At 38.9% G+C, this 111,787-nt stretch overlaps 7 protein-coding genes across 9 annotated transcripts; 3 read left to right on the plus strand and 4 right to left on the minus strand.

The window, feature by feature from the left end:
* Positions 1-23,460: 23,460 nt before the first annotated feature.
* On the minus strand, positions 23,461-34,023 carry LOC109038324 (uncharacterized). The gene is made up of 4 exons (XM_019053352.2): positions 33,823-34,023; positions 30,613-30,850; positions 28,831-29,099; positions 23,461-25,490 (listed from the first exon to the last, which is right to left on the minus strand). The coding sequence occupies exons 1-4, from the start codon at positions 33,877-33,879 to the stop codon at positions 24,771-24,773; spliced, it is 1,284 nt and encodes a 427-aa protein (XP_018908897.2). The 5' UTR covers positions 33,880-34,023; the 3' UTR covers positions 23,461-24,770.
* Positions 34,024-43,096: 9,073 nt separating this feature from the next.
* Positions 43,097-49,084, minus strand: LOC109038295 (uncharacterized). The gene is made up of 2 exons (XM_019053317.2): positions 48,597-49,084; positions 43,097-45,204 (listed from the first exon to the last, which is right to left on the minus strand). Exons 1-2 carry the CDS (start codon positions 48,738-48,740, stop codon positions 44,740-44,742), a joined length of 609 nt encoding a protein of 202 aa, XP_018908862.2. The 5' UTR covers positions 48,741-49,084; the 3' UTR covers positions 43,097-44,739.
* An 18,277-nt stretch (positions 49,085-67,361) lies between these two features.
* LOC109038315 (uncharacterized) lies at positions 67,362-73,499 on the minus strand. 2 transcript variants are annotated; one of them, XM_019053341.2, is made up of 4 exons: positions 73,095-73,499; positions 70,612-70,864; positions 69,771-70,036; positions 67,362-67,811 (listed from the first exon to the last, which is right to left on the minus strand). In XM_019053341.2, the coding sequence occupies exons 1-4, from the start codon at positions 73,149-73,151 to the stop codon at positions 67,464-67,466; spliced, it is 924 nt and encodes a 307-aa protein (XP_018908886.1). In that variant the 5' UTR covers positions 73,152-73,499; the 3' UTR covers positions 67,362-67,463. The 2 variants fall into 2 exon arrangements, with proteins under 2 accessions (XP_018908886.1, XP_018908884.1); XM_019053339.2 differs by having other exon boundaries at positions 70,612-70,867; positions 73,095-73,237.
* A 1,449-nt stretch (positions 73,500-74,948) lies between these two features.
* On the minus strand, positions 74,949-78,324 carry LOC140225639 (zinc finger MYM-type protein 1-like). Its single transcript, XM_072305207.1, has one exon. The coding sequence runs from the start codon at positions 77,883-77,885 to the stop codon at positions 75,228-75,230; it is 2,658 nt and encodes an 885-aa protein (XP_072161308.1). The 5' UTR covers positions 77,886-78,324; the 3' UTR covers positions 74,949-75,227.
* A 4,183-nt stretch (positions 78,325-82,507) lies between these two features.
* LOC109038319 (uncharacterized) lies at positions 82,508-88,953 on the plus strand. 2 transcript variants are annotated; one of them, XM_019053346.2, is made up of 3 exons: positions 82,508-83,148; positions 85,739-85,986; positions 88,637-88,953. In XM_019053346.2, the coding sequence occupies exons 1-3, from the start codon at positions 83,037-83,039 to the stop codon at positions 88,898-88,900; spliced, it is 624 nt and encodes a 207-aa protein (XP_018908891.2). In that variant the 5' UTR covers positions 82,508-83,036; the 3' UTR covers positions 88,901-88,953. The 2 variants fall into 2 exon arrangements, with proteins under 2 accessions (XP_018908891.2, XP_018908892.2); XM_019053347.2 differs by having other exon boundaries at positions 82,518-83,148; positions 85,753-85,986.
* Positions 88,954-91,478: 2,525 nt separating this feature from the next.
* Positions 91,479-98,370, plus strand: LOC109038318 (uncharacterized). The gene is made up of 4 exons (XM_019053345.2): positions 91,479-91,637; positions 93,258-93,515; positions 94,235-94,468; positions 97,374-98,370. Exons 1-4 carry the CDS (start codon positions 91,581-91,583, stop codon positions 97,647-97,649), a joined length of 825 nt encoding a protein of 274 aa, XP_018908890.2. The 5' UTR covers positions 91,479-91,580; the 3' UTR covers positions 97,650-98,370.
* A 3,730-nt stretch (positions 98,371-102,100) lies between these two features.
* On the plus strand, positions 102,101-105,048 carry LOC109038316 (uncharacterized). The gene is made up of 2 exons (XM_072305263.1): positions 102,101-102,427; positions 104,626-105,048. The coding sequence occupies exons 1-2, from the start codon at positions 102,116-102,118 to the stop codon at positions 104,923-104,925; spliced, it is 612 nt and encodes a 203-aa protein (XP_072161364.1). The 5' UTR covers positions 102,101-102,115; the 3' UTR covers positions 104,926-105,048.
* The last annotated feature ends 6,739 nt before the right edge of the window (positions 105,049-111,787 follow it).

Raw genomic sequence — 111,787 nt, forward strand, 5'->3', positions numbered from 1 at the left:
GATTTTTTTTTTTGTCTGTAAGTCTTATTTCAAAAAAGAGACCCTAAATTCTCGGTTCAGATTGTGGTTTTTAAGTCTTTTAGCTTTAATTGATCATGGTATCATGATGAATAAGTGAGAGAGTCGCCGTTTCCAAGATCGCAACTTACTCCAAAGCGGTTGTGAGATCAATAAGTTTCGCACGGATAAAATGAGTTTTCGTCGATGATCTATGAATATTCAAAATTAAAGAAAAGGCACTTTATCCGCTAGCTGGTCCATTTGAAAGGCGTAGAGCGTGGATGTCCTCCCGGTTTCCACGGGCACCATACCGTATATATGTCGAAAGCAAACAGTCAAATCAGGCATTTGCTCAAATACCTAGGCAAATGGTCAAATATTCTTACTTATATATTGAATTTTTGACTCTTATCCTAATTTTACACAAAATAATTCGTTGCTCCTGACAGAAAGAATTTTCTGTAAAAATATGCAGCATACAATAGTATATGTACTTCAAACGATTCTAAGATCCTGAATGCACACTTTATTCATGGAATGTTCAGCATGTCATTAAAAATTGAATTTTTAAAATATGAACATATAAATGTACTAAAGGCATGTAAGGAATTTTTCATGCGAGGTTGGCGAATTTAAAGAATTGTTTTTCCCAAAATATTGAAAACCCGTGAACTCCTTGCCATAAATTTACAGAATTCCGTAAGCTGTCAAAATTTAACTACCGGCCTAGGCATTTGATAAAATGCCTGATTTAACTATTTGCCGTCGACATATAGATGTCTGTAGGTTTCTAACGGTATATACTGCCGTGCAACGAAAAAACGCCGTAAACGCCATTATAAAGTTTTTGGAAACAATGTATCATAGCAAAAAAACATGTGTATTTTGGGAGAATGTTTTTACAGAATGTTTTCTCAAATGCTATCAAGAACTGAACCTGAAAATTTGAGGTGCATAGGTAAAACAGTTTTTATTTTCTTAAGTGTTAAGTTCCAAGAAGTGCGGCAAAATCTTAATGGACTCACGGCGATCTTGCTTAGCACGGCAGTATAATTATGCCAAAGTGTTTTAGAAAGGGCCTATATAATTTTTTGAGAGTCCAAGCAGAGACGATATATTCTAGAGACTCCGCACTGTCTTCTTACCTATGCTGTAAAAGTTACTCAAGAAAGCCAATTCTCTGATTCATTTATTGATGATTCATGCTAGAACGTAATTCGAACGACGCAAATTGAAGATTGCAGCAATCAACCCTTACCAAAATATTGAGTTTCCCGCTCACAAGAAAAATAGAGTCTACGTGAGTCAAATCGCGTACAACATCGCTTTTGGCGCATAGGCTTTCTAACACTTTTGTGAGTCAAGCGTAAGTTGTAGAAAAAACAGCTGAGCCGAGGTTGAGGTTGTCAAATTTTCGTATCACAGAGGCCATTACGGTAACATTTAGCGTGCGATTTAACTCAATAAGCACCAATTAAAGTACCAGAGTTGAAGGGACATTGACCTTTTGACGAAATTTTTCGGTTACATGTCGTTCGACGGTATGAACGAAGCGCAATCGGAATAGTGGGTCAAAAGGTCTTCCTTCACTATGGCGCTTTAACCTTGCGATCTCCCCCTGGACTAGTTTTAAGTCACACTTTGGAGATTTTACTCCTTTCTGTTTCATTCGGGAGAAATGTTCCGGGCGATTGACACAATGACCTACCGATCATTTTCTCTTCTATTTATGGGTCATCCCCTTGTATGACGTGGAGCTGAAATAAAGGGTTGAGACTGTTGAAAGGTCAATGGTTCCTTCGACTCAGGCACTTTAACATGTGGCCTTCTTGACAATATTGCAACGTGCAACATACATAGATCCTTTCAGTTTAAATACAGCCACTTAAAAAGTATTCATGTCTTTATAGGTAACAATGTTGGTATCTGTACATGGATATTTTAGAAAATCATCATAATGTACCGATCTGCTGAAAATAATGAGATTTTTTAGAATTAGGGTAAGTTACAGTTTATTTCTGACGGGCGTGTACAAAGCATAAAAAAAAATCAATTTTTGAAGATAAAAAAGGATATGTTCTAACTGGCCATACATTTTGTTACGAAGAAACACTCTCTCGCTCATTTAAAGCACTTTTGCATACCATTAGTTCACCTACGTGGGTAGGTGTTTCTACGGATGAACATGAAATGAAGGTGGTTTAGTGCAAAATGAAGTCCGACCGGCTAGTAATGGTCAATATTGGAACATTTTCTAGAGTATGAAACATACGTGGGAAGAAAACGTTTCTGATCGCAAATCCTCGCTATAGGACATCTAAACGTTTCGATCGAATTGACTGCAAAGTGGTGATTTCATCCTTCCATCTCCCGTTACGAGGCGTGACCAATATTGACCTTTATACATAAAAAACTGCAAAAAACCCCAAAAAACTTTCAGATTCTAAGGGGTAAAGAATCTGGCCAAAGTCTTAAACTTGTTGAACCAAATTTTCTTATTACTCCTAAAAGAAAATTAAAAATTATACTTTACTGAAAATCGAACGTGGGGCCCCTTCATAAACGACTGATACAACATTCACTGCATGTGTGTATGTGAACCTCTTGTAGGAGCCCAAGCGGTTCGCTCTTTGCAGCAAACGCTACATTCGTAAATGGAAAGTCCTTGAAGGAGCACCTAACGTCCTCTTTCTTTATTTAACTTTTGCGTTTTTTATTCAGAATCTTCATAAAATCAAAAAGAAAAGTATGGACTGATCTGAGCCTTATATGTGCTCTAAAACAATATGAAATATTTCATCGCACGAAGTCGAATATTTTTTCTTTAAAATTTAGAGCTACGTAACTAATTCAATAATCATGACTCGTGCCATTTTCCACTTGCCTCCTATGTCCATCGCTTTGTCTATCAATGTCAATAATCAGGTGACAGAGCTACAGAGTCTTCCAGAACCGAGATACGTTCAACTTTCAAGAGCGGGACCTCATATGTCTCGAGACGGTGCCAACATCTCGAACGAGGCATCTCAGATCCTTGCAGGTGGCGCGAGGAGCCTGTGTCACGCCATCAAAATATCGAGGTCAAGTGTTGTGATTGGCTTATCCGATGACTTGGACCAATCACAGCACTTGTTTTAGATGGCCTCTACGGGGATGTTGTTGAACTTTCTGATGATGAGGACCGGGAGGTGCGGCGAGTAAGCGACCACGATCATGATCGCTGGACTCAACAGGAGGAGCAGGGAGACGTAAACAGCAAGCAGCCACAGGATCATCTCGAGCCTTCTGAAACAAGCATTGTATATTCTCAATTAGCAGAAAGTAGTAGTCTCTACTCGGGAAAATATCCATGGCTTGTCTTGCAGACAAATATTATATCAGAGGAAAATTCGCGTGATGCTGATGTTCGTGTAACGTCCTTTTTGGACACGGTAGCGTGCGTTGAAAAAAAAATGGTAGAATTTACCACTCCTTCACGCTGTATTTCACACAAGACGAAGAAATGGTAAACCAAGCCAGATTTAATTGGGAACTTTTATTTTTTACAAGAGAAAGTTTGTGTGGATTCCTTCGAAAATTTTACGCAATTTGCTTCGTACCATGCAGAAAATTCACTAAAATTTGCACAAAATTCCGCACAACCGTTTTCATGTAAAAAATTAAATTGCCCAATGGACCACTAGACAAGGTACGAATTTAAGCATTCTGATACATGTATCTTAACCAGAATTTCACGTAGAACACGATTCGCGCAACGAAAATTACTGAAACCAACTCCTAACGGACATATTCACAATTTTATTTCACATTGGTTACGAGGAATTTGAACTGCCCGCTCACCAGAAACTCAAAGCTCTACGTGAGTCAAATCGCGCACCACAACGGTTTCAGCAAGCTTCTCAATCGAGCGATGTTCATTTCCCACCGTGTGTTTTTCAAACTATAAGTAATTTGCTATAGCTGAGGCAAATTGTCAAGATTGAGGTTGCCAGATTTTTTTATTGCAGAGACGTTCATGATAACGTTTAGCGCGCGATGTGAATCACGTAGAGCACTGAGTTTTCATGAGCGGGTGGTTTCAATTCACGCACCAAGAATCATTTAATCTCTTCGGAAAGAGTTGATTTCTGTAATTTTCGTTGTGCGCATCGTGTTTTACATGAAATTTTGGTGAAGAAACATGTATCAGAATGCTGAAGTTCGTACCTTGTCTAGTGGTCAATTACATTTGGCAATTCCTGATGTGGCTTGGTTCTTTCCTGCTTAACGCGGTCTGTACAATGATGAGAAGACAATACATACACACAGTACACGCGAACAACTGGACTTCATTTTGCAATTTGGAACTATAAATTCTGGTTCTTCTTGAAAAACACTTATGTGTATAGGGAAACTAATGGCACATACGTTGTTTTTAAACCGGGCTATAATTTATAGTTCCAAATTGCAAAATGTAGTCCAACTATGCGATGCTGAAACGCCTTCATTTTTTTTTTGCATGCAATATACATTTTCATGAAACACGAATAGTTGCACTTAGGTGCTATTTGTACCAGGCGGCTGGCAGCCTCTGGGCAGATTTTAACTTAAAGTTATTAACTGAAATCAGCCTTGCAGTGTTCTGGCGTGCTGAGGAAAAACACCGCATGAACCTTCAGGCGTTGCCCAAGTTTTTTCGATAAAACGAGCATTTTCTGGTTAACATATGAATATGTTTATTGTCATTTTTAACAAAACGTTGTTTGCAATTTTACCTAAAGTTCGCGCAAAGAAGGACAAATACTCATAATTTTCTTCAAAAATAAATCTTTTATCGTAAGAAATTTGACAACCCTCGAATGTTCATGCGGTGTTTTTCCTTAGAACGGAAATATTAGACGTTGCCCCGTTTTATTTTATTTTCTTTTTTTGGAAATTGGACAATACTCTGACTTGAATTTTTGCTGTTTTTTTTTTTTTTTTTTTTTTTTTTTTTTTTTTTTTTTTTTAAATCTGCGGCAAACTCACAGACTCAAAGCTTCATGCCATTTTTGTGCGCACTTCTTGGTCAAATAAATTAATTTAAACAAACTGTATATTATAAGTACGCGACGTAAAATGCATTTAAGTTATCTCTCGATAATTTCATCAAATTCTAAGGGATGTTCAACTAAATATTTGTATCACTTTTTTAATACCCTCTACTCCTTAAAAGGCATGTTTTGATAGAATTATTTCCAGACTGGGCAAAACGAGTTTTAGAGGGGGAAGTAATTTAAGTCATCATTCTTATTGCTAGAATTTAATTTCATTGACTTTTTGTACAGACATTTAGCTTCCGTTGTCAGTTTTCAGAGAGCAGAGACACGCAATTAAATATTATTCGGGTTGCAATTATTTATGCAAACTGTCAAAAGTTTTATCGACGGATAACTCCTGTTTAATCAGATATTGTAATTTTCTGGCTAAAGTATCATAAGCGCTGTGCAACGTCTCAAAATTTTCGTCCGCATTTAATATTTTTACAGAGAAATTGTTGGTTGAATATGTTTGAAAAATTCGCTGAATTTTATCGGCAGCACAAAAAAAATTCAGTGAAATTTTCGGACGCAGCTTCGATGAAAAATCTCTCTGTAAGAAATAAATTGGCTGCGGAAATTTTTAAACGTCACATGGCGCTTGTGATACTTTGGCCGGAAGATGACGATATTATAAATTTGGCTCTTCTGTAGGTATACGAGAGGGCTCAGTAACTTCAGTGAGAGATATCTATTGGACGTATTTTAATCAAACAGATTTACAGGTGAGAATTATGGGGTGTGCTCGTCAGTTCTCTCGCCAGTGACGTCAACGGAAATGGATGCCGTCGTCGCGGCTCCTCGTAGTGCACTTTAACTCATGAGCCCTGTCCACAACGCTCTCGTGCCATGCCCGCGGCTCATATATCCCGCACTCAGTTGGCTTATAGTTCTGCTTGCTGAATTTAGAATCCCGATTTTCCATTTCACCAAAAGGAATCACGCCCACTTTTACATGGTTTCTTATCCAGCTTTCTACAGCACACCCCATATTTATCACCTGCACGTAATTCTGTTTGATAGTAATACATCCACTTGTTAGTCGGACGTAATTACACATTAATCTCTGATCATCGAATGCATCAAAGTTACCGTTACGGCCATCCGATGTTTGTGATATAATCCCAGATTTTCATTGCCGTGAAGCAAACCTTAAAAACGCCAGAAATCTGTAGGAGTGTTAGGAAACATAGCAGCCGAGGAAAATGTTCGATCAAAGAAATTTAACGTTTACAAGGTGAATTACCGGACATTCGGAAGTTTAATTCGTCGGGAAGATGCTGAAAATATCATACCTTGAGAGAAAGGGAGAATTTCGGAAATTATTCGAAAAACTTTCATGCAATGATATCATCGATGGAAATGCCCGGAGAAAGACCATTAAAACGAAAAACCGGTGCTATACAAAGCAGAATCCATTAATTGGTGCGAGGCGAATGGCTAATGAAAGGAAGTAAGGTTAACGATTCGGGTCGATATCTCAATTTTCGGACGAAGTCAGTGACATAGTATCTGGAATCCATCCACAAACCAAATTTTCACCTTCTGAAATACCGGGTTGCACTATATTTCATTAACAAGGACCCAATTCTAAGGGTGAAAAGCACAAAAAAGAGTCCGGCGTCGATGGTTTTCAAGGATTTGGGAAAAACTAATGCCTCTTTAGTTTTAATTTTGGAAAAATATTCAGGCGTGGTATGAGCCGAGTCTAGAGTGGATTTACGTGCTAGCGAGTGAACTACCTGCAAAAATTACCTATACCGTAATACAAATATTTCAGTGGCGTGGTGTGCATTGGAATACGTCGATTGATCAGCTATTCAAACTAACGAAAAATGATCGATATACAGGGTGTTTGCAACGAACACCTTAATAATCGATTCTTTACCATAGCTTCAAAAGGAAGATGGAGAAATATCAACAATCGATCATTAATCGTAACTGAAATATTTAATTGCCTCAAACCGTTTGATAGCTTAAAATTATTTTGTGTGCAAATTTTTAAGCTATCACAGCGAGAGACTAATGGGCTATACAGTTTCCAAACTGAAAACAAATTGGTAGAAGTTATTTTCATGGGAGGTAAGCCATTTGATAAAAATAAAGAAATAAATATAATAAAATAAAGAATAAGGTTAAAGACATCAACCTAGACACCATTTTTCTGCGAAAAAACGAATTTTCTGAAATCTGTTGAATTCCGTCGTTCTCAAACCAAACGATTCAGTTGAGAATGGTCAGCAACTTCCAAGAACCTAAGAATTCTGATTTGGAGTCTGCATTTTTACGTAATTTTAAGAATGATATTTATTCTATTCACATACGAACGTCAACCGTCATTTTAAATAATAAAGAGTTGAAAAAATGGCCCTGTCATGCTGGATACATACTATGAACCCCTTTCATATCATAAGTTTAATGGTGATGGGATTTTTAAAAATAATAACAGCAAGCCTGGTAATGAGCATCGTTGGCGTTTATATTGCTTGTAAAAGACTGATTAGCGCAGTGATAGTCTTCATTATTACTTCGGAGATTGAGGTTGACCTTGACCTAACGTTGCGTACTCGTAAGAGCTTAAACTTCCGTAGTGGCAGATTGTCATCATAGTTACACGTCTTTATAGATGTGATGTTATTTTCCTTTTCTTTATGTTTCTACATGTTTGCTATAATTTAGTGTCCAGTGCGACGTGGCGTGATCTGCAAAACATCGATTGACCTGTCCTTGAAAACTATGGAGAAGGATCGGCAAATAGGGTGTTCGCAACAGACAACTTGATAATCGATTCTTTACCATAGCTTCAATGGGAAACTTTCGAAAATCGACCATTCAGCAACTGTTGGTGACAAAAAAGAAGCGGCTCCAATGCAATTTATTTTTACTAGAGACGCTTTTAGTTACCCCAAAAAAGAAAATAACTTGCTTTTTGAGGTCTTAGAGTGGTAAGAGTTCTGTTAAAGGCAAAAAATCCAGCCAAGCGAATAAACTTCCTGCGGGTAGAATCGCATAGAAATTACGGGAAACACATGAAAAAAGTCTGCAGCCCACTGTAAGGCGCGAAATTTCCTTAGGTTGAAACAATGCACGAAGCTTATGACCGTTCGCGAAATTATTTGTTTATTTAAAATCGGTTTTTCTTTGCGTTTCTCTCGGTGGAATCCTACTCAAAGACACCTATTGCATGATACCGCACTATACGATTCTGTGCAGGCTCGTGTTGCCTACACTAAAAATTGAAGGCAAACTGAAATGAAGTTATAGTGACCTCCTCACGTTACGTAAAAAGCTATTTTTCAGCGAGTTCCGAGCGAGCGCGCTATTTTTTCTCCTTTATCTACTTGAAGCGAATTTTCGCGATCGAATATAATTCACCGTTGAATGACCGACGATTGTGCATTTTTTTATTGATTTTCGACTTCTTCCTTGGTCTCACTGGAGACCGTTGAAATCCATCAATTTGAAATTTCGAATTCACCTCCGGCCTTGAATTCGATTTTTGAATTGATGCAATCGATGTCAGAAACTCTATCTTCGACCAGAATTTATGTTCCGTCATTTCTCTCTGTTGTTGTGTTTTGTCATTCCAAGTCTGCGGTGTTTGAAATTTGCTGCGTTTCAGTGTTTCGTATTTTCTTCTTAATATAATTTTTTTAAAAAAAAATCCGAACTTCGATTGGCTCCTGCTTTCACCGATCATCGGCATCACTCAGCACTCATCAATTTGTTCGATGAATGATACTCGATCGCGACGATTCGCTTTCAGTCGATCTCTTGGTCAATCAATTTCAATAATCAGCTTGCAGTTCACTCGGGAATTCCTATCCATCAATAAAATTCATGAAAGTTGAGCGCCTACAAATTCCTTATTCTAGCCGACCCATTGCGGAAAGATGTCCTTTCGACAGAAAAAAAATCCGCACATTTCTGCGGCGGCGAAGCGGGGCCAATCATCGAGTTGGTCGCGGGATTTGGTCGCGCCTCTTAGTGGCCGCGGTGACGCAACTCATCTTGCTACAGACGCCGACGGATTGCTGCAACGCCGCCAAATTGCCTTTAAAACTCACGGGGCCCCCACGCAGTGACGCCGATAATCACTGTTTCAACGCCCTTTTTGGCAACAGGGCGCATCTCGCGCTCACTGACCTACTGAACGAGAAAGCACCGTCTGTCGTCGGCCATAAGGTTATTAGGAGCAGCGGGCCGATTATTGAAACTGATAGACAAAGCAATAGACGAAGACGACAAAAGGGATTTGGAGGGATCCTATTGGTGGAAACGGGTGGTTGCAATGGACAAAGGAGGTAGGTAATAGACTAACTAACGGCAACCCACGAGAGACCCGACAGTTAGTCTATCATTTTCCCCCTTAGTCTATGAGAACCAACTATGTCAACCAGTAGGAACGCTCCATACTCCCTATGTCATCTTTGTCTATCGCTTTGTCTATCAGTTTCAATAATCGCCCCGCAGGAGTGGTCCTCTCCAGCGTGGGCGGCTCCAGCAAGTTGTCAGCATTGTTTTCTCTCCATTAAACCTATGCAAATGTATCGATTTCTCCAAGGGTATGGATTCGATCGACAAATTATTGAAAAAACCGGTGTCGATTCAATCCACATGAATGGATCGAATAACGAAACCGTAAACCGATCGACATCTGTTAGATCGACAAACCCGTGAGTCCTTCAACAAATCCGTGAGTCGATCGACCAATACGTGAGTTGTTCGACAAATCCTCAAATCCATCGACAAATCCTTCAGTCGTTCGACAAATCCGTGAGTCGGTCGAATCACGTCAATCGGTTCACGTATTGGCTTTTCGATGGATTCGTGTCGATCAATTCACGTTTTTGTCTTTCGATCGATTCTTGTCGATCGAATGGACACAGATTTTTTTATAATTTGTCGATCAAACCGGTGTCGATTGAATCAGGTTTTCATTTTTCCATCGATTTATGTCGATCGAATCCATACCCTCTTCGATCTCGGAGGGTGCTCTGATAAGGATCGATTGTTCAACATTGATTAAAATGGAGGAATGGCATTGTTGCCAGACTCCTGGATCCGCCTGTCTCTCAACCGGTCGGTTGCTTGTACCGCAAAATCGTGTTTTGATGGTTGAATTTCATACATCCCTGCTAAAAATGTTCCATGTGGATTCACGTGGAAATGACCCGATTTCCATGTGATTTCATGGAAATCGTCTGACTTCCATGTCCTTCGACATGGAAATCATAACGTTTCCATGAAACTCACATGGAAACCAAGTCATTTCCATCAAGCCGTCATGGAAATGAAAACATTTCCTTGTGAGCTCGACATGGAAATCATAACGTTTCCATGCAACTCACACGGAAACCAAGTCATTTCCATCAAGTCTTCATGGAAATGAAAATATTTCCTTGTGAGCTCGACATGGAACTCATAACACTTCCATGCAACTCACACGGAAACCAAGTCATTTCCATCAAGCCTTCATGGAATTGAAAATCCCCTTCTCAGTTCGGCATGGAAATAAAAATTGCGGATTTAAACATGAATTTCGCGGCTTTAAAATCTTTCAATTTTTGGGCAATTCTAAACTGGACATACGCTCCGACATGCGCAACATGCGAAAATTACACATCGGAGCGTGAGTGTCGCGTTTGAAGCATAACTACGATGTTGAAGGCGCTCCGCAAGGTGCGCGCCAAGGAATTATACTCGGTATACGGTTCAAACCAGAGATGCAAGATTTTATATGTAACTTCATAAAATGAAATTTCGTGAATTCCAATCATTTTTGAAAACTTCTGTGCTATGGGCTCATTATGACATGAAAAGGAAAAATCTTAAGTTTTGGAAGGGGGGGGGGGAGATGAAGGGAAAAAGGAAAAAACCGAAAGAAGAGCTATACGATCATTGTTGCGGGTTGCATTAGCAGTCAAATTTTTTCTTCTCAGGCGTATGTTTAGAAAGGAGGTGAAGAAGATCCCCATATCAGGGTGATCGAAAAAAGTCTCAATTTTGGTCATCACTTAAGTACTTTTTCATCAGAAGGTAGTGTTTAGCATGTTATGTTTTTATCTTCAGTTATTAAATCCTCTAAATTTTTTTGTAAAGAATTTGAAAAGAATTGCTGGAACCAATTTTTTTTAATGATATGATTTCGATCTCAGCCCCTGAAAATCAAGTACCTGAAATTTTATGAAGCTCAATAATTAAAGAAATGTGCCAAAATGTATGATGGATAAAAGCTTAGTAGTGTACTTACATCTACACTCAAGTGAAAGCAATAATAAGCACAATAATCTTAAAAAGTACATGGTGTACTCAAAGCTCCTTGATGAAAATTAGGGCCACCCTTTCAGACATACTTTGTGGGCAGGCCATCTATGACAGCCATGGGAACTTGTTTGACGGGTATATGTCAGTATGTAATTGATATCAGCGCATAGACCTTCTTGGACTTGTAGGATTTTCTATATCATAGCAGCGTAGTTTTTCAAAGTTCGCATGTTAGCAGTTCTAAACACACATGTATCTTCCACTAGGCATGTGTAAAGAGAATCTTTCAGCTAAATATGCATCATGCAAAGTAATAATGGATGACATCTGTCATGCAGACATACTCAATAAAATAGAAAATGAACAAACAACACTCACCAACTCGCTCAAATCTGTAATCCACTGGGTCAGAAAAATCCACTTGAAGACAATAAATCCAAATTTCCGATTAGAACTGGTGCAGGTACGAAGGAACTTTTGAAAACACGATGAGTGCATTGTAAAAATATCTAAAGCACTCTTTAACGTAAGAGAAAAATTAGCACCATGATTTAATAGCTGATCAATACAGAACACCACTCTCAGAAAAGCACTGACACAACACGATTTTTCAGTTTAGTTTTAGAGGAGAAAGCATTTTTCAAAAGATGCGACATCATAGATCCACAGCTTAAATAATTTCACGATTTACTACGATCATTGATGATATTAAGGTAGCCATCGATTCTCTACCCGACGTTCCTTCCACACATGACAGGAAACATCTACAGGCATAGAGCAAATGGCACTGAGCAGCAATGTACATCTGATAAGGCAAGCTCCTGGAAGTGTCGATCTGCAAAAATACAAAGCGGGAGACAGATCATCAAATTGATCTACCTATGGTTAATGGCCGTCCTTGGAGACAGACAATAAACTACGTAACAATATATCAACCACCTTTTGATAACAGAACGAATTTAAAATGAGAGCAAGACCCTTCCTTATGGAGGGAGGGCCAAGAAACATTTAAAAACGGAACATTTTACTACTTACAGGTCTGAGCCACTGAATAAAATACATTCCACCAGTCAATAAAATTTTAAATTTTGAATGTTGATGGATAACCTGATTGCCAGTATACATCGAGTTGAAACATCTGATACTTAGAGCGGTTCATTTTTGTATAAGCTCTTGAGGTATTTTAAAATTATACGACTTATAGGTACATGCACAAACTGATCATTTGACTGTGGGTACCTTGAAGGGATAAAATTAGGGCAACATCCGTAGCACTGCAAATGTGCGATTGGTAAAATGTCTAAGGATGATGCGTTTTTAGTTCTCGCTAATGCATTAGCCACCCAATTCATGAGTGAGGCAGAGGATAAGCGGTGTGGATGCCTTGCTTTAAGTCAGTATTAAATTGACGGGTGAATGAGCTCTCGTACCTCAGTAGGTAACAGTCGGCAAGCTATTTGGGCGCTCAATTTATAACTTGAATATTTGGAATCGATAAATGCCATCAGGCTGAATTGAAGTAAGGAAAGGTGTGAAAGTGAAAAATTATTCATTAAATTACTTACTTGAACTGCTTGAAGTGATGTGAAAGATAAATATAACCCATAGAGTACATAGAGTCGTAATGTAAATGGGAGAGCTGGCGCCATGTTCTGCTCGACGAATTCCGAGCCCGGTGTGCGCCGAGTTCGGGTCGCTTTTTCGATACATTTTCGATCCAAAATGGCGGTGTGGAATACATGGTAATTCCTATCTCCGTTGTTGTTGTTGTTGTTGTCATCGGATGACCGGGTACCTGTGTATCGCAAACAATCGATTATGTATCGAAAAAGTGACCCGGCGTCACACAGGAGTCTCGGAATTCGGGACATGGAAAAATGCTTAAAAGTGGCGCCAGCTCTCCCAATTACATTACGACTCTATGTACTCTATGATATAACCTAACTTTTGTGAAGAAGATGTTCCTAGTTCCTGGAATAATCGTTCCTTGCCGATACTTCCAGGGTTGTATTTATTATCAAAATAATTATCAGGCAAATGTTTTCAAAAGGATTAAAATACAAAAACTGGCTCTCTTAAATCAATATAGCGGCTGATTTTCACTCATTTTCATACGCAACCTCGATAAAAAGGCAAAAGGCGGAACCGCGGAATGGTCCCTCGTCCAACTGTTCGATGTCCAACTCGGACTCGGAACTCCGGAGTCCGGACCATTGTTCAATTCAATTCAATCCACCCAGCCAGCCAAGCCATGCCATGCCGTGAATTTGAAAATGAAAACTTAATTTGATCTACTTTTCATGATTCTTAACGAAGAATCGATTGTATTATCGGCGTCTACTTGACTATACTCAGTTTCATCGAACACAGGTAAATTATCTCTCTTTCACTTCTTGACGACGGACACAGCCTAAGTATGAGCCTGTCACCTTGTACTTACATTACACATTTGTCATGTCAAGCTATACTGATCAAGTAACTCGAGTTTAATTTTCTTTGCCGATTTACGATTCAGTCGATATTTTCTAACGAGCGAGGTAATCGTGAATTCTATTCTCTTGGTTTGCGAATGCATTTACTACCATGTGCTATTCCTAACCGTGGTTACGAAGTTGATCGAAGAGTCTACGTCTAATAAATCTATCCACTCCTTCCGTGGGAAGGGAGATAATCTTTCATCTATTTAGCATTGAAGGGAAAGACCAGAATCAAGATGGTGGATCTTCTGTTGCACTCTCTAAGTGCAAATCTTATTATCCGCGGACTTCATCACAAGTAGAAACTTCCCAACTCTTGCAGGCGAGTGCTATAGGTAGTCTGTTGGAACATCCTCATACTGCCTGCATTTTCCTTGTGTCTTCAAAAGAATCAAGGACAATTAAAGTTTTGTTGCACCCATTTCCTCTCTTGTACTACATTTGACCGGTGTCTAATTTTAAAGTACCTATCTGGAACTACTTACGAAAGCTTCTATAAGAATGAACCGCTCTACGTATCAGATGTTTCAACTCAATGTATACTGGCAATCAGGTTATCCATCAACATTCAAAATTTAAAATTTTATTGACTGGTGGAATGTATTTTATTCAGTGGCTCAGACCTGTAAGTAGTAAAATGTTCCGTTTTTAAATGTTTCTTGGCCCTCCCTCCATAAGGAAGGGTCTTGCTCTCATTTTAAATTCGTTCTGTTATCAAAAGGTGGTTGATATATTGTTACGTAGTTTATTGTCTGTCTCCAAGGACGGCCATTAACCATAGGTAGATCAATTTGATGATCTGTCTCCCGCTTTGTATTTTTGCAGATCGACACTTCCAGGAGCTTGCCTTATCAGATGTACATTGCTGCTCAGTGCCATTTGCTCTATGCCTGTAGATGTTTCCTGTCATGTGTGGAAGGAACGTCGGGTAGAGAATCGATGGCTACCTTAATATCATCAATGATCGTAGTAAATCGTGAAATTATTTAAGCTGTGGATCTATGATGTCGCATCTTTTGAAAAATGCTTTCTCCTCTAAAACTAAACTGAAAAATCGTGTTGTGTCAGTGCTTTTCTGAGAGTGGTGTTCTGTATTGATCAGCTATTAAATCATGGTGCTAATTTTTCTCTTACGTTAAAGAGTGCTTTAGATATTTTTACAATGCACTCATCGTGTTTTCAAAAGTTCCTTCGTACCTGCACCAGTTCTAATCGGAAATTTGGATTTATTGTCTTCAAGTGGATTTTTCTGACCCAGTGGATTACAGATTTGAGCGAGTTGGTGAGTGTTGTTTGTTCATTTTCTATTTTACTGAGCATGTCTGCATGGTCCAAATATCATGTGCTCCCATTGGGACGCTTGTCTCCTTTGTCTTGATTCTAAGATTTATTTAATTTCCGTGAGCAATTTGGATGGTACTGAAACCATCTTGTGATCATTTTTATGCAAATGGTTTTGTTTCCATGAAAAATTGTCACGGAAATGATTTCGTTTCCATGAAAAATTTTCACGGAAATGATTTCGTTTCCATGAAAAATTTTCATGGAAATAAGCCACATGGAAATCAGCCACACGGAAATCAGCCACATGGAAATATTTCCCGTTCCATTTTTCCGTGTCATTTTTTCATGGAAATCAACTTCATGGAAATCATCCACACGGAACATTTTTAGCAGGGATGGGACATGTTATTGCGAGAAGAAACTGCGGACCATGTTTTGCAATGCGGAACCACTATTTCTGGCTTATTTTAGAAACAACACATATACCATGATTGATTTCCATATGCAGAAAGGTGCTTTTAAGGAAGAGCCAGAGATGGAGGTTCCTTATTGCAAATGTAATCCAACTATGAACGGACGAATCAAATTCAAACGATACGAAGGAAAACTCTTATCTTAGGGGCGTACCGTAATAGCGCAACGAACAATGAGACCGGTTTAAATTTGTTTTAATTTCAATCATTTAATGAACAAAGTGTTATGGAAATGATTGAGAAATGTTTTCGGGTAGTATAATATTTCATTTAACCCCTTAAAAATGTTATGGTAATGATTGAAATCTATTTTCAGGTAATTTTAGAAAACAACTTTGACAGCCTCAGTCCCTAAAAACCTGCCTGATATGTTTAACAAAAAGTGTTTTGGATTATAGTATATGGTATGCTTTTGAAGATGTTTGCAACGAATTTTTGGGCATCAAGAGGGTGCTTTAAATACATGTAAAACCTTTCATTCAAGATTGCTGAACGTTAACAGCAAGTTACGGAATTGTTTTTTTATCGTAGAGGTAACATCTTGAAATTTTACTGGTAATATTACTATGCAATACATTGCCGAATTAAAAATCACAGCATGATATTGTCAAAATTTAAGTTTGATGTGTAGAAGAATAATATATCATAAATTCTAAGCTGATATCACATACTGCCAAACATGCTGTGGTATTTTTTGACAATACTGAATGCAGATGGAATAATTGACGGCTAAAAGCATAACTCATGATCGAATAATTTCTTCATTGAAAACTGGCTGCATGACAAACGTGACAGACGTCGGCCAGAAACTCAGACTGATGCATGAAGAGCAGGATGAAATGAAAAGAAGTCTATAAGAATAAATATGCATGAATTTTATGAGCAAAATAAACTTAATACATATTGATGGCCAAAGTGAAAATACACGTATGTCCACTGCGATGGTTCAAAATTTCCGCTCCTATTATATTTTTTGGAAGAAAAACAAGCCGATTTCATAAGTTGAAATTTATGCAGAATATTCTCCTGGTAGACAAGAAAAATCAAGGATGTTTCCGCGAAATTACGCTGATTGGTTTTTCTAGGAAAAATAAAATACGACAGGAAGTCTGCGCTATCGCAAACGGAGATATACATGATCTCGTAGTATGGACATGGATATACATAAGATTCTCTTCACTATTAATTTGGCATATTTTTGAAAAGCTAAACAAAAATCACTCGTATTTTGCAATAAATTCTTCGATCAAAATAAAATGAGAAAAAAAGAAAAATACTAAGAAAAAAAGAAAAATAAGAAAAATAAGAAAAAAAGAAAACAGAAAAAAGAAAAAAGAAAAAGAAAGAAAAAAAAAATCATCGTTTTAAAGTGAAGTTAGCACAAATGCTTTTTCTACATTTTAAATCAAATAATTTGAGAATATTTATTCGGTTATGACGAGATCGATTATGGATGTTCATTTTACCATCAATAATCAAACTTTCTTAAAACTATTGGATTCATAAATGTGTAAAACGTAAGAAAAAAATCTTAAACACTTGGGTAGCTCACCAGTTTGATAGAGTATCCACAACACAAGCACCCAGCCAAGACTCTGAGGCTGATTGCCGGTAATATTATGTCACGTCTTGGTCCGATCTTGCGGGTCACGTGATCCGATATTCAACATTGCCAAGTGGCACTGCTTTCTTTGCGTCTTTGCTTGAGACGGCTCATTGCAAAAGTAGGTTTGTCAATTTTCATTTTTTTGCAGAGGATTTACATTTTTTATAAAAACATTCAAATATGTCTAGCCCCTCGGGACGTACGTGATAATAAAGCTACATGCATAGGAAAACAAATTTAAGATGAATAAATATTTTTGTTCATTGGGTTTATGACAACTTTGGATTGGATTTAATTGAACTTGTAGGTTCAGACTCACTTTAGGGGCCTTTCAGCCAATAGACACCTACTTTGGAGCCTGATAAATCTTGCAAACTAGTACTACAGCCACTTGAATCTGAAAATTGTTGTGAAAAAGAATAGTTTACAGAAAGCACATTACTCGCATCATAATTTGAACCGAGTAAAAAATTTTGATTTCCTGTGCACGTAATAAACTAGAATCCACTTGAATTAAATCGCGCATAATAATGGTTTTTGCAGGTTTTTTTTTAAAAAAAAACAGTGTTCCTCTCCCTTTCTGTGTTGCTGAAGGAGTAAACTGCCATTGGGATGTTCAACAACGTTCCCTTGAACTTAAGAAGGTTCTTGAAAAACAGAGAAATTGATGCTTTTCTGAAAGGCCAATCGTGCTTTAAGTGCTGTTTTATTGGTGCAGCAAAACAATATTACTTGGTTTACAACAATAAGAATTATATTTCCATTTATTTATTCATTTAACTTTATAGAAATATCAGTTTTAATAATATTAAGCTGCATAGCATTTATACAATAACCATCATGATTATAAGGTGATCTTCCAGTTCAAACTACGCTTTTTGACGCGTAATATTGCTTTGATTTGCACCTTGAATGGTTGTCCAGTCCAAAGCCATTAAAATAAAACAATGAAACTTAATACGTTGCACCATCGCAACACCATCGTATGATTTAAAGTTGGAACTGCCGTCATAATTCGGATCCAAATCACGATAATCCATCGCATTCATCGCATATCAGCGCCGCGCAAAGACGGTTTTTAGGTGGCGCTGATAAAAACGTCACATTCGATAAAAGTTCATAACCTTTAGTTCACTCTATCCAAAACTACGTCACGCTAAATAGGCAACGATGCTTGCGGCGAGATGATCTTACGTCATCTGCGGGCGCCACGCGTGAGTTCTCTCCGATCCCAAGTTCAGCGGAGCGACGGACGCATCGCGTCTGCGGACGTCAACGTCACGGTGGTGCCGCGTCAAACGTCAAACCGGCAGATGAGCGAGCGACCAACGTGAGACACACAGTGCGTGATTTGCAAAATTGCAAGCCTACACGACCATACTGCCGCGCTACGGAAGAACGCCGTACGAACCTTCGTCAGTCGCCAAACTTCCTTTCATTCAATAAGAATTTTCAGGAAAACTCGCGAATATTTTCATTTCAATTTTTCATAGATATTTATTTGTAATCAGATCTAAAGTATCTGAAAATTTCCAGAAAAAGTATTCATATATCTCCTAGAAATTAGACATTTCATTGGAGGAAATATGGCAACTCTCGAATGTTCATCCGGCGTTTTTTCTCGGCACGGTAGCATAGATCCAAGGACGAAGCACTTACAGCTTTTCACTGACTTTCATGAGGAAGGGCTCCTTAAAAACTGTGCCTGTTCGCACCATTAAGTGCTGCCAAAGGTGCAAAATGAAATGGATCGGCTGCAAGCAAGAGATATAGCCGAATTAGTATACTCCTGGTAAGTAAAATTGCACGGAAATCACGCTTGGAACGTCAAAAAAGTCTGAAATCCATTCCTTATTGCGTAGTTTGTAACACGCTTTTTCAAGTTTTCCGCCCTGCGGGCAGTTTTTCTCAAGCGCCGCCGACCAGGTTTGAAAAGACAGATGAGGAGTAAGAAAAACGGACCTGAGAAAACAAACGATTTAACCAACTTTTCTTTTTGTACAATTTCAATCGTTTCTAAGCGTTTGTGTTATTTTTCACCCTTTATTTTGCAAAAACAGACGCTTTGAATCAATCGAAATGTTCACCAAAAATAGTTTGTAACAGTTTGCAAGATTTTTTTGTTTATTTAGGTAAGGTCTCTCTTCGGGAAAACCTGACTGCCAGACACCAAGAAAAACAGCCTGCATCCGCGGTAAATTTGAAAAAGCGTGTTACAAATCACGCAGATTGCGCGCTAAGGAGTGGAGTATTAAGCGCTCAGCCGATAGGCGGCGCTTTTTGATTTCGATTTGCCACTAGAGCTCTAGTAGAGTTAGTATAAAACGCAAACCAGGTAAAACGCAAACCCCGAAAAAAACCGGCAACTGTTGGATGGTGACAGGATAAATTGCTAACTCGGCGTTGTCGTCCATCTGTCAAACTGGTGGCTAGTCAAATCGAGTTTATGTTCCATGTTTTCGGAACGGGTAGTCTTCAGAAAGATCCGGAAACAGCATAGAATAGCGGAATTCGTTGCGGAATCATTCTCGCACTTGAAACTACCAATTTGGAGTTCTCCAAAATTTGAATAGCTGGAAAACGTTTAAAGATGAGTAAGAGGAGTAGCACAAAGGGGGCGAGCAGAGGTCCTTGGAGGTCACAAGTTGGACAGAGATTATAAAGGGATGCGGAGAGGAAGGGCGGGGAGGAGGCAAGAGAACGAAGATTGATGCGGAGGGGTGTGGGAATGGGAATGGCTAATGAATGATGGGGAAGGGTGGATGGATGCAAGAGGGGGAGAGTCCATCCAATCATCCGTTTCGACACTAATTTTCAAAAATAGGGATTGCCGTGGCGGCTATCCAAGGGGCTGCGCCCCCTGGACCCCCGGTCACTCGCTACGCGAGCCATTTCTCTGATTAGTTGGACATTTGATCACTAAGGCCTTGTCTCCACGAGCCGTTTCGCGAGATTTGTCCCAGGGAAAAATCCCACTTACGAAGTTGGGAAAAATATTGAGTTAACCAATATTTTTCCCAGTACCAAGTATGGTACTTGTACTCCTCGGACCCACTGAGAGAAGAAGAAGAAGTGAAAACGAATTGTGCGATATTTTATTCATTACTACATTGTTAATGTTTGTTTAGTTAAAATAATGGGTCTAATTGTCAATTCAGTGCATTTATTATTTTAATCCCGGTTAAATACTCGACTTTAACTAATTTATCTTCCCGCGCAAACTAGTCGCAGGACTGTATGAGCCCCGTCCCGTGGAGACGGTAACTGGGAAAAATCCCAGAAGTTTCATTCCTGCGATTCGAACTTGGGATAAATCCCATGAAAACGTCCCGTGGAGACAAGGCCTCATGTATATACATGTAGGAGACTCTCAAGACAAAAATGATTTTGTCACAGACAGAACCTTGTTACCGGAGTGTGCCATCACTTGCACATCAATAAATATGTGGAGATGAGGCAATAATGGGGATCGATCATTTCTTGAAAAACGCATTTGATTGGGCCCAGATGGCACACGGTTATTCATAGAACGTTCTATGGATATCCGAAGAAAAAGACGAATTAAGAGAAATGCAACATTACTGAACTCTACGGATAATTTAAGATTGGTTCTCTCCAAGAACTTAAAAAAATCATAATCAAAGGGCAAAACTAGTCTGAACTTCAAATTTTTGGAACATCGAAATGAAAGTGTACCTGTCAAAAGTAGTGAATCAGTCTTTGCAGAATTGGTCGTTTAATGAACAACCAACCGAATTAAGATTAAGAATTTACTTGTTAGGTATTAATGTCCTGAGTGCTGCACACTATGAGTTTTATGGACGCTCAGATTAAGAACTGATTCTCAGGTATAACAAAATCAAAAACAACGGCGTTCAAATGATTTTTGTCATATACAAATGATAGTGAGTCAATTAATGAATTTAACAGGTGGAAATCAAAGAATTGAGGTAAGCTCCCGAGCTGATTATAAGTACCTACTTCACGAAATAAATTGAAGGATTGTAAAACTTGACAAACGATCGATATACGACATACGCATGGCACATTGAATTAAAAATATCAAAATTAATTTAGAAAATTTTCAAATAATTCACATCTTCAAAAGGGGCTGAACAATTTTACTTCAGTCTACAAAAACAATGTTGAGTACAGTTATCGATTGCTGTATCGAATGCGACTTTTTTTCCAAACAATATTCTACTTTCATTTCTTTAATTTTTGGGTTTAGAATGATTATGTAAGGTCATGCGCAGGGGGTGAATATTGTTTTTGGCTAAAAATTCAAAATCTGCCGAAATTTTTGCCTAAATAGAATGCGACTTCGACCGAGTTGATACCTTGACGAATCAGGAGGACCACATATAAACAAATGAGATTGGCCCTCTCCTCACCCCCCCACCCCCCCTCCCCCACCCCCCCCTCCCCTCCCCTCCCCTCCCCTCCCCTCCCCCTCCCCTCCCCTCCCCCCCTCCCCTCCCCTCCCCTCCCCACCCCTCCCCTCCCCTCCCCCCCCCCTCCCCTCCCCCTCCCCTCCCCTCCCCTCCCCTCCCCCTCCCCCCCCCCCCCTCCCCTCCCCTCCCCTCCCCTCCCCCTCCCCCCCCTCCCCTATGCCCCTCCCCTCCCCCTCCCCTCCCCCCTCCCCTCCCCCTCCCCTCCCCTCCCCCCTCCCCTCCCTACCCCACCCATTTACTGTTTCGGTATTTTATGCTGTTTCCGGATCTTTCTGAAGACTACCCGTTCCGAAAACATGGAACATAAACTCGATTTGACTAGCCACCAGTTTGACAGATGGACGACAACACCGAGTTAGCAATTTATCCTGTCAACACCCAACAGATGCCGGTTTTTTTCGGGGTTTGCGTTTTACCTGGTTTGCGTTTTATCTGCCCCCCTCTAGAATAGTAGGGCGCTCAAGCGGTCAAATGGCGCACCAACTCATCGATGCACGGAACGTCATTTAGGAAAATTTATTTTTTGATTACCTCATAATAGCTCTGTGAATACGATTAAATGCAAATTAGCGTGAGAAATAAATAACAGTCCTAAAACTCTCTTCGCTATGCGGTTTATAGTTATTCTATAATTACTTTCGAAAGTTCAAGATGCGCGTTCTGATTTCCGAAAACTTTTCCACCGGTGATAACTTTATTCGGAGACCTTAGTAGAATTCGCTTACATCTAGGTTATGTGTCTTTGACTTATTTGTCTTTGGCTCTGGCGACGGTAGGTAGTTGTTACGCGTTTACGGTTTCCTTGGTAACCTTTGTTTGCTATCAGCTGATGTCGAGTAGTATGACTATAGGAAGCTCCAACCACGGCATTCTTCGAAAAAAGCGCGAAAACTTATAGATTTGAATTTTCAAATTTTAAGAAAAAAAAAATTCTATTTAAGAAAGCTTTAATTTAGTTTCTGTAATTTAGTTTTTAATAAAAATTCTGAAATAAAGTAAATATATATTGGTTTAAAAGTTGAATATTTCTTCACTTCAGGCAGACCCTCAATGCTGAGCGCTTCTCTAATACCAACGTATTAGAGCTTTCCCGCTTGTTATATATTCAGTTGGCTGTATCTCTTGCGTACAACAGGCCCATTTAACACGAATTAAATATAATTGAAAAATAAAATTTCATTTTCCAGGAAATTTAAAGGATTTCTCAGGGGCGGCGTATGCAATCCGTTTAACGTACTTCTGTTTAGAAACTAGGCAAAATCTCCCGTGTTTGCTATTTTTTTTATATTTGTTTGAAAATTTCAAGCCCCCCTCCCTCCCGTTCTCATTGTATTTGGTGTGTGCGTTTAGGGTTATTCAATTTCTGCTGGCCAATGAAGCAGATGACATACAACTCGAAATAAAAAAAGAGGTTGAAACCAAAATTCAGTAGTTATGCTTCAATAAAATGTATTTGCACTCGCATTTCTACATATGTATAAAAAAGGATTCAACTCAGACTTCTATTTACTTATGGATATGAATGTACTGTACAGTGAAGCGGTTGCCCGAAGTGACGTGGCGTGATTTGCGATGTATCGATTAATATGTAATTTAAACCTACGAAAAAATATCGATTACCAGGGCGTTCACAACGAACAACTTAATAATCGATTCTTTGCCACGGCTTCAAATGGGATAGTATCGATAGTCAATTATCATGCCTCGCTACTGGATCCCCGCGATCAACAACCTTGTGGCAAATTACTACCAGGGTAAATAACCATGGGTTGCTTACAAGCAAAGCGAATATTACATGCTCAAATAGTAACGACTAGGTCCAATTTTTTGTTTTTTTTTAAAAAAAAAAAAAATAGAAATGATATAGAAGAGGGAAAGCTTAGGTTTAAAAAAACGAGGGGGACAAACTTTCTCAAGGATGAAAAGTCAAGCAAAATTATACGTAACTCTATGAGGTTTTGGTTTCAGGTAGTCATGAATTTGACTGTATTTTGCGATAAGAAACTACAAATTCTTGCTCAGTAAAAGAACAACGTATGTGCCATTAGTTTTCCTATGCACATTAGTGTTTTTACGGATGAGCCAGAAATTGAAGTTCCTAATTGCAAAATGAAGTCCAATTCATTCACGGTATTTGAGGCCTGAGTTCCTCAGTCAGTGACACCTGAACACCGCCTAAAAATTGGAAGAAATTGGCGTTGTGCAGGAATTGGGTCAGAAAGGGAAAAAAGCTGGTAGATTAATAATAGATGATTTCTGACTTAGGAGTTCTTTTCCAAATGCATTATTACAAGAACGAACTTAATCGAAATTTTACTTATTAATAGATTCGCATTCCTTCAACACATTTCCATTAAAACAAAAACAAAGTTTTCTCTGACGACAAAAAAACATTGATAATTTACGATGCAAACTATCTAAGAAAGCACAATCACAAGCGGCAAGTCTGGCAACGGTGGGAGAGGGTCAACAAATGTTTTTTGGTTGCTTTTTTTGTTGTGTTTAACTTTAAAGATTAAGAGGGGGGATTTATCACAGGGCGCCATCAAAAATGCATAAAAACCTATATCACAAAGTTCTGTGCTCACAGAAATATCTTAGAACGAGGTATCACAAGAAAACATTATCATATAGTTTAAAAAGGGGGATGAACGAAAATAACTAAAAAACAAAAAATTAAATAAAACATGAACTTCTTAAACTTGCGGTAAATATAGTTATTGGTGCATTTTACACATGCTGGAATTCAAGGCGGCAAACATGCCTAAAGTCTTCAAATTTAAAAATGTGTGTCTCTTGTACAACTAGCGTATTAACTCATATGGAGAGAGACTTCTTAGAGCGAGGTAACGGAAGCACCAGTTGTACTAAAGTTATATTTTTTCTCCTCGAACTTACATGAAAATATAGATAACACATTTTACAAAATGTCCAAAATTCAAAACGGAATAGTATTTCTAGCCATTGTAAATCGAAGGGATCAGAATTTTTGCATCGATAGGGAACCACCTCTGCCGTGTTTCAGAAAAACACTTGATGGAAATTGGAAAAAAAAAACTCGTCACCCTATTTCAAAACTTTTGGATCATTCAAATTCTCATGAGACGTTTTTCTTTGGCACGGCAGAGGGGCTGATGCAAAACCGAGAGAATTTAATTGCCGTAGCCCCTAGAGGGGCTTCTCCAGCGGCCAGTGTGGGCTCCAGCGCCGGGAAGAATGGGAAGAGAAGAGACGAAAACACCTCGCTTTGGAGTCTGGACCGATCGCTTTTCCTGCGGGTTCACCGGTACTCGCACGAACTCATATCTGATCGGAGTCTGAGCCCGGGACATACTGGGGCTGGAAGTTTCCGGGTTCTGGTTCTGGGACCCGCTGGGGCTGGGAGTCTGCCCTTGGGACACGGTGGGGTACACGCGAGATGTGGCCACATTAGTATGCTCGTCGGGATATTCCGGGTGGTTTGGTTCGGGCGTCGACGGTTGCTCCTTCTCATGACCTGGGGATCCGAACTCTGGCTCATCGAAATCCTCGTCGACTATGAAGGAGGTGGACTGGTCCCAGGTGGGTTTGATTTTGGAGCAGCCGAGGGCGCGGTTGAAGGCGAGAGCGCGCTCCAGTTTGGCCTCCAGCTGGGCCACGTTCTGCGGGTAGCCGTGGGTCATTCGCAGTTCTTGTTGGATGTCCTTGAGAGCGAGGAAGGCCTCGTGGAGGCTGTTGAGGACGGCGTTGGCCGCCTCCATGATGGTCTTGACTTCTTTTCCGAACTGGAGGTGCCCGGCCTGAAGGCGTTTCAGCATGATGAGCTTCGTGCCGTTCGGTTTCCCGCTGAAGCGGGAAATGTTCGCTCCACGCGCCGCTGCCTGGGCGTTCAGCTGAAAGGAATAAGGCATGAGGTTTATTCAATGGAGCTCTTCGATTGAATCCAGCAGAAAGAACATACAATTTCTAACCGTAATCACACAATTTTTTTCTAGCTTAATTTTTGGCTCATAAAATCAATGTTTCCTTAGAAAAGTACCTTTTAAAAAGGCCCAATTTTGCTGATTTGGGGACAAACTTTGAGCCGAGATTATCTGAGAAATAACTGTCAAGCTCATTGAAAAGAGCGTAAAATTTACTCCTAGGAAAAATATGTCGATTGTTTCAAAGCCTGATTTAATCCTGTAAAACAGTTGCTTAATAGCGCGGTCAAGACACCTTCGCAGTTTGAAGCGCCTTCAATCCGGCGGAGCTGCAACATGCTTACACCCGTGGTCAAATAGTTGTATGTCACGCCTGCCGTAAACGAACTCAAGTTTCGATGGTTCCACGCGAATAGGAGCTTATTTACGTCGAATGCAACGGTGCAAACCGCAGTTAATGCTTTAATTTCAATCAATATATTTTAAAAAATACGCACAGATTTTCTTTGGAAATTTACAATAAATTAACGAACGATTTTAATTGAAATCAAGAGAAATTTCGTCGCGACATTATATTTAGTCCTTGTTTCCTTTTTTGTTTTTACCAAGAAAAAAAAACCACGGTCCCTGATTCTAAATCGTAGCTAATAGGCTTGTCATTTTGGTTTATTATAGTGAAAATTAGAAGGGAGTCATGAATAATGACGCATCGTTTAAGTGCCGCAGCAATTTTAGCGTTCGTCCCGCCAGCGAGGGTCTGCAGAGCGGTCAAGACACCTTCGCAGTTTGAAGCGCCTTCAATCCGGCGGAGCTGCAACATGCTTACACCCGTGGTCAAATAGTTGTATGTCACGCTTGCCGTAAACGAACTCAAATATCGATGCTTCCTCGCAAAAAGGAGCTTATTTACCTCGATTGCAACGTTGCAAACCAAAGTTAATGCTTCAATTACAATCAATATATTTTAAAAAATACGCACAGATTTGCTGAAAAATTTTCAAGCATTTTTCGAACGATTTTAATTGAAATCTCGGGAAAAGTAGGTGAATTTTTCAGTCTTATGACAACAGAAATGCGATCTCAAGATTCGAGAAAAAATGACAATGGCTAAAATTACCGTGTGAATCGATGCGATATGTGGCACATCGCTCTGACACAAAAAATGCCGTCCGTCGAATCACCTTAAGCACTTTTCTTGCCTTTTTACACAGTTCGGGCCCCGTTTCCAGGGTTTCTTCCCCTTGATTGTGAGGAAAATGGTCGACAAGAGCACCTTTTAAGGGTGGAGCTAATACGTCATCTTCCTGACATAAGGGCGTAACTGCATTTCGCAATGACCCCTGTTGTCCATTTAACTCAGTGCTTTCCCGGGTTCATCTGAATGTGTAGTTACGCCCTTTTGTCAGCCAAGCGACGAATAAAGTGCTCTTTCACAGGATTAAATTAAGCTTTGAAACATTTGACACATGTTTCCAAAAAGTAAATTTTATGCTCTTTTCTATGAGCTTGACAGTTTTTTTAGTAGACAGTAATTTTTAAAGGATACGTTAATTTTACGACCAAAATATTAAGCTAGAAAAAAAATAGTGATTTCGGTAAGAGATGTTATGTTCTATCTGCTGTTTTTTGTTCTTCTTCTTTTTTCACTGTTCATGACATATTTGCAAAAATCCGATCGTAAGTTTTCTCAATTTTGAGAAATTCAAAATGGCGGCGCTGTGAGCTCCCGACAATTTCCTGAAGTCGATATAGGCATTTTCGGGATTCTTTAGCATCTATATCGAAAAAAATTGGTTTGGTTTGAAGAAAAAACCAAGACTCGAAATTTGTTGTGCGGTGTAATAGTTGAGGCCTTTGCATATATACGCCAAAAATACCCTGCAATTTTGATTATATGCAACATGCATAGTTAAAAAATTAGTGCAATTTGTGGGACCAAGCGTGATGGTGAGGATATTTTATTTTTTTTTCTTACTTGACCATACACTTTTCGTGGGATATTCGGTGGTATGAAACTCCCATGCTTGACAAGGTGGTCCCCAAGCAAAATAAAATGTTACAAAAATGTACCCAAAATTGGTTTGCAGCGGGTAAGTCTATATGGTACGTGCACACTTAAAATCGCGAAAAATCAAATTCTTGGCTGATCCTCATTTCGAAATATCGCAAGTTGAAATTTTCATAGCACATGCAAGGTTTCTACTGATTTTGATCCGCTTTTTTCTTTATTTGTCCATTGAATCGGTACATCTACATTGAGTATTTGTTTTTGAGAAAAATGTTTTTTCTCCCGAGCAACTAGTTCCGGCTTAGGAGAGGAATGTATCCGTTCCTAAGCTCTAACTAGTTGCTCAAGAGAAAACATTTCTCTGCTTCGCACTGGGTGTTTAGTGGAGATAGGTTTCATCTCCTAATCATGGACTTGTTGCTTCATGGCACCCAGGTTCATACAGGGAACCATCCATTCCTAAGCACCAACTAGTTGCACGCACAACATACATGTATGCGTTACAACAATTGCTGCAGACGTACCTGAAGGCGAATTGGATACGTTCGTATAATACACGTTGAAAAACATTGTATCTCTTTAATTCATATTGTTACCGATAAAGAGTTGTATTTTATGGTTTTTTTATGGGAGACTCTAGAAAAACTTTTCATGATAAACTAACTGTAAGTGAACTGATCAGAATTTTAGTCAGGATTCAATCAACCCACTTTAAAACGCACATATAACGTCTTCAGGGTATCGAGTGAATTCAGCACGCATATCATACTTGTAACAACAATTGCTGCATTTGCAGCTGAAGGCGAATTCCTTTCTCACATATAACGCTATAAAGGGTCGAGTATGTAATGACCTGAAACCAGCACGCACAACATATTCGTATCAATAATTTTTGCAGACGCAGCAGAAGGCGAATTGTACGGTTAAAAAAAGAGTATGAAAGGTGGTGTGCGTGTAACGAGAGGGTATGTATTCGATCGACGTGAATCGAACGAAAAATGAAAACGTGAACCGATCAATACCGATTGAATGGACAAATAAACAAAAAAGCGGATCAAAATCAGTAGGTTACTTGCATGTACTATACAAATTCCAAATTGCGATTTTTCGAAAATAGGATCAGCCGAGATTTTGATTTTCCGCGATTTTAAGTGTACACGTACTATAGACTCACCCCCTGCAAACCGTTTTTGGGTACATTTTTGTTGCATTTTTTTTTTTTTTTTTTTTTTTTTTTTTTTTTTTGGCTTCAAGACCACTGTGCTGAGTTTTTATGTGGTTTAGATTTTTTAATTTCCTTACCTGCAATTGTGTGTTCACGAAGTTACCGGCGAGACCCTTCACGGCCAATTCGAAACCTCCATCAGTCGGCAGAGAGTGATCCTTTTTGACTAATTCCAGGAATTGAGGCCTCGGGGTGTTTGCAACGACCTTTGCAAGGGCGATAACCGCCTTCAGTTGCTTGCGGAATCGTTCGGCGACGCCGCAAAGGAGCTCTTTTGTCTTGACCACTTTGGATTTAAGAATCTCCGCAATATTCGACTCGAAAGCTTCATTGTAGTAGTTTTCCGCTGAAAGGAAAAATGCAAGAAAAAACAGTCATCATAATTTTGAACCCTTTTTTGCCTGAAGGACAAATTCTCAGGGGCCTGAAGGTTCCTCAATGGCATTCATTGCTTAGACGTAGTCCTTTTCCGTAGTAATTATTCATGTTTGGGTGACGGATTGCCAAAATAAACCGTGAGAGGCATTACCTACTCTAAAATGCTACTTCAAAAAATAAAAAGAACAAAACAAAACCATCGATGGTTTTGACAAGCTCTAAAGTAACTCCGGAGCTACCTTCAAATTTTTAAAAATATTCAAGAAATTTTATTTTTCTTTACATTTTTTTTATTAACAATATAATTATTATTGACTAATTGTAAGTCAGAACTACCATAACTAGCTAGTGGATATCTATTGCTACGTTTAATTGTTTACTAGGATGATCAAGCTTTCTGTGTCGAAATTTGCCATTAATGTGAAGCAAATATTTAAAAATCCCTTGTTAAGATGTGTTTCCAACGCTCCAGCTGTTGGCAGAAGCCAACAGCTTCTCCTCGAGGTTCATAAAAGTCGTAAAATTATTGGGCTGTAAACCAAAATTATAACCATAGGTACTTAAATTAATGGCCGTGCTTCCTTTGCGTGGCCCCGAGTATTTATTTTAAAAGATTGGGTGAAAATTGAAATATAATAGGTCAATTTTGTGAATATATCCTTCAAGGAAATTTCAATTTTCCACTACATAAAATATAAAGTTGCAAAATTTTCAAACATTTTACGAGACGTTAGGTAATATAGCAGCATGGGTTTCCTTTCGAAATTTTTCGTCGTCACAATTTATTGGAGCTTTTTGCAAACGTCCATTTTTAAAGTTTTAATGTGGAATTCTACTTCCGATTTTTGCAAAAAGTAATTTGTATAAAATTATGTGAAGGGCTTCCTTCGACTTCCTTTAACCACGGTGGCAACTGCATGAAATCCCTCTAAAAATAAAAGCATCTACGTGAGGAACGTAAAGTATACGTAAAACCAACACCTAAGCATAAATAGTTACACTATGCGACTATGAGTTGTGATTGAGAGTGTCGGAGCGCCTACAATTGTTCGCACACGCAACACGCACGCTCTTAGAGCACGAATAGTTGTTTCCAAACAACTACAAATACGACCCTATGACTAAACGCTTCCCTAACGCTACGTATTTATTATGTAAAACGGCTCAGAAGCTGTTTACGGAACGACTATAAATACTATAAACAGACCGCGTTAAGCAGAAAGGAACCAAGCCACATCAGCGAATGCCAAATTTAATTGGACAATTTAATGTTTTACTCGAAAACGGTTGTGCGGATTTTTGTGCATATATCGATGGGTTTTCTGCTGCGAAGAAAAGTCCTTAAAATTTTCAAAGAGTCCTTACACACGTTTTCTTGTAAAAAATTGAACTGCCCACTTAAATTTGGCAATATCTGATGTGGCTTGATTCCTTTCTGCTAAAAGCGGTCCAAATAAAACTCTCTCTATCTGGAATCGTACCTGCGAGTAGATTTCTAACGGGTTTGATATTTTGCATAGCGATGAGATAAGGACAGTTTTCCTTGCCCTCTTCCATGGCTTTTGGGATCTTTTGAGCAACGACATTTATTTCCTGGAGACTGGTCACCTGGAGCTCATCCCATGAGAGCGGTTTTGTTGCCTCCTGAGGGGTTGTCAGTTGTTCTCTTGCTTCTCGCGAATCATAATTACCGTAGTAGTCAGGGTAACCGTAAACTGCCTGCAATTGAAATCGAGGATATCTTTAGCACAATTGGCCGTATTTCTGTCAAACGGAACCACGTGCATTATGACGTGAGCCCTGCTATGCATATATTCTTAGGGGGCTCAGGGCTCATGTAAGGGCACATAGTTCTGTTTGGCAGGAATATATTCAATTCATAGTAATGGAACCAGTGGCGAGGCGTGAATGATCGATTATCGATATTTCTCCTTTGGAAACTGTTATAAAGAATCGATTTTTAAGGTATTCGTAGCGAACACCCTGTTTATCGATAATTTTCCATAGGCCTAAATAGCAGCTCAATCGATATATATCGCAAAGCATGGAACGGATGGACTATTTTATTGTCACACTCGAAAAAAAACTTCGGTCGCAAGGACTGTACATCGAGAACTTTAATAATCAATTCTTTACCATAGCTGCAAACGGGAATAAATCGATAATCGAACATCCACGCCTCAACACTGCAAAAGCGCGCTTTGCCATTTATCGATTGATCTATCTACAATTTAAATCAATAGAAAAGGATAGATAAACAGGACGTTTGCAATGAACATCTTAATAATTGATTCTTTACCATAGCTTCAAATGAGGAAAAATCTATAATCGGTCATTCACGACCAGAATTTACTTTCATAGGAGCTGGATTTCAATTTCATTTTGCTCCTTAATTCCAAATTCTCTGGCAATAAAAGTTCGCGGGAAAATTCAGAGAAATTCGCATTTTTTGGATGATCCTCGTGGGAATTCTTGGTTTCCTTCCGCTTTTTGCTACTCACTTGATCTTGGTGGAAAAATTCAAGGTTGACTAAAATTTTTCAGACAAACTAGTCACGAAATCTTGTTTTGAAATGCCGCTCTTCAAAAAACAGATTGCATGAGTAACATTATCGACTGCGGTGATGTTACCTCATGATCTTATGCGTGCCTTGCAGTACATTAGTGATGGAAGCAATGAAGTGTAGGTACGTGTTTTGGCTCATAAAGAGAAAAAAAAAACAGAAGTAGAATTGCAAAAAAGTTTTCTTCGTCCATTTGAGTTGCTTAACCAGCTTTAGTGCGGGATTCCTAGATTTTTCTTTATCGAATAATGATGAGACGAACATGGCAGAAGTCGAAGATTTTTGAGGCCTTTCAAATATTTCAAAAACAGACGCACGTTTTTTTCGAAACTGTGATGCACATACTCGAAGAAATAACAAGATTTTTCGGTTTTCGGCTACTCATAATGTGAGAACAAAAGTTGAGCTATTAGCCGATTGTAAATTGAAATTTGAAAATTGTAAATATACTAACATTCTCTTGCACATTGTTTTTTTTATTAAAGCATGGTCCGAGTAGCAATCATTGCATATATTTGTAAAATCGGCTAATAGCTCAAATTTTGTTTTCACTCGAAGAAATATGAAGCCAAGTCGAAGGGGAAAAGAGCCACTATAGACAAATCGTACGAAACTACTAGAACGCGCCAGAAAATCGCATTTTATCTCTTTAAAATTCTACTTAGAATGATTCACAGGATTGAAAATTAGGCAAGCAGTTCCTGAACAAGTTCTTTAACGAGTTTTCCGTAACATTAATATTATAGGTGTTAGATTTTGCGAATGACATCATTCGTCTTAATCCCATTTAACTAACGTAGGTGGACCTCTGGACCAGGCCTGGACGAGGAATATCCATTATTCCTGTTCTCTTCGAAATTCTACGTAGAATGCAATGCACACAACGGGAAGTACGGAAATCAACTTCATAACAATATATTAAGAAGTATTTTTAAAACAGATCAAAGGGGAGTCAGGCGATAGAGATGACGTCATTCGTATTTTTACCGTTCAATCAATGTTGATAATAAAAATTCATATCGTATTTTGGAGTTGCTTTCCGGACTTCCTGTTGTGTGGGTAATTTTTATTCCTCGTGCAATTTTGAAGAGAAAACATGTTGCGTTGTGCTTTGCTTCATACCTTCTCTGGAGAATCATTGCAAACACCTATGTCTTGCAAAGAAATCGATTTTCAGACTTCCCTTGGTGGGCTTTATTTATTGCATAATTCTGAGGGGGAAAATGTTACGTGGTGCTCAATTCGTACCTTGTCTGGGGGCAAAATTTCTCGGTCGCAAAAAAAATAAGAGATCAAACGATTCCTTTGTCACGGTTATAAAATTCCCATCACTCCCGGTAAACTTTCGTCGTTTGAACTAAAATTTAACTTGAAGTTAACATAAGCTTCTTCCGTTTTTATTTGTTGTCAGAGCAGCGAGATTGCCAAAGTGTTCGTGTCAAGTAGATCAGATGTTTCTTAGCACAGATAATAAATCCTTATGCTAAAATATGAACTTCGAAGTGAGAAGACACATTAAGCAATAAGGTTTTGATCACTGACTTTGTAAAAGCCGCTTAGTTAAGGGATACCCTGCCCAAATAGCATTAGTTGCGATAAGTTTCGATTTGATCGGATAACGTTTCGCGATTTATTCGACGGCGATTTATTTAAATATTATCGGATAAAAAATTGCAGTTTCCTCGCTGAAATTTCCAATTAAATCGCGATTTTATCGACGGCGATTCATCGGAAGATTTTTCGAACAAAAAATCGTGATAAATTGATATAACATTAGATCTTATAGAACGCGATTTTACAGAGATAAAATTGCGACAAGATTGAGGATAATCGCTCAGACGTTTGTGCTCAGCATTTAAATCCCCTACAATAAAGAGTTAACAAGACAAAGAAAACAAAATCTTGAATAAAACAGACGGAAAACACCAAGAAAAATAAACCTCATTGAATTAAAACTACATTCGACCTATAAACTCCCAAAAGACTGATTAAGAAATGAAAAAAAAACTTGCCAAATATCGTAAGAAAATTGCAACTTAATTTCAGCATATCTCAATTTTTCCGTTGAAAAATACTACTTGGGTGTGTATTTGTATATTTGATATTTATTGTGCGCAATTAACTCACCTGAAGGAGGAGAAGCGGTATCGCGACGCGAAGGGCCGTTTTGACGATGGCACCCATGACCGAGCACAGACAGTGGCTTCAATCAACGAGTGGCGTTAGTCCTGCGAAAAACTCAGTTTTATACTTGAGAAATGCGTTAAATGTCACCGTACCCTCATGTCAAGCGCTGCCGCGGCCTCTGACGCAGTATTCCATGAAATGTTGCAAAATCTGACTCTAAACAGGTAACACTAGTGCCCCAAAATTTTATTAAATACACCATCATTTAAAGATTTTAAAAACCTAGTTCCCGGTATTATTGCCGATTCCGAGGAAGTGCCACTTCGCCAACCGTTAATTTGAACACGTGTTTGCACACTGAAAAAAAAGATTGGTAGAATTTACCATTCCTTCACACTGTATTTTACACAGCGTGAATTAAAAGTCGATTCTACCGTAAGAATGGGTACCTGTACCAGTATATAGTAACGTTTACCTTTTTCCTGGCAGAATTGACTCTGAATTGACGCTGTGTGAAATACAGCGTTAATTAATGGTGAATTCTACCAATCTTTTTTTTTAGTGCACGTTCGTTTTTTGCTAAAAAGCGACTACACATTAGTTTGTTTTTCATTTCATTTCGTGTGTTTGTCCAAAATATATTGGGGGATTAGAGACTTGATCAAGGCAGAACTAAGCTCGAATTATCTGCCGAACAGGTTTCCTCTCGAATCGAGATGAAACATGTTTGCTTGACGGAAGAACATGTTTCCACCAAGCAGAAACCGACCTGATTCCGAGCATTTCGATCTTTATTCAAGAAACTAATTTCTGAACGACGAATTTCAGAAGATTTCTACTCGGATCAAGTTTCTGCAGATGCAGTACATGTTAGAAAAACAGGCCCAAGACTCGACTACAGGGTCATTCCACGCCTAGGTAGTCCGGGGGGTATTTTTTTTTCCCCCTCCAAATGACCCAACGATATTTATTTTTGGACTCCTTAATACTCCTAGTTTTTGGAAATATATGTGGTTTACCTCCGTTTTGTTTTTTTTCTCGCAATTTTTACGTGTTTTGTAACCCCGTTGCTTAGCTTTATCCTACTGTAAAAAGAGTGACAGTTTGGTAGCAATGTTTTCTGGTGTTCCCGCCAAAACCAAGTTTCAGGTTATGCTGGGAGTTGTCAAGAAACTGATTCAATGTGCTCCTGCAAAGTTTCAATTTTTAAAAGTAATTACTGTATATTATATGTAACTTTTAAAACTTAGTGTACTGACTGTCACACCCGTTACGCAAAACATGGGTTTTTTAATGTAACTATTTTAATTCATGTCATTTTGAGATGCCAATTTTTTCCGTACGTCTTCAAGTCAAGTACAGCTTTGGAGTATTTTTTCCGAATTTTTATTTCAACAATTGATGGGCAAAAATGCGTAACGGGTGTGACACGTTACGGGTGTGACCAATGAGAAGAGGCTTCAATTATGCAGATGTTGCCTCACTTCTCACCATTTTTTCTATGGTTATCACAAGAAATACACTACATATGCATAATTAGAGGTTATGTATACATCTAATAAGAGAGAGATAGCCAACTTTTTTGCCATATTTCAGTATTTAAAGTGAATACACCTTATCTCAAAAGGACTTCAAATAGAACTCGTTGAACTCTCTCCGATTTGATTGAAATATTTTCACTTTACTATAGGCCCAGACCTACCGTGCCAGGGTTTTTTTTGTGGTTAATTTGGGCCATGCGAGGTGCCGATGCCGATGGTGGACCGTGGGGACGAAAGGGGAATCCTGGGTTACCCGAAGAAAAGCCCTGGGACGGTAAGTCTGGGCCACCCTGTAGAATAATGTAGTTTTGGCATGTTCTACATTAAAATGCGTCATATTGCAGATTGATTTACTGCTCAGGATTGCCTACAATAAGAGTATGAGAAGAAAAGCAAGTTTTTTAACTTTTAAACTCTCTCAAAAATGATGGACCTCAGAGAGACAATCTGTCACACCCGTTACGTCACACCCGTGACGCAAACTTTCCCATTTTTCAAGGAAAGAAAAACAGATAATCGAAAACGGATCATCGGCAGTTGAAGCAAAAACCCTTGGCTTCATCATATAATTTAATCAGATTTTTACATTCATAAAATTCGCTGAGTTTCCACTTTACACTCACTGAGGAAAAACTCACTTCCAAAATCAGTCACACCCGTTACGCATGCCTTTTAATTTTTTCTGAGGAATGGAACAAAGTAAAAACAATTTCTGATAAACTGAAATGATCTATAAAAAAAGTTCTTTCTGCTGCTGCAGATCATTTTTTAATTAAACCCCAAGAAAGAGTTCAAATTCTTGTTTAAAGTTAAATTGTTGTCACACCCGTTACAATGGAATGACCCTACATAGCTGCGAGTGTGCTTCCAGGACCACGTTTCTCTGACCAGCACCCTAGGGGTTGACTAACTCCCTAAATTATCCTCCTGCATTCTGTGTCCCCAAGCCCTCCCTCCCCTTTTGCCCCTCTGGTGATTGGCCAACTTCCTAGATTCCCTCGACCCTCGTATGGTCTGGATCGAGAGGAAACAAGCCCCCCCCCTTTTATTCGACCCGCCTCACAGTGGAACGAGTCTTTGGAAGAGGTCGGACATGAAATGTTTGACAAAAATTGTTAGGTTTTACGTTTCCTCGTCACAAATTTAATTTTAGGCTAAATTTTATGACTCCACTTATATTCCATTGCAAACTGCCTGAGTGAACACTCCCCCTCAGTTTCATACTGGTGCGCATTAGAGTTCTAAAAATTTATTTTTGACTCTAATTTTAATTTTTGGTATTTCTTGGCTTGATTCCCGCGAATGGTGTGGACCAGCACCATTCTCCCCTTGTTTAATTTTAAGGGATGCTGTTAATATAAAATATACGAGAGAACCAATGAAACTACTTTGAAAACATCAACATGTCATAGCAACGAAGATAATACGCTTTTAAAGGTTTTAAATCATGTCCGATCTCTCCTATTGACTCGATCCACTGTGCGCCTCCCCCAAAAACGCTTGCAAGCTTGACTACAGTCCCGTGCAAACCAGAACTTTGGAATGTTTTCCTGAACTTGGAACTTTCCGATCGTACGTGAGTGCTCCCGTCACATTTCGAGTGGGGGGTTTGATGAGTATTCTCGATTGTGAGACCATACGGCAACAGATTCGGAGTGAATGCATCACCTTTTGATTAACTTCTCTTCTGTTCTCTCCGCGTCATCGTGTTGATTACAAGCGAGACTTATAAAAAAGAAGGGAAGAAATGGAGGCAGAAGTTGCGTTTGACGTCAGAACGAGCAGCATAGGCTGGAGTTATGATTTGACGAAGGCTGCAGCTGACGTCATGGCTCGGGATGGAAAATGCAAATTATGGGTATGAGTCAGTTTCGAAAGTTTCAGAGTCAAATCACGACTAACTCCAAGTATTATGAGAATTATAGAAACTTTTGCAATCGGGGTTATGCGCCTGCCAATCCTTAAATTTTCCTCTTGATGGCAGCTGAGCAACGCATTTGAGCAATTATTTGCTCGAAAATTATGTTCAATCAATGAGTCTGGGTTCCTATATCCAACGCACGCGGCAAAATGACCAGCAGGCCGATTATTTAAATTGATCGCCAAAGCTACAGAAAAAAGAGGTGAAGTTGAAATGGATTGCATTTTGCAAAAAGGAACCAGAAGTATTGCAATGATGCTAAGATTGTGCACATTCATCCAGTGCAATACAATTACTGAAATCATGAAAAAATATGAAGTTAACATGGTAATTTTTGTCTTAATTTCCAGTGTTTAGAGAGAAAAATAATGGATACTCAGGTTTATCTTCCAAGGCAAGAAGTTCTTAGCCATCTCAGCAACACTGCAACGCTCCTGGTTCCTTTTTGCAAAATTCAATCCAAATGGAGTCATCTTTATTGGCGGAAGCGAATGGTTGCATTGACGCATGCAACGTTATGACCAACGGCCGATTTACTGAAATCGATAGACAAAGCTGTAAACAAAGAAGACATTAGGGATGTGGAGGGATCCTATTAGTGGAAGCAGATGGTTGCAATGTACAAAGGAAGTAAGTACTAGAATAGCTATAGAGAGACCCTGTAGTTAGTCCATCACTTCCCCCTTAGTTTATTGCAATTGCGTGTTTCAACCTTTCAACCAACACAAAAGCTGCATTTTCCCATCGTATTATTTGTTTATCGCTTTTTCTATCGATTTCAATTAATGGTCCGCTGATTATTGTGAGAGCCAACTTCAAGAATAACAAGACCTCGTGTCTTGTCGCGATTTTATTGAATATTCTGCGGTCTGCAGAAGTTAAGCATCGAAAAATCAACTCCTCATACCTTTTTCAGCCGCGGTTAGGATTTACCCAGTGGCGAGGCGTGCTTTGCGATATATTGATTGATCTGTCATTTAAACCTATGGAAAAGGATCGATTAACAGGGCGTTCGCAGCCAACACCTTAATAATCGATTCTTTACCATAGGTTTAAATTACATAACAATCGATATATCGCAATTCACGCCACGCCACTGGATTTACCATTCTTTGGGAACCCTTCATACATCAATGCACATGGAATAACTTTAAATTCCATTGTGACCCCTCAAAGACCGGAGCATGTGTTGCTCCTTAAGATGTTCTGCTTAAAATGCTGGTAAGAAACCGAACAACGTAGACTGTTTGAAAGGTGAATGGGAAAATCCCAAGAAGCTGCGCTGAGTGCGAGCTCGAAAGGGAGGAAGTTTTCCATCAAAGTATGACAACGTCGCTTCAACGCAGAACGCCGCGCAAAATGTGAAATGAACAATGCTTGAAAAAAAAAACTCCAGTTTCACACCCGCAAAAGAGGTGATGTACCGTCAAAGGGTCACTTTTTTGCCGACAGAAGTGGGGAATAATCCATGCGCAGTTATAATCGGAACACAGTCGAAACGGAAACGAGCTTTGCTCAAGTCTGAAAATTTTAGAGAAGGTTGACAACGCTCCTTTGACGCACATCGCACCGAAAAAACTGAAATGAGGTACAGTTAAAAAATCGGCAGGTTAATGTACCTATCGAATGGTGATGTACTTTCTTTTTTTTTATTAGTTACAAGTGAGCTTTCATTATGAAAATGTACACTTTGTTTCTAACTTAAATAAAGAGAAAATACAAACAATAGAGCAGTTTGTAACTTATTTACATATTATATATAATGAATTAAAATATGTACTTTCTGAGTCTCACTTTTGTCGGCGGAAATAAAAAGCATGGAGAGCAGTTTCAGTAGAACCATACTAGGTATCACTTGGAGGAAGTATCAAGAAAACGACGGAATATTGCGATTTTTGGACGATCCTCGCCTTCGGATCTCTGTTTCGAGACCGAAAATGTGAGTTTTGAAAAAACCCAAATACTTCTGAAAAATACGGCGTTGTTTGTATCTGGACGATAGCTCGAAGAAAGAAGCAATAAAACAATGATATAAACTTATTCGGAATAACGAAAAAGTTGTTTTTGACAGTTCGCACGAAAATGACGGTTGACCAGAGTTAAATTTTTTGAACATATCATGATCGGCAAACCTATAGTTGCAAACAACAAAAAAAAGTTTACATGGTCAAAATCAATTTTACCTACATTGCGTGACACAAACAACATCAGTGCGCCTGGTACAAATTTTCGATATTTTGACATTCTCAATACCTCGTCGTGGGCTTTTGACGTATTTCCTCTGACGTAAAGGCGTATCTCGATTTCCATAAGAGTTTCCATTCGATTTCCCGTGTTTTACTTGTAAATCCATGCTTTCCGGGGCTGATGTGAAAAAAGAGATACGCCCTTACAACAAAGGAACGACGTAATGTACAAAATACCATTCCATTGATTTGACTCCATTACATTTTGTTCCAAACCACGGTTACAGAAAAGATTTCTTGTATGCATTGTGACCAAAGACATAAAGACGGAGGGCTAAAAGCAAAACATGAAGCTTCTTTTCAACCACCTCTACTATTGGCTAGAGGATTGGCGGCGAAATCGGGACAAGTTTGAATTCAAATGTAGGGCGGGAACTGAATAAAATAATTGCGGAAACAAAGTATCCTAGGTTGATTTTTGCCCAAATTCACTTACCCACTCATATTTCTTTAACTTTAGGTTAGCTTTGGTCCGTCGTCGACCGATTAATTTCATTTGGGAGTGACGGTCATCTAGACTGTAACGACCTGTTTGAACCTGCAGAACCACCATGAGCAGAAGAAAAACTAACTTTATCTGAGATTACTGCCTATTACCAAGCAAGGGTCGGTGTAATATAATAGGACGCAGTCCCAACTTTCTTAATATATTTGTTTTAGGCATTTAAAATACGTTTCGAAGAAGAAATATTGAAAAATTAAGAGGACAAGTTTAAATCAAATTTCCGTTTGCCGCCATGGATTCCCGCGCTCATTTACACACTCACACAAGCACCCAGCGCCAAACCAGGCTTCACTTTTTCCCCGTGCTTTTAGATACGAGCACTCCGTCTTATGTCTTTGATTGTGACCAAATAATAGCTTTTGAGGTTAAAGGTGCTTTTATAGAGAAATTCGCCCTCTTTTCAATTTCATTAAGGTCGTTGAACTACAAATATACCGTGTTTTTTCCTTATGTGAGAGTAAAACTGTTGCACGTCACGCGGATTTGCAATTACAGTATTTTACTAGTGTAAAATTTCGCCAGGAACTTGATGGTGCCGCTGACTTTCACTGCAATGAACTCTTAAGCTCAAAAAAAGCTCTCAAAGTTGAGACCGTAATGGTGGGGTTTTTCCACATAATGCGAGAGTCCAACTCTACTTCTCACAAAAAACCCTGAGAAAGAAGGAAATTATGTCCAAATTGGAATTTATTTGGTGATAAACGTGAAAATTATGAGCATGGGGTGGATAAGGCTGGTAATTCATAGAATACACGACACTGATATATGACAAGACATTTAAAGCTTTGACAGACTCGATTTAAACTTCAAAAAAAGAGGGAATTAAAAAAAAATAAATAATTGGTGACCTGTCCTCAGTTGCTATCACGTAACTACTAAATATCTCAGCCTTATTTACGCATGTTTCCAGTTTTTACCGATCTTATTTTAAGGTTTGTTGTTTGGAACTTGATGATAAATGAGGAAAAAACGCCTTCGTGCTGATGACTCTGCAACCCACAGCGCGTCAAATTTCGATTGATTATTCTGCTTATTTTAGTGACGGTCTGAGCAGAACGTATCGTTACGATCATTATTTTTGATGACTTTCTACGCGAAAAATTCGCTTTAAAGTATGGCATCATGGTAAATCGAGGCACACACAAAAAACAACAAAAAAATTAAGTAAATAAAAGAAAAACGTCAGTATCTTCAAAAAAGTTACCAAGTTATACGACTGAATCGTTAGGGAAGAAGTATAATTTGGAGCGAGTTCATCATAAAGGAACCGACGAATATTGACAATAAGTCGAAACTGATAAAAAGATGTGTTTGAGTTTTTGTTTCTGCATAAGGATCAATGTAGAAAATTAACTTTAGCCCCTCTTTCCACAAACTACTTTCTGTTCTTCAGCTGTCAGTTTTTGGCAAGAGAAAATATATACGGCTAGTGGAACTCAAAAACATTATTGACTCGATTTGTTCGAAAATGTGGGTTGGTTCCTTTCTGATAAACTCGGTCCAATTATGATGGGATTTGTGACGGTATAAAAAAATTTAGGAATAAAGAGGCGCATAGATCCATTTTTCCTTCTTAGAAGTCCGCCAAATAACATTGACATTTGCAATTTTCAGACCACGTCACACTAGTCCTGGGAGGTAATTTAAACGTCGCGTCAGCTCAAAAACAAATACGTACATCATGCCAAAAAAAATACAGTTTTCAGCGGCTCTCTGAAAATTGAAAAGGTTACTTTGCGCCATTTTAACCATACGTCCTTCATCGCGTCATTTGCTTCATCTGTGCTATCTTCTCTCAGAAGAAGCCCAATCAGACACTTGTTTGGCTAATGAATCAACGCCATCTTCCGCACATACCTACAAACCTCCATTTTTTACTTATGTATACCTACGTATGTATCAGCCGCTTTTAGGATGAAGTTAGTGACTTTAGGATTATTCTAGGTTAGGTTAGGTTAGGAGGGTAGGTAAAGTAGATTTAAAAAGGGTATACTTAAAATAATATTGCATAATTACCTTTCGCCACTTTTTTGATGATTAGAACCACCTTAACAAATTAAAAATCAAGTCGAAGATAAAAAATGTATTGCATTTTGATTTGGAGTCAATAGGTTAAAAGAGTGCTAAATATAAACAATGAGCTTGGGCAGCAGTTTGACAGAGTGATGATCAGTAGTTAGAGGGATCCATCAACCCCGAGTTTACGATTTATCCTATCACCATCCAACAGTTCCGATTTTCTTCGAGGTTTGTGATTTACCTGGTTTGCGTTCTATATAACTCATTCAGATATATTCAGCTCTCGATATTCAGCGTGTGATCTGGCTTCACATCAGGAAAACGCACATCGACCTTGATATTTTCATGTTGAACGCGGGTTTACACGTGTGTTTTGGGCCTAATAACTACCGTACACGTGATCACAGGGGTCGTGTCTATCGTCATAATCCATGTTCCACGGAAAATATTCGCTCCACATCGTTGAATAACCCCAGCGATTTCGAGAATTTAAAAGTAAAAAAAAATTAATAACACGCAGAAAATAGTAATTAAACGAGTGGGAAAGCTTTTACAAGGAGATGGTTCCTACAATGAAAACTGTTTCATTGTTTTTTTATGCTCTTGATGAAGCTTTTGCGCACGGTTGAATTCGTTGGTGATTTCAGTGCGTCATTCGCAAAAAACTTGCGTCTGGCACTCTTAAAAAACGTAAATTAATGAAATTCTTAGGTTCAAATCTACCAAAAAATCATGAGGAGCACGTTGTAAAAATATTAAATTCACTCCTGGATGCCTGATTTCCGTAGTCTCATTCGCGTGAATTCAAATTTACCGCATCTGCGGGCACATGGTTTTCTTCGTTCAGAACCAGTTTTGCCCAAAGGGAGACTTCATACACAAAACCTAAATATATCCAAACAATATTGCAAAACATTTACACATTAACACATTTAAACATTTTAACAAGCACATTCTCTGCAAGAAAATAAAATGGCGACGGAAATTTCTTAACGTCCCATGGCGCTTGTGATACTGTGTTGCGGGTTGCATACTCTAGTCCCTGAAAAATATGAAATATTTCACAGCCTCGTGAAATTTCATGAAGTATTTCATTGAAATTTCCAATCTTTCATTTCTTGGATGGTAGTAAGCTCGGTACGATTCTGTAAAGTTGATTTGATAAAACCATTTGAATCTTTACATCTTTGTTTTCTTCCCGGAAAAAAATGCTAAACATTCTAGAGAGGTCAGATCGACTTGCCTCTTTCAAAACTCTGTAACTTAGTCAGTTTTTTACTTTGAGAGCTCGGGTTTGTCTTGATTTACCATTTACTAGCGTTTTAACGCTACAATATAATATTGATATCTGCCACTGCTCGCCCGAAAAAAGAAACCGTGCAGTACATATGTGACACCCAGGGTGCGTGTGCATGAGTGAAGTCGGAAAAGCCATCTTTTTTGGTCTTCTTTACCTTTTGGTTCCCAAAGAAATACTTTACAATATCAGAAATCACACTGGACATGATTCACATTGTCTCTTGAGGAGTGGATCCCAGGACTGAATGCTCATCATGATTCTTTTGGGAGTCCGATAGGTTCAAAATATCCTTCACCGGCTCAATCGAAGCTATAAAACAATCGATCGATTGTGATTTTGAAAATATGACTCTTCACGCTCGCACGTATGGATGTTGCCTATACGGCAAAATGAAAGGCAAAGGAATTTTACAGTGATTCTACATGACATGACGATCTTTTATTATGATAATTTTGTATTATTAAAACACTTAAATTAACATATATAAACTTAATCTTAAAATTCCGAGAAAATGAGAAGCCACGGAAATCGCTGCTTACTCCTCTTCTCAGATAAACTGACACAGTTTCTGTAAATGAAAATATAAAATAAATAGACCGCTAGACAAGGTACGCAGTTTAGCATTCTGAAACAAGTTTCTTGACCAAAATTTAACACAGAACACGATTCGTGCAACGAAAATTACTGAAAGTGACTCCTAACTCTGATGATGATTGAAGATTTTATGATGTTTTAATAGATTTGACGAGCCCTTTATTTTTAGTGATTTTTAGATTTTTAATATTTATATAATTTATTGTGCTCGATACTGGATGAACTGCCACACAGGGCTATGCGTCAGTAGTGGAAGGAGAGAAGAAGAAGAAGACTCCTAACCAAGATACTCAATGTTCTTTAAAGCCGTAAATTCAAACCTCCCGCTCATGAAAACACAATGGCCTAATTCACATCGCAAACTAAACGGTACCGTAGCAGTCTTTGCGATACGAAAATATGGCAATCTCAATCATGACGCTACGGCTCAGCCATAGCAAATTGTTTACACTTCAAACAATAAAGGATGGGAAATGAACAATGTTTGATTGAGAAGCCTGCCGAAACCGTTGTACTGCGCGATTTGACTCACGTAGAGTATTGTGTTCCTTGTGACTGGGCAACGGAGAGTAACCGATGTAAAATTAAAACATTGATATCTTAGTTAGATTTCTGTAATATTCGATGAAAGAATCGTGCTCTACGTAAAATTCTGGTTAAGAAACATGTATCAGAATGCTTCAATTCGTACCTTGTCTAGTGGTGCATTGCGCACATTACTCTGATTAACTGATAAATCAAAAGTTTAATAGTTAGGATGAATGAGAATGTAAGGAGATGCATAAATCAACTCAATCTTCAAATTCCGAGAAAACGAGGGGCCAGGAAAATCGCTGCTTCCTCCTTTTCTTGGGGCTGGTGCCCCAGGTGAGCAACCTGGACTGCCATTGGCTTCGGCTATCACCTCCGTCATCAGAGAAGAGCATTCGTCTCCGCAGAGTTTCGCCTCTCTCGCCATCGTCTAAATTCATGGCCGACTCGTCTGAATTGTTGACGGACGCGACGTCATCTTCACGTCGTCTGGACGTTGATCCCTTCGGTGCGACTGGCTCCGTGCTTGAATGGTAGGCATGCCGGACGGGTTCTTTTTCGTCGTTTAAATATGCATGTGCATCCGTTTTTTCGGGGTGGTTTCTGCCGGGGGTATCTCCGTCGGTTGCTCCGAGGTTTTCCGGCTCCAGCACGAATTTGTCGAGATCTAACTCGCCGACGGACGAGACCGCATTCATGCGGTCTGTAGGCTGTGAGTGGATTGTCTAAAAATAAAAATCATATGAGAAAGTGAGGATAAGAAAGCTTCAATGATAAATAATAGTTACAAACTTTTTTTCCCAATTAAAACAAAATTACTTTTGAATTAAAGAAAAAAATTATTTAAATTAAAGGTATAATTTTTATTTTTTTTTTTTTTTTCATGACACAATTTTTTATGTGAGGGTGTTTATCAATCGCATAAGTTGTCTTTGTAATTTAAAAAAATTAGTTTTTAAGAGATGACGAAGTAATATTTCTTTGAAAAAAAGTACTGTGGCGGCTGAACCTATGTTGATCCGGAGGAAAAGAATTTGTGGTACTTTTCTAGAAGATGTAGACCATACTTCAAGGGAGACAACATTTTTGACTACCTTCCAGGAGGCGTACCAGACCTATTAGCAATTCATTTATTATTTGCAATATCCCCCATTCTATGCATCAATCAAAAACTCGCAATAAAAAAAATGAAGATGGTACATGAAGATAACCCAAATAATTTAATAAAAAAAAAACAAAAAAATGGGTAAATAAGGCTTTTTTATAACGTTCTAATCAGATCTTTTATGTTTCTGTTTTTAGCCTTGTTTACCCATTAGTTTTTATTTTTCTGGTAAAATAAGAATGTTAAAAATTTACAAAAAATGCAACAATTTTGAAATGAAGCAGAAGCAATGAAGACCGGAAATATGCCCTAGCTCTGATATATTCAGCTGAAGCCGTTGCTCACAACAATTTATTTAGACTAAAATAAGTCAAAATTAATTCATTTAAAGGTTTCCTAGCAGTGACCTAATTTCGGGCAAAAATGCCTAGTGGATGTAAGAGCTTAACAGTTTTTAATTAAAAATATGGATTATTATTTTGGAATCTTTAAATGGAAAAAAGACTCTTGGACTCAGAGTCCAAACTCCTAAAAAATTTGACAAGAGAAAATACAATCGATTCAACTGGATTTTTGCTTGAATTGAGAGCCAAGTATTTTATTTAGAACAGATTTCCTTACAAATCAAGCAAAAATCCGATTGAGGCAAAGAGCAATTTTCTTGTAAAATGTTTGAAGAGTCTAGACTGCAGATTCACAATAATTTTTTTCTTGTGTCTTAGTCTTAAAATTAGTCTCGTTCACCCTCCAAAACGAAATTCATACGCATTTTCATACCCGGTTTGATAAAATTCCGTGGCTGGAGATCGAAAAGTTAGAAGTATCTGATCGTATTACCTTTAAAATTATTAACAGTATTGATGAAATCGCACGTGGAGAAAATGGCACCATGTTCGTATCTGGATGGTTCTTCTACTGAACTACCAAAACAGAACCACGAGGATTTTAAATGTTTACATGTACGCCTGCGATTAGCTTCCTCTTCCTGCGCACAATTTTTTTGGTGGGTGCGTTCCGGAGGACTTTGAAAGTTCAAATCGACGATTGACGTAAAAGGATAAGAAAAAATCTTCAACTTTGACGCACACTTTATGAAATTATGTTTATTCACAGTTTTTTTTCTTGGAAAATCGGCAAGTCCCTTTCTTGATCAAATGAAACGTGTGTTTCATCGAGAAATTATTTATCCTCGACGGCTTTTTTCAGCAAAATTAAGTGTTTTTTTTTTGCCCTGAATTTGTGGTATTTTTACCCTGCCATAGTAATCACTCGAGGAAATACGGACAAAATGTCTGAAAACCATGTTTTAGATCAGTGGAAAGATTTTTCATAAATTTAAAAAAAAAAAAAAAAATCTGCCTAACAGAATGCTTTGAGCTAAAATAATTTTTCTCCTTGGCTCGAAGGAAAAATTTCTGAGAGGAGGATTTTTTTCAATGTAGAAAATATTGACCTTGTCATCGATGACTAATTTTCTTCGAATTGAACAATTTTAAGAAAAGCAAGTGAAATAGAAACATAGAAATTTAAAATAAAAATGAAAAAAAAAAGAAATTTCCTTTCTCACCAAAAATATTTTAGCCGAACAAACTTGAATAGTAAATTTTGACTTTGTCTTCGATATCAAACATGCTTTTTCTTCGAATTAAAATATTTCCTGAATAAAATCCAGAGACAATTTTTCTTCAAGTAAGACACAAAAAAGTTGAAGTAAAAATTAAAAGAAGAGAATGTATTTAACCCCCAAAAATAAATCGGTAATTCAACTTTATACAATTCATAGATCAATATTTACTTTTATTAAAACAAGTTTTGTAAACATTTTTTTAAGAAAGGAGATTCGTCTTTGTACATGAAGAAATAAAGGAAAAGCGGCTGAAAACCCTATTATTAGACTGGAAGTATAACGTCATCTCGTTATGATCAACGGAAAGGGTAATGCACCATGCTATAGAGTTCATTACTCTTTGATATTAGACATGCTATCAGGTCAAAATGCATGTTCGTTGATGAGAACTTCCGGTAAGACCTACTTTTCCGCTACTTTTTTTTGTGACTCAATTTTTTTTTTTTAAAAAAAATTTATTTTAGGCTCTTTTTTCCGAGCTTCAACACCGCCACAATTTACAATGTATGCATTTACCCTCTAAAATGAATGCATAATACACCCATTTTCCATCACTTTTAACAGTAATGTTGAAACGGTAATAGATATCGATTACCTTTTTCAAGTAAAATTTTAGTTTCTTAAAACTGGTTTTTAGAAAGCTTAAAGCCGCCGATTGAAAATGAGCCAGTTCCCTAGAACTCCTCCACGATAAAAAATATGGGTTTTCCTAAGAAAAAAAATGATCAAGCCAAGATATTTTAATTGTCATTATTAGATGTGAGGTCAAAACATACTTTCACTATTTGAAAATACTAAAAAATGGGCTAGTGCCCTTTCCCCACCCAAAATACCCCTTAAAATGAAAGTATAGGGGGTTGAAAATATTTTCATCGAATACTTCGAGGTCAAATTAAACGAACAAAGACCTGGTTTCACAGCCGGCGCCGAAAAAAACATAATACAATTGTATCGCATTCAGCAAAAAGGAACTAGGGCGATTACAGTGTTTTCAACATCGTGCAACTTCTTCTTTTTTAAACATACTTAATGTATATTTTCCTTTAAAGTTGACAATTTCTTAGTGGGAAGAAAAAAGCGTTTGCTTTTCTGGAAGATTTTTTTTAAAAACTATGCAGAAGCAACATTTTTACAACACTGTAATCACGCTGGTCCCTTTTTGCTGAATGCGATCGAATTGTTTTTCTCGGTTGAGGTAAAACCTGAAAGGGAATTTTGAACGTCACAAACCGAGGTATCGCGGATTTCTGGCTAGCCTGTTGAATTTGAAGAGGGAAATTTTAAAAGCGCGATGGAACTTTTAAAAGCGCGATGGAAATTTTAAAAGCGCGATGAAAATTTTAAAAGCGCGATGGAAATTTTAAAAGCGCAATGGAAATGTTTACCTGTAGGAGAAAGACGTGTGTAGCTAGGACAATAGCTGCAGCTGGGGCGATAGCGGCCATCCTCAAAGTCCAACAGCCATAAAACGAACTGAAGAATAATGCTCTCGCTTTGAAATTTATCCGTTCCGTTGCATGCGTGCTCATACATGCGCATTAAGCGACGGATGCATGTTCAGTGGAATGTTTTCATACATGTTCTTATTTCTGACACTTGCTTTGAAGATCCCTCCGGCGTGTCGCGAGACAGAGAGGCGGTGACAAGCCTATTGCAGCTATTGGACGTCAAATTTTCTGACTTTTTGTGAGGGAACCTGAGAAAAAACGAGATGTTTCTCAGAAGACAAATCCACGACCCACTGACAATAGACTCAGTAAATATATTTCACTGCAAAAGCTGGTGTTCCCCACTCATTTTTTTAAGAAATCCCGTGCGCAAACTAGTGAGGCAGAAGAAGGATTTTTTTATCGCATCCGTGAAACTTATGGTTTTCAAATCCAAGGTCGCTCATACACATACGAGAGGATTTGGAAAAGTTGAGATGTCATTTAAAATGAGAATTTCTTCAACTGACATGTCTGCACTGTTACCGAGGAGAGCAGCAGTGTCACGCAAGTTCTTGAAATCGATCATCCTTTAAAGGTTGACCAATGTAGTTCAAACAAAGTGACTGATTCAGCTAAAAATAGAACTGCTGGCTTTGTTATATTTGTAACACATGACAGTTGTGAGACAGCAGTAGATGATAAAAAATTGACGGCCTTTTTTACGTGGGTATACGGACGTATTTGTGCTAGAAGGAACTATGTTCCACGGACACCCTAAAAAGTGGTAAATTTAGGAAATAATTAAAAAAGCAGATGTGAGCAGATGTATTCTTCAAAATCCTATAATGCTCTTTCAAATAGCCATCGTCTAACTCAAAAATGTATCCTTCTTAAAACCTTAATGTTGCAAGGAGCACAATAGGATTTAAAAATATGTACTCGTAATGGTTTCTCAAATTTGCATTTTTGAGAAGTTTTTTTTTATTCACGTAGGAATCACTGAAAAAACTATGTTTGGCTAAAGTATGACGATTCTTGAATTTACAGCTAAGAATTTTTTTCATCTAGATTCAAGTTTATTATTTCTCAAGACGAGGAAAACATGTTTGGGTTAAGCGAAAAAGTGCTTAAATTAAGCAACAAAGTTCTTGATTCAAGGAAAACTATTTCTTAGAGGCACACTGATTCTTCTTATTCAGTAAAAAGTGTCGTTGCCGGGCTCTTTCATTACCTAGGCGGATTTTTCACATGTAATTCTTAAAATTTCCATAGAAAAACGAAGATATTAGCTATTCCAAGCAAGCGGGTTGATTTTATTGTTTAGCAAAGCTACATACGGCTACATTTTACACCCCGTAGCAGATAGAAGAGGATAATTCAAGTGAAATGGTGAAGGTAAAACTACAGCATCTACAGCACAAAGTCATGTTTTCTTATTTTCACGGGACCACAAAAACTGCAACTACGCCATTATTGTTTTTTGAGGTAAAATTCAAACAATAGCTCAGGCCCAGTGTCATTGATCCCGAAAATTTCAAAAGTCAAAGTCAATATTATTTCGTAGATTCTCTATGAGGAAAACTGGATCTGTACTTTTTTGATCTGAGCTTTTTTTACCAATTTACATCCCATTTGGATTAATGCACTGTGGATCAAAACAGTTTAATGGTTTGACTTCAAATATTTTTTGAAAGCCACAGTTGTTGTGGAAAAAGGCAAATCATACACTTCCTGGTACTATCTACCTTTCAGTAAATTCACTTTTTCTAGTTTTGATGTGGCCTACTTTCCTTTTTTTGTCGAAACTTTTAAAAAGTTTAGAGAGTAAATTCCACCAAAGATCCCGATTCGTAAGAATAAAAAAACAAGAATGTTAGATCAGAACTGTGAAAAGCTCTTTTTTGTCCTTATTTTTAGTCTTGAATCATCAAACCGCTGGTCCGATTTCTAGGCGTAGTTACAGCCTTCGCAATGTAAAAATGAACAGCAGTAGACCTAGGTCATGTGAATAGGCACCCAAGATCACAATCCGACGCACTTTCGATCTTTTTCAACTGTTTTTTTTGTAGCGCAATACCAGTGTTTTAATCCTATCCGCAAAAAAACTCTGATGTCTGACGTTGGAGCAAACTATGGGCAAGCATGTTCCATGACCTTCTCCTGACTGCAGATGCAAGGGCGGGGCGGGAATGATCGATTATCCATATTTCCCCATTTAAAGCTAAAGTAAAAGATCGGTTATTGAGGCGCTCGTTGCAATCACCATGTTTATCGATCCTTTTCAATGGGTTTAAACGGAGGATCAATCGATTTATCGCAAAGCACGCTACACCACTGTGCAGAGGCGGTGATTACCAGGGGTCGATTGGAGACAAGGGGAACTATGAAAGTCACCCGGAGCCACGTCTAGTGAATGTGGAAACAATTGCCGATTTAAATTTTCCATCCTCAGTGACTCTTGCCAAATGAGGGTGAGCAATGTCATATAGTACTGCCGTGCTAAGGAAGAACGCCGTATGAACATTCGAGAGTTGCCAAATTTCCTTCCATAAAATGTTCATTTTTGAGGAAAATTATGAGTATTTTTCCTTGAAGTCAATAGACACTTTAGATCAAATTACAGACAAAATCATTTGAGAAATTGGCAGAAAAGTATTCAAAAATTTTCCGGAAAAATAATGATTTTCCAGAGGAGATTTGGCAACGCCTGAAGGCTCATACGGCGTTTTTCCTTAGGACGGTAGAGTAGCAGAACACGTCGCTTCCCACACGAAGAAACGAGACTCCATTTCAAGGTTGCAAAATTGATCCAAACAATAAGCTGTTGCAAACTTTTGCTCAAGCAAGCACAATTCTTGTTTCTATCAATAAAATGTCTAAAAAATCACGATGAGTGTATTGGCAAAGTTTGAAATGCATTGCTAATTTCACAATCTGAGTAAGAAATTTGCGTTTTTTTTTACCTTCCCGCTTCAAAAGCGATTTCACGGCACAGGTGAACATTTCGTCAGAGGTGTAGTTCGATCCAACCCCTTTGCACTAGGATACTACACAATATTAACATGGCCGACACCAATCCGCAAAACGAAATTCTAAACATTTGTTAGCAACCATGCCAGTTTACATTCACGATTTCTTCGCGTTGATAAGGATCTGCTTTCGTTGACCTTGTGCTCCCGATTGCGATTTGCGCGCGGAAGTGTTGGGCATTACTATTGCGGAAAGGTTGAATGGAACAACTGCGACTTCTCGAGCGAAATGTTCACTTATGTTGTAGTATCGTATTTGAAGTGGGAAGCTCGAAAAAACGCAAAGTTCTGACGCAGATTGTGAAATTAGGAGTGCATTTCAAACTTTGCCAAAGCGCTCATCGTGCTTTTTAAGACAATTACCTACTGATAGAAACAACTCTTATTTTTGCTCTTAGGCAAAAGTTTGCAACATGTCCATTAGATGCTTTACGAGAATGCATCGGTGCAATTTTTCCTCAAATTTTTCTGATTTTGTCACGATATCAGGAGAAAAATCTGGGAAAGTTTGGGGTAGATATTCCCAAGATTTTCCTCGGAAAAATGCAATTTGCGAGGGGGAATTTGGCGACATTGAAATGTAGTAATGTTCTTCCGTGAAGGAAACCAGTGGCATGGCGTTTCGATGTATTGATTGACCTGTCATATTAAAGTATGGAAAATGATCGATAAACAGGGTGTTCGCACCGACGAACACCTTAATAATCGATTCTTTACCACAGTTACAAATGGGGAGATATCAATAATCGATCATTCACGCCTCGGAAACGACGAACTGCCCGGCGGAAAACCCCAAGACATTTGCTCTTGATCCGAGTTTTGATCTTGTTTAGTTCTTTGCAAATTATATTTTGCGTGCACGAACTAACAGGTTGTAAATAGTCAAGCAACAATACACATGGCATTTCGACGTTTCAGAAGATAACCCGCACTAAGTTCTTAAAGATGGATTATAATCACGGAAATATCAAACAGGACGTGCGTAAAGTATGCATGGATACTTGTTAATATCTCGGGAAGGGTTGCAGCTATTGACATACGGTTTGGTCAAGACTTTCTTAAATAAGAGTGGGCATAATTTTGAGAGAGGTCATGACACCCTCCCCTCCCCCAGCCAGGAGGCAAAGGGCAACTTTCGGATTCTAAATCGGAACCCTCCGCCCTCCCAGGAACGAGAAATTACAAACTATTACAAAACATTTGTCTTTTTTTTTTTTTAGGAAGTCTCGTCCAAATCGCATGTCAGTATCTCCAGGTACGAGTACCAGGAGTACCTTTGCACAATCGCAAGCCACAATTGAAAGTGAAAAAGTCATGATAATATCCAATGAATTACGCCTCCAAGCACGTGAATACTTAGACACTTCAATAGAAGTTATTAAATTTTTTAAAGGGAACTGTTTGAGGTGAAAGAAAACGAAATAATCAACATACGGGAGATACGGCTGTTCTAGCGGGCTGATTATAGAAATTGGTGGGCATAGGCTATCGGCAAAGGAAACAAAACTAAAATGGAACAATCCTATTGGTGAAACCAATTAGTTGTGTAATAGACTAACGGCAGTCCAGGAAAGACTATATATATATTATTGATCTTGGTCCATCATTTCACCCGTAGTCTATGACAAGCAGCCATTTAAACTAATACCAGTGCCTCATTTCCACTTTGTCTCATTTGTCTATCGCTTTAGGTATCTGTCAATTTCAATAATGAAACCGTGGAACAGAGAGTGGAAAGTAAAATCCTATCGACAAAGACAATGTACATATAGATGGCTAAGGAACAAAACTGCCTATCTGCAAGCTTACGATTTTGCGCAACGAAAATGAAACTTCATCAGACTTTTAATTTTTCTATGCATTATGCGTCATAACATCACTCTCATGCGGTAAAACCATTAGTTAAAACCATTAAACCAAAACCATTAGCTTACGATTTTTTTTTTCTGTGCGGCAAAAGCACTACGCTCTATTCGCCGAAATTGTCACTTAAGCGATTTTGTTTCCTCATCCGTCGACATACGCCACATGCGCCTCCCCTCAATTCCAGAAGGTCAAGGATTCTACCGGAGTCATTCTTGCGTCACTAGATCGAGGATGTTGGCAACACAAGGAGATTAAACTTCGATTCCAATCGATTTTAAACTTGATTTTTACACGTCGATGATATTACAGAGACACGACAAAATTATTCGCAAAGAAACAAAGAGAGGGTTACAAGAAAAATCATACCGTTACACACAAGATCAAGCACTGAACACGTGTAATTCAAGACCTCCAAAAACCGAAAATAACAAAGTGCCGAAATAACTGCCTTAAAAAATGAGGTGCTCTGTCGGGAATGCCAGCATCTGTTCTGACGAGATGAGACATAGGACTTTGGGAGTCTGCTTCATTCTGAGAGGATAAGTGGTCATCCGTCATTGCTCAGAATTTCGAGGAAACGGGACAATATACTGCCGTGTTAACGCAAAGAGCATCAAGATTTTAATTTCTAGAGTAGCGCCGGAGCGGAAAATTGTATTCCACGCACCTCCGTTCCTTGCAAAATTGTCAATAATAATCGTATACAACTTAGAAATTGTTCGGATGATTAAAAATTGACATAGTTTATCTACGACTATAACACGCCGTAAGCATTTCTAATATGTATGTATCGTGGATTTTAATGTTCCGCGAAACCGCTTTAAATGACGGATTTTAAAATAGCGGGGGCAGACTAAAAACCCACCAATCAGACGGAAATACGTCCACTTTAGGGGTTGATAGACGTATTTGCTTTTTTTTTTTTGCTACAAACAAAATCACATGGGGATGACATTTTAAATTCCTTCAGTCCTCGATAATCACATCATTGCCGCTTGTTGGCTTGAGACACTTTTAGAGGAATTTCGGATTCTAACAGTGATGAAATTTTTGCGTGTGTGCTGTTCAGGACAACCTAATGATGTTACTAGGAAACGTATTTACGCAACTTGTCTCGAGTTAGCCCTCTTTTATCCATATTTCTCTTGCATAAACAAGAAGCTCTATGAATTTATTAAAGAGGGAGCAGATTTTCCGCACAAGTTACGATAATTAATTAAACGATTTTAAAATCTTTCTAAAAAAAACTCACTTGCGGAGATTTTTAATTAACGAAGAGACGCGTTTCGGGCATACGGCCCATCATCCTTGTGACTCACATTTTTTAAAATGTTTAAAGTTGTTTTATTAAGCTTCACGAAGTTGAAAATATAATTCTTAACAACTTCTGTAATTAGTATTTTTGACTCAAATGTGGTTGTTGCCAAATTGTGTCAAAAGCTGAATTTTCCGGTAATTTTTCAAATGCAAATGTTTAGTTATCGTTTGTCAGTGAGGTCTTCTTCGGGGCTCTAATCAAGACGGACTCTTTGGGATGGGACTAATGCTCGGCGGAGAGATAATGTTGCAAAACGACAAAGTGACAGCATGTAGGCTCATGCGCAGTGCTGCTTCCTTAGGACGATGTCTGACAAAAATTACATGCGCATACTTTGAGCGTTTTGACTAGCAGCATTGTGACACATCGATTGATCTGTCATTTAAACCTGTGCATGGGAAAGGATCGATAAACAAGGTGTTCGCGAACACCTTAATAATCGATTCTTAACCATACAACTTCGAATGGGGAAAAATCTATGGTCGATCATGCACGCCTCGCAAATCCCCCCTTGTTATACCTGAACTAGATAAGCCTTTTGGTTTGCCTCAGCTAAATGTTCTTAAATTGTTCTTGTGTACGATAACTACGCGACAGCGCCGGCGTTCCGCGGCGCTTAGAGCTACTATTGCGCCGCGGAGGTGCGGCACAACATCATACGAGATTGAAGGCATCCCGACGTATCATGATTGATGGTATCTTTCGAAAGCACGAAGTTAAATTCGAAAATTAAATTAAATGACGAAATTAAATCGAATGACGACGACAAAAAAAGAGCTATAGTTGAAAAACTTACTAAGTCCTAGTATCTGTATTCAATGACGTCTACCGGGATTTTTGAACTTCATTAGAGGAAAGAGTGATGATTCAAGCAGAAATATGCTCAAATTTACCGCCGAGATTACCTCATGAACCAAAAAAAAAAAAAAATAACGTAATAATTGTTAAAAGAAAAATATATGATTATATAAAAGTAAAAGTCAGTTACATCAAGCAGAAACCAGCTTTCATTCAGCTGTTTCATTCTTGATTCGAAATATAATATTCTTGTCGGCAGACTCAATTATACTCAATAATGTTTCTGCCTAAATCGAGTCTTTTTTTTTCTCTAATGAAATTCAAAAATTATGCTAAACGTTATTAAATACGGATGATAGGACTTAGTTAGTGGGTTTTGGGACTACCGCTCTCTTTTCGTGGCATGGTATCTAGATTTATTTTGCGAGGAAAGCTCCGTACTTTTAAGGGATGCCAGTCATAATATGTTGGAGCGCCTTCCATTTCATATGATACTGTGCAACACCTCAGTTGCGAAATAGTTGCTTGAAGCGCCGTGGCACTCCGCAGCGCGGCGGGCAACCAGGCGCGCTAGCGCCTACAAACCTAACAGGGATACTTTACGCATTGCGCAATGCGTGAAGTATCCCTGTTAGGTTTGTAGGCGCCATACACGTTTCGTGCTGGCAGCACGCCGCTCCGCTTTACGTTAAGCTCTGATATTTAAGCTCGCGGAGTCAGCGTTTTTCAACTCATGATTTTGAAATTTTTGGACACTCTGCATGGATTACTCTCGTTTCAATTGATGGGGGAAAATACGTATTAAAGGAAAACGTAATGTGCGTTTTGTGAATATGAAGGGCGTTCCGAGCGTTCAGTGTCAAAAATGATTTCCAAAGCACTTTAATTTTAAGCGTGCCAGTAGAGCTCGCTTTTTGAAATCACTCGGATGTACCATAGTACAGCACACCGATCAACCAATGCTATTCAACGGGCCGTCCAAATATTTTTTTCCTCGGATCCGTTTTCTTGTCTTTGAACCATTATACTGTCAAGCCCTGATGGTCTCTTACCAAAAAACCGAATGAACTGCTAATTGGGAACCCTTGAGAACATTTTCCTGTCAAAACCGTATTATTTCATTTGACAAAAACCTCATAGAAGCTTTCTTACGCTCGGAGGACTCAACTCTAGAACCTTCTTTCCCGCCAAAACTGTTTAGCCAATGAGCGTTTTGCACTGCAAGTGCAATCTGTGATGAGCCTCGTGACTCTTTATACCATGTACTAACCGTGGCCCTTGCAGAAATCCACTCAAACCACTGCAGTTATCTCCCGATATAGCTTTGGGTGTCAGGTTTCGAGCAAGGCAATAAAAGACGGCGAGGAGAGGGTCGCCTCGTCGAACCTATTATCTTCCACGCCCGATTAACCATTCACCGTGACGCCAGGATCCACCAAATTTTCACAAAAATTGTTTTCCGTCTATTTAGCGAGTTTTTCCTTACTTTCCGTTAAAGTACAAATAAAAAGAGACCTCATTTGTAAAAATCGGCCGAATAGGAGAGAAGTTACAGTTCGAAATCCAAAGAGATTAACTCAACGCGATTTCGATGCACGGCAGTTCGCCCAAATCACGGCCGTGCGAAATGCCGCATATCAGCTTAAAATCAAGATAATTGGACGGAATCTTTAAAATCAATTTACATTCAACGTTCATGAATCAATATTTTCTCCCAAATTTAGCAAAAAGTACCAATTGATGCAAAAAGCAAAGACGTGAAAATAGTAGGTATGTGTCCAACATTTTAGTTATTCTGCACGCTTTTCCAACATATTCATGTTGGATTTTTCTGCTTGTTTTCTTTCACATTTTGTGCTGTTACTGAACTGCTCAAAATTGGACGCACTCGACTCTAAAAGATCGATGGGTTGGAACCAAAGATTGCGTGCTTTTTGGTTATTTTCCTCTTTTATTCATATTTGTACAGTTCCTTTCAACACAACAGTGATCAGTATCGATGCCATTGCTTGGAAAAGATTTTACAAATATTTGCCACGTTTTAAAAATGTAAATATTTTTTAGATTAAGTAATATTTTCACTTTAAAAAAAGGGGGGAAAATGTTTTTTACATCAAAAGTTTAAGGATAGAAATAAAACCAAATATTCACCAATGAATATTCGAAAAGATGAATCAAAAGAAGAAAGTAACATTTCATTTAAAAATGAGTTACCATAACAACACCTTTTCTCTCAATTTTCTCATTTTGATATCGTCAAAATAATTTTACACATGGAATAAAATATAGCGCTTGGACCAAGTCACTGTTGCTTATTTTACGCATGGGCTTAAACTGCTAGACAGAACAGGTGCGCGGGCAAAAAATCATCGACGGAATGTCCTGATACTAGTGCGCGCATCCACGGCATGCTATCAGTCCAAAAAAAGCATACACAATATTAGGTTCATCGTTTTTTTTTTCTGCATTTAAAGGTAAAATAAACGGAATAATGCAATTTTTAGCTAAAACAGCATTCGCGATTATAATAAACTCAACGTTCATCGCACTGTAAAACAGACAGTTGGAGATATTCTGACTGTGCCCAAATCATGCCACTAGGTGACGCAAATGCCAAGTTGACGATCATCAGGCATTTTTTATGTCCAAACGCGTGGTGTTGGCTTAGCAGACATTTGAATAGAGCTCTTGAATGTGTCAGAAATTTTCGATACAAGTCGTGATTCCCATGCAAAATGTTGCGAAGAACACGATGGTGGAGCTGGTATTCTCTGAAATCAACTTCCAAGCTCAAAAAAAGCTCTCAAACTTGAGGCCGTATTGGAACGGATATCTAATACTACCCTGAAAATCTACCTCTTTATCAAGACAAAGAATATGCAAATATAGGGAGCAAATAAATTAGCAGGCTCGCCGTGTTTTCAGTTTAGGAGTCCCCAAATAAAGCAGTAACCCTGTTTATATATTTGGTCCTGTTTTCTGTGTACTTCTGCCTCTGTTTTCACGTGAGGAGCAGTAAGAATTAAGTTAAACAGAGAACACTGCCATGCTAAGGAAAACCCCGTATGAACCATCGAGAGTTGCCAAATTTCCCTAGATAAGGTAAGTCGAGTGTTTTTGACGACATTCAGGCACCTTTTTCTTTGAAATGTTCAGATATTTAAGATTAAATTGCGTACAAAATTGCCTGAAATTTTTGAAAAAAAATATTCACAATTTTCCTAGTAAATTCGGTTTTTATCCAACGAAACTTGGCAACTTCTGAAGGCTCATATGGCGTTTTTCCTTAGCACGACAGAACAGGAAGCACGTGGACATTGTAATACACCCTTACGTCGAAGGAGCGAAGATTTGAAAAATTGTGAAAAAATGTTCAATGATATGAACCATGAGACGAGTGTACTATACTGCCGTGGTAAGGTGGACCGCCGTATGTAGGTACATTCGAAATTTGACGTATTTTCTTCGATTTAGTGTTTATTTTGAGGAAAGGTATTTATAATTTTCCATGGCATTTTCCCGTTTTCAAAAACTTTTGGTGGAATCACGAACAAAAGTATCTGAAAAATTGGGAGAAAAATATTCTCAAGTTTACCAGGAAATTCGTGTTTTATATGAGGAAAATTAGGAACGTCTGAAAGTTCATACGGCGTATTTTCTTTAACACCACAGTATACAGACATTTCCCCGTGTAATGCCCTATAACGCCCAAGTAATCGAACTCCCAGTTCAAGGTACCGTTTCCTCAGGTCTTAAACAGAGCTTTTTCATAGTTCGCCTTGCTTAGAAAGTTTCGTTCATAGTATCTTTCGCAATATTCGCTCAAAACAAATGATTTTTTTAGGACGTGAAAAAATTACTCGAGGGTCTAGAATACATTATGCACTTTTTTACCCAGGTACAAAACGCGCGACTTGTGAGGGAAAATAATCATCCCATTATCGCTAATTGAGACTAAAATTCATCTGGTTTCGCAGTTTACCTGTCATACCGTCATACGTCCTACTCTATGACTGTGCAAACACGAGAAAATGTTCTAAAAATTCAATTTGACCTACAAAAGATAAATGGAATCGCAAAAATAAAAGCTTTTAGCATGAGGAAACTGATTATACCTTTTTATACGCCAATTTCTCTGATTTCAACGCAACCCGGGCTTGAAAAAATGCCACTAAACACTAGGCGCCACGGCGAAATAAGTGTACGTCCACCATCACATCACAGAATTTTTCAACTTGTTGAGAGATGCTTTAAAACGAAAATGGATTTCATACATTCACGCTATTATCAGAGAGCACTAAGCTAGATGAGTAATGTCCCACCTGTAATTTCCCAGCAAGACGTCATTTTTTTTTTGTTTCTTTATTTTTTCAATTTCTCTTAAAATGGTGTGGCGACAAAGCAATTTACAGCGTTTTTACATTATTTGGTGTGTTGCTGATCGTGACGCCACTACAGTAAGTAATTAAAAACTGGGTGGAAATTTAGAACTCCCTTAAACGACCGCGCGTATTACATGCACGTCAAGGGGAAAAAAACCCCAAAAAACACAGGATTTCAGGGCCTGGCATTTAGCGAAAAATTCAACGACGTAAGCTGTTCCCAAACCATCTTCGAGAGAGCTTTAAAGGCATCGACCAATCGTTTATATCTCTAGTGGATTTCAAAACCATTTTCCCTCCCTTCTCCGGAAAAAGATATCTGAAAAGAGAATTATACTAAAGTAAAATCTTAAATTTTAGCACACTGAAAAAAAAAAAAAAAAACTCCGGCCATGGGAGCCGCAATTACGGGCTATATAGACATACCGTCCGTTCCGGGCTCAAAGGCCGAAAATTCCGGCTGCTGGAGGCGTAGCTTTGATTGCTCCGGGTTCAGAGGCCGAAGCTACGGCTCCAGCAGCCGGGATTTTCGGCCTTTGAGCCCGGAACGGACGGTATGTCTATATAGCCCGTAATTGCGGCTCTCAGAGCCGGAGTTTTTTTTCCAGTGCATTATTACTTGATGCATTCCAAAGTGATGCAACTTTCATACACTGCGGGAAAAAAATTACCTAAAATCTGGAGATGGGTCACTTCTCTCAAGACTATTAATTATAGCACCACGCCAAATTTTTACTTTTTTTTTTCTTCAACATTTCAAAAAGATAATGAATAGCACGACTGGAAGTCTGGAGTAAAACGCCGAAAAAAGTTATCGGTGGTGAAACTACCAGACCACGTATCTCGGTTTGCGGCGTTGTAAACTTCCTATCATATTTTATTTTTTCAATAGAAAACTACTCAACGTCACTTCTTGAAAACTTCCGTGGTTTTTTTCTCTCTACGCGAAGAAACGCATGTGAAAATGTCAAGAAATGATATTGATTTGTTCCTCTTCTAAAAAATAAAATGGGAGTGGAGATTTTAAAAAACCGCAAACGATATACGTGGCCTAGTAGTTTCGCCGTCGATATAACGTACTTACAATTATTGACATTGGTTTGATGGCAAAATATAAATGACATTTTCTACCTTGATCCGTGTTGAAAATACTTTGTAGTACTTTGCTACTGCAACTTTTTCGTTTCTGGGCATTGTTTTTGCCGCCTATGAAAAACAAGGCAAAAAACATGCTCGAAAGCAGAGTCCCAAATAGGAATCACAGCCTTTGATTCGCCTTCACTTGAACGATGAGGCAAAAACAGATCCGAGCGCAGCCTTACAGATTTGTTTTCGAACTTTGACATCAATGAACAATAACGGCAATGAGGACGGGTGATGGATGAGTTATTTCTCGAATATTCTTCACTTGCAGAGAACGGCACACATCTTTGCCCGAGGAACGTCACAGTTTGTGAGTCTAGTTTCATTGCCAAATAGGATGGATTCATCGGAGGATATTGATTTAAAAAATGAAAACGTGACGTTTGAAATTTGCAATCATTCACGACGTGAATGATTGGCAAATTATTAAGAAACCGCTGTCGATTCGATCGACACAGTCTTGATTAACAACCGTGAATTGATCGACAAATCCGTGAGTAGATCGACAAACATGTCACGTCGATCGGTTGACGTTTTTGTTTTTCGATCGTATCTAAAATGTATTTTTTTTGTTGTTGTTGTTTTTTAATTAGCTATCGATCGATCAATTTTTGTTTTTCGATCGATTCATGTCGATCAAACCGACACTGGTTTTTTTTAATAATTTGTCGATCGATTCACGTTTTCATTTTTCGAATCCATACCCTCCGATGAATCCATCCTATTTGGCAGTAAAACTAGACTCACAAACTGTGATGTTCTTCGGGCGAAGATGTGTGAGAAACAACTCATCCACCATCCATCCTCATTGCAGTGATTTTTCATTGATGTCGAAATTTGAAAACGAATCTCTAAGGATACGCTCACATCTGTTTTTGCCTCATCGTTCAAGTGAGGGCGAACCAAATGGACCGAATTTCTGTCAAACGGAACTATGTGCATTATGACGTGAGCCCTGTTATGTATATGTTCTTATGGGTCTCAGGGCCTATGTCGTGATGCACATAGTTCCGTTTGGCAGAAATAAGTCCAAATAATAATTTGTCAATCGATTCACGTTTTCACTTTTCGATCGATTCATGTCGATCGAATCCATACCCCACGGAATCATCAGATTATACTTATCTATCACTGGAATTACTAAAATACTGACTGATCGATATCTGCCAAACGTTTACAGGATGAATGTGATGTGATTGTTTGATGTCATTAATGTAATTTGACTGTGTCATGAAGCTTGCATCGGTTGTGTAATGGATCTATAAAATGAAATGCACAATTTTTTAAGTAGTGTTACTGGATTATGAATAGTGCGCACTTTTCCAACATTTTTAAGATATACGAACATACAATCTTGCTATTTGATGAGTGCATTCTATATTGTGTTCTTGAATAACGTTTGCGCGATCCAATAAATGCAGCGATTTTGAATTCTGGTGAGGAAAATTCATTTTACTAAAATAACTCGTGTGACGAGCTTACGCATGCAGACTATTTTCGTGTAAGAAAAAATCATTCCAAGACAACGGCTTTTGTGACAGTAGGACGAGAAAGGCGACAGTCCTGAAGACCATGAGAGCAAAGAAAAAGATGGCTGCACTTAATCTACTCTCAACCAAAGGCAAAAACTTGGACAAAAATTGTTGGGACTTAGAGTAACATTTGTTCATCTAATTTATTCAAAATATTTTCCTTCTTGCCATTCCTGATCAAATGTTTACTTACATTCTGACTGGTTCACTTAATTACTTATTCCTTAAAATTGCTAGCTAATTCACCTATATTTTCCGCTAAAAAGGCGTTGCCGAAAGTGCTTTGTGCATAAACGGCATCGGTCAAATTTGTGCGCGAGCAAGATTCGCTCAAATTATTGTGAGCGAGGGTTATGGGTAGGAAAAGTGTGCGCAAACGATAAGCAGTTAATTATATAATTGAATTAATGTCACGTAAAAATAAACAACTTCTAAACAAAATTTTGACTTAATATTCTCTTCCTCTTTTTCTACATTAACATCAATATAGAAAAAGGCTCCCATATTTTGGAACATTTTTAAAGAATTAAAGCCATATTTTCATTATGGTTGATGAGCTGTTGGATTTGGAAACAAGCAGTGACGAGGCGCGAATGATCGATTTTCGATACTTCCCAATTTGATTTTGTGGTAAAGAATCGATTATTAAAGTATTCGTTGCAAACACCCTGTTGATGTTCGGTTTCTCGATCCTTTTTCATAATTTTAAATGGCAGATCAATAAATATATCGCAAAGTGCGCCAAGCCACTGCGGCATGATTGCTCGATTATCGAAAATTCTCCACTTGAAGCTACTGTAAAGAATCGATTATTAAGGAACACCCTGTTCATCGACCCTTTTCTATGGGTTTAAATGGCAGATCAAACGATACATCGCAAAGCACGCGACGCCACTGAAGCTCACCAAGATAGATTCCCCGAAATCCAATTTCGCAGTGAATCGCAGGCGTGCGAGCGTCAGAGCTGAGGTGACGTTTTTGTTCGGGTGTAATTGAATGACGTTGAAGCAAAATCTGGAGTCTGGAAAGTTGGGATGAATTTTTTGCCGTGACTTTGCCACCGTCTGTCGCCCGAGTGGAAAAGGTGACAATCGCATACGTCATCCTCATTCACAGTGCCAAACTTTCGTATCATTTTATCTTTCTTATCAGAAGTTTTTAGGGCATCTGAGAAATCATATGTATAATGTTCGGTCAAAGTTGGCCACCATTTTGAGTAGCAGCTGAATGCTTCGGTTCTTCTCTCGAGTTGCTTTTGCACCTTTACCACATGGAAGTTTCCCATTGGCGGATCCAGACACTGCAAAAAGGAGATGCGAACGGGGTGTTCGGCAGGGCTTCCCCCGGAAAATTTTCGAAAATTTAAAACAACAAATATTCAAGTAAATTTTGTCATTATAATCACTAAATAAAATTTTAAAGCGTCAAATATGCAGTTTAAGTCAACTTTGTAATCAATTATTACCAAATATACGCTTCTTTCCTTTACCCATCCCTCCTCCGTTCCTTCAATCTTTCCTTTTTTCCTCCTACTTTTTTTTTTGGCAAACGCAAAGGGTGTGCGCCCCCAATGCCCCCTCCCCTCTTTGTGATCCGCCTAAGCCTCTTACTGCGTTTTCCACTTTGTTAATTGTTCTCACACCGATACCGAGGAGTACACATCTGCCGTGGAACGCAAAAACGCCGGATACGCGCCATTTTAAATGGTTTGGTAACGATGTATCGTAGCAAAAAAACTTGTGTACCTCGGGACAATGTTTTCATAGAATTCTTTGGCAAATACTATCAAGAACTTAACCTGAAAATTTGAGATGCATGGGTAAAACTGTTTTTTTTTTTTTTTTTTTTTTTTTTTTTTTTTTAAATTTCAAAAGTGTTAAGTTCCAAAAAACGAGAGAAAACCTTGATGGATTTCTGGCGTTCTTGCTCAGCACGGTACAGAAGTTGTTCGAATAGGTTTTTTCACCAAAGAAGTACGTCAAACTGAGAGTGGTTACAGCATATAGTATCGGGACAAAATTACGTTGAGCACGTCAGAAATGTGATTTTACTCATTAACGCATGTTTTGCGTAGTGCGTATACGTACGTTGAGTATTACACATTTTCAAATCATCTCGTTTGCTAGGAAAGCGCTAGTTTTTCCGTTCCGATTTAATGTAAAATAGTGTCTCTTCTCTGATCTCATCAAGCAGATCGACGGGAAAACTGCAAAAATGCGTATCTCGGTTACGGTGTTCCAAAATCTCCGATCCCATTTTATTCTTTCAATGGAGACCAAACCAACATCATGCCGTGATCCCAAAGAATATTCTACTGCCAAAAATCACTGAAATTTAAAAAAAGATGTTTAGTAGTTTTTGACGCACCAAATACAGTATGACCGGAAGTCTGCAACGCCGCACAATAGATCGAGTCAATTGGAGACGTCGGACATGAAATTTTTTATTAAAACTGCAAACTTTCATGTTTATTTCGTGACATTTTAAACTTTTAGGGGTGGTTCTTGAAGAAAATATCACGAGAAAACCAATGAAACCACTCTTAAAACTTCAAAGTCTTGTACAAACGGAATTATAAGCGGTCAAAGTTTTCAAATTTTGTCCGACTTCTCCTATTGACTCGATCCACCGTGCCCCGGAAAACCAGATACGCATTTCTGCAGTTTCGTCATCGATATACCACCTCTTTTCGCTACGAGTTTCGCAGCTTCGAAAGAGTTCGTTTATCTAGTGAGGACGGTAACGACTGAAAAAACGCCTGCATTTCGAAGAGATGCAACACACGATATACAGGGGTACGAATAGTTGCTGCAAGTGTCCCGGCACGAATCTCAAGGCGCCAGACTCGACGAGGCTGACTTTCAAGCTTTAGCAAGACAGCAGCTTCTGCCAGATTGCTATTTCAGGGGTGCAATTCGACGGTGTAAGTCGGCAATCACATACATCGGTTTGTGATGTCGCAGACTTCCTGTCATGCTTTATTTTTTAAAAAGAAAACTACTCAACGGCAATTCTCTAAAACTGCCGTGATTTTTCTTCTCTGTGCGGAGAAAATTCTGCATAAACTTCAAGGAATGATCCTAATTTTTTCTCCTTTAAAAAATAACATAGAGGCCGAGATTATCAGACACAGCAAACAAGATATGTGATTGCGGACTTACGCCGTGGAATTCCTTTCTTTTCATAGCAATGTGTTACGAATGAAGGTGGTTGATAAGAGGATTTTTTAATTTTTTCAAGGAGTATCCGCGACGCATATGTCCACTTGACTTCTCCTTCCGTGATAATTTCAAGGATATTCCAAACACCCTCAGCCAATGGCGAAACGTGAATGATTGACTATCGATAAGTCCCTATTGAAGTTGTGGTAAAGAATCGATTGTTAAGGTGTTCGTTGCGAACACCCTTTGTATCGATCCTCTTCTATAGGTTGAAACGGCAGATTAATCGATACATCGCTAAGAACGCTAAACCACTGTCCTGAGCGGTCCTGCTACGAGTGTGCACGTTATTGATGAGACCGCGGTAAAAAAAAAAGGAGAAAAAAAGTTTTACGTGCGGTGTTTATGACGTAACTCACACGTCTCTTTACAAACTGATTTAAAGGACCCGCAGTGAAAATTTAGAGGATCAGAGACAGAGAACTTAAATTAATGATAAGGAGCAATGGTAAATCATCATTAACATATTGAAACGAGAGATTTCGGCTGAAGTTCATTTTATTTTCATGTCAAATTAAAATTGCTGTGCATGATTCATACATTTTCTGTAAGTTTAAATTCATGGGTCATCTATGTCGACATAATCGGTTTCCTCGTTCTATTGCCATCTGATGTAGCCATCTTTCATTTATTTAGTTTATGGAAGTTACGGTTCCGATTTTTTTATTTTTATGCTGAATACTAGAATTGACATTCTTATTGCAATCGTATCTTATACATTTTATTACGCTCCTCTACATATTATTACTAATCATTACTTACTTACTAAAATGAAAATTTACTGCTGAGTTTACTTATTTTCAAGTCACATTTTAATTGCCATGGATAATGAATATACCTACTATCTGCAGGTTTCAATCCATGAGTCATCATTGTCAACATCTTTGGTTGTTTTGTTCTATAATGTATTAACTATTTTTTTTATACATTTTTATCCGTGGCATGGTGTGCTTTGCGTTATATTGATCCGCCATTTTTTACAGGAAAGCATCGATATGTTTATCGATGCAAACATTCTGTTGAATGTTTGCAACTAACACATTATTCGTCGATTCTTTACCACAGCCAGAGTTGCCACCAAATTTAGAAATTGAAATTCCCTGACATTTCCCTGATTACGTATTCCGACACATTTGAGTGAAATTCCTAGACAATTGAAGATATGCAAGATGGTTAAGAAGACAAAATTCGAAATAGACATAACGCAAAATGTGTTGTTCAAGACGTCAAATTCATTCTGGAAAATAAATAATGGCGAATTAAAAAATTTTCACTTTCATTATTTTCCCTGACATTTCCAGGTTTTCCCTGACTGTTAAACATTCCCTGACATTTCCCGGTATTTCCTGACTGTGGCAACCCTTCAAATGTGGAGATAAAGATTATCGATCATTCACGCCTGGCCACCGTTTTTCATACATACTTAAAATGTTTGCTGGGTTATGGCTACGTTTATTTCATTTTTACTTAATACTAGAAACGCGTTTCACACAATCACGTTTCAATCACGTCTACAATCACGTTCAAAAACTTTCAGCGGCGAGCACTAGCATCATCATCGTCGTCATCCTTGGCGTCGTTAACCTTGGAGCAACCGAGAGCCTTGTAGACGGCGAGGGCTTTCTTGATGCGAGCCTCTTCTTCGGCGATGTCCTTGGGGTATTCTTGGGTGCTCTTGAGTTCTCGCTGGACGTTCTTGACTCCGATCATGGCGTCGAAGAAGGAGTTCAACGCCACGTTGGCGCCATCCATGACGTTTTTAACGGCGCCCCCAACCTGTTCACGGGCCGCTGCCAGTTTCGTGTAGGCCTGTTCCTTTCGTCCGAGAGGGTTTGAACCGAACTTAGCGTTCACTTGTTCGGCGATGGCTTTTAGGTCCACCTGCAAAGGATAAGTGGAATAGATTGATAAAAATTTCCCGAAAAAAGGCAAGCAAAGTACTGTCGTGCTAAGGAAAAAGCCGTATGAACATTCGAGAGTTGCCAAATTTCTCCGGATAAAACGTGCATTTTTGAGAAAAATTGTACGTACATATATTTCCGTGAAATTTCCGGATGTTTAAGATCAAATTCCGAACAAAATGATCTGGAAAATTCGAAAATAAATATTCGCAATTTTTCCAGTAAATATGGTTCTTAGTAGAGGTAGTCTGGCAACGTCTAAAGGTTCATACGGCGTTCCATCTTAGCACGGTGGAGTATAGAGATTGCCCAATGAAAGGTTGGCGACGAGGAGATCGGCGAGAAATTAGGAAATGCCAACTACTTGAAGGACTTTCGGAGGATAAAGGACTTTGGCTGCTATGTCGCGGGCAACTAGTAAAATCAAGCATTTTGATAAATTCCTAGGGAAATAGTCGAGTATTCTTATTTAGATTGAAAGTCTTAGTATTGTCCTAAGTTCAGACAAAAGTAATTCATTGCCTCGCTGAATAAACGAATTCTTTTAAAAAATCGCATCATACAATGGTATTTTAAACGGTTTTCAGCTTCTGGACAGACGTTAAGATCAAAATTTTCAGCATGTTATAAAATACAGAGTTTTTGAGTTTTAAATATATGAGAATCATTAGAAAAAAGAGGAATCCACGAATTTTATGAGTTATTTTTCCCACAATATTGAAAACTTGCAAGATTTTCGTCATGAGCGTACAACATTTCGTAAACTGTCAAAATCTGCCAAGGCATTTGATAAAATTTCCAAGTTGGCTATTTGCCTGCGACAGCTATACAAAGAGGAATTTTGGCACTAAAGTTTGGTTAATACGGAAAGTAAAACGCAAAATAATCCTAACCTTCGGTCGACTATTTCAAGAGAAAATGCCAGCTAGTTTTCTTGAAGAAATTTTGTAAAAAAACGAGTGGCGAATACCAACTTCGCGATCGGCGGAATACATTTTCCCAGTCCCTCCATTGTTTTCTGCGCTAAATTCACCGCAAACTTTACCAAAATCAACACAAAATTTGTGTTAGCATCTGTTTCACTTCCTATATTAATTAACCAAAAGCAACACAAGACCACAAATATTTGTATCAGAGTAGATGTCGCAGAAGGCTAGAGATCGCCTTGAAAGTGGCTCTTGAGTTATAAGTAATACGCTAATTATATTAAGCCTGGAGATGCAGTTTCTTTTTTCTTACTGTTTCCATGTACAAGGAATCGAACAACTTCGACGAAGAAGTTTTTAGAATATCGAATTCGTTGAAACCAGCTCCTGATTGGTGGCAGATAATGTGATTCGGTTGAGCGCGAAACCGGGGCGGTTTGAATTTACGGAAAAGTCGCGAACTTTGAGCAACTGCGCATCTCCCGGGATTCTGAGTCACTATTTCGCGTATTTATTAGGCGCATCAAGTTTACACATCCTTTGCTTCTGGAAAAATGATTCTCGAGTCAAAATTAATTCATAATCTCTTGTTCGACAAACACGGGATCAAATCAATAGAAGTCGGACAGCATCTCGAAACTTTTAAAGCCTACATTTTCGAAAACATGAAACAAGAAAAGTTTCAGAGTGATTCCATTGGTTTTTCCGTAGAATTTCCTTCAGGAACACCCCATAATATTGAATTTGTGGCGAAATATACATCTTTAAAATTTTAGCCAAAAATTCCACGTCCGACCTCTTATACTAGCTCGTTCCACTATGCGATGCATGTCTCGACCATACGCATTAAATATTGCAATAATGAACCACTATTTCTGGCCCATTTTAGAAACAACATACGTGCCATTGGTTTCCCTATGCTGATATTTGCTTATATGGGAGAGCCGGAGATAGTAGCTCCTCATTGCAAAATGTAAATCGTATACTCTCAGTGGAATAGTAAGCGTCAGTACCTGCAGGTTTTTCTGCTCGTTGTTCGGGTTCAGGTTCTCGATGGCCTCTTTGAACTTCTCATCGTCGACGACAGGCGCAGTTTTGGTGATTTCAAGAAATTCGGGGCGTTCGTGTTCGGCGAGGAGTTCGGCGAGTGAAACGACGGATTTGAGGTGTCGCTTGAAGCGCTGACCCACGGAGCATAGCAACTCGTCCACCTCCTTCGTCTTCTTCTTCAAGCAACCGCCGCTCACCTCTTCCAGAGCTTTGTTCACGACATTGTCCACTGCGAACAGTACACACGATAAAAGCTAAGATAGAGTATCAAGAACGTGCAAGCAATGTTCTTTTGAAAAATAACGAGCGCAGGGTATTCCTAAACTTTATATCTGTCGAAGGCAAATAGTCAAATTAGGCATTTGGTTAAGCGCCTTGGCAAAGAGTCAAATATTCTTACTTAGACTGAAATTCTGACTATTTTACTAACTGCAGACAAACTCAGGCTCTTTTTGACGCCGCTGACGTCACTGGCGCTTTGTAATTCCCATTCATTCTGACAGCACTTGACTAACAAGCACACCTCTCCTTTTCCACCTGTCTCTGGCAGAAATACGTCCATTTCATACACCTTGTCCAGCAGCCTGATTGTTAAAACCTATCTACAAAGCACGGGCGACAATATTGTCGGACTGACACGCCAACTTTAGCAAATTGCGATTGTTGAATACCGCGGACGGGTTAAACGGTCGAAGGACACGAAAAAGCGACGACATTGTGTCCTCTCAATTTCAACAATCAGGCTGCTGAGGCCCTTCACACTTCTAAGTCTTAAAATATTATAGAGAGGCGTTAAAATTATACCTTGGGCGGCACTTCTGAGCGGTTTGATTTTGGCTTCGGCGGCTGCGAGGGGGCACGAATCGGGGTTGAAAGTTTCGGTGATCTTCTTGGCAACGGTGTTTATCTCCTGGAGTCTGGTGTACTGGAGATCGTCCCAACTCAACGGCTCGGATCTACTCGGTCCATCCGATTCATGCTTTTCCCCCGCCTCATCATCCTCCCCCGCTCCCTCTACGCCTCCCTCGTCATCTTCATCGCAACGAACAGTCTGCAGCTGCTTAGCGAAGGGGGAAAAAAAGGTAATTCAAAGAGTTAACATGAGTCAAGAGTACTGAGGGATGCATTCCTCAACATTCGAAGGGGCAATGCTAACTGCGGGTATAGAAGCCTCTAAAGGACGTAGAGGTGGAGTACGAAAGGATTGACTAGAGTTTAAAGCGTACTGCGGGGTTCATTCCTCAACATTCGAAGGGGCAATATTAACTGCGAGTATCACATCCTCATGGAAGTAAAAGCGGACTGGAGTGAGGTGTACTGCGAGGTGCATTCCGCAACATTTGAAGGAGCAATATTATCTGCGAGTATCAAATCTCGAAGGAAGTAAAGGCGGATTAGGAAAGTATTAACACAAATCTGCCGTGATATAGCGAAGAGAGCCGTAAGTGCAAAATTTTCGAAATCGAGTTTTCTTCAAAATTCGTCTAAACTCTTTTAGATGAAATTACTGAGACAGCGAAAACAGCAAAATTCATCCTAATTTGATGAAAACGAGACGTATGAGAATGCCGTAAGTGCACAAAAAATGACTATAGTTTTTTCAAGACAGCCGTAGGTGCATGAGAGCCAATGAAAACAGTGCTTTCCAGTAGAGTGCCGCCCTCTTCTGCCAATTTCTAACCTGAAAATGTTTTTGTTGTGCGCGTCCAAAACGCAACCGCGAAAGCATGCAGAAGATAGCACTTACGGCTGTCTTGCCTAACAATAACCTAACACGAAACTGAATTTTACCTTTTTCATGTACTTTAAAATAAAATCGGTCGAGTTTCAATCCTTCAAATGACTTCTAGGCGTCTTCCGGACGAATAGTGGCAATTTGACAAAGAACGGAGGCTTCTTTCAATAAAATGTTCCGGTCACAAGCATCTGAGCCCGTTTTCTCAGAACTTCATTTTTGCAGTTACGGATCTCTTCGCTATCACGGCAGAAATCAGATGTACTGCAAGGTACATTTTATGGTGCTAGGATAAGAACGCCACATTTCCCTCTATAAAAAGTTTATTTTTGAAGAAAGTTAAATATATTTTCCCCTGAGAATTTCAACTATTTTGGATTGGATTGCAAACAAAATTGTCTGAGAAATTGGAATGAAAGTATCCGCAAGTTTCTTCGAAAATTGTTGTTTCATCAAAGGCGATTTGGCAACGTCTAACGCTTCATTCCAAGCGTTTTTCCTTAGCATGTCAGTATTCCTGAACATCGGAAGGGGCAATGTTAACTGCGCACGGGTATCACATCCTGAGGGAAGTAAAGGTGGATTAGGATAGATTTAACACGACTTAGGTGTACTGCGGGGTGCATTCCTGAACATTGAAAGGGGCACTATTAACTACACGTATTCTATCTTAAATGAATTCAAGGCATCCTAGAATAGGATTGTGCTCGTGTATTACAGGTTGCGGTTGATAGAGTATCAGCCTGTGAAGATAAATCCAGAATCGGTCAGGTTCAAACGATATATCAAGCGAGTAAGAAGTACTCGTAACCGACTCACAGCGTAGGAAATAAACATTGATTAAGGTTACGTATATTATTTAGTGATTTATTTTAAACATATGTTCAATTCAGTTATCGCCTGATGTACATTTCTCCTTTCAGCAAATACTGACAGCTAATCCCACCGGTCTGGTTCATTATTAACCTGACCAAAGTTTGATGGAAAAACAAACGCACATTTACACATACACAATGGGTGGTTGGTGATGGTGGTGGTGTTAGCCCCTTGGAATCCACACGCTAGGAAGGAGATACAGCAGCCAAAAGAAAGAGTAGGAGGTTAGGTTTGAATTAAAAATTCTGACACGCGAGATTCCCAACGATTGTGATTTGATAGAAAAAGCGGGCTGATTATTGAAATTAATAGACATAGAGGACGCAGGAAAATGAAGCGATCTTATTGGTGGAGGCAGGTGGTTGGAATGGACAAAGGAGATACGGGTAAAGCAACTTATTAACGGTAACTCACGAGGGACCATTTATTTAGTTCATCGTTTTTCTCGTATTCTATGAAAAACAACCGTTTCAAACAAAATAATCTATTCATTGTCTTCTTTGTCTATAGCTTTGTCTATTAAAATCAATAATTAGGGGATAACTAGGGGGGTCGTAGCGCCGTGAGACGTCAAAAAAGTATATTTTCGAAGTCAGAGAATTTACGGTGAATTTGTTTTTCTCTAATCTAATTTCTAAAACTGAATACGATTGCCATTGATAGCTAAGAGCCTTACCTGCAGAAGAAGCAATGGCACGATAAGGCAAAGAGTCGCTTTCACGAAAGCGGCCATTTCCAGTTTTCGCAGATTTTCACAGGCTCACTGGTGGCGGAAAATTCGCGCGCGGGGGCTTATATAGCTGCCACGATGTGGAAAGCAGCGTGGCACGAATGTCGATTATCGACATTGCCCCATTTGAAGGTGTGGTAAAAATCGATTGATCAGGTGTTCGTAGCGAACACTCTGCCTATCGATCCTTTCCCATAGGTCTAAACGGCAGACCAATCAATATATCGCGAGGCACGTCACGCCTCTGGCTACCACGATGTGGAAACGCTGAATAACAAGAGTGTCATGCAATTAGAAGGGGCCCGCACGGTTGGATGTGCGACACACTCGAAATCGTGCTTACCACTTTTCCTCGTAACCGATGCTATGGAGCTACCCCACTCTGCTAGAGAGATCATCTTGCATGATACGAGCGCAAAAACATGGAGCAAAAAAACACGCCGTACATAAAATATATGTGACGCTGCAATAGGGATTTTTGAACCAACCCCCCCCCCCCCCCCTCACGAAGAACACAAGTTTAAAACTCCCTAAAAATTACCTACGCGGAGAAAAATTACCTGAGAAGTCAGCATGAGCCGAGGCTGAGGGCCTTGGAGGAGATGGCACATGATTGCACTTTTTGCAACTTCAAGAGATAAGTGTCTGTAGTTTCACAAATACGAGGAGTCTCATGGTGGAGAGAGTTCAAACTCACCTATTGGCGCTTAGAAATTTGATTTTTGTGATGCATTTTTCAAGACTATTTTAGTTAAGAACATTGATTACTCAAATTTCAAAAACTGTGCATATGCGCCCTGTCCTCCAAGCCCTTCAATTCCTGCCGCAACTGGAATTTCTTATTGATTCGACAGCGACTCTCCTTCTTTTAGAAATAAATTTTATCATATAAAAAAATATAAAACACGTACAGTCGCTCACGAGAGATAATGGATCAACTGAACATACCTGCCTATCAAAGCATATGTAACAGGAAACTTATTCTACATTTTCTTCATCACAAAATTGAATGAAAAGAGCTCTAACAACCCAAAAAATTTGGTTGCGTCCCTATAAGCCGTTTGAAAAGACGCAAATATCTATAAAAATGCATATGTAAAAGGTTTCACCCACTTAGGGCAACTGTATCAGCAATAACGTCTACCTTAAAGCCGAGGGACTTGAACTCTTAATGTTGAGAGTGGTTTAATTAATGTTCGTGTTCAAGGAGGGCGTCAGGTTAAATTCTATAAGACAATTTCGAATCCCAGACACGTCAAATAAAAATTTAATTTTTTTTTAACACATGCAGAAAACTTATTTGATTGAGCTGCGAACTTTCAGCCGTCATAATTTCATTTTATAGCATAGTTATGTGGAAAAATATTCGAGTATCACTTGTCTAAGCAGTGTTTTCAAAATCTTAATTTCGAGAATTTTGTTACAATGGCACACGTTCGATGGAACGACGACGTACATGTTTTTCTTTCTTGCATTTTTTAGGAGAAATTTGGCTTGATGACCTAAAAAAGATCTCAAGTTCAGCACGCATAATTCCTATCTCATGTTGCGAAATAATGTGGGGCTCCATTCATGTTAGTACTCACTTTCAGGGGCCGTTCCTAAAATACGTTACGTCTTAGTGGGGCCTAAGATCACGCTCTCTTGTTTATACGTGCTGAAGTATCCTGCAGCTAAGTCGCAAAACCATTGCAAGGGGAAAGGGAAATGAGGGGGGGGGGGGTCAAAAACTATCAAATTTAGTGTTACGAGTTTTAGGATCGGTTGCTTTACTAAAAATTCAAAAGTAACTCAGTAATTATCAGGGCCGGATTTACATTTTTAGCGCCCTAGGCTAAACTTAGGGTGGCGCCCCTAAAAGTAGGCACTCTCGTGGGGGTGGGGGGGGGGGGGTCCCCAGACGTCCCTCCCCTACAGATCTGAAGGAGGATGTTAGGTGTCAGGAAAATGTTCAAATTCACCTTTATAGAAACACGATTTTCAACATTTCTGAGGTACGATTACGTTTGCAAATAAGAAGTAAGAAAAGACTCGTTAAATTAAAAAAAAAAAAAAAAAAAATTCTCTTTACTCACTATTTTACAGTGGCTTCTTTCTTGCTTTTTTGTTTGCAAAATCATCGATTACGTCTTCATAATCAATCTGGCCTGTGATGCGCTGCTCAATAGTAAGTAGAGCAAGTCCCGTTAGTCTAGCCATTCCCATCGTTGACCGGAGGTAATTCTTGACCCGACGCAAGGTAGAGAAGGAGCGCTCTGCAGAACAGTTGGTTACGGGTGTAGCCAGAATCATGCGGAGGGCTATGTCGACGTTTGGGTAAATTTCCAAAACATCGCTGTCATATAGAAATTTATAAAGTCCCCGTAGACTTGTTGTTTTCTTTATCAGTTTATCGCCTTTCTTCTCCCACAAAGACGAGCCACACTGGATCAGGAAGGCTTTAAGGTGCAATGATTCATCAACTAATGTTGGTTCAAGATCATTAGGATATAAGGCTACAAGCTCAGCAGCTTTGTTTGAAATAATAGCGGAATCCTGCTGTAGGTCGATATCCTCAAAAAAGCCGAAAGTGGAGTGGAGATCATCGTACTTATCAGCCCGTTTACGTAACTCTACGCTCAAAGTGTCCAATATCACGTTGAATGTATTAACTCTGAAATCTTCACGTCCACTGAAAGACACTTCACCCTCTCGAGACTCGCCAAACGTAAGTTTTCGCTTTGGGCGTCTTAGTTTGTCGTACTTGTAAGTGGTCACGCTTGATTTTTCCTTCGCCAAAGTTTCTAAACGGTCGAAATCTTCACGCAAATTTGACACGTAGTCGGAAAGAGCTTTGTACTGACGTTTAACTTCTCCGAGATCTATGGCTTGGCTTTGAAGTTTTTTGCTCACTTTGTTGAATGTTTCTAAAATACTTCCCCATATGGTGACCATCAAAGCTGTTTCTAAGGAGTCCAATTTATCTTTTAGGCAACGTGCCTCATGCCTGGTATCGCCTGGTTGGTGCTCATCACTGGCAATTTCGTCAAGAGACTTAATTACTCCAGTCCAATCTTTAACAAGGGTAAGACAAGCATCATGTCGAGCTGCCCATCGTGTTTTGGATAGGCTGTGAAGGACTCGAGTGCAATTCTTGCAAAGCACTTCCCATCGTTTCGTAGAGCAAGAGAAAAAATTGTAAAGCTCTTGCAGGAGAGAGAAAAACGATATTGCCATAACACAAGACTCGACAGCCGAGGAACCTACAAGATTTAGAGAATGAGCCGCACACGGCACATATTCAGCATGGGAACATAATTCCTTGATTCGCGCCTGAACGCCGGAGTAAATACCCGACATATTCGATGCGTTATCATATGATTGTCCCCTACAGTTTGAGACATCCAAACCACACTCCTCGAACACCTTTATCACTGCTTCGACTACTTCTTCAGCTTTGTGGCCGATGTTGGGTAAAAAACACAGGAACCTTTCGACTGGCTCCCCATTTTTCACATACCTCAGTATGAAAGTGAGTTCATCTGTGTGTGAAATGTCGGGAGTGGAATCCAAAACAATGCCAAAATACTTAGAATCTTTTGCTTCTTGCAATATAATGGTTTTCACTTTTTGAGCCATGAGTAAAATAAATTCCTCAGAGACTGTGGATGATAGGTATGAAGTGTGCCCTGAACCGACAGTGCCATAACGGTCTATATGCTTTTTAAGAAACGGGTCAAATTCTGATAGAAATTCCAGTAAACCAAGATAATTGCCCTTTGAATTTGATTCTTCTCCAATTTTCTCACTTGAGCCTCTGAATGCCAGGCCGTAAATGGCTAGAAATTTCACAGCCGCGACAACTCTTCTTAACAAAGCTCTCCAGTAGCTTACTTCCTTTTCCGTCTGTTCAAGCAGGTGTGAATCTGCACGTCCTTTCGTATTCGCTCGGACTTTCAGGTTTCCTAAACATGTTTTGTGTCCGCGTGAATTTTCATGATCCTTTAATCGCTGGGTTGCATTTTTCCAATCATTATACCCGGTCACAAATACACTGTCTGAATTCGCGGGTGATCCGAACAACATACAAGGAACGCAGTAAACACAACCCTTAGATTTAGAATACACCATCCACGATCGATTTTGGGTTTCACCATTGAGCAATGTTCTCGTGAACATACTTTTTGAGGCATACCGTGCTTGGTCTGGATAAAGTCTTTTCGATGCACTGAAATCTACGCCACAGTTTTGGGACACACCGTGAGCCGCCACGTAATCGCGAAGATTTTCATCGATTTTCCACAGCGCTGGATCCGAGAGAAAAACCGCACCAATCAAATTCTCCCCCGATTCAATATCACTTTCGAGTTTTTCCGCCGAGTCTCCGACACTCTTTACACTGTCACTCTCGTTATCACCCGATATACGTGTGCTGGGACCAGGATCAACTGTTAAAGGAACGTCGCGATCGCTGTTATCGGGCTTTTCTGTTACGGGATCGCATTTGCTTTTATCATCACTGCCAAAAAAAGCTGAAATTTTAGGCACTTTCTTTAAAACCTCGGCTTCATTTTTTGCCCGGGCCTCTCTTCTCTTTTTGAATTCGCTTCCACTAGGTTTAGAACTCATTTTGACGGTCACGGCGCGGGGCGGTGGGCTTTTCACTTGGCACCACGGACATCCAACGACAACTAAGTCTGATCCACCCGCGCCCCGTACAAGCTGGGGACTTGAGAAACATAAGCTCCATTTAGTCATGTAAAAAGAATTTTATCAAAGTCAGCTCATTGCTGACTCAAAATATTGCAGAGTGAAGAACCGGAGCCAAGATAACTGATAAGTTGGTGTTTTATGACGGAGACCAAAGGGATCAAATCTCCGGTTGTGAGCCGCCTCGCCGGATCGGCTGCGCCAGGCTAGGGTGCCTGGCCAGAGAAATGCCCGGCGGGCCGGAACTAGCCATCGCCAGCAGAACCGCACGAGTTTTATCAGTCCATTCTTTTCGTTGCGCCTTTGCCCGAGTAGTAGCTAGTACCCCGTGGCCGTGTGCTTATGACACGCGAAGGAAATTTTGTCAACCGCAACGTAGACATTTTTAATGAGTCACGTTTTTGAATAAATTCTCAAAAATTTTGCGCCCCTCAGAATGTTGCGCCCTAGGCTATAGCCTAGTTAGCCTATTGGTAAATCCGGCCCTGGTAATTATGAATACAATTTCAAGGAAATTTCCGAGGCTAATGAGGTAAATTCTTCCAAAAAACTGAGAATTTGATGAGAGTTACTCGTAAAGTTAGCTGGTGATTATTTTTTCCCCTACTTTCAAAGATGAGTTTTTACAATTCTCATGCGTTTCACGGTATTCTGATTCTACTATAAAAAGATTCAAAAAAATTAATGGAATTTGAAAAATTCCTTTTTTTACCAAAGACCGAAAATCCATTAGGACGTTTCAAAATTTCCACGGACAGTTGAATAAGCACGTAGACTTTAGAGGAAATCTCCCTGACTTGTTTCTGCTTTTCATTGGTTGAAAGACCGTTCTCAACTTTTTCCCAGAAAATATGCTCGTTTTTCTAGCCTCACAAAAATAAAATGGCCTTGAAATGCTACAATGGATTTACGCCTTAAAACAGAGAAACTGATTCATGCCTGCGCATTACCTTTTCGCTCTGTATCTCTATTCGGACGTATTTCTATTAGACGGAACTATGTGCATTAAGACATGAGCCCTGATACCCGTTAAAATACATGCATGACAGGACTCACGTCATAATGCACATAATTCTGTTCCATAGAAATACGTCCATTTGTACAAAAGTAAAGCGTCCTTGAAGTGTAACAATGGACTTGCGCTTTCATGCAAGAAAAATCTATTTGTTCCTGCTTATGGCCTTTGCGCTCTGCCTTTCCATGATCGCCCCCCCCCCCCCCACGAAAGAACGTAACTAAATTTCAATGTTGTCAAATTTTCCCTCGCAAATCGCAATATTTTCCAGGAGAATTTTGGGCATTTCTGACTAAAAGTTTCACCGATTTTTCTTCTGACCTCTTGCAAAAATCAGACAAATGTTGGACAAAAATTGCACAGATATCTTTTTGTAAAAAATTGAAATGTCTGAGTCAATTTTGCAACTTTGTAATGGAGTTACGCTCCTCCGTCCGGGAAAAAACGAATTGAAAACTCGTCAATCCGAACTTGCTTACGTGCGCAATTTTGATCCATGACGGTAGCATCTCTTTCAATAGGAGAAAATATCGAGACAGAAGTGCGTTTCCTTTTTTTGCCAACGGTGAAAAGTTCAACAAGTATGACGGGGACGTAAAAACTTCCACTCAAGCATGGAAGAATGAGGGTTCATACGTCACGCTAGACTTGCTGCGCACAACTTTTTTGCGACTTGAGAACCCCTTGTCGAATCGTCCTTGCGCCACACACTGGATCGAGTCAATTGGAGAGGTCGGACAAAATAGAGAATTTGTAGGTGTCTGAAAATTGATGAATTTTGTGTTTCATTGGAAACTTCTGGGTGAACTGAACACGAGGATACCCTTCGTTCATGAATTGAACAATTATTGGAGAAGATATGACACAATGATCTTAATCTACTAAAATGCATGTGTTTAAATGGGAATTGCCGCCAGATGACGTCACTAAGCCGTATATTTTCTCACTTTTAAATCTATTTTTATACTATTTCCCATATCAGAAAAAAAATTATAAAACATACAGTAAAATCAGCTCAAGGACTTTCTGATGACGCAGTAAAAAATTTGCATGCAAATTCTCCATTTGGAAACTTGAAACTCTTATAACTCCGTTTACACAAAAGTTTGCGGTTCTAAAAGTGGCTCCACTGGTTTTCTCGTGAAATTTCCTTTGAGAGGCACCCCGTGAAACTTCAAAATTAGGCGGGTTGAACATAAAAATTTGCCGTGTTAGTTGACAAATTTCATGTGCAACCTCTCCGATGGACTCAATCCACTGTGCGCCGTTGGGGAACGACGTAACTTGTTGCCTTGTCGTGCCGTTTACTTTTGGGGCCAGTTGGAAAATGAATTTAAGTCCTTGCGTCAACCAAGAGACGAAAATGGCTGAGCATACGACCTGACGCACATTTGAAAAGGAGACCCGTACTTTTCCACGGGAGAAAATATGGAAAAATATAATTTGATTCTCCCAGTGACGCGCAGCGTGAAAAGCACCATTTATTTTTCAAGGCAAGCTTTTTTTTTTTTTTTTAAATGAGAGTGCAAACTATTTCTGTCAAATTTGTCCGGCAGAGTGACAAAAAACGAAAAAGTCCTACGTATCTTTAGTATTGGATGAACTGCACGTGCGTAAATAACCCATTTGAAATGTTAATGGAGGCACAAGGATATCATGAGACATGCATCGACACAAATCGGCTGTTAAAAGGGCAGAACTGCCCTTTGGATGACCCTTGTCGTCCATACAATTCAATGATTTTCGGGCTCATTTCAATGTACAGTTAAGAAATTTTCAATTAGAGTCAAAAAAATTTGTTTTCAAAAGTTGTTTGTCCAAAAGAAAAAAAAAAAAAAAAGACTCTAATTGAACTTTTTTGGAATTTCTTGGCTTTGTTTTCCCCGCGAAATGGTGTGGACGCAGCACCATTTTTCCACCTTGTTACATATGTACAAATCCGTGCACTTTTTAGTGTTTTTCTCGTTCATAGTTTATATAATCAGTTTTACTTGTAGAGGAGTTTTACTGTCGAATTTTTACAATTTTTATTATTCATTTCGGAAGGTGAAGTGTATTGAGGGTGGACGAATTGTGTCAAATTCACACGATCGCACTACATGTCATGTTTAGCCGATGAAAGTCTTTCAGTTCACCCTTACATCTAACTGTGATTTAATGTCGTATGAAAAGTTTGAATGTGTAAATTTAGCTTCAGGTTTGTATAGACCTCTTTAAGATGACAGCACCAGCAATCATACAGTTCACCACAAAGGAGGGAATGTAAACTTTGGATCTCTTGATTACTGGTAGCACTACTCGGTCTACTTCCGACTATAGTGAATGATTCAGAGAATTCAAATCACACAAGGCTTCAATCGAAAAATTCTGTTTCAAGATTTGCGAACGTATTTGCCTTTTCACTTTTTAGAAAATAGCCTTCTAAAAATTGACATAAATAACAAAATATTTCTTAGTGAAGAGTGGTTATATTATTTAATTTGAAAAATCCAGAACATTGATAAATATCAATGGAGGGGCTTGGAGGACAAGGCGCGTGAGTGCAGTTTTCCCTATTTCCAGAGATACGCGTTTGAAGCTCCGAAATTACATGAATCTTTATGGCGGAAAGAAAGTTCAAACTGACTTTTTGATGTTTAAGATTTGGAATGTAGGAGCGAACTTTTCACAGAATATCCATTGAGACTAGTTTTACTTAAAATCATTTTCTCAATTTTTTCGAAAACTGCACTTACGCGCCTTTTCCTCCAAGCAACTCAAAAACGGTTTACGTCGAAAACAATTGAGAGGCCAAAAAAGAACGAAGTAGAATGAAATGTGGTCTGTGAAAGGAATGAATTAGAGGTTTTTAAAAGTTATAAAATACAAGGAATAAATATTACACATCCTATCTCTCCTTCAAGGGGACTCAAAAGAGATTAAGTAAAATTCGAAGATGTGGTTTAGTGGCAACTGCATAGGGCAGATGCGAAAATACCGTTACAGAAGAATACTGAAGGCGCCCTGCACGTAACGCTGCGAAAGAAGAAAAATCGAAACGCCTGCATTTGTTTGTATATGCAACGTGGACATCCATCGAACAGGAATAGTGGTATCACGGCGCCTTCATTCAGTTCCGTCCTTCAGCGTTCCGTTCATTTCAACTCTTGAAGATTTTATTTCATTTTTTATTTTAACTGGTCCAGCCTTAAAAAAAGCATATTTTCCATTAAAAGATCCAGTACTTCTTGCGTATAATAGTATGATCTCCATGTGTGAAACTGACTAGAATCCTGACAAGGTCAACCGATAAAAATATTATGATTGTGCTGGCATGAACTCATCGATAATAAAAACCAGCTCTAATGGAGATAAATCATGACTTGATTCAAAGGCTCCTGTCATTTTTGCGATATTGGACATTGATTTTCGATAGTTTCAGCCGCAGCAAACTCTACCTAAAATGGAAGGAGGTAGCTCATCACGGATTTGTCATTAACAAATCATGAATCAATTAATGACTCATTTAACAAGGAAAAGTTCGATTGCAAGAAACACTTCCGTAACCTACCACCCTAACATGAATGCGATGAGGTCATGTTATACTGTTAATATTATTACTATGAAACAACGATACACAACTAAAAACTTCGCCACTACATCAGTCTATGGGTGAAGATATCTCTGGTTGGTCTATTTGTGTTTATTTGGTCTCTCGCTTGTTTTTACACTACGTTATCAACGACTTTAATCAAAATGTCGTCTATGTCCCGGCCGTGCACTTTTTTACGAGAAAACCTTTGATTCAGTTCGGTTTTAGTGATAAATAAAAATATATGTTTCATTACTGTGAAATGCTTATCAAGCGGGAATTAGAAGATTATCAATCGCTCGCATAATCGCGTTGAACCGATTCCGATTTGACGATTCGTCTGCTGACAAGGTCACTGAGAACAACTAAATTCAATTACTCGAGAAAGGTGCTAAAAAAATCGCATAATGTGTAATTAATAGTTACAGAAAATTTTCGCTGATCAAGAGGGAGAAGGTCTGATATTTTACACTGTACCTACATCTTGTTTCTCTCACGTGTTTTGTATAGAATAATCAATACTTGACCTGATTGATTCGTGATTAGTTACTGGTGAAGCGATATGAAATACGTACATCGACGTAGAGCCGAATAAAATTCCTTGGGAACCTGAATGATTAGTCATGCGCCGTTTCAAATCCGATCAGCTGAGTGTTTTGTGCTCTTCGATTATGTTTTTCCGTGCACTCTTGGTTATCAATGTTTGTTTCACCCTGGGAGTATCCGTGAGTAATATTCTACAACTTTTCTACAAATCCAAAAACGTGAAATATTTTCAAAAAGAAACATTCATTTTACCGATGCCACATGTTTTGAGCAGCTAAAACTATGCAGCCTGGCTTATTGCGAATTGCATGACAAAAAGAAATATATCTGCAGACATACACTTTTTAAGCGATAACCCCTTTATCCATTCTCTATGATGAAATAAAATAACGTAAACGGTCATCATAGAGAAAAAATGGAGGAGTTTGCATTTCGGGCATCTTGGATTTTTTTGATGACGTAGGTCGGCACGGACGATTTTTATCATCGATTTTCTTGAAAATGGTGTAGTTTATGGTAAAAAAGTCATTCTATAAAAATTGTTTGAAATTGTATCATAAAATTATTTAAGCCAAAAATCGGACATTAAGGTCCATTTTTAATACTTCGAATTCCGGATTTTCGCTGGAGTACCTGTACCGACCTACGTCACGAGGTGAACAATCCTCAAGGTGCAAACACCTTCCTTTTTCCCTCTATGAGCGGTAATTTCGTACTTTGTATCATGTGACATCATCGGAATGTCACGTGTGATAAAGGCAGGGAGAGAGAAAAATTATGATAGGTGCACCTCACTCAAAAGCAGGCAGAGGAAAAAGTGCCCAAGATGATTTTTTTTTGGCTCTAGGATTGGTCAAAATATTTAGAGCTCCTAAAATAATTGTTTCAGTGGAAAGTGAACTTTTATTATGATAACTTCACCACTGTTGCTGGGGTTGGAGTTGTGCCGCTTAAAATGGTTACTAATGTGTCCTGAGAGGGACCTCCGGGGATTTTTACCTGCTTAATGGACCACTAGACATGGTACGAATTTCAGCATTCTGATACATGTTTCATAACTAAAATTTCACGTAGAACACGATGCGCACAACGAAAATTACCGAAATCAACTCCTTTCGAAGATATTTAATGATTCTTAATGCGTGAATTCAAACCACCCGCTCATGAAAACTCAATGCTCTACGTGATTCACATCGCGCGCAAAACTTTAACATGAACGTCTCTGTGATATATACACTGAAAAAACGAGATTAGGGCTGGGCCCTAGAATTGCTTCACCTCCACCGCCACAGGAGCAGGCCCTGCGTGGGTAAGGCCCAGCCCTACCTGGACAGGGTCTACCTCTTACCAGGTAGGGCTGAACCCTGAAGCAGGTAGATTTGGGCTCTACGCGCGCCGGGCCTGCCCCTATGGCGGTGGAGGTGAAGCAATTTTACCTACCCGGTTAGGGCTGGGACCCTCGGTGCAGGTACCAGCCCTAAACTCGTTTTTTCCGTGTAAATCTGAAAACCTCAATCTTGACGCTTTGGCTCAGCTATAGCGAATTTCTTATAGTTTGAAAAACACAAGGTGGGAAATGAACATTGCTCGATTGAGAAGCTTGCTGAAACTGTTGTAGTGCGCGATTTGACTCACGTAGAGCTTTGAGTTTCTTGTGAGCGGGCAGTTCAAATTCCTCGTGATCAATGTAAAATAAAAACGTTTATATCTTGATTAAGTTGCTGATTAAGCTGTTAAGAGTTGATTTCAGTAATTTTCGGAGCAAAGATCGTGCTTTACGTGAAATTCCGGTCAAGAAACATGTATCAGAATTCTTTAACTCGTACCTTGTCTAGTGGTCCATTGTGGAAAAAAAAAAATGTTTGATGACTCAGGAAGAAGGTAAATAAAGGACATGAAAGTAGTTAAGAGTAAATTACAGCCGTTCCAGCGACATTTCGTCCACACAGCTACAAAAAAAATACTCTTTTGTCCCCTAAAATGTTGGTATGGCTCTCGCGTCCCTGCAACAAGTTGGCGCGTGAGAAAATCAGTAAAAATCGAGTGTTTAGCCGGGATTTAGTTCATAATTGAACATGATTGACAATTAAAAATTATTTTAACAAAACAAACACGAACAATTTGGAAAACAAGAAAATATCGTACGATTCGCTCCGCTTTTTCTCCCTCTCTCAGTTGATCTTATGGATACGAGGATCATACTCGCTGCTGGGAAAAATATTCATCGACTCGATATTTTTCTCGACTTCGAGGGTGGGATTTTTCCCTCAGACAAATCCCGTGAAATATTTTCGGTTTTAATTAATTTAATTCAATCAATTGATTTTTTAAAAAAAATAATAATCATAATTTGATTTTTAAAAATTTAATAATAGTAATTTAATAAAGAATTTGCACACAAAAAATGGATTGCACCAAGGGTGCTTAATGAGCTGACAATGAGTTCGCAGTATTTTTCATAATTTTTTCTGACGTGGAAAATTGGAAAAAAACAAAGTAAACAAAGAGAAAATGTACCGCCTTATGACGTCATCTGGCGGCATTTTCCATTTAAAACACATGCATTTTAGCAGATTAGGTTATTTTGTCATATTTTCTCCAATAGTTGTCCAATTTAGAAACCAAGGATATCCCCGAACTCAGTTCTCCTAGTAGTATCATTTTATACAAGAAATTCACAAAATTTGAGAAACCTGCAAATTCTCTATTTTCAAATGATTTTTGATTAATGAATTAATTTAATTTGATTAATTCGGCTCACAAACCCAGTGTTTTCTTCAAAGGCATTTCCGTTCAGCGTTCTGCGGAGTCTGGATGGACTGATCGAGGACTTGGAGCCTTTGGAGGTGGAGCGGCATGAGGCGGTGGTGGCGGCCATGAAAATACAGGAGTTGAAAGACGACCAGCTCATGAGCAAACTCTTGTCAACCTGGTCCGAATTCGACGCCGGCCTCGTCCAAGCGCGGGAGGTATTCACCGAAATCATCGGGCTCCTTAAGAGCGGCCAGGAGGGCCAGGTAAGCTCTCATTCAGTATCCAGGCGTGTTTTCCGAGATATCTGTCGCAGGCAGTCGCAGCAATGTGCAAATGTCATGCAAGTTTACTCGTCAATGGAGATGTTGCATGTGTGAGGGATTCGCAATTTGACCAGTGATTCTTATGTAAAAGTTCGCGAGAAACACGATGGTGCCAGTGGTTTTCTCTGAAATCATATCCCAAGCTCAAAAAAAGCTCTCAAAGTGAGGCCAAAATGGAGGGGATATCCCACCCTACCCTGAGAGTCCACCTCTACATCAAAACAACCTCTCCATGCAAAGATAGGGAGCAAATACACTAGCGGTGATGCTGTGTTTTCAGTTTTGGAGTCCCCAAATAAAGTGGCAGCCCTGCCAATGTATTTGCTCCCTATCTTTGCACGGAGAGTTTGTTTTGATGTAGAGGTGGACTCTCAGGGTAGGGTGGGATATCCCCTCCATTTTAGCCTCACTTTGAGAGCTTTTTTTGAGCTTGGGATATGATTTCAGAGAAAACCACTGGCACTATCGTGTTTCTCGCGAACTTTTACATAAGGATCAATGGTCAAATCGCAAATCCCACAAAGTAAAGGTCTCATTGTGTAAAACCTCAAAAGTATCATCTCGGCATCAAGCGCCTTCAAAACTCGGCGATACTCTCCGCTTTACCTGGCAGTTTGTTTAGTTGCCTATTCGCACCAAATCTGGGTCAACGATTGCTCAAGGTCCACGCACTTGTGAGTGTGCTGGCTGGTACCATGCATTCAATGAGAAAAAATGTCTGTTTGAATCCCAAGTATAAAAATCAGTACTTTTTTTGTTGTTTCTTCACACCTCTGAATATTTACATTCTTTTATTCAACACAAATAGATTGCAATTTTTCGGTAGTTCTTAATTGCCTGCGATATATCGATTGATCTGTCATTTAAGCCTAGGCGAAAGGATCGATAAAGAGGGGGTTTAAATAATCGACTCTTTACCATTGATTTAAATGGGAAAAAAATGGAAAGTCGATACAGTGGTGTGGCGTGTTGTATCGATTGATCTGCCACTTCAACCTACGCAAAAAGTATCGATAAACAGGGTGTTTACTTAGGTTACAGGGTGATGATTTATGTTCTTTTTCAATGCTGCAGGGGAGCGCTGCAATGACGCTGTAATGTATGAGAAAGTTGTAAATTTAAGCTCAAAATTACAAAAATGGCGATGTTTTCTTTATTCGTCCTGCAATATTGTCAGTTTGCAGATAGACTGTATTCTTCCATAGCCATGTATACAAAACTTTACACAGCAACCCGTCACAATGGTAACCAGGAAAAGCAAGGGAGGAAAAACGGGAAACAATACTAAAAATGCGCATTTAAAAAAAACCCGAGACGTTTCGGCTTGGAACTGAGCCATTTTCAGTCGGAGAAAAACACTACAAAATATAAAAAAATTCGAAAAAACCTGAGATCTACCTAAGGTTCGGTATTTCTCGGATTTTGTCGAAATTGTCTTTGTATGATGTGGTGTTTTTCTCAAACTGGAAACAGCTCAGTTCGTCGTTTCATGCAGTGGCGAGGCGCGAATGATCGATTTTCGATATTTCCCCATTTGAAGCTATGGTGAAGAATCGATTATTAAGGGGTTCGTTGCGAACACCCTATCTATCGATTCTTTTCCATAGGTTCAAATGGCAGATCAATCGATGTATCGCAAAGCACGCCACGCCACTGGTTTGCCCCACGAAAGAACGCAACTCCAGTCCAAGTTTGCTAAATTGGCTCAAACAAACAATTCAATTTCTTACGAGAAAAAACCTGCACAATACTATAACCGAAGACGTTTTTTATTTTTGCTTGGGATCAAGAAATCATTCGTGAAGTTTTCAGTTGGAAATTCTCGATATTCGCCCGATAAAAATGCCATTTACGCGGACAAATCTGGCAACATTGTAACGTAGTTTAGTCTTTCCTGAGAGAAAAGACGAGTTCTGAGCCAAAATGTTTCGGTTTTACTTTATGTATTTTTAACTTTGTTTCCGCTTCCACCCCCCTCCCCCCGTTTATTCATGTTCAATCCACTGAAAAAAAAACTCCGGCCGTGGAAGCCGTACATACCGGCCATATAGACATAGCGGCAGCGTTTCGGGCTCAGAGGCCGAGGTTCTGGGTGTGGCACCCAGAGCAGTACAGCTGCAGCACTCGGAACATGCGGACTCAGATCCCGGAACGGACGGTATGTCTATATGTATATTAGCCATAGAGTACATAGAGTCGTAATGTAAGTGGGAGAGCTGGCGCCATGTTCTGCTCGACGAATTCCGAGCCCGGTGTGCGCCGAGTTCGGGTCGCTTTTTCGATACATTTTCGATCCAAAATGGCGGTGTGGAATACGTGGTAATTCCTATCTCCTTTGTTGTTGTTGTTGTTTTCATCGGATGGCCGGGTACCCGTGTATCGCAAACAATCGATTATGTATCGAAAAAGTGACCCGGCGTCACACAGGAGTCTCGGAATTCGGGACATGGAAAATGCTTAAAAGTGGCGCCAGCTCTCCCACTTACATTACGACTCTATGTACTCTATGATATTAGCATGTAACTTCCTTTTATTGTAGCCATCGGTAAGCTAGGTGGAATTTTTATTTTTACGTGATTTTCTGTTTCAGGCTCGAAAGTTGTACCCGAATGCCTCGAGACTGAACCTCCGATTGCGAGTTTTGAACAAACGAATCGCGGAAGAGAGGAAAGGCGCGCCGTCAGCGCTAACTGAAACACCGGAGTATCGCAGGATCGAAAACGCCTCGAGAGTGAATTCTCGGAAAATCTTCGAAATCGTGAACCAGATGCAACGCGGGCTCCTGCCATTCCTCATCGAGAGCGTCAAGCGGAGGAAAGTCACACTCGCAGAATTCGGTGCATACATCGGATGAGCTTCAATTCATTATGTGATTAAAAATAATAATAAAAAAAACATTATTTAGTTTCCCTTCAGACTGTATGCTCCGCAACCCGTACACTGAAAAAAAAATATTGCTGAAATTGCCGTGCACGCGGGTATTTCATGGCATGTTGTAGCTAAAAAACGAACGTGCAAACCATGCAGGTAAAATAGCTACACAAATTCCAGCTAACTTACACACACGCGTGTAGGTGATTTTGCTCTCTGAAAAGCTACGTCTGTTACCTTTTGGTTATTCTTCCGTAAATTTCGCTATTTTTCCGAAAATTCCGCTATTTCAGCCTAACTATTGAGCTATTTTTACTGTTCGCAAAGTACCAATGCCAAAAAATGCAGTTACACTTCCAAGCCACTCGATGCAAGATTAACTGCATGAAGGCGCGCAGATGTAGCAAATCGGTGTAGCAATTCGTGCTAGTCGTTCACTTGATTCAACACCGTGCACGGATCAGAAAGCTTTACGAAGTGAAACAAATTTTGCTCCACCCTAAATCGGTGAATTAGCAATCCTTTTTTTTCAGTGTAGCACACACCGATGTGTTGTGCACGTCATATCATCGGTATATTTCATGGCCTATCATCGGATAAGCTTCAATTCTTCATAGGAGTAAAAATAAATAAAAAAGAACGCTCGCCAGTATTCCTTCAGATTGTATGTTACGCAACCCGCAGCACACACCAATGTATTGTGCACGCTGTCATCGGCGGTACGATTCATAGCCTATCAAAGGATAAGCTGAAATTCTTTATCTGATCAAAAATATAAAAACACTCTTCAGTTTTCATTCGAATTTTATGTTACGCAACCCGCAACACACACCGATGTTTTGTAGATGCTATCATCGATACATTTCATAGCCTACCCCGAGTAGCATTTTTCAATGGGAATCGCGATATTTTGAAATTAAGTTGCGATTGATGTATGATTTTCCGGCGATAAAATCGCTGGGATCATCGACATCTGCGCGATCATCCTCGATCTTGTCGCAATTTTATCTCTTCAAAATCGCATTCGATAAAATTGGTATTTTATCTCAATTCATCACGATTTTGTATTTGATAGTATTGCGATGAATCACCGTCGAAAAATTGTAATAATTAATAATTAATGCAACGAAATCGCAATGTTTCATCCAATAATATTCGGATCAGTCGACGTCGATCAAATCGCGATACATTATTCGATCAAATCGCATCTTACCGCAAGCACAGGCTTCTTGGGATTGGGCCTATTACAATTTGCTTTAATTTTTATTATTATTATTGCTTGTATCCAAAGAATTAAGGATCGTGATGTCACAGGAATTTTCCCGGGATGTTTTAACGACCGGAGACCCCCAAAAATCAACTTAAAAACCCCCCGAAGTTCGGATTTTCAAAACAGTAAATTTTACGCAAGAATGGGTCTGGTACACTCGTGACGTCACAGTAAATGAGAGGCCTGGTCTCTTCATCGTTTACAGTGTATTCCTTTAAAAGGAATGGACAGCCGCTTGATGAAGAGATCGGGTTTCTCATGTACTATGACGTCACGAGTGTGCCGAATGAATTCGGCCCGAATCCGTTCCCGCGTAAAAGTGACCGTTTTGAATGGGTCGATTTCTAAAAGAGCTTATTTTGGGTGTGAGGGGTGGGGGGTAATGGGTAGATGGGGTAATGGGGCTCAACTGAAATGGCAGCCAGTTCGCATAAAGCAGATTAGCTTGACTTGACACTCAGGTTTCGTAAAACTTCGAGAAGTAAACATACATTTCTTTGAGTTTCCGTATTTCTGACTTGGTCCCCCAGGATTTAAAGCGAATTTAATCTAATTTAAATAAAAATTTGAAAAACACATATATTTGATGTCTTAAATATTCTTATTTACTGATTTCCAATGTGATAATTTGAAAAGAAAACATACATCATAATGCCTAAATTCGCACCTTGTCAATAAGGCCCATCCCAGACCGAGCATACTGCATAACATGCATGTTCACTGATACTAGTGGTTTGGAAATATAGCCAAAACTTAATGTATCCAGTCTCGCATTTATCTCGCTATGTCTGCGAGTCTTCAAATGAAAAAATTCGCTTATCAACGTATACCTTAAAAGTCTAATGCACGGCGGGATAGTCTAAAATAACACATAAAAATATACGCACAAAAAAGATATTACATGCCCCTCACATGGACACTCTCACTTGGATCAATAGCAATAACATGCCAATACTGCCATGCTAAGGAAGAACGCCGTATGAACATTCGAGAGTTGCCAAATTTCCCCGAATCGAACATGTATTTTTTAAGAAAGTTACACATATTTCTCCTTGACATTTTCAGACTTCTCAGATAAAATTACGAACAAAATCCTCTAAAAAGTTTAAGAAGAAACATTCACAAATTTTCCTGAAAACTCGTAATTTGTCGAAGGAAATTTGGCAACGCCTGAGGGCTCATACGGCGTTCTTCCTTAGCACGGCAGAATAGTTATGCCATCCAACTGTGAACTAAGTATTCATCTCAGATTTTTATACTGTTCACTCAGATATAGTCGTTGAATCATGGCCTGTTTCGACCCCAGATAATGAACGGGCTGATAAGGTGAGCTTACAGAAGCCACAGAAAAATCCATGGGAGGAAGTAAATTTAGTCTGTCAAGTGTTCCATCATGATTTACAAGGTGCTCATTTTCGCTGCGGCAACCCTTATCACAGTAGATGCGAGGGTGAGTAACATCGTAGAAATCTGCACTCAACTTATCGTAAAACGGTCAAAGTGCTAAAAAGGATCCTTTTTGGTATCTTGGCCAGCAAGAGTAATTTTTTTATGCACAGTAATTATTCCTGATGAAAACAAAAGTTGAGCTATAAGCCGATTTTACAATTATAAACAATGATTGCTACTCAGGCCATGCTTTAATAAAAAAAAATGTGCAAGAGGATATTAGGTATATTCACAATGTTACCTTAACATGAAGCACAAGCAAACGTTTCGACCTACACTTTGGTTTTCATTAGTGCAAGGGAAAGAACATAGATAAGAATAAAATTCATGTAGCAATCTTGTAGTGCTTTTCCCCTTTCTTTGTGATTATGGATTTTGCCAGTGTTTTTTATTCTTATCTGTGTACTTTCGCCTTGCACTGATGAAGACCAAAGCGTTGGTCGAAACGTTTGCTTGTCAACCATGTTAAGGTAACATTGTAAATATACCTAACATCCTCTTCCACGTTGTTTTATTATATTAAAGCATGGCCTGAGTCGCAATCATTGCTTGTATTTGTACAATCGGCTAATAGCTCAACTTTTGTTTTTATCATTATGAGTAGCCGAAAACTGAACAATCTTGTAATTTTTTCTTGTAAATAGATAGACAAATTTACATAGCAGCCCATGACAATGGTCATGTGAACTGAAAAAAAAGTATTGCAACATCTGCTATAAGTCTACTTGATTTTTTACACGGTGATACTATTTAGTGGAAGGAACCAGAGCTTGGGAGTTTGCTTGTTAGTATGTTTACATTCTTGCCCGGATGTGGCTGTCGCCACTCACAATGCGATGTACAGTCACTAAATCAAGTATTCCCGAGTGGACGTCGTAGACGTTTTGAGCCTAGTTTAGATTATTATGCTCACCTATGCAATTCACGTCCGAGTTTATGGATATAATCGATGTTTATGGATATAATCGATGATCGAAATCATTTACAAACCAAATGATTCCTTAGAATCCGTTGAAAAATAATTGTCCTTACTCACCTCTATAATTCAACCTTAAAAGATGTATTCCTTACCAGGTGATAAACAGTTATCGAAATGTATTGCAATAGAACTAAAATATGATCGAATGGTTAATTGCATTGCAAATTGCTTAACTTTTTGACACATGGAGTTCATTTTATTGATCGTTTGGTATCGGTATTTATAGACGGAATGAAGTTAAAATATTGCAATTTCGTGGTAAAAAAAATTGCAGTGTGCTTTCAATAAATCACAATTTTATCTCAAATTTGCATTACACTGTGCTACTCGGGAAAGTACTGATACTTAGACCGCGTTAAACAGAAAGGGGCTAAGCCACATCAGCTATTGTCAAATTTAGTTGGGCAATTTAATTTTTTACATGCGGATATTTGTGCTTTTAGTGAATTTTCTCCATGGTAAGAGGCGAATTCCTTGACGTTTTCAAAGGAATCCGCACAAACATTCTTTCGAAAAATATAAATTGCCCAGTTGAATTTGGGAATGACTGATGTGGCTTGCTACCTTTCTGTCAAACGCGGTCCACTTGACCGTTTGACCAGCTTGAAAACAAAAACCATTATATACGATGCTTTCGGACAGGCGTTCCCGGATGCCAGTGGTAAAACTTTGGAGCAGTTGATAGGAGAGCTCAAGGATATTGAAAAGGTGCGCCATGATGCTATCGTGAAAGCTGCGGAGAAGCCTCAGTTTAAGGCGGATGAAAATATGGTGAGGTACCTGGCTACCTGGACAGAATACGATGCTCTCCTCATCGAAATACGGAAGGCACTCAAGGACATTCCATGGTTACTCGATGGCGACAGGCTCGAGGCTACTTACAAGCAGGACCCACGCAAGGTACGCATCAGCTCAACGTATTTATTATTTATTAATTATTTTAACAAAACAAACACGAACAATATAGAAAACAACAAAATATCGTACGATTCGCTTCGCTTTTTCTCCCTCTCTCAGTTGATCTTATGGATACGGGGATCATACTCGCTGCTGGGAAAAATATTCATCGACTCGATATTTTTCTCGACTTCGAGGGTGGGATTTTTCCCTCAGACAAATCCCGTGAAATATTTTCGGTTTTAATTAATTTAATTCAATTAATTGATTTTAAAAAAAAATAATCATAATTTGATTTTTAAAAATTTAATAATAGTAATTTAATAGAGAATTTGCACACAAAAATTGTATTGCATCATCTGATGGTGCTTAATGAGCTGAATTCGCAGTAGTTTTCATAATTTCTTTCTGACGTGGAAAATTGGAGAAAAACAAAGTAAAAAAAGAGAAAATGTACCGCCTTATGACATCATCTGGCGGCATTTTCCATTTAAACACATGCATTTTAGCAGATTAGGTTATTTTGTCATATTTTCTCCAATAGTTGTCCAATTTAGAAACCAAGGATATCCCCGAACTCAGTTCTCCTAGTAGTATCATTTTATACAAGAAATTCACAAAATTTGAGAAACCTGCAAATTCTCTATTTTTAAATGATTTTTGATTAATGAATTAATTTAATTTGATTAATTCGGCTCACAAACCCAGTGTTTTCTTCAAAGGCATTTCCGTTCAGCGTTCTGCGGAGTCCGGATGGACTGATCGAGGACTTGGAGCCTTTGGAGGTGGAGCGGCATTGGGCGGTGGTGGCGACCATGAAAATGCATGAGTTGAAAGACGACCAGCTCAAGAGCAAATTCTTGTCAACCTGGTCCGAATTCGACGCCGGCCTCGCCATAGCGCGGAAGGTATTCACCGAAATCATCGGGCTCCTTAAGAGCGGCCAGGAGGGCCAGGTAAGCTCTCATTCAGTATCCAGGCGTGTTTTCCGAGATATCTGTTGCAGGCAGTCGCAGCAATGTGCAAATGTCATGCAAGTTTACTCGTCAATGGAGATGTTGCATGTGTGAGGGATTCGCAATTTGACCAGTGATTCTTATGTAAAAGTTCGCGAGAAACACGCTGGTGACAGTGTTTTCTCTGAAATCATATCCCAAGCTCAAAAAAAGCTCTCAAAGTGAGGCCAAAATGGAGGGGATATCCCACCCTACCCTGAGAGTCCACCTCTACATCAAAACAACCTCTCCATGCAAAGATAGGGAGCAAATACACTAGCAGTGATGCCGTGTTTTCAGTTTTGGAGTCCCCAAATAAAGTGGCAGCCCTGCCAATGTATTTGCTCCCTATCTTTGCACGGAGAGTTTGTTTTGATGTAGAGGTGGACTCTCAGGGTAGGGTGGGATATCCCCTCCATTTTAGCCTCACTTTGAGAGCTTTTTTTGAGCTTGGGAGATGATTTCAGAGAAAACCACTGGCACTATCGTGTTTCTCGCGAACTTTTACATAAGGATCACTGGTCAAATTGCGAATCCCTCACAAAATGTGGGTTGGTACTTTTCTGATAAACTCGGTTCAGTTGTCACTACTAATTTCGGCAAAATATAGGCAATGAGTCTGTTTGGAACAAATATACGGTCAAGTGAATAGACGTTCTCATTCTGCACAAAAATCACGTTGGGCACATCATGACAGTCCGAAATGCCCTCCTTTCCGCCATATACGTGTATGGTACACTGGAAAAAAAAACACATTGGATTTAGATTCCAGACTCTTAAAAACATCGACAAGAAAAAGTACTCTTGATTCCATCAAAATCTAGCTTAAATCAAGAACCAAGCCTCTTAATTTAAGCGGATTTCGTTTTGATTCAAGCAAAAATCCGATTGAATCAAGAGTATTTTTCCTTGTTAATGTTTTCAAGAGTCTGAACTCTAGATCCAATGTGGTTTTTTTTTTTTTTTTCTAGTGTATATAACGCGCTTTTTCAATAGGCCTGTTAAGAACTTTGCTGGAGCAAAAAAAAATAGTTATATTTTTGGGAAACGCGAAAAAATCACGATGAGTCGGAAAAGTTTCAAAAACACTCCTAACTTCACAATCTGCACGAGAAATGTGCATTTTTTGAAACTTCCGCTGCAAAAACGATACTACGGCACAGGTGAACATTTCGTAACAGAAGTCGTTCCAACCAAACCTTGCACACAAGGATGCTGCACAATATTCAACATGGCTCACGCTTCCGGGCGCGAATCGTGAGGAAGCAGTTTTTGTGAAAGCAAAATAAATGTAAATATGAACACGAAACTTGATATAATTCCGTCTCGTCACGTGTGTTTTGGCGGGTAGGCGTCGGTCATGTTGATTATTTCGTAGCATCCTAGCGCGTAAGGGTTGGATGGAACGTTTTTTCTTACGAAGTGTTCACCTGTAATCAGGAAGCTTAAAACAACGCGTATTTCTCGAGCAGATTGTAAAGTTAGGAAAGCATTTGAGACTTTCCCGATGCGCTGATCGTGTTTTTGAGCCATTTTTCTCAAAGAGAGAACTTTTCTCTTTGCTCTGGCTGAAGTTTGCAACAGGTCCATTATACTGCATCTGTGGGCAGTTTTTCTTGATGACCGACAGGTAGGTTTGCCCAGAGAGACTCGAGAAAACTTGCCTTTAACAGGCAACTGATCAAATATTACTGGAAGGTATCGCCTCCTCTTCGTCATCCACTGCGGTGGTACTTACCACGGTTTCTTACAACTTGGTTTCGTAGGGTTCTCAAAATCTCTTATGTTTAAGTTAAGTGCCTCCTTGTGCTCTTAGGAGGCAATCAGGGGTACCTAGGACTTCGGCCGGTTATGGCTGTCCGCAGTTTCAAGTTAAACGAACAGACATTTATACTTTGAAGTAAATCGGCATTATTTTTTCCTCCTCAATTTCTAGGGGCAGTGCATTAATCAGCTGAAATGTAAATTATATGTAGAATAAGTCCTGTCCGATAACTTAAAGTTAAGCTTTTCAAAAATGTAATTTCATCTAAAAGAATTTTTGTACAAATTGTTTAAAGTACAAAAAAAACCTTGGTTTTATCTGTATTTTAAGCAATTAGTACAGATCTGTGTATCACCAATCGATGAATCAAATGCGGAAGCCATGGTACGTAACATTGCAGAGGATGACATGATGTACTGTTTTTTCGAGGTGCTTTAATAATGGACGTAGAAATTAGGCGTTCTACGTATCTAATGACTTTGTGCAATTCTTCGACGGCATAGATAAAAAATATGTAGGAGGTGTTTGCATATTGGGCACATTGGATTTTTTTAATGACGCCGGTCGGTACGGACGATTTTTATCATCGATTTTCTTCGAAATGGTATAGCTTATGGAAAAAAGTCATTCTATGTAAAGTGTAAATTATATCATGATTGGATTTCAGCAAAAAAAATCGGACGTTTTTGTACTTCGAATTCCAAATTTTGCTGGAATATCAACGCCATCACGGAAAAAAATAAATTGCTGAATAAACAATTCATTTGCTAAAAAAAGTGACGGCAATGTTTCAATGTAGATATTACAGCAAAAAAATGTCATTTTAACCACCCCCGTGGTTAAATTAGCTTACAATAGTGGTTAAAGTAACTTTTTTTGTTGTAAAATCTACGTTGAAACGTTGCAGCCATTTTTTTAACAATTGATTTGTTAAATCATCAATTTAATTTTTTTCCTGATGTTGAACAGACCTACGTCACGGGGTAAACAATCCTCAAGATGCAAAACACCTACTTCTTTTTCTACATGCTTTGACTGCTGGAGTTGACTCATTCGCACCCTGTCGAAGGATCTACTATGAATTATCTTCTTCCATTTCAGGCTCAGCAGATCGCCGATGATTTCAAGATACTGAGAGCAAGAGCTCAAGTCGTAGAGGGCAAACTGATGAGGGAGACGAAGGATGTGCCAGCTGAATTCCTCATGGATAAAGACTTCGTTACCGTTTGGGACGCCCTTAACGCCGGTTCTATAAAACTCGTGCAGATCGGCCTCGGAATGCTCATCGAGGTCACCAGTAATTTGTTCAAAAAAAGTCTCGAACCAGCGGTAGTCTCCGCCCGTAGGGCAGTACTAGCAGACAACTATGTCATGTAAAAGCTTAAACTCCCCTCGTGTGGAAACTCAGATTCACTGAAAAAAAAGAAAAAAAAAGATTGGTAGAATTTACCATTCCTTCACGCTGCATTTGACCCAGCGTTAATTCAGAGTCAATTCTGCCAGAGGAAAGGTAAGCGTTACTGTATACTGGTACAGGTAACCATTCCTCTGGCAGAATCGACGTGAGGATTAGTAGAATTTACCATTCCTTCACGTTGTGTGAAATACAGCGTGAAGGAATGGTAAATTTTACCAATTTTTTTTTTTTCCAGTGTTATTCACCGAATTTTGTTTGATTTATACTGCCGTGCTGAGCTGGAACGCCGTATAAGCCATCAGACATTGCCAAATTTCCCTCGACCAATTACGAATTTTCAGGAGATTTTTTGATTATTTCTCCGCCGATTTATCAGAATTTCGTTCGTAATTAGATTTAAAAAGTCTGAATATTTCAAGGAAAAATATTCATAACTTTCTTTTAAAAAAAATATATTTTGAGAGGAAATTGGCATCATTCGATTGCACATACGGGGTTTTTACTAAGCACGGCAGAACAGAACTCCGACATGCCCTCTCGTATAAAGGGCCGTTCAAGTGTAATTTGGCGGTAGGGAGAGGGTGGGTCTAAGCTTGTCTGACCGAGTTTTAAAGGAAGGAAGAGGGTCGAGGCAATTTTCACACACACCTCTTAAAAAAATAAAAATATTTTGCAATCGTTTCTTCCGGCTATATTTCTGAGTTTCGCCTCTGTCTTCTGAAAAATCAGAGTAAACCAGTCATACAAATTCTGAAGGGATGATGAAAAGTTGCGAGTACCTCACGAATGAAAAAAGAATGCATTACAAGAGGGAGGGGTTCCAGAAGATACGTAGTCAATATACCTTATAAAATACCTTCGTTTAAATGAGCGGGACCACAGGTCCTCGGCTATTGCCAAACCGTGGGAATCAGAAATATATTATAGAGAAGTTGATCGAGACAAGTTGAAACTTGTCGAAGGATGGCATCACTGGGAACGGATATTTGGAGATTATCGAATGAGAGTTACCGCGAAAACCCCGTATAAGTAGTGATACTTTCCAGAGTCATTCGTGATTTTTCATCAGTTATATGTATGGTGAAAGGAGCTAAGTGAATGAGTAGTTTGTGTGGAACATGTGTGGTTTCCGAATGACACTCTAACAGGAAAATGAGTAGTGAGAAGTGGGTGGCCTTGAATGGGAGCTCGCGCAGTCGCGCGACCGGGTCGATTGTTGAATCGTTATCGAAGAACTGGATCGATGAATCCCTATCTCGGCAATGCTTTTTATCGAACAAGGTCTTTCGATAACGAATCAACAATCGAACCGCAGACATACGCACATCTCCGCGATGAGAGCATTGTACTTGTCGCATCTAGAGTTCGACTCATTAGCCCCTCTAGTCACCGCTGTCGATACTTAAACCCGAATTTTCTATCATCTCACGTATAGCATGGTATAACTTTTTTCCGATCATACAACGTTGATACTGTGGTATACAACAGGGTGACGTCATAGAATGGATGCTTAGAGTGATGACACTCAATCGTATTCCCCCGGATGGATAGGCAACCCGCTACGAATTTATGGGAGAACCTCGGACCTCCTCCTGTGTATGATTCCTAGTAGAGCGGGTAAGGTCGCTAGCTGGGTGGGGTGACGACACATAATGGATGCTTCGCATGACGTCGCGTAAAATGATGCAGGTCATTGGTCAAACGTATTTACCCGAATGGTTGTACTGTGTATGATTGCTAATAGAGCAGATATCGTCACGGTAAAGGACTCATGGCACATGAAAAACCCTGTGAAGATAGGTTTTTGCAGATTTTTTGCAACGTCTGCTCCTTCAAATTTCCCGCCTAATTCGGAGGCAAATCGTTGACTCTAACATATCATGCTTCGCTCGGGTGGGTAGGTAGCCCATAAGGATTAAACGGTTGTGCACAGTTAAAAAAAAAATACACAAGCTTAAGTTTATACGGGAACTGGGTCAAATGATTTCACAAGCCTTGTGTCAGCGTAAAAAACTCGCACACATCCCCGAGTATATACTTGAACAGATTTGTGTTAAAATAGTCCATACTTTGATATTCATACACATCATTGTAAATGTTTTTTAAACAATTTTTTCCACAATTTTTACTCGTGTTCCAGAAAAAAAAACCCAACCCTGTGAATAAACACACAAAAACACCGAAGTTTATTCCTAGTATTGTGTTTTTAGAAATAGTCATTGAGTTTGAATAAACTCGGAAGTTGTCGATTTATTCCTAAACTCAAGAGAAAAAAAATACAAAATTTGAGTATAAACGCTGATCATTTGTGTAAATTCAAGCGAGTTTTTTTTCAGAAATATGCAAGGCTTGTGTAAATATTTGACCCAGTTCCCATATAAACTTAAACTTTAGTTTTTTTTTCACATCGTTGTGCAAATTCCACTGAGCACAGTGGAAGAAGTTAGTGTCCCTCCAACAGTTATCAAAGAATTTCAAACATCACAAATTCGTATCATACTCATAAAATTGGAATAGGCGGTGAAATTCTTAATTGCCTATGGGACGTAAACAATGACTTTTTGAGTCCTCGGATCATCGGCGCCTAATACCACATTTCAATCGCTTCGATCGTGAATCTAAGGACTCTGAAAAGCTTTCCAGAAAAACGGTCCATAATCGCAAACCGAAAAACCGTGTTTGGGGGAAAAATGTATTTGAAGTTTTCATTCTTACCTCGGATGATCGTGACTTATACGTGGGGAAAAATTAAATTGCTGGTTTAAAAATTTTGTAGTTAAAAAAGTGTCCGGCATGAATCAATGTAGATTTTACGATGAATGATGATAATCTAACCACCTCCGTGGTTAAAATAGCTTCCCACTATTGTAAGATGTAAATTTGAAACATGTCGGACATACTTTTCAACTAAAAAATTGGTAATTTAGCAATCCATTTTTTTCTGTGCATCGGAACTTGAAATTCAAGCTCCCTTGCGAATCAACGTCAGTAGCCAGCAACAAACAAGCAACACAACTTCAAATGCATTTATCTCAAACACGGTTTTCCGCCGTGGACCATTTTGCCGGAATGCTCCTCAACTTCAAGAATGGAAGAAGCTTAGATTATTCGGCGGGAAAATTTTATCCTTCTTGTAGAGTTCTGTAGAGTAAAAATCGTAAAATTTTACCGCCATCAACTCTCTAGTGGCGTGGCGTGCTTTGAGATATATCGATTGATCTACCATTTAAATATGTGGAAAAGGAGCCATGAACAGGATGTTCGCAACCACCACCTTAATAATCGATTCTTTATACTAGCTACAAATGAGGTTATATCGATACTCGATTTATTCCTCCTCAACTCTCCAAAAGCGTGGTGTGCTTTGCGATATTTCGATTGATCTGCCATTTAAATCTATGGAAAAGGATCAATGAACAGATTTTTCGCGTGACCAACACCTTAATAATCGATTTTTCATAATAGCTTCAAATAGGGATATTTCGATAATAATCGATAATTTACGCCACGCCACTGCAACTATCATTCTCCAAAGAGACACCCTCCTTGGCAATTTTGATATTTTTGACGTTAATCCACGTTAACAACTTGGTATTAGTTCTCATAACCTCAGTTTGTAAAGGCAGTCATACTGTGTCTAGTTGTGAGATGCCGTCCCTCATTCAATGTATACCGCAGCGGCGTGGCGTGCTTTCCGATATATCGATTGTAATGCCATTAAAACCTATGGAAAAGAATCGATAAACAGGGTGTTCGCAGCGAACACCTTAATAGTCGATTCTTTACCATAGGTTTAAATGGCATAACAATCGATATATCGCAATTCACGCCACGCCACTGGTATACCGATCTAAACGCCGTTGCCAAACGGAACTCAAGCGCGTCTAAGTTATGATAACATGAAATATATCAATGGTCAAAGTGCAAAACCACGTATCTCTCCTAGACTTTTGCTGCAGACTTCTTGTCGAACTTTATTCTTTCTTCGGAAAGGTGGTGGATACAATTTCTTGAAAACTACTGTGATTTTGCCTCACTAATAGCAGAATATTCTGTACAATATCAATCTATAAAGTTGACTGTTTCTTTACGAAAAAATAAAAGAGGAATGGAAATTTTTGAATACCGGAACAGAGATTCGGGGTTTCGCTCTTTAGCCGTCGATATACAGTATACTCCTAGCTTACATAGTTATAGCTGTATTGGTAACCAGTAATGTGGAGTACTGTGCGATAAATCGATTTATCTGCCATTTGAACCTATGGAAAAGGATCGATACATAGGGTGTTCGCAACGAACACCTTAATAATCGATTCTTTACTACAGCTTCAAAGAATGAAATAACGATACTCGATCATTCTCGCCGATATTGACGACAATTAGATAGAACCAATCCAAAATCAGGGAAGAAAGCGCGGATGAGGATATGCTCATTTTTTCACGATTGCAAAGTTCTGAAGCTCAGAGTAATTTTGTGATTTTGATTGTTTCACAGCCACCTCCCACCAATGGGAAAAGCTTGGAGCAGCTGATCCGGGAATTCAAGGACATGGAGAAAATAAGACACGACGCATTGCAGGTGGTATTGAACAAGCCGGAGTACAAGGAGGACGAGAACATGGTTAAATACATGGCAACTCTGACCGAACTGGACAGAGTTCTGGTGGACACGCGTAAAGCCATCAAGGACGTCCCGTCAATTCTCAACCCCACTGAAATTTCAACGGATATGGTTGATGTAAGAATACATTTTCAAGTTTTTTGAAATACACACACACCTCAATGGCTACACGGAAAAAAAATAAAACCAACTTTGCTTTAGTGGTGGAGTATAGGAAAAAATGTCTGGTAGAAATAGACGTGCGAAATTGCAGAAAGAATGTGCTGGAGACAGTCGCCGGCTGTGCCCCAGTGCAGATTGGAAGGGTAAAGCAAAAGCATCTTCCGCCGAATGTCCTGAGGCTCAAATAGGATCGGTGAGAACGAAAATCCACCAACTCAGTAACTTGAAAATGCTCATTCTCATTGAAGACAGTCAATTTGTACATAGCGCATCTGTCATAACTTGGACTTTTAAGTGTCCTTAAGTACTTGTCTTCCTGCACTAAAAATATTTTTCTCACCATTAATCACCACAATCAATAACTTCTTCACCTACTGTGCAGTTTTTTATGTGTCTTGATTATTTTCATTCTTTCGAGGTGGTGTGTTTTCATTCTCGCTGATTCAATTCTGGTGTTCAGCGCATTTTTCTCAGAGCATGTACAGTTGAAAAATTCGTAATGTAGATTCTACCACCGTAACAAGTCTCCGTTCTCATTTTACGGTCATTAAAGAGGACGAACCGTTTCCGTTTTTGTGTGTAAATTTTCTAAAAACATTCAGAAATATTCATAGAAAATTCAAGTAGATATTTAAGCAAGTTTATATGATTTTTTTTTTTTAAATGGTGCCAATTATTCATATGTTGCTGACACATAGTAATGGTCGGCGAGTTGCAATATATTTCAGTTGAAGGAAAATGTAAAAATTCAGAAGTAAAGGAACCAGGAAAAAGCATTGGGTTTATGTTTGGAACTCCAACATACGTTGTTTCTTTTTGGATGAAAGGTACCATTCAGCACACTGTGTAGCATTCATGTAGCAAAATCAGTGACCTCAGTTCGCAATGCTTCGTTTATTAGATGACGACATCGTCATCGATTCGTTACTTCGATGATTGCAATGATTCACGACCTATGATTCGGATAGGCAACTATACTAACTGTCTGATAAAGCGTAGAGTATCACCAGGATTGGAGGCGTTTCGAGTCGAGGTCGTGTTTTTGGAGATTTTTGCTGATAAACTTTACCCTGTCGATGCGAATCATAGCAATTTGATAAGTTACCGCGCATGCATCTTTCAAATTGCCGAATATTGCTAACTGCCTGCGACACATATTCAATTAGTACAAATCGAAAAAAACTCGCACTTCTAAGTTTATTTACTTGTTAAATGATTTTTGCTGGCTTTTCAAGTCACTATTTCCATAATGAAGAGCATAAATAATAAAAAATGATGAATAATAGACAATAAAAATATGTTGTTACAACGAAGCAAAGGAAACAATTATTTACGTAACGTAAACCTAGGTGCAGTTTCATTTTGTTAACATTTAGCCTCTGGCGCAAATCTCTGGCCCTCTGCACATTTACAATCCTTCAAAGGTAGGTCAAATTGACCCATCCACGATAAAACTCGAAAAACGCGGAAACTGAAACTATGAGTTTAAAAACTTATGCTCTATCGATTTTCAACCTTCATTCATTTTCAAATGACAGTTGAAAATCAATACCCTGACAGAAGCCTGACAACCGAATGGTCCTTAAACTTTGCAGTGTGTCCTATTTTCTCACGAAAAACTAGACAAGTCATCACCATTCCCTGAAAAGAGAAAGTACAGTCATTTATTTCTATTCCGAAGCATAAGAAAACGAAAGCTTACAATAACGTTCGCTCTTTACAACCAACTAACCGTAGGAGATTTTATTGACATAAATCAATGAATGAAAATGCAAAATAAAACCTTACATTTCCCTACATTTTCTCCAGACGTTTTACTGAAAAAACCATTATAATTTATAAGGAAATATAAAATCGATAACTAGAATTATGGCTTTTTTAAAAAAAAAAAAAAAAAAAAATCGCATTTTACACATTTCTTCTTCATGTCTTCTTTCTTTATTTTCTTTTTTTTCAACCGTAATTCTCCTTATCGGTCTTGGATTTATAAACACATTATATTTTTTTTTTTTTTATCAGAAAACCATCCGGAGAAAATACAGTAAGATGTAAGGTTTTGTTTTGAATTTTCATTCATTGATTCATGTCAATTAAGTTGAATTTTTAGTGATGATAATGTTACATGTTATCTGACGTTGTAATTTTTGTTCCAGTCCAAGGGGGTCCTCGATACCCTGAGACGGCTGAGGTCCGAATCTGAGATTTTGAAGGTCAGACTCACTGAGGAGGGGAAAGCTGTCTCGGTGGACGTTCTTGGAGATAACGAAGTTCAGATGCTCATGGCCTCTTTCGGGGTTAGCGGAAAGAAACTCGTGGAGATCGGCTTGAAAATGCTCATGGAGATTTTCACCGCACAGAGCTACATGAGAGGCATGAGCTACAACAACAGCCCCTCAGTAAGCACGAGCTACAAAAATGGCCTTTCAGTTCCTGTTGCCAACAACGTCTACTGAAAGATAACAGTGTTCTAACACGTGCTTCCCTCATGTCAACTGGTCTTCAATCATTTGCGGGAGGTTTTTACTTCACAAGTTCGTTTCTGGATTGAATAGAATAAAGTTCTTGTACCTTCTGAATTGACTCGTGTTCTACGAAAATTCCATTATTTAGGCTCATGAAGATATTCAGCGCACGGAACTATACGAGAAACAAGAGTTACAAATGGACGTATTTATACTAGAATAATACAAAATACAGGTAAATACAGGTTTCAGCCCTAGACTAACGAGCACGCCCCTTCTTTCCGACCCATCTCTGATTCCGTTTAGCAGAAATGCGTCCAATTTTCATGAGCATTGTTGGATTTATGTTTTATAGCAAGATGTTTATGGAAAGTGTTAACACTTTTCAAAGGGGTCGTCCATTTTTTCAGTCTTGCTCTCAAAAATACGGATAGGGAGTCGGCGTTCGCGTGGCGGAGGAGGAAGAAAGTTTAACATTACATGTCGTCATGCAGGAACTCCCGCAAAACGCTGATATTTGAAACTTTTAAACACTAGTGTGCCTCAATATGTCAATACATACCCCTGTAAAATACCCTGAAGAGTCTTTCAACCATTATCATAAGTTCAGCTTTAGTGCCTACGTTCATCAATTTTGTAGGCACTCTTTGTAAAGAGTGCTAGAGAGTTAAGGTCATAAACTAGCACTCTCATAATCAAGACTTTAATTTTTCAAGTCGGGACTGGACTGAACTAAAGATTAAGGCTCCCCCGGACAGGGTGGCAAAATTTCATGAAAAATAAAATCTTGCGATTTCACGTGCAAAATTTCATGAAATTTCAGAAATTTATGAAAGACATTGAAAAATACCGGTTCCTTTTCATGTTTCGCAAAATGTGAAAATTGTGACTTTCTTCTCTTTTTGTGTTTCTAAGTGGGGGTTGCATACTCTAGCCTCGGAAAAATATGAAATATTTCACAGCCTCATGAAATTTCATGGCATTTTTCACTAAAATTTCCAATCTTTCATTTTTTTCTTACGTTTCATGCCACCCTGCCTCCGGACTTTGAAATCCGTCAATTTCCAAATCGGTTTCCGTGTTGTGAAATTTGACTGCAGCAGTTCACTGGCGAGGTGAAAAATGCTGGCAAAAACCTTCACTGGCAGCCGCAAATACTTCCTGTAACTTGCTTGTGCATGAAAATTGAGTTTTGTTGCACGATCAGTTAGTCTGAAATTAATTAGTCAAAGCATGCATGTTGACGCCGTCGGATGGTCCACAGCTGCGCTGATGAACTGCCAGACTTCTCTACAAGCTTGAATTTTCGGATTTCGCGCTGAATCTTCTTTTTAAAAAAAAGAAGAAAATAAATCAGAAACACGTCGTTCAAGAATACAAATAAAGTAAAACTCTCCTGAACTATCTCGCTCCTCACAGTAAGTCAAGGGTGTTGGATTAGGACCAAATAACACTGGCCAAAAAAAAAAAAAAAAGATGTAAAATTGAAGTGTTGATTAACCTTTCCTCATAAGATGCGCAGCGCAAGGTGATTCTTAAAAACAAAATGTGTACATGTATTTTTCCGTAAAACTATATATAAATCCTGTATACATATTCTAATACATACAGAAGTGACCAATTAAGAACCGGTAGTTGGATTGGCAACCCGAAAATCTAAGATAAGCTGGTCACCGTTTGGACTACATTTTGCAATCAGGAACTACAATTTCTGCCTCATTTTAGAAACGACGTATGTACCATTAGCTTTTCTACGAACATACGTGTTCATACGGATGAGCCAGGAATGGAAGTTCCTAATTTCAAAATGTTGTCCATTTGGAACCATGTGTCCTGTCCCCTACTCGGATGAAGACAGCGCATCCGTCAATAGTCTCAAACACAAGTTTCGGTAAGCATAAATCTCAAAATTCAAACCATCATAACTGTTTGAATTTTCAATCAAATAAGGTGTTCTTCGGGCAAGACCAAGAAGAAACTTTTACCTAGCTTAATTTTGAAGTTAGAGAATTTGTCTCACTACTTTATGAACAGAATTTGCATGAGTGGAGAAATCGCTATCCATTCATTAATGATCAGTAAAATATTTTTTTCAGCACATTAAACCTTTAAAATACGATACTGTATTAGTGCTTGTAATTTCCGAAAAATACTGGATCGGCAAGACGAAGAATTACGATGAAATTAAAAGAAAAGGTTCAGAATGTTAAGGAAGTGGTAAAAAGCCATGACTGTGAATGAAAATATGTAAATAATATCAATCCATAAGTATTTTTTCGAAACAAAAAAGAGTAAAGGATGCCATTAAACTTTTTACATCGCACGATAGTCCAGTCAAATTGACTCTAAAGAAAGAGTGCAAGTGTACTCTACAATGCATAAAAAGAAGGGGGAGGGCTGTTAAAAAAAAGGTACCCATATTACATTTTTTAAGCCTGATACTATACTTGACTAGGCAAACAAACACTCGATCTAAAATAATCAAGATGAATTTTTAGTTTTTTTGGAGGTCAAATTGGACAGTTTACGTAGAATTGCCCATGTGCGTTTGGTTTACGGACAGTAGGTCTAAAAGAAAAAGGGCTACAAAAAAAAAAGGCTACCTTTTTTAGTCTACAGTCAAAATGTCTGCATGAAAATGCCTATAAAATGGTGTCTATAGGAAAATATGTCTGCGGTATTAAAATGTCTTTGGTTTGACTGCCTACTCCAAAAATGTCAAAGTACTTATTTATGTCGTCTGTAAGAATCTCATTTGAAAGTGTATCCCCAAAGACAGGACGAGGCTGTGGGTGGATGCTGCAGAAGCTGATGCTAAAAATTGTCAGTCTATAAATTGCAATACATGTGTATATTATATGCAGTGTATTTTATATATATTTTATTTATTTTTTTATTTTAGAAATATATTTTATATATTTTCAGTGGCCAACATAAATATTTTGACATTTTCTAAGTGGGCAAACAAACCGTAGACATTTTAATAGCGTAGACATATTAATCTGTAGACATAATTTTAGTAGGCATTTTAATGTAGACGTTTTGACTGTAGACTAAAAAAGGTAGCCCTTTTTTTGTAGCCCTTTTTCCTGTAGACGTACTGTCTGCATACCGTGCGTTTCACGCCGACAACTGTGTTTGGCGCAATGCGTGAAGTGTTAAGTATTCCAACAGTCCTGAAAGCGCTAATACGCTAAATCGCCGACCAGCGAGTGCGTTTGGCGCAATGCGTGAAGTATCCCTGCACTCTTGTAGGCGCTCATATGCGGTCCGCGCCGACGAGCTACCGCACTGTGTTTGCCACAATGCGTGAAGTATTCCTGCAGTCTTGTAGGCGCTCATATGCGTTTTGCGCCGAGCAGCGCTTTGTTTGACGACATTACATACGACGATACAGGCATAGATTTGAAAGAAAGTGTAGGAACAGAGGAAAGATAATAAGTTTGAAGAATGGCTGGGTAAAATGGATGAAGCGGCTCATGCAGAGTGCAGGCAAAAATATTCGAATCAATAGTCTTTTGACAATTAAATGGAAACAAGACGCGGAAGCTAATGCCCGTAAATTTTCAACGTGGAAGGAAAATGTTGACGTAAAGAGACAGCTTTTATTTTGCCGGTAAAAAATTGCACTGAAAAGTTTGAATAGGAAGTAAGGGCAGATTTGCGCGAACAAGTGAATAGGTTCTCGCCTAAGAATGTAAAACTAAACACTTTAAGTAAGAAGATAAAACAGAAATGAAAAAAGCAGCAGGCTGATTATTGAAATGGATAAACAAAGCGATAGATAAAGACGGAGAGAAAACAGAGCGATCTTATTGGTAAAAGTGGGTGGTTGCAATCGATAAAGGAGGTAAGTTGTAGACTATCCAACGGCAACCCACGAGCGACTCTACTAGTCTACAACAACCACTCGTTCCGACCAATGGGATCGTTCCATATTCTCTCGTTTCGTCGATAGCTTTGTCTATCAAATTCAAAATTCAGCCGCAGCCGTTTTAAATTCACATGTAAGTGCGCTCGTCGGGATTTACGAAACTATAAATTGGACCTGACTATAAATTTGAGCAGAAAGGAACCGAGCCACATCAGCTGTTGCCAAATTAAACTGGGTAATTTAATTTTTATCGAGAGAGCTTGTGTGCGGAATTCTTTGGAAATTTAATGGAATTTGCTTCGTATTAAGCAGAAAATTCACTAAAATTTGTACATAGATCTGCACAACCATTTTCATGTAAAAGATTCAATTGCCCAATTAAAGTTTGACAATACCTGATTTGGCTTGGTTCCTTTCTGCCTAACGTGGTCCAATTAGGCTTATTGCTAGTGTAACATAACTAAACAATAATTTTCAATTTGCTTCAGGTGAATGATAATGTGAAACTAACAAGCATTCTGAAAAAGAAAATGAAAATTGGACCGTTTGAGGGAAACACATATTTCAAAATTTGATTGATTGCTGAACATTAGACATTTTGAGAACTGCGTATCAACTTAATTTTTAAACATCAGACGAAATGGCAGTTTGGAACAAATTTTAATTCAAAAGTTTCATTCAAAGCATTTTAATCGTGTAAGATAGATCTTTAACTTCGCAACATGCAGTTCAAAAATTTCTGAAGGCCTACGTCTCGATGTAATTTTTGCTTCTTCGTTTTTATCCAAGAAAGGTGATTAATTTGGCTTTCACCTCAATTAAGGCTTTAATTCTGTTCCCAGTAATATTTTTAGTGCCGGATCAATGGAAAATTCTGCTGTTTTGGCGTAGTATTATGGCCAGATGTTGATCCTCTCGAGAAAGTAAGTGCGTCGTTTTAATGACGAGACTAAAAATTAAATTCAAAATCACGTCAACAGCAAAATTTCTTCGAAAGGTCGATGGAAAATTCTGCTGAAAAGTGACTGACCTACCTCTTTTCTTTTTTCATCAACGGTGATGAATAAAAGAAACAGAGTTGCAAAACTTGGCAACATCTTATTTTTTATAATGGGCCTGTTGCATACTTTTGCTAGAGCAAAAGGAAGAGTTGGTTCTTACAGAAAATGGCTCAAAAATCACGGTGAGCACATTAACAAAGCCTGAAATGCACTCCTAACTTCACAAACTGCGTAAGAAATTCACGTTTTTTTTATCTTCCCGCTTCAAAAATGATACTACGGCACGGGTGAACATTTTGTTAGAGGAGTCGTTCCATTCAACCCTTGCGTACTAGTATTTTACAATACTCAACATGACCGACGCTATCAAGACGGATTTATATCAACGCGAGGAAAACGTGCATGAAAACACACCAGGTTGTTAGCAAACGGCTAGAATTTCGTCCCGCCGCGGCACATGAGTTTTGGCCAGTTTTGGTGGATTCGCTTTGGCCATGATGAATATTGTGCAGTATCCCACTGTACCGAGGTTGGAAGGAACGACTTCTTTAACAAAATGTTTACCTGTGCCGTGCTGTAGTATCATTTTTGAAGCGGGAAGCACAAGAAAACGTGAATTTCTCACGCAGATTGTGAAGTTAAGAGTGCGTGGCTTTGTTAATGCGCTCATCGTGATTTTTGAGTCATTTTCTGTAAAGACAACTCTCACTTTTGCTCTGGCAAACTTTTGCAACAGGAAGCCCCTTTATGAAGGATTCAGCACTCTAAAAACAATTTCGAGACAATTTCTTTTCAGAACAGTTGCTCGTGATTAATATACTAAAAAAGACGTTTAAAAATTACTCACATTTTCTGGCAAAAACGATGCTCCAAAAATTAAAACATGAGAAGGTCACCAGCAGGTGTAAGAGGAGGTTCCGTATTTTAAGCGTCGTTAAGCTATACGCTACGCTACGGCTACGCTCCCGTGATTTCGGGACCTAATTTAGGTCTCATAGGTCATCTAAGGGACGTTTGGAGCTGCGTCTTTCCTACCAAGAAAAAAACAATGACAACATTTACCGTTCTGTATCTTTTAAAACATTCGACTTCTGGAATAATTCTAGGATTAGTGTGTTCATTTATCTTCAATTCACTCTTTCCGACCGAAGATTTACTTGCAATGGATCAAAGAGCAGGAATTATCAAAGATATTTTCCTTCAATTATGATTTTGATACACAGTTGAAAACTAAAATTTGCCTAATTATTATGTTCAACTTAATTTACATAATCACATGTTTTAATATTTTATATTTCTTTTCCATTAAATAACTCAACAATGAAAATCTACATTCATATGAAGATTCTACATTTTTATATTTTCTTTAATTAACAATTATTAGTTTCATTTGATCATCACTTTTTATTTAGTTAAGCTGTGTTTTGTACTTAGCTTCTAAATATCGTGACGCTCACTTCAGAATCGCCTTCAATTAGTCGGTTATGCGCGATGCACTACACTCGGGTCGGAATAGTTACATATCCTGCCCCTTTTTCGTCGAACTTTTGGTGATGTTTGTCCCTGTGGAAGCAGCTGCTTCATTTCTTGTGGCCCCGCTCCCGTTCGATACCTTGGACCTCAATATTCGGAGAGGTAAAAAACATTCCATGACGTGAACTTAACTTAAATGATCACATAGAAAGGGACCCATCCGTATAAGTTTTTCATTTAAAACAAAAATTCATCCGCTTTGAAAAAAATCCGAGTGATTACCTCTAGACAACGGATCCCGTAGACAACTTTTGGTTGTGGCCAGCGGGCCGATTATGGAAATAGATAGACAAAACATTAGACATAGAGGACAAAAGATGTATGGAGGGATCCTTTGGGTGGAGGCGGGTGGTTGCAATGGACAAAGGAGGTGAATAATAGACTAACGACAACCCACGAGAAACCTTGTAGTTAGTCTATCATTTTTTCCTTCAGTCTATAGGAA

Source organism: Bemisia tabaci, chromosome 10 (assembly GCF_918797505.1).
Source record: "Bemisia tabaci chromosome 10, PGI_BMITA_v3".
NCBI lineage: Eukaryota > Metazoa > Arthropoda > Insecta > Hemiptera > Aleyrodidae > Bemisia > Bemisia tabaci.

Excerpts from the sequence above, each read along its gene's own strand:
- LOC109038324 (XM_019053352.2), bottom strand. The coding sequence starts at position 33,879 with ATGGGTGCCATCGTCAAAACGGCCCTTCGCGTCGCGATACCGCTTCTC. Across the intron at positions 29,100-30,612 it reads CGTTAGAAATCTACTCGCAG|CGGAAAACTACTACAATGAA; the intron begins GTACGATTCCAG and ends TTTTCCTTTCAG. Across the intron at positions 25,491-28,830 it reads TCGTGAACACACAATTGCAG|CTGAACGCCCAGGCAGCGGC; the intron begins GTAAGGAAATTA and ends TATTCCTTTCAG.
- LOC109038295 (XM_019053317.2), bottom strand. The coding sequence starts at position 48,740 with ATGAGCACGCATGCAACGGAACGGATAAATTTCAAAGCGAGAGCATTA. Across the intron at positions 45,205-48,596 it reads CACACGTCTTTCTCCTACAG|ACAATCCACTCACAGCCTAC; the intron begins GTAAACATTTCC and ends TTTTATTTTTAG.
- LOC109038315 (XM_019053339.2), bottom strand. The coding sequence starts at position 73,151 with ATGGCCGCTTTCGTGAAAGCGACTCTTTGCCTTATCGTGCCATTGCTT. Across the intron at positions 70,868-73,094 it reads TGCCATTGCTTCTTCTGCAG|CAGCTGCAGACTGTTCGTTG; the intron begins GTAAGGCTCTTA and ends CCCTTCGCTAAG. Across the intron at positions 67,812-69,770 it reads ACGAGCAGAAAAACCTGCAG|GTGGACCTAAAAGCCATCGC; the intron begins GTACTGACGCTT and ends TATCCTTTGCAG.
- LOC140225639 (XM_072305207.1), bottom strand. The coding sequence starts at position 77,885 with ATGACTAAATGGAGCTTATGTTTCTCAAGTCCCCAGCTTGTACGGGGC.
- LOC109038319 (XM_019053346.2), top strand. The coding sequence starts at position 83,037 with ATGATTAGTCATGCGCCGTTTCAAATCCGATCAGCTGAGTGTTTTGTG. Across the intron at positions 83,149-85,738 it reads GTTTCACCCTGGGAGTATCC|TGTTTTCTTCAAAGGCATTT; the intron begins GTGAGTAATATT and ends TCACAAACCCAG. Across the intron at positions 85,987-88,636 it reads AGAGCGGCCAGGAGGGCCAG|GCTCGAAAGTTGTACCCGAA; the intron begins GTAAGCTCTCAT and ends TTTCTGTTTCAG.
- LOC109038318 (XM_019053345.2), top strand. The coding sequence starts at position 91,581 with ATGATTTACAAGGTGCTCATTTTCGCTGCGGCAACCCTTATCACAGTA. Across the intron at positions 91,638-93,257 it reads TTATCACAGTAGATGCGAGG|GCGTTCCCGGATGCCAGTGG; the intron begins GTGAGTAACATC and ends GCTTTCGGACAG. Across the intron at positions 94,469-97,373 it reads AGAGCGGCCAGGAGGGCCAG|GCTCAGCAGATCGCCGATGA; the intron begins GTAAGCTCTCAT and ends CTTCCATTTCAG.
- LOC109038316 (XM_072305263.1), top strand. The coding sequence starts at position 102,116 with ATGCTCATTTTTTCACGATTGCAAAGTTCTGAAGCTCAGAGTAATTTT. Across the intron at positions 102,428-104,625 it reads TTTCAACGGATATGGTTGAT|TCCAAGGGGGTCCTCGATAC; the intron begins GTAAGAATACAT and ends TTTTTGTTCCAG.